Consider the following 144,179-nt stretch of genomic DNA (forward strand, 5'->3'; position numbering starts at 1 on the left):
TCCCTTTTCCTCGTAAATTTTACTAAAAAATAAGAACTTCCACTTGAGGGATTAATAATTTCTCTTTTGAGGTAAATGAGCAACATATACAACTGGTTTTTATTTTTCCTCTGGAGATATGAATTCTTTCTATAATATATACGCCCAAGAGATCAGAGTTCTCGTTTCTTGATCGAAAATATAAAAATTATAAACTCGTTAGAATCTTATATTTAATGTGTTAGCTATTTGTTTGAATTTTGTATACTTTATATGTTGACTATTAACATATTTTTATTGCACTATTAAAGAAAAAAATGTTGGATTTGCGATACGCAAATGTCAATGATTCTCCCTCATGTGGGGTAGAATTATAGCCCTTATTATATACTATATTCGAATGATTGCTTCTTTATTGCATTAATGCACCTTGGGACAACTTCAAAATTATAAGTTAGATCGGATTTTCATTATTCCTTGTTTGTATCTTCATTTATATGGCCATATTTGAATGAACGTATAAGAAATTAGCTTAATTATTATATTAGACATGATGGAAAACAATATTTTCTTTAATAATTTAAAAGTAAATTTTATATAGAACATATCACATTCTAATTTAATGAAATTGCATTTCTGAAAGTTGAACAAAACTAATGCCTCTTATTAGTGGTATGGCGTCGGACTATCTTAAAATCACTAAAAGTATATAAATTAGGACGAGGTCCTTCAATAGTTGAGAAAAGTTAATACAGTGTGCGTATTTTCCACAGCCAAATTTAGTGCATTAAGACTTAAGAGTAATCAAATGACCTTTTCATTTGGGTGAAGGAAAATTATTTTATTGTAAACTGTTGAATGCTCTCTACGGTTCTTACAAATTTTCACACTTCTTCACACATAAAATAAGTTAGTAATACCTCTATTTATAATAGTTTAAAAACTATTTTAACTAAAAATAGGAAAACCTATTCTTATATAATTATGACTACAAATCCTATTAGACATTGTGGGTAAAATTGGGGGCAAATTTTTTTCCAATTCCCCGATGAGAAAACGAAGGGGAATCACGGATCGACGAGGTTATAATCGAGGCCAGGAACTCCTCATATCGAGACCCGAAAAGAAAGAACGATGTATCTAAGATCGAACACGGTAAAGCGACGCACTCCGGACCAAGTATAGCTTCTGGACCTCGGGAGACACGGTGAACGGTTATACACGACGGATAGGGGGCCGTAATATTTGCCCTCAACCGGATATTACAGTCTGAATCCCGTTCAGTATCAATTACAAATCAAGAATTACTGGAAGAATAAGTTTTTTTACCTTTTTTTGATTTGCACTAGGACTAAAATTCTCCTACTATATAAAGGGAAAGTTTTTCTTTAGTCTGACACATTGTAGCACGCAATTCAAAGCAATAAAAGTTTATTTTTGTCTTCTAGCTACTGTTCAAGGCATTACTCACTAGTTCTTTTATCCACTCATGACCGAGCTTGTACCAAGAGCCCAATCGAGAACGAGTTCCACTGTTCAATATGAGATCAGGCCTGGTAATTACATTGTAATTGGTTTGATTGTTTATTTTGTATTTAATTCATCTATATGTTATTCTTAATTATTCGTATTGAATTAAGCTAGGTATCCTTTAAACTACATACAAATTTAATTGTTACTCATTTATGGGGTAAACAGTTTGGCGCCCACCGTGAGGCTACGGATAATAGTGGTGATTTGATACAAATCTCCATAACACACCCTATTTTACGCTTGTTCTTTGAAATCTTAATTCCAGGCCAGCCTAAAAAATGTCAAACTCTCAGTATGCTCACTTGAACGTTGACGTTGAGTCAGGCCATCACGACGAAAATAATAATGCGGTGCCCAGTAATGATGTACTTCCTGCCATTCCTAATAGTGTCCCAGTCGCCAACCCGATCGATGCTAACTCGCAGGTGGCCATCAAAATCAATTTGCCTACTAATCCCAAAAATAATGTTTGCGGAAGACCCCAACCAACAGCTCGAGAAGCGCCCGAATGTGAAGGTGATGGGGTGAGCCTACGACTAATTTTCGAAATGTTGCAGGCTTAACAAGCGGCGATATCACAACTGTAGAATCAAAGTCATGCCCCTAACAGGGTCGAGCCCGAACAATACCGGGAAAGTACTCGGAGAGACAAATAAATTACCGAGAGACCAGGTGAAGCCGAGCCCGGGGAAACTTCAGAGGTAATGAAGATGCTCGAAGCATTAACGAAACGGGTGGAGTCAAGCGAGAAGAAAATTGAGGCTAACGACAAGAAGGTAGAAACATACAACTCTAGGGTCGATCAGATCCCGGGAGCACCTCCAATGTTGAAGGGACCAGACTCAAAAATATTTATCCAGAAGCCCTCCTCCCCCCCCCCCCCCCCGAGTGCAGCACCGAAGCCGATCTCGAAGAGGTTTCGCGTGCCCAAAGTTCCCAAGTATAATGGTACCACAAATCAAAATGAGCACGTAACCTCCTATACATGCGCGATCAAAGGGAACAACTTGGAAGATGACGAAATCGAGTCGGTGTTGGTGAAGAAGTTTGGAAAAACCTTGTCCAAGGGAGCAATGATATGGTATCACAACTTGCTTCAAAATTCCATTGACTCATTTGCTATGCTTGCAGATGCTTTCGTAAAGGCCCATGACAGATCCATCAAGGTCGAGACTAGAAAGTCAGATCTCTTCAAGGTCAAACAAAGGGATAACAAGATGCTCAGGGAGTTCGTGTCAAGATTACAGATGGAACGGATGGATCTGCCACCAGTTGCGGATGACTGGTCCATTGAGGCGTTCACTCAAGGGGCTCAACCCCCGAAGTTTTGTGGCCTCTCAACAACTAAAACAAAATTTGGTGGAGTATCCGATGGTAACCTGGGCCGACGTCTACAGCAGGTACCAATCAGAGATCAGGGTCGAAGATGACCAACTAGGCCCCCCTTCTAGATCTGTTTACCCCATCAGAAGCGATGATAGATCCAAGAGAGCCATCGATCAAGAGCCAAGGCCGGTCCGAGATCGATATCAGCCATACAACATGGATCGAAGGGGGAAATGGATCCGTGCGTTACCCAGCTAGGAATAAGAGAGAAGTGATCGAGGTCCAAGCAGCCAGGGCCTGATGAGTAATAGTAGGTTCGACAGGTTGCTCGGGAGTAGGGAAGCACCAAGATTATTGGAGTATAATTTCAACGTTGATGCTGCAAGCATCGTGTCGGCCATATGGCGCATCAAAGAGACCAAGTGGCCCCAACCATTGCAGTCTGACCCTGCAAAGAGAGATCCGAATTTGATGTGTAATTATCATAACCCTCACGGTCATAGGATCGAAGATTGCCGACAGTTAAGAGAAGAAGTTGCTCGACTGTTCAACAATGGGCACCTCCGAGAATGCCTAAGCGAGCGAGCCAAAAACCACTTTAGAAACAGAGATGCCAACAAACAGGACGAACAAGAGGAGTCTCGGTACGTGATCAACATGATCATTAAGGGAGTCAGTGTCCCCCAAGGGCCCATGATAAAACGCACCAAAGTGTCTATTATGAGAGAAAAATGCACTCGGGATTACGTTTCAGAGGGAGCTATATCGTTCAACGACGATGCCATATTGTACCGGCAGTTCGGGCATTGAATGGGTTCAATATGGAATGTGAGACCACGAAAGAAGAGATAACTTTGCCGGTAAACATTGTTGGGACAACACAAGAAATGAAGTTCTACGTGATCGAAGGGGATATGAGGTACAACGCTATATTCAGAAGGCGATGGGTCCACAACATGAGGGCGGTACCCTCGACCTTACACCAGGCGCTAAAATTTCCCACATCGGGGGGAGTCAAAATTGTCTACGGAGAACAGCTGACCGTAAGGGAAATGTTTGTTGTCGATGAAGTGATCCCTGTGCCCTCGATCTCAACATCGAGAAGCGTGGAACCAACCCAAAATAAGAGACTAAATAGAAATCAATGATACTGGCCTCAGCCGAACAGGAGAAACGGGAAGAACAAGGAGTGGACGATGGTGACGATTACAATGTCCCGAGATCATTCATAGCTTCCGATGACACTGACGCCACCAAATCAATGGTCGAGGAGTTATAGCAAGTTATATTAATCGAGCACCTACCTGATTGAATGGTATACCTGGGAATGAGGTTTACCCTCGAGCTCAGGAAAAAAACTTATTATTTTCTTAAAGCTAACGTCGACTGTTTTTCTTGGTCCCATCTAGACATGATAGGGATCCCACTAGAGGTAACCACTCACAAGATTTGAAGTTCCATCCGATCAAGCAGAAGTGAAGGCCATAATCCGAGATCAAACACGTATTCGTCAAGGATGAGGTATCCAAACTTCTAAAAATATGTTCCATCCGGGAAGTTAAATACACCGATTGGTTAGCTAATGTAGTGGTCGTACCTAAAAAAGAAAATAAACCTAGGATGTGTGTAGATTATAAGGACCTAAACAAAGCATATCCAAAGGATTCTTTCCCTTTGACTAATATCAATCGAATGATCGACGCGACGGCCGGGAATGAGATACTTAGTTTTCTCGATGCCTACTCCGGGTACAACCAACTTTGGATGGACCCGGAAGATCAAGAAAAAACTTATTTCATAACAAAGTCCGGCACCTACTTCTATAACGTAATGTCGTTCGGATTAAAGAATGACGGTGCCACCTACCAACGCCTAGTAAATCAGATGTTCGAAGAACAAATAGAAAAATCAATGAAAGTTTATATTGACGATATGTTGGTCAAATCCTTGCGAGCATAGGACCATTTGAAATATTTGCAGGAAACCTTCGATATATTAAGGAAGTGCACGATGAAGCTAAACCTAGGGAAGTGTGCATTCGGGGTCGGTTGGGGCAAGTTTCTCAGGTTCATGGTATTTAATCGAGGGATAAAGATCAACCCCGATAAAATAAAGGCCATAGAGGACATCACCGTAGTCGATAACGTCAAGGCAGTTCAAAGAGTGACCAAGCGGATTGCCGCATTGGGCCGGTTCATATCGAGATTGTCAGATAAGAGCCATCGGTTCTTCTCACAATTGAAAAAGAAGAACAGTTTTTCTTGGACTCCGGAATGCGAGCAAGCTTTGGAGGAACTCAAGCGATACCTGTCGATTCCCCCTATTGCTACACATTCCGAAGGCAAACGAACAACTATACCTTTACTTGGCGATTTTTGAGGTGGTGGTAAGTGTTGTCCTAGTCCGTAAGGAAGAAGGTAGAAAATTTCCTATTTATTATGTTAGTAGAACCATAGGCGATACAGAAACAAGGTATCCTCACGTAGAAAAGTTAGCGCTCGCCTTATTAAGCGCTTTCAGGAAACTAAAATCATACTTTCAATGCCACCCCATATGTGTTGTGACCTCTTACCCGCTGAGGAATGTCATGCATAAGCCCGAGCTCTCAGGTCATCTTGCCAAATGGGTCGTAGAGATCATCGGGTATGATATCGAGTACAAGCCCCGGACTGCCATAAAGTATCACGTTTTGGTGGACTTTATGACCGAGTTTACGCGGCCTTGATACCCGAAGTCGAAAGGGAATTGGATCTGGACCCTATTCACAGACAGAGCCTCCAACACGAAGGGGTCCAGGCTCGATATCGTGTTAAAACTGCCTACGGGTAGCGTAATTAGAAAGTCTATTAGAACTGCAAAATTTACTAACAATAAAGCCGAGTATGAAGCTATGATTGCAGGTCTAGAACTGGCTAAGAGCCTCGAGGCCGAAGTGATCGAAGACAAATGTGACTCGCTCATTGTTGTAAATCAAGTCAACGGAATGTTCGAAGTAAAAGAGGAACATATGCGGAGGTACTTGGACAAATTGTAGGTAACCTTACACCAATTCAAGGAATGGACTCTACAACATGTACCTCGTGATCAAAACAGTGAGGCCGATGCACTGGCCAACTCGGGGTCATCCGAAGACTCCGATGAATCCAACTTGAGGGGCAGTGGTGCAGCTGATGAACTCGGTGGTAGAAAAAGGTCACGCCGAAGTAAACTCGACGAGTTTAACTTGGGATCAGAGAAACAAATACATAGACTACCTGAAGACAGGAAAATTGCCATTGGATCCTAAGGAATCGAAAGCCCTGCGCACCAAAGCTGTCACGTTTAGTTTGGTCGAAGAGAAATTGTTCAAAAGGTCCTTCTTCGGCCCACTAGCTAGATGCTTAGGTCCGGGAGAGACCGAATACGCAATGAGAGAAGTCCACGAGGCACTTGCGGGAACTATTCGGGGGCAAAATCCTTGGTTCGAAAGATAATTAGAGCAATCTACTGGTGGAATAAAATGGAGAAGGATTCGAAAGACTTCGTACGAAAATACAACGAATGTCAAATACACGCCCCGATGATTCATCAACCGGGAGAAATGCTTCACCTGGTCCTGTCGCCATGGCCATTTATGAAGTGGGAAATGGATATCGTCGGTTCTCTACCATGGGCGCCGGGTAAGGCCCAACACATACTACTCATGACCGATTATTTTTCCAAATGGGTCAAGGCTCAGGTGTTCGAGAAGGTCCGGGAGAAGGAAGCCGACCGTGATTGTTTGCGACAACGAAAAACAATTCGTCGGCAACAAAGTAAGTAAGTGTTTCGAAGACCACAAGATTAAGAAGATATTATCAACACCTTACCATGCTAGAGGAACGGGCAAGCAGAATCGACAAACAAAACTATACTCCAAAACCTGAAAAAGAGATTTACCGATTCAAAGGGAAAGTGGAAGGAAATCTTGCCCGAAGTCTTGTAGGCATACCGTACGACTTCGAAGTCGAGTACCAGGGCGACCCTGTTCTCTCTAGTCTATGGAGCGGAAGACTTGATACCAGTCAAAGTAGAGGAACCGAGTCTCAGGTTCCAGTATGCTACCAAAATGTCGAACGGCGAGGCCATGGCCACGAGCCTGAAATTATTGGACTAAAGGCGGGAAACTGCCCTGGCCGCCCAAAAGTAGTGAGTAGGGAGGTACTACAACTGAAGAGACAACCTTCGACATTTTCAAGTCGGAGACTTGGTGTTAAGAAAGGTAACTCTACACACCAGGAACCCAAACGATAGGAAACTTGGCCCGAATTGGGAAGGACCGTATAGAGTTACCAGAATAATCGGCAAAGGATTGTATAAACTCGAATCGATAAATGGTGTACAACTACCAAACAAATGGAATGTGGCACACTTAAAGTGGTACTACTGCTAAGGTACGAACTCAATTTCCTTTTTAAATTTGGTTATATTATGGACTAACTAATGCATGTACTTGGACAAGGGCAAACGTGACTATTAGGTCTGAAAGCACGTGTTGTACTCTTTTTCCCTTGAGCCGATTTTGTCCCAAAGTGGGGTTTTCAGCAAGGTTTTTAACAAAAAATAGTAAAACGTCCTACCTTAGTTTTGAAGACCGGCCTTAAACTAGGATTGATGATCATTTGCACCAAACCAATAGTATCCGAGCCCTCATAAGTTCGGCCTCAAATACTGGGGAGCATTACCCCTAGATCAAGGTCTTTAGAACGAGAAAGGTTTATATGTCAAAAGCCAAGGCTTGGTGGTTAGGATTCATTGTAGGGGTCAAAAACGGTCAAACGAATTTTGCCCAGGTAGCCCACTCTAGCCACGGCACAAGGCTTATTGTTACGACCCGAAATTCCTACCTTCGGGACCGTGATGGCACCTAATATTTCACTTGCCAGGCAAGCCAACGTTAGAGGATTCTTTAAACCAATTTTTAGTCAATTTCAATAGTAGAATCAATTAAGCTAAATAGATGCTAAAACTGAAATGCGGAATAACATAAAGCCCATCATATTTAATAAAATACGGATCGGGAGTCACAACTCACGAGCTTCTAAAATTTACTACAAACAGAGTCTGAAAGAAAATACAACTGTTCAGAATGAAAAGAAACAATAAAATAAGAAAGCTAGGAAGGGACTCCAAGGTCTGCCGACACCAACAGATCTACCTTGAGTCTCCGATAAGCAAGTCCGGACTTTCGAGTCTCACGATCAGCTAGGGTCGGTACCAAAATCTGCACAAGAAGTGTAGAGTGTAGTATGAGTACAACCGACCCCATGTACTCGTAAGTGTCGAGCCTAACCTCGACGAAGTAGTGACGAGGCTATGACAAGACACCCACATAATAAACTTGTGCAGATAACAGTATATGTACAAGAAAACAACAACAACAACAACTAAACATGTACTATTGGGAGCGGGACATGCTAAAGGGGATGCAAGATACGAAAAATACAGCGGAAATGATAAACAGAACAATCAATATGCCTTTAACCAGTGAAAAAAATTAAACCTAATAAAGAAAATTTGCACGGCATCACCCTTCATGCTTTTACTCTCAACCTCACAATGAAACAATGATACTGCACGGCATCACCCTTCGTGCTTTCACTATCAGTCTCACAATATAAATCAATAGATATAGTACGGCAATACCCTTCGTGCATTAACTCTCATAATATGGCACGTCATCACCCTTAGTGCATTAACACTCACAATATGACATGGTATCACCCTTCGCGCATTAACACTCACAATATGACACGACATCACCCTTCATGCATTAACACTCTCCCTTACCACATAACAATGAACAAATAATAGCAGGGAGATAGAATCAACAACAACAAGCCTTACTTCAACAATGGTTCCACAATACCACTCTCAACTTTGGAATCAATACTCAATTATCACAAAAGCCCATAAACATGATAAGAACGATCAATTTAGTAAGTAAAAGTCTAAGCATGGATAACAAGATCAAAGTAAGCTATAAACTACAAGGAACAAGTCCCACCCGCATGTTTTAACCCGATAACAACGCATAAGTACTCGTCATCTCACATATACGTTGTACCCAAGATCTAAACATGTAGAAAATAGACAATCAAGTCCTAATCCTTTAAGTCAAGGTTAACCATGACACTTACCTCGCTCCAAAAGTCCACTCAAAGCTCGATCATAGATTTGCCTTTCAAACAAGCCTCCGAACTAATATAATCTAGGAAATTATCAACCAAATGATTCAAATTAAGACTTAGGAACTAACCACGATTGTAAAGAATTCAATTTAGGTCATTATTAAAAAAGTCAACAAAAGTCAACCCCGGGGTCAGCTTGGTCCAATCCCAAAATTCAGACCAAAACCCGATTACCCATTCACCCCCGATCCTGGTTATGTAATTTGTTTTGGAATTCGACCTCAATTTGAGATCTAAATTCCCATTTTACAAAAATACCTAATTCTACCCAAAACCCCCAATTTCCACCATGAAAATAGAAGATTTTTGGTTGAAATCTTAGGAAATGTAGTGAAAGATTGAAAGAAACTATATTAGAATCACTTACCAATGATTTGGGGAAGAAAGGTTCTTTGAAAAATCGCCTCTAGGATTTCTTATTTTGAATATTTGAGAGAATGAACCAAAATCTTGTCTAAGTCCCATTTTGATCAGAGCGACCCGGGTTCGCAAATGCGAGCCCCGCAAATGCGAAGAAACAGTCACAAAAGCAAAGTTCTCTCATCTCTGCTTTCATCGCATTTGCGATGACTTGTTCGCAAATGCGAACATTGATCTTCCGCATTTGCGACCAAATTGATCGCAAATGCGACCAAGCCAGCCCCAGCCCCCCCTCGCAAATGCGAAGTATTGTTCGCAAATGCGAACTCTGGCCTCCCCACAATTGCGACCTCTTGATCGCAAATGCAAGCTCATGCTCACCAAGGTACTGTTCGCAAATACGAAGAATTTGCTTGCAAATATGAGCCTGTCAGGATTGGGGAATGTTCGCAAATGCGAACACTGATCAAACACCATTTACCAGAAATTGTAGAACCAGCTAAGTTTTCTAAGTCCAAACCACTCTGTAGCCTTTTCGAAACTCACCCGAGCCCCCGGGGCTCCAAATCAAACATGTAAACAAGTATAAAAATATCATACGAACTTGATCGCGCGATCAAATCGCCAAAATATCACCTAGAACTATGAATCGAACACCAAAATTAAATGAAATTTTCAAGAAAGTTTTGAAACTTCTATTTTCACAACCGGAGTCATAAATATAGTATTGGACCTATACCGGATTCCGGAACCAAAATACGGATCTCACCAAATTTGACAGACAAGTCATAAATATAGTATTGGACCTATACCAGATTCCGGAACCAAAATACGAACTCGATATCCAAAAAGTCAAACATTGGTCAAACATTTGAAAGTCATTAAGCCTTTAACTTTCAAATTTCAATAAAATGTGATAACTCGAGTTAGGGACTTCTGAATTCGATTCTGGGCATACGCCCAAGTCCCAAATCATATTACGGACCCACCGGGACCGTTAAAACACGAATCCGAGTCCATTTGCTCAAAACGTTGACCGAATTCAACTCAAATAGATTTTAAGGCAAACTTTTCATATTTTCTCAGTTTTAACATAAAAGCTTTCCCGAAAAAAATACCCGGACTGCGTTCGCTAATCGAGGAACGCTAAATGAGGTATTTAAGGCTTCATAGCGCAGAATTAGGTTCTAAAACATAAGACGACCTATCAGGAAATCACACTTATGCGCCTCCAATTATGTACCCCATATATAAAACAATGAAAGAAATCTTTTGCTTTCCTCGTACTTTATTACTATGCATTTCGCTTCGTCAATGATTCACAACGGATCCGAGATCCTAAAGCCCACGGGCTACCCCGACTCGGGGACTGTCGTCCGATAATGAAATCGGATGGCCCGGGCTATCGAATCACGGAGGCACCAAGCCTATTAGGTAGTGCCCGAATATGAAAGGCTATGTCCATCCCAAAATGGCTCGGAGACGTCCGAAGTACGTACTCAGAATGTAAGGCCTTTACGTATAATTAAAACTTATTAAAGGGTTACCCTCGGTAAAAATATTGCCATATATGACTAAAATGCTTAATCATCTTAAAGGCTTACGATTTTATCGGATGATTCAAAGCCATGAGTAATCCTGAGTTGACCTAGAAATCGGGCCCCATTCAGATCTACGAAAGAACGGATGCTCTAGAATACGTTTAATTCTATGCTAAGGTATTAAGAAATAAAAAAAAAATGAAAGATTGCAAGTAGATCCTAAAAAGTAAAAACATGGTATTGCCGAAGGAAAAATTTCATATATATTTCAATTTTTTTTTTACAAAGGCACGATAAAACGGCCTAAAAATAAACAAGAAAGAAAAAATACAAAAGGAAAACAAAAAAGAACTAAGGCATCTACGCATGATCTTTATCGGAGCTCGACTCAGCACCGGAACCGTCGGAACCTTCAAAGCCTTTGGGACCTTTAGGCTCTTAGAGTTCCTTTGCCTCGGCCTCGAGCTGCTTGGCTTCTTCGATCTCGGCCGACAAGTCAAAACCTCGGGCGTAAAATTTCTCGAGGGTCTTCAACCGGGATAGCCACGTTACATACTCAGTCTTCTTCTTTAAGCGGGACTCAGCTATCTCCACATATGCCTTATACTGGGCCAACATTTCCTCGACTTCGGAGGAATAATTATCTCAATTTTTGGACTTCATCTTAGTATATTCTTGGCCAAGGGCATCCTGTTCCGTGACGGTTGAATTCAGTTCTGTCCAAAGTTCGTCATTTAGCTATGACCAATTGTCGGCCTTGTCTTTTGCCTCCTGGAGCTGGTCTTTGATTGATGCTAGCTTCTCTTTTGTAGCCTCTTTTTCTGAAGCTGGAAGGTCCATTATGCCCTTCAGCGCCCCAGCCGTGGTCTTGACCTCATCCATCTCGGCCCAAAGCTGGTCGATCAAGTATATCTTCTCTTGGACCTATGAAGTTTTGTCATTACTCATCATAAGTAGCTTCTCGTTTCTAGACTCAAAGATCCTTACCTTCTCGACCAGATCGGCATGCTCCCATTTCACGGATGAGGCCTCATTCTGTACCTTTTTTAGCTCGGCTCGAAGAATTGGAAGGTTCTTGTGAGCCTCGTCTTGTTGTTTGTTGAGAGTCGTGTACATGTCCTTCTTCTAGACCTACTCTGTGAGCTCGAACTCGAGCTGGCTAATTTCCTTTCGGGACCCAACGAAGCCTTCGTGGTGGAGCACAGAAGCTTGAAAAGCAATAATGTCGTTAGAACATGATAAAACTAAGCAAAATTCGCAAAGAATATGAGGGGTAGACACCTTACCCAATTCAATTCCTATTTCGCCTCGTTGAAGTGGCTCAATGAGCCTACTTCGTTCATTTGCACCTGGTCCTCCTCGGTCACAGGCACCGAAGATAGTTGTCCAAACCCACCGAGGCGGATAACGCTCGGGCATCCACTGGGATAGTAAGGACAATCATTTTGTTACGATCGGGATACACACTCGGGGTAGGGTACTGCCTCACTAGCTTCGGACTCGAGCTCGGCTCGCCCACCCCGATGGCACGTCCTTTTTTGGGACCTCCAGGTGATCAAGCCTGGAATAGTCTTCCAATGCCTTATGTCCATGCCGTCGAAGAACAAGTTGAGAGCATCATTTGTGCCCCGTGTCGTCTTGTTTGATTTTTATTTATTGGCTTGAGCCTCTTCGAGTATGGAATCTGTGTGGGATGGCGTTTTCGCGATGTCGATAACACTGACTACTTCCTTCAGGGCGGCAACGGCTTCTCGGGAGGCCGTGGCTACCGATTCTCCTTCTGGTTCCTGAGCTAGAGGTGGCTCGACCTGTTGTCCACCTTCTCCAGTTGCCTCCCGGTCTCCCCCGTCGATGGTCGACCCATGAGCAATGAACTCAAGATCGTCATCCTCGTCATCCTCGGGGTAATCCGTGAGTCGGAAGAGGGAATCAGGGTCCGGTACCCTGCTTTTATCAAAAATGAAATTACATGATTTGATAAGAACTGAAATGTCCTATATTGTTTTAAAATATTTTCCTACGAGTATATACGGAATATAGAGACAAACATAAATGGGAGTAGACTTTGAAGGATCTCGTAGCTAACGGGGGATTCGTTAGACCTGGTGTACCTTGTATTTATAGATTACCGAGTACAGTTATAGCCCTCGCTAGTGGGAAGGTAGAACTAGCATACAGTTACAGTTTTCCCTCGAGTAGGAACTTACAGTTATATTTGACTCCTTTTTACGAAGGGGTCCACACAGTGATACAGATTACATGATCCTTTCTTTGAAACCTCCCAAACATAATGACTTTCTATGAGAAAGTGTTTACTAAGTTTATTATCAATTTGTTAAATTGATTTCTGTTACAGGAAATACATGAAAAGACTGATTATATTTACCGTTTTAGAAAGAGCATTCTTATGATATTTTCTGTTTGATATACTAGCATGTTTTATGACTTGTCCCCAATTAAAAACAGTTGTGGTTAAGTATTATTACTGACTGAGCTAGCGACTCACTCCCCGCTATTATTTTTACAGAGACAACAGTAGACGCATGCGAGAATTCCGTTAGTTAGAGTACACAAGTTGACAATTCCTGGTGAGCCTCACATTTATTCGCGTGGGCAATGATTGTTATTTATTTGTTATAGTCTCTTTCTTAAAACTCTTAGAGTCGCTGCATAGTCATTTTTATGAGTCAAAAATATTCTTTTATTGTTATAGACTTGTGACTCATATTAGACTTTTCTATCGTATACTTGGAGATGAAGTTAGTATTATTGTGTTGGAAATACTTCGCGAATGAGGATTATAACTTGTTTTGTCGATAAAAGTTGGTTGTGTTGTTGATTTCTGATACAAGTTTGCTTTTGGATAGTCCTAAAACAGGAGAAACTCTGTCCGATTTTCTATAAATTACCGATGAGGCTTACTTGGGAGCACTTGCTCCTAAGCGTCGGTCATGATCCTAAATTGGGTCGTGACACCTGCCAACCTTGATCTCGATCTTCATCGATACTCAAGAATGGGACTTTACTTACTCGACGAATGAGCTTGATCAGCCCTCCTCGGAATATTTGGGGACGGTAGAGACGAAAGAGGTGGTCGAGGGTGAACCGAGGTGCTTCAGTGTTGTTTACAAAGTGGTGGAAGAGGATTACGATCCTCCAAAAGGACAGGTGAATCTGCCCAAGGCAGACCTCATACCTTTTGCAGAAGTCGAGGATTATAGGATCCACCTAGCGAGCGTGAAAGGGTAAGTGTAAAAACTCAGATACCTCTCCACTTGAGTGGTGATGTCTTCGTTAGGCCCGAGAGCGACCACCTCCTTGCCCTCCCAGTTGCAGTCCACCCAAACTGTGGGCAGAATTTCTTCTGTAACGGAGCATATGTACCTCCATACTCCCTCGCCTCGGTTTGTTGACTGGAGGCCTTCTCGACTTTGAAATCATTTTCAATGGAGTAGCCCCCGGAAACAAAACCCTTCACGGGAGGTTCTGGTACCACCTTGGGAATGGCTACCTCGGCATACGTGTCCGGGTTGGAAGTTTAAGGGACGGTTTGCTTAGGCACATATTTGGAAGGTTTTGCCATCGGATTTTGGAAAATATGAAAGTTTGAAGATGAGGATGAAGATTTGAAGATGGGGTTGAAGGTATGAAGGTCTGGTTTGAAGATTTAAAGAAGAAGTATGAAGATATGAAGATCTAAGAAGCAATATATGAAGATTTGAAGAGGATAGAGTTAAGTGGAGAATTCTAGGGTAAATCAAATAGCTCTAGAATCAGAAAGTGAAAAAAAGGTGAAAAGGGGGTCGGAGCTTTTATAGAAGAAGGATAATCAATGTGTGACGTTTCGCATTCGGGGACAGTCAACCTGCGGATGACACATATTCGAAGTCAGAACGACGCGACTGATGGGACATTTCGCTGACTCGTCGGCTCGGTTGTAACATATGAAGGAAAGAACCGTGGGTTAATTTTTCGCTTCAATAAATCTACTATCCGAAAAACGAGGGGACTATCTATGTACGCTTAAAATCGGGGGCAAAGTTTTCCTCGATTCTTCGATGAGAAAACGAAGGGGAAGCACGGATCGACGTGGTTACAATCGAGGCCAAGAACCTCTCATATCGAGACTCAGGAAGAATGAACGATGTATTTGAGATCGGACACAGTAAAGCGACGCTCCCCGGACCAAGTATAGCTTCTGGACCTCGGGAGCGATGAACGGTTATGCAGGATGGATAGGGAGCCGTAGTATTCGCGTTCAACCAGATATTACGGCGCAAATCCCGTTCAGTATCAATTACAGATCAATAATTACCGGAAGAATAAGTTTTTTACCTTTTTTAGATTTGTACTAGGACTAAAATTCTCCTACTATATAAAGAGAAAGTTTTTCTTTAGTCTATCACATTATAACACGTAATTCAAAGCAATAAAAGTTTATTTTTGTCTTCTAGCTAATGTGCAAGGCATTACTCACTAGTTCTTTTCTCCATTCACAACCGAGCTTGTACTGATGGCCCAATCGAGGACGAGTTTCATTGTTCAATCCGGGATCAGGCTTGTTCATTGCATTCCAATTAGTTTGATCATTTATTTTGTCTTTAATTCATATATCTATTATTCTTAATTATTCGTATTGAATTACGTCGCGTATCCTTTAAACCGCGTACAAATTTAGTTGTTACTCATTTTTTGGGTAAACAGACATGAATTAAATAAACTAACAAATACTGAATCCTAAACAATTAAAGTTTCATACTACAACTTTGAATTAGTTTTTCAACATGAATCAATATAATTAAGGGCTATAAGTTATAAGTTATGAGTTCACGTGAATCCAATAATTTTTGCTTATATCTTGTATTTATAATAAGAATATTTGACTGCAAACTTAGTTATTATTATATACACCCCTCAACTTTGCTTTAAAAATCAAACTCCCCCAATCAACATTGAACAATAGTCATTCTCCTCCCTTTTATACCGTTGACTTTTTTAAATACCTATTTTACCCTAAGATATCAACATTTGTTTTTTTTTTTACTTTTTAAAATCAGGATATTTTTCTTTTATTTTTAAAAATTTATATAATAAAAGTACTTGTAGAAAGAAGAAAAACTATTTCTCAGACTAAAAAAGAAGAGTGAGAAATAGTAGTTAAGTAATATGCTATATAGTAAAATAAAGGGAAAAAGGTCCAAAATTGCCCCTCTACCATGGTATATTATTTACGTCTGCCACCCGTCATACTTTTCGTCCAAATCTATCCCTACCGTTAACAAAGTTTGCAAAATTGCCCCTAACCCTAACGTCTCTCCAGTGTGGCACCCAACCCCTCTAATATTTTGTCCATGTCAGCAGCCAAATCAGCAAGTCCCACTAATTAACTCGCCCTTTTTCTTATTAAAATATTCTCATCTTCTTCTCCCTCTCTTAAGTCTTAACTCAAGAAACATGTGCCTACGAAAACATATCTCAGAGAATGATTTTCCAGCGAAATCGGCCTCGGACGACTTCTGGCCAGAATAACCAACGCCAAAAAATGTCTGAAGTATCACAATGCCAAAAAAATGTGTCAAGTACCACAACCATATTTAATAAAGAAATAAACCAGCAAAACATTGGCAAATAAAATGTCAAGACGCTGCTACCTACGACGACAAACGCCGAAGTAACTTCCGGCAAGATATTGGTGGTGGAGCTGCTTCTACTCCTTTTTCTTATTTTTGTACAGATCTATGTATGTGTGTGCGTGTTTTCCCGACTGCCTTTTTTAGGCCAGTGCTGCTCACCGGCATTTCAATTTTTTCAATTAGGATATAAATTTGGGTAGGAAAGAAAGGTGAATCATGTTCTTCGAAGAGTTTTTGGGTCTAGGTGCTTTCAATGATGTTCGGACAGATCTAGTTTCTGGTGGTGGTGGGTGTTTTTCGGTAGGTTGCAGGCAGATACAATAGGAGAGAAATGATGGCGGAGAAAGAGGGAGAGAGTTATATACACAGATCTGATCTGGAGGTTAGCTTGCCGGTTGATCTCGCCATCGCCGACAATTGCTAAAGGAGAGAGGAAGTACGTGAGTTAAAAACCAAAACTAGGTTAAATGTGAGAATTTATTTTTAAAATTTTCTAATTTAATAAATGCAATAACTAAGATATTATTAAAAATAGTGATATGAACTCCACCTTGACATTTTATTTGGTTGGGTTGAGTGACTTGGCAGCTGACATGGAGAAAATTGAGGGGGTCAGCTGCCACAGTGGAGGGACGTTAGGGTTAGGGGTAATTTTACAAACTTTGTTAACTGTAGGGATAGATTTGGACGAAAAGTATAACGGGTGACATAAGTAAATAATATACCATAGTAGACGGGCAATTTTGGACCTTTTCTCTAAAATAAATAAATAGAATAAAAATAATTTTATTTATTTATATCAATAGAAATATATATTTATAAAGTGACAATAAAAGCGAGTAAAATTTTTATAAATATATTTCAATGCAACTAATACAAAATAATTAATAAAAATAGAGATAAATTTATAACAGAATTCTATATAGATAGATGAGTTTTAATCGTCATTAATAAAATAAAAATTGAGATAAATTTTATAACAGAATTCTAAAAGATTATCTATTTATATTGTAAATACATTCTAAATTATAATTTAAAAATTATTTCATTAATAACGATCAAAACTCATTTATCTATATAGATGATAGAGAATAAGAGAGAGCGAAATTTAAATATACGCGCACGTTCACACTCACATACATACATACATACATAATGCACGTAATATTTTAAATAACAATCATAAAAATTAGCGTTAGATTTTATAATTATAAAAAGTTTATTTTACTTATAATGTTAATGAACTTAAGTAAAAATCTATACTAAGATAGAAATTATTTAAATTATAGGTAGAATGTCTAGGTTAAAAAATAAAATATTATTCTATATAATATAAAAAGGTATTATGTAGATGAATTATTAAAAATGTCAAGGGCAAAATTGATATTGCATAGGATAGGATAAGAGGGGGAGAATGACTATTGTTTACGGTTAAGGGGGGAGTTTGATTTTTAGAGTAAAGTTGGAGGGTGTAATTAATTTTCACCCTCATAAAAATTCATAAACTTCAAATCGTGATGTGACTCTCAATATAATTATGCTCTCTTGTTAGAAATTTATTTGATATGATAAAATGCATTCGTAGTGTTAATCTGATTTGCAACCTAATTTGCTCAAGGAGTAATTGCAAGTTGCGTTCTATTAAAATAATTAAAAATGAGATTAATAAAGTTCTCCACACACCACCCCCCCCCCCCCCCCCCACAAATGAAGAATTACCTTCTAGAAGCCTAGTCTGTCCTTATTTAACTTACGCTTCAACCTTCAGCAGCTAATGAAATTTCTTTGTTGTTTCTCTTAGTAAGGCGTAAAAGTTTTGTTTTGCTTTCTATCTTTGCTTGGTTATCTGGTTTTCGTTTTGCACTATACCAATATCTTTTAAAATATATTTTTTTGTGTAGATAGAATAGTTTGAAGTTCGAATATGATTCTTCAATTATTTCCTTTTTAAATATGATTCCTTTCAACGTTAATAAACGAGTGAGAGCTTACTTAATTCAACAGCAATTTCTCGTGCAATGTGAACAGTATAGTAACGTTTTTTGGGCACTTAACTAACCACGCAGAAACATAAGCATGGCCAAATAAACCTCCAAATAGCTAGCCTGACAACAATATTTTTCAGTACCAAACATCTTTCTTCTTGCAAAATTCAAATGTACTAGATTAAACAATGGGAGAGGAGTTTTAGAGCAACGGTCAAATGGTTTTCTTGTGATTTATAGGTTATGGGTTGAAGCCGTGGAATCAGTCATTGGTGTTTGTATTATGGTAGGCTGCCTACATTACACCCCCTTGAGATACGGTCCTTCCCCTAACCCTGCATGAACGGGGAATACTTTTCCAGACTACCCTTTTTAGTAGATTAAACAGTGATTTTAATCTTCACGATATACATATTTAATCCTCAACTGATTCAAAAGTGCAGCTTTTTTCTTCTTTTTTTTTGTCGTAAATCTTCACAAATTAAAAAAACTATTGTCTGTTAATCTATTTCTATCCATGTATTATATATTTACTCCATATTTAAAAGTAATATAGTTCTAAAAATAATTTAAATATAATATATTTGCTATGTAAAGGGACTAAACATATATATTTTAATTAATCTAAGGTTAAAGATGATTAATTTGCATGTGACCACATGGTGATATCAAATTCCAAGACGATAACCATTATTGTAATTTGTAATCAATCTAGTTAAGAGAGAATAATTAAACAATTCGGCATTCATCATAAGATTTGAATGAAGACAATTTTCTGTTTAAATTTTAGCCATCATTTCCATTGGCGGCTGGCCATGCCTGCAAGATTCATAGAACTAGATCAGGTGCACTGCCTAGATGACTCAACACTTGTGAGAAACACATAAGTTTCCCCAATCAAAGGCACATATTATGTTATAATTTTGCATATATAGAATTTCTTGTGTCATTAAACAAGAATATTGCAATGCAATTTTATTTGAGTTGTCCCACATAAATAAATAAATAAATAAATATATATATATATAGAGAGAGAGAGAGACTTGTACTCCCCAACTTTGGAAACTCAGCTTGTAGGCTGTAGCGAAGGGAAAAAGCTGTTTTTATGCGACACTACTATGGTGAAAGGTGTACCGAAACTCTTTTTGTTGAGATTTCTGCTTCATTCACGTCTTAATTCAAGGACGGATAAGTCCTTATCATCCCCATCGCGATAGACGGCCCTGCCTTGCTGCGGGTCAGCACCTCGGACCGCCCAACGACCTATAACGTTAGTCACTATTCCCACTAGAGCTAGGAAGTAAGCCCCACAATCCGAAGCAGCGAAGAACGCATAGAATTTGCCATAAAAGCCAGCTAATGCGACTATTCCTGCATATGAGAACATAGTAATGAAGAAGGTAATAGCCAAAATACGATTCGTTTTGGCTATAGCACCCGACTAAATTCGACTCGCACTAAGAAGTTTCACATAGGGAAAACGGGATAAAACGCTTCCTAACGAATACAACTCTTTCTTGAAGATTTAATTTCTCTTCCTTTCTCCCCATAAATACTTTTTGAAATCTTGACAAGCACAAATTGACACTCTAATATTGGCAAGAATATTTTTTAAGTTGATTAGTCAAATACAAATTATTACTCTCAAAAAATATTCTTTCGAAAAACGTATTTGATAATTAATTTTTCCCCTTCAAAATAAGCAAATTTTGGAAATTAAACCAAACATGCTAGAACTAAGTAGCGGTTAAGATCTTATTCACATAACTATGACTTTATATCTTAGTCAACCATCATTAAGTTTGATTTTGACCTAAAGAAAGTTAAAATTGGTGCTAATTCACAAAGCATCTATTAAAATGTTGAAAGTTAGAAAAGGCAACGTTAAAGCATGTGATTACACAGATTTCCTATCTTCAATGATTTTCTTTTCAACTAATTTCAGATTCACGAGTGGTGGGTTTAGACCTGATATTCTGAGGGTAATTATTAATTGCTAGGGAATAATGAAACTTATGTAGGGTTAATATATGGTAAGAAAAACAAATAGGATTCAAACTTGTGATGCTACAATTAAAATTATGATTTCTTTTGTCCATTGAGTTTTTCCCAAAGTCAGAATCTGAAGTTTCAAGAAAGAATTGTATCAAATTTTGCTTAGAATTTCAAGAGATTAATATGGAAAAAATCAGAAGTCATCTTGGCAAAGCGATTTAATAATGTCTTTATATTTATTTAAGATTTTGTGATGTGGTGTGATTCTGTTTTTCTCCAATTTTGTAATTCTAAATTGATTTCACATGGAATAAAAAAATAAATTCATTTCACAAAACCTGTAGCAGTTCTCATCTCAATATCACCTGACCCCACTCATGATTTTTTTATTTTAAAAAAATCTCCTGAACAGAATTGACTAATATTTATAGAAAAATATGTACACTAATACTTTTCTATATCAAGTTATATGTATTTCTCTTGTTTTAGTTGATCTCAAAATGTTTAATGTTACTCTATTTTTCAGACAATTTTTATCATTTTAAAGATTCAAAAACATTTACTACAAAATTTCAACTTTAACGCAACTTTTTAATTCAACTAACATTTCAACTATTATTTACTCCCTAGGTCTATCTTAAGATTTTTTGCACATTCCTTAAGATACATGTAGTAATATTAATGTAGATTTATTTGTCTAGATTATGCTTTATTAATTACTCTTTAATCATCTTATTTATTTAATATTTCATTAATTGAATGATTAAGTAAATCTGAAAAAACGTACTCGATAAATAACCTTTTGTTGTTTAAATATTAAATATTTTGAAATGAATTTTATCTGACAAAAACAACTAGCAATACTTGAGATTTCTGTTTAAAACAAAACTAATTTAATCTATTATACTCGTGATACAAAGAGGAGTATTAAATTATTGAGACAGTTGATTGTAGGTAAGAAAGTTAATTCGGTAATTGCCGTTAGTCCACGTAAGAAAGCCAAACTTTTTGCGCAGACAATGACACAATAAGGGCCCGTTTGGCATAAGAAATTTTTCATTTTTTCCCGAAAAAATCTTTCTTTCTTTTTTCGGAATCAGTGTTTGTCCATAAAAATTTTAAATTTCACTTAAAGTTGAATTTCAAAAATTTGAAAAACTTCAAAAAGCTATTTTTTAAAATTTTCTTTTCAAAATCACTTTATTCAAAAACAGGTCCAAATTGTATTCATGTCCAAACACAACTCTAATTTTCAAATATCATTTTCACTTAATAATTTTTTCACTTTTTTTCAAAATTTTACAATTCCTATGTTCAAACGCCCACTAAGACACAATCTCTTAAGAAAAGATAGAATTCTTTCACTTTAACTTGAGATTTCAAGTTCAAGCTCTAAAATTGAAAAGCAATCCTAATAAGTAGACGTGGAGCCAGAATTTTAAGCTTATGAGTTTGCGATTCTAATCTTTTTAAGTTATTAATTTTTAAATCAATAATTCGTACATATTCAATAATTTTTCAAATAAATATAATGTTTGAACCAATTCTATTGGATTAGGCCGAACTAGTTCCGGCACTCTAGCTCTGATAAGAATCGATTTTCTCTAGCTCTGCCACTGCTAATAAGAATCACTCTCCATTTTAATAAATCTTATTCGTCACAAATTTGGATTAGTCGAGCTCCAAAATAGATATGGAATAGGATGAGAAACCTAAAACAAAAAGAAAAAGGAAACAACCTCAAATACCAAGAAGCAGAGGGCAGCTTCCTATATTTGACCGATACCTTCTGCCTCTGAAATTTCAACTCATCTTCTCAAGTCAAATAATCAAACACTTGGCCCCTCTTTCCCTGTAAATTTATTCTCCTCTTTTAAGCCCTTTTCCCACCATTTCTCAACACCAAAAAACACAACAAAACAAGTCCAAAATCTCCCATTAGAATTCAAAGCAAACCAGAAGAAAATACAGAGATGGGGTTTTTAAAAGAAGATAGAAAAATCAGAGTTTTAAGATGGGTCAAAACTCTTTTTTTCTTGATTTCTATGATCATATCACTTCTCCTTTTTTCTGCCCCTATTGTTCTTGTTATAGCAGATACACTTCTCCCTTCAGCCTTATTGTCTGCTTCTCTTTCCCCATCTTCTTTTTCTATTCAAACTCTTTCTTCCCATCTGAGTAACTATGATTTTAGATATTCACTCATTGATATTCCTCTTATCTCCATCATTAGGTCTGTCATCATCTTATGTAAGTATATACTTATAAAGCAACACTTGATATTTTGATAATTTGTATTTTTTGAGCAATTCCCCCACACAGAATAATTTTGTAGTTTTATTAGTGTTATAGTGATCGGTGCATGGGAGCCTTGCAGTAACGGTAAAGTTGTGTCTTTGTGACGTATAGGTCACGGGTTCGAACCCGGCTACCGATGCTTGCATTAGAGTAGGATGCCTACATAATACCCCTTTGTAGTGCGTTTTTTCCCGGACCCTGCGTAAACGCGGAATACTTTGTGCACCGGGCTACTCTTTCACTGATAATAAAAAATCACCTAGTGTTTTAACCCTTTGACCTGATGTCTTAAATACTTTGAATTGGTAGCTCATATTGGACAATTTTCTTGGAAATTCAAATATTTTGTAAAAAGTGTTATGAATTGATAACTGAAAAGATTGTTATTTTTGTGAATTTGAATGTAGGTGTTTATAGCTTATGTGATGGTCCAAGGCTATCAAGAGGACCATACTTGGGAATTGCAACAATATGTTCAATGTCATCTTTGGTATTTGTCTCCTTAAAAGCTTCTTATGTATTTGCAAACACTTCAAGTTTGGATAAAGGAGGCTATGTTAAAGCAATGGAAATGGCACTTTTTATATGCTCGTTAGCATTGGCAGTTGCACATATAGTGGTGGCGTATAGAATTAGCTGCAGGGAAAGAAGAAAGCTACTTGTTTACAAAATTGATATTGAAGCTGTAAGTCAATCTTTATCTCATTCCTTTAATTTCAAGATTTGGTTACATGCTAAGAGTCACATGGCCAGTTCAGCAAGCTTTTAAAAAAGTCACCAATTTTGATTTTTTATTTGAGATATTACAACCAATTTGAATGATGGGGCCTAGGAAAATCATATATTAGAGCAAGTTGCTTGGGTCCATAGGCTGAGAAAGGAAGACAACAAGTGGAGTGTCTTGAATTTTTGTTCCTGATTGTCCTGTACTAGAACTTCAAGCTTAACAAATGTTGTTTCTCGCTTGTCATATGGGCAAAACTTTTAACTTTTGACCTTAAAATTCTGATTATTTGACAAACATGGGGTCAAAAGTTAAAACCATCCCAAAAAGTGATATTTCTGCAAATTTTTGACTTGTTCCTGGTTGACATAAAGTTCAGGAGCATGGCTTCGAGTTCTACTCCTAGAAATGCTACAAAACCATAGTTTAACTTCTGCACAACAATAAAAGGCAATTGTTTATAATAACTGAAATTTTTTAATTAAGGAAAAAAAATATGAAATGCATATTACAACATTTTGAATTATAAAGTTAGTATTTTTTACATCGTCAATATATATAAATTAAATCCAACTTAAAACCTCTGCTTAGTATACTTGTTTACTCGATCAGGACACTTCATGTAAAATTTGAGTTGTTATATTTGAAAAATAGAACTGAACTCCTTGGCTTTTGAGAGGCTCGAGGGAAAACTTTCCTCTTGCCAATTGCAACTTCTATGTGCCTTTTGACTTGGTCACATTTGATTTGAAAAGTTCTTACTGTTAATATATGAATTTACTATTCTTAAATGATAAATTAAGATAAGAATACAACAACGACAAATCCAGTATAATTTTATAAGTGGGGTCTGAAGACAATAGTATATATGCAAGACTTACCCTGCCTTGAAGGTAGCGATATTGTTTCCGATAGACCCTCGGATCACGAGCAACAAAAAAAATAGTATAAGATAAGAATACATACTTATTAATTATGATTAAGAGCTAAAAGTTTATACCCGAAAACACATGTTATTCACATATGTATTAGGCCTTGTTTTATTTTTTGGTTTTTAACTAACATATTATTACATGAATGCAGGTCTCAGCATGCAAGATGGGATCATTTTATAGATATATTAAAGTACTCCCACAAGAAAGACTAAAGTTAAATACAAATCTACCGTCCATATGCACATGAAATTGTTTGGACCAAATAGTTTCCACAGAACAGGGTTTCAGGTAAACTGTTGCCATATCATCTTTGCTTTTGAAAATATTTTATTTTATTTGCTAGTGCTCAAAATTTTGTATCATAAGCCATGTGCTGGCCACCAGATTCATACTCAGATTACCACTTACTTTTATCTATTTACAAGGACGGCTCAATAAAATTAGCGATCTCAAAATTTTGGGGGCTAAATCTTATCTATTTACTCTTTTATAAACTAACTGCTTTTACAACTGTTTTGTTTTTGCAGGTATATCCAAAGGAGATCTAAACCCTGATTGGCCAGAGTATTGGATTTTTATATACAATATACAAGATGATTTTAGTGATATACACAGTGTAAAGATATATAATACAATTATGTATATGTGCAAATGTGGTGTTTTCTGTAGAGTAGTGATACTGGAAAAGAACATGATTCAGCACCCATTGCTCTGCTTACGCAACTTGTACAGATATTTGTTTTGTTTAATGCCATTGCCCATTTGTTCTTTTCTTTTCACAAATTAGCAGTAGCTTTCTTCTTTTTTAAGTGATACGCACAGTGAAGGAATAATAACTTTATGTCTCACTACCGCTCCCTAAAAGAGTTATGGAAATATATTCTAAAGACACTTCCTCATTTAAACTTTGAAGAAATCAAATATTAGTCTATTCAATTGGGAGAATCTACTATCCACCTTTTGCTGTATTATTCCTTTGGGAAACTTTTTGCAAGACAATTAAAAAATTAAGAAGGGCAAAGCTGTATAGGGCCTAAAGAATGAACAAAGTATCGATCCACCATTGATAAATGATTGCAACTTGCACACCAGCTATGGGTATGCTACTCTAGAAAAGAGAGGAGAAAAGAAAAACAAGACATGCCGACAACCAACTTTTGTGGTCCGGCCGTTCTTCATATCTCGCGCATAGCGAAAGCTTAGTGCACTGATTTTTTTTTTATAAAGTTACAGATCACAAAGAAAAAAAGGACAGCCCATCGAAAAGACATTGTATCGTTGCTTCAACGCATCCCTTCTTCAGAAAGATAAAATAATTTTTTTAATTTTATAAATTATACTTAGTCAGCAAAGGAAAAGATCACGACCTTATAAGTTAGAGCTACTACCCAATACCCTCCCTCCTCCGGTGCAGTTGCAGTTGACTCCCGAGAAGCGAAATGTGACAAGTAAATGAGAACGGAGAGAGTAGCTAGATAAGCTATTACCTACAAGATATCCAAGTATTATTAGGCCCCCTTTCAAAAGGAATAGTCATCCACACCGGCCATGTGCTATAGACGAACTCATAACACATGGGATTAGTTTGGGGTTAGAGGTGCAATAATAGCAAATTTTACACCTTGTTGTCACACAAAGAAAGGAAACGCACAAAAAGGGAACCAGCCCAAATAAAGAAGGTTGGGCTGGATTGTCCCAAGGTGAGCCTAGCCCAACAATCTTGATGTTTTCACTAAGAGTCACTTTAAAAAAGAAGAATTAACCCAAGTAGTCGTGCACTATCACGGCCCGGAAATTCCACCATCGTGATCGTGATGATGCCTAATATTTCACTTGCTAGGCAAGCCAACGTTAGAACATTTTATCCATTTTTAACAGTTCAAATTAAATAATAATAAAGAAACCGAAATAACTTAAATAAATTCTAAAGCAAAGTGAGAAAAAAACATAACAACTGAAATATCTATACAGCCCCGAATCTGGCATCACAAGTGCACGAGCTACTATAATACTACAGATAAAGGTCTGAATAAAAGTAAAGTTGTCCGAAAGAAAAATACACAGCTAAGATAAAGGAGGAGGAGACTTCAGGGCTACGAACGCCGAGCAATTGTACCTCAACGTCTCCACACCGATAGCCAACCCGAGCAATCTACTGACCACCGTTGGGACCGATTCCAAAATTTGCACAAGAAGTGCAGAGTATAGTATGAGTACAACCGACCACATGTACTCTGTAAGTGCAGAGCCTAACCCCGACGAAATAGTGACGAGGCTAAGGCGGTTCACTTACAATATATTTCTGTATGTAGTATAAATAATGACAGAAACGAAAAATACGGAAACGAAATAAAGAAGTTAACTCATGAAAATAACTCAATCTTCGAAGAAAAATCAGTAAATGCGAGAAATACCAATCCTTAGATTCTCGTATGAAAGTACCGAACCCAACATAACACACTAAGGAATAGAAATACATAAACTGTTGTGGCGCGTAACCCGATCCCACCGTACAACACTATCCTCATATATATATATATATATATATATATATATATATATATATATATATATATATATAATGAGTAAATATATGTTACGGCGCGCAACCCGATCCCACCATATAGTCAGAATCAATATCTTAATCACCCTTATTTCACCATATCAATCCACACTTATTTCACTTGTTGCGGTACGCAACCCGATCACGCCATATCAATATAAATTCACCCTTATTTTACCATCTCAATCCACCCTTATTACACCTGTTGTGGCGCGCACAACCCGATCCCACCCATATCAATATAAATAAATTAATGAGTGCAAGTAATTTAACAACTCGAATCACAAAAATCTCTACGATTAACGGATATGGAGCAGAACCAGAAAGGAAGTCTCGTCCTAAATTGAGAATTCACCATAATTAACATTAAGAAGTAAGACAAGTCAAGTAAATGACAATTAAAGGGCGCAAGTAAGTCAATTAAGACAAGTAATAGTCAATCATGGAAGCATGGGAGAATCTAACATTTTTAACACTAGAATAATATTGACAAGTAGCAAGTAAAGGTAGGGAAGCATTTAAAGCTTATAACAAATAACACATGGAATGAAACAATTAATGAAATATGGAAAACAGGGAAACAAATATTTTGGCGGCGTATATACACTCGTCACCTCGCATATACGCCACTACACATGAATCCCACATAGCAAATATCTCAAGGGTTCTTAATTCCCTCAAATCAAGGTTAAACCCAACACTTACCTCACTCCATAATTCACTCAAAATTCAATCACGGCCTTGTCTTTCAAACAAGCCTCTAAACCAACCAAATCTAGCAAATTATTAATCAAACGATTCAAATTAAGCTTTAAAAATTACTCACGAATGAAAGAGGTTTAAATTAGATCATTATTGAAAAAGTCAACCCTGGGTCCACTTGGTCAAAATCGGAGGTTCGGACCAAAATTCGATCACCCATTCACCCTCGAGCCCAGTTATGCAGTTCAATTCGAAATTCGACCTCAATTCGATGTCTAAATCCCAAATTTACAAAAATCTTTAATTCTACCCAAATTCCTAATTTTTATCATGGACATCCTAGATTTAAGGTTGAAATCTTATAAAATGTAATGGGTAATTGAAAGAAAGTAGGTTAGAGTCACTTACCAATAAATTTAGTAAGAAAAGCCCTTGGGAAAATCGCCTCTAAGGTTTTTAGGGTTGAGAATTTGAAAAAATGAGCTAAAATCCTGTTTTCTCCTCTTTTACCAGTTGCAGATGTCGCAATTGCGATATGGGGTTCGCAAATGTGAAAAATTCTTCGCAAATGCGAAGGTTTCACACCTTTGTTTCCATCGCAAATGCGAGCAATATGTTCGCAAATGCGAACAATATGTTCGCAAATGCGAACCTGAGTGTCACGACCCAAACCGATGGGCCGCGACGGGCACCCAGTACCTTACTCAACCGAGTACCAACGTAACGTATATTTATTATTACATCATCATAGGTAAGTGGGACAGAAGGGGAGTCATGATATAACCAGAGTAAACATGAAGGAATACCCGACATAGAACGACCCAACCTCATATAGAAACTCATACCTGTGACATACAGGCCAATAAGGCCAATGTGATCCATTATATACTTAAAATATAGGCCGACAAGGCCATACAAATATCCTTATACATGACATATGTCTACAAATCTCTAAGAGTACATATTTATCATAAAGGTCGGGACAAGTCCCCGCCATACCAAACAATACATATCTAAATTGTACTGACCAAACAAGCAACTCCGGAGCAAATGGAGCGCATCAACATCTTCCGTTGAGCTGATAGCCTACTTGGAGTACTCTCGACCTGTCTATCGGGACCTGCAGGCATGAAACGCAGCGTTCCCGGGCAAAAGAGACGTCAGTACAAATAATATACCGAGTATGTAAGGAATGAAAATCAGTAAATAATAGACATGAGAGAAATATGGAGTAAAAGACTCAACATGTAAGCCTGAACAACTCTGTAAATCATTAATATTTACATTGTCATGCATATGTGTATAATATCATACCATGCTTAGGTATATGCGTTCATAACATCATCAAGCCTCTGAGGGCATCCCATCATATCATCTCGGCCACTGTGGGCAAATCATTAACGTATACCAACTGATTAGGTGGTGGTGCATATATAATACCGTAATATTTTTTCATATCCCATATACATATATACACGTATATAACGCCATTTGGCCATGGGTCAATGTACATGAATGCAATGCATGAGAAGTACGTTAATAAAATTTCTTGAAATGTCATAAGACCATTATGCCTTTGATTAATATCATGAAATAAACTTTATCAACTTACGCATTTTCTGAGACCTATGAACAGATGATAGAATAATAGGACACACGGGGAATCAAGAACATAAGCATCTCTAGCATTTCTATGAATATAGTCATTTATGAAAGTTGTGCATTTGCTCGTTTCGTTTGTATCGTATGGATCATGCCAAAAATAAAGAAGGGATAGTCTTAACATACATGAGTCGATTCTCTTAACAATCCCTCTAACATGTTTTTTGCGAAGACACGTAACGGCGAATCGAGGTAGAGGAAAATTCGTATGATATTCTTGAGAAAGATTGCACTGTATTCCTTAAAATTGAAAAATCATACGCTATATTGTTTTATGAAATTTCAAACAAAATATTTTGAGGCTCCATCGTTAGCACTTAGCATAACGTTGTTGATAGTCTTGTATGAATTCTTGTAACAAATTCCATATGATCTCTTTGTGAATTTGATCATAACCTTGTATGATACTTGCTGAAGCAATCACGTTGAGAGTCTTTTATGGCTTTAGTGAATTCCATATCTTTGTGAATTAGTCCAAATATTGAATTTGAGAAGTCTTTTTTTGATAACATTCTTTAATCAAATGGGATGAAGTGCTAATCTCGTTAAATGTTGCCACCTTGCCAAGTGATTTAAGAGTCACTTAATGGCTCATATGTGGATGCCACGTTGGGCTATCAAGCCTTATCCAATAATTTCCTCATTTCCATAATTAACTTATTAATCCCTCACTAAACTAATAATTGACCAATTACCCACATAATTAAGAATTATCCCAAATTACTTAGAATACTACTCACTTTTAACACACTTTATATACCCTACTATCATGGTCATGTGGTACCTTGTATGGAACTAGTCCATACATACCGGGTATTATAGCTTTGACCGTATTTTATCCCCAAATTGTCAAACTCCGACGAAACTCATTTTCTTCAATTCGCTTACCCTCTCATTCACTAATTTACTTATCACTTATTTTAAATAGCATAATGCTTATAATCTCAAAATAATCTCATCCCCGAACTTACGTCGATTAACTTATGACGAAACTTTAACATACTATACTACAAGGTGTAACATCATCGTAATATAATACTGCGGAGTGTAACATCGACGTAATACTGCAGGGCGTAACATTGAGACTATCGCAAATGCGATAGAAATCTCGCAAATACGAGAACCCAGTCCCCAGCCCAAGCTCACAAATGTGATGTTGTGATCGTAAATGCGAGGCTCGTATTTGCATCAACTATTCCTCTAAGTCTAAAATCACTCCGTAGCCTATTTGAAACTTACCTGTGACCTCGGGGCTCCAAACCAAACATGCACACAACTCCAAAAAATCATATGAACTCGCTCGTGCGATCAAAATGCCAAGATAACACCTAAAACTACAAATCGGACACCAAAACGAATAAAATTTTCAATGAAACTTATGAACTTTCAATTTTTCAACCGGACGTCCGAACCACGTCAAATCAAATTCCGTTTTGCATCAAATTTTGCAGACAAGTCATAAATATAGTAATGAACCTATACCAAGTTCCGAAACTAAAATATGGACCTCGTAGCAACAAAGTCAAACTACAGTCAAACTTATTAATTTTTTAAACTTTTAAGATTCTATTTTTTAATAAATTGCGATAATTCGAGCTAGGGACTTCCGAATACGATTCCCGGCATACAATCAAGTCCCAAATCGCGATACAGACCCATCGGGACCGTCAAAATACTGATCCGGGTCTGTTTGCTCAAAATATTGACCGAAGTCAACTCAAATGAGTTTTTAAGGCACGATTTCACGTTTTTATCAAATTTTCGTCTTAAACACGAACTGCGCATGCAAATCGAGGAAGGCTAAACGAGTCTTATCGAGGTTTCGTAACAAAAAATTTGAGGTTAAAACTGTAAATGACCTATCGAGTGGGTCGTCACATTTTCCACTTCTAAAACAAACGTTCGTCCTCGAACGGACATAGAAAAGTACTTGGACTAGTGAAAAGATGTAGATATCTACTCCGCATGTCCGACTTTGACTCCCAGGTGACTGCCTCGATTGGTTGACCTCTCCACTGCACTCGAACTTAAGGATAACTCTTACACCTCAACTATCGGACCTGCCGGACTAGAATAGCCATCGGCTCCTCCTCATAAGTCCAATCCTTGTCCAATTGGACTGAGCTGAAATCTAACACATTGGACAGATCACCGTGATACTTCCGGAGCATGGAAACATGGTTCACCGGATGGACTGCTGATAAACTGGGTGGCAACGCGAGCTTATAGGCCACCTCTCCCACTCTTTGAAGAATCTCAAAGGGTTTGATATACCTAGGGCTCAACTTGTCCTTCTTTCCGAACCTCATCACACCCTTCATGGGTGAAAACCGGAGCAATACCCTCTCTCCAACCATGAATGCAACATCACAAACTCTACAATCGACATAACTCTTCTTCCAAGATTGAACGGTACGAAGTCGATCCTGTATAATCTTGACCTTACCCAAGGCATCTTGTACCAAGTCTGTACCCAACAACCGATCCTCCTCCGGCTCGAACCATCCAACTGGCGAACGGCACCGCCTCCCGTATAATGCCTCATAGGGATCCATCTGAATGCTCGACTGATAGCTGTTCTTGTAGGCAAACTCCGCAAATGGCAAGAACTGGTCTCAAGAACCCCCGAAATCCATAACAAAAGCGTGAAACATGTCCTCCAATATATGAATAGTGCGCTCGGACTGTCCGTCCGTCTGGGATGACATGTTGTGCTCAACTCATGTTGTAATACCCTCCAGAAGTACGAGGTAAACTACGTACCTCGATCTGAAATGATAGACACAGGCACACCGTGAAGACGAATGATCTCGCGGATGTAGATCTCAGCTAACCGCTCTGAAGAATAGGTAACCACCACTGGAATGAAATATGCCTACTTGGTCAGCCTGTCCACAATGACCCATATCGCGTCGAACTTCCTCTAAGTATGTGGGAGTCCAACAACAAAATACATAGTGATACGCTCTCACTTCCACTTAGGAATCTCTAACTTCTGAAGCAAGCCACCAGGCCTCTGATGCTCGTACTTAACTTGCCGACAATTTAGAAACCGAGCTACATATGCAACTATATCCTTCTTCATCCTCCTCCATAAATAATGTTGTCGCAAGTCCTAATACATCTTGGCGGTACCCAGATTAATAGAATATTGGGAACTGTGGGCCTCCTCAAGGATTAGCTCACGATGCCCATCCACATTGGGTACACAAATACGACCTTGCATCCTCAAAACCCCATCATATCCAACCTTAACCTGCTTGGCACCACCCTGCCGCACCGTGTCCTTAAGGACAAGCAAATGAGGATCATCATACTGACGCACTCTGATGCGCTCATACAAGGAAGCCCGAGCGACTGTGCAAGTTAAAACACGACTGGGCTCTGAAACATTTATCCTCACAAACTGATTGGCCAAAGCCTGAACATCTGCAGCAAGTGTCCTATCACCAACTGGAATATATGCAAGACTGCTATACTCACAACCTTTCTACTCAAGGCATCAGCCACTACATTGGCCTTCCCTGGATGATATAAAATGGTGATATCATAGTCTTTCAATAGCTCAAACCATCTCCTCTGCCTCAAGTTGAGATCCTTTTGTTTGAATAAATAATTTAGACTCCGATGATCTGTGATTACCTCACACGGCACGCCGTAAAGATAGTTCCTCCAAATCTTCAGTGCATGAACAATGGCTGCCAACTCTAAGTCATAAACAAAGTAATTCTTCTCATGAACCTTCAACAGCCGCGGTGCGTATGCAATCACCCTGCCATCCTGCATCGAGACTAATACGAGATGCATCACAATACACCGTGTAAGACCCTGAACCGGTGGGCAACATCAACACTAACGTCGTAGTCAAAGTAGTCATAAGCTTATGAAAGCTCAACTCACACTCATCCGACCATCTGAACGGGGCTCCCTTTTGGGTCAATCTGGTCAATGGGGCTGATATAGATAAAAACCCCTCCACGAACCGACAGTAATAACCCGCCAAACCCAGGAAGCTCCGGATCTCTGTAGGTGAAGTAGGTCTAGGCCAGTTCTGAACTGCCTGAATTTTCTTAAGATCCACCTTTATGCCCAATGCCAATACAACATGTCTCAAAAAGGCGACTGGGTCTAAACAAAACTCACACTTTAAAACTTGGCATATAACTGGATATCTCTCAAAGTTTGAAGTACAATCCGAAGATGTTGCTCATGCTCCTCTCGACTGCGGGAGTAGATCAAGATATCATCAATGAATACAATCATAAAAGAATCCAAGTAGGGCTTGAACACCCGGCTTATCAAGTCCATGAATACTGTTGGGACATTTGTCAATCCAAATGATATCACTAAGAACTCATAATACACATACCGAGTCCGAAAAGTCATCTTAGGGATATCGAATGCCCTAATCCTCAACTGATGGTAGCGAGACCTCAAATCAATCTTCGACAACACTTTGGCACCCTGAAGTTGATCAAATAAGTCATCAATCCTCGGCAACAGATACTTTTTCTTGATAGTGACTTTGTTCAACTGCCGATAGTCTATACACATCCTCATTGACCCATCCTTCTTTTTCACGAACAACATGGACACACCCTTGGGTGAGATACTAGGTCTAATAAATCCCTTATCAAGAAAATCTTACAACTGCTCCTTCAACTCCTTCAACTTTGATGGGGCTATACAGTATGTCGGAATAAAAATGGGCTGAGTGCCCGTAGCCAGATCAATACATAAATCAATATCCATGTCGGGTGGCATTCCCGACAGGTCTGCAGGAAACACCTCTGGAAACTCACGATACCAAATCCATAGATGAAACCTTCGCACTAAAATCATGGACATAGTCCAAATAGGCTAGACACCCCTTCTCAATCATACGTCGAGCCTTCACATAAGAAATAACTCTTATAGTAGAGTGGCCAGGAATCCCCCTCCACTATAATAGAGGCAACCCAGGCATGGCTAAGGTCATCATCTTAGCGTGACACTCCAATATAGCATGATAAGGTGACAACTAATCCATACCCAAGATGACATCAAAACCTACTATATCAAGAAGTAAAAGGTCTACACTAGTCTCAAGACTCCCAATAGTAATCACACACGAATGATAAACACGATATACAACAATAGAATCTCCCACAGGCGTTGACACATACACGGGAGCACTCAAATAATCACGGGGCACAACCAGTTATACAGCAAAATAAGATGGCATATAGGAATAAGTAGATCCCATATCAAATAGAACTGAAGCATCTCTATGGAAAACGAGAACAATACCTATGATAACGGCGTCAGATGACTCGGCCTCCTGCCTAGATGGGAAAGCATAACATCGAGGCTGGGCCCCACCACTCTGAACTATATCTCTAGGACGACATCTAGCTGGTTGGCCTCCACCTCTAACGGCATGACCACAACCGCTAACAGCCTGACCCCCCACCTCTGGCTGTCTGACCCCTACCCCTGGTTGGCTGAGCGGGAGGTGGAGCAACTGGTGCTGGAACCATAGCACGAGAACTATGCTGTGGCATGCCCCCCCCCCCCAATAATCTCAGGCATGACCTCCGGATGTTCCCAAAACCACTACACTGAAAACACCCATCCTGCTGCTATGGCTGCTGGAACTGAAGCTGTCTCGAACGGGCCAGATAACCACGGTGATAGCTCTGAATCGGAGGCGCACTGATAGGAGCTGATGGTGCACTGTAGGATGGCTGCCCAAAATAAGACACATAAGGACCAGGACCCCCAGAAGCACTATAAGATGTCTGAAGCGCTGAATGAAATGGCCTGGGAGGATGGCTTCTACCAAAAGCACCCCTGCCTCCAGACGGGGCACCGCTGAAACTACCGGAATGACGGGGCCTCTTATCGGACACTGGCCCCCTCTCCTGAGCAAGAACCAACTCAATTCGTCTAGCAATATCAACGGCCGTCTGGAAAGAAATATCACTCCTTTCTCCTTGGCCATCTGAAGCCTGGGAGTGTAAGTGAGCCCATCAATAAATCTCCTCACTCGCTCCTTCTCAGTAGGAAGAAAGATAGTGTCATGGTGAGATAAGTCCTCAAATCGAGTCTCGTTTTGGGTGACAGCCATACCACCCTGCTGAAGTCGCTCAAACTGCATGCAATACTCCTCTCTCATGATGACATGGATGAACTTCTCCACAAATAGTTGTGAGAACTGATCCCAAGTAAGTGCAGGTGACCCAGCTGGTCTAGTCAACATATAAGTCTTCCACCATCTCTGGGCAGAACCAGTCAGTTGAAATGCGGCAAAATCAACCACATTGGTCTCAACTATACCCATGTTCCACAGCACCTCATGGCAACGTTCCAGAAAATCATGTGGGTCCTCAGATAGTGCGCCGCTGAAATGAACATGAAAGAGCTTGGTGAACTTATCCAACCTCAACATAGCCTTAGAAGACAAAGCGGGCCTATCATCGGCCTATGCCGCAACAACCGGCTGTACCACCCAACTGGCAGGGCTGCTGGTAGGGGTGGGCATAAAAGCAAAAAATCAAAAATCGGACTGAACCGAATTAATTTGATATTTCGGTATTGGTTCTTCGATTATTCATTACTAATTCAGTATAAATTTTTTGGTAGTTCAGTATTTCGGTACTGTTCTCGGTATTGAACTTTCGATATTTCGGTATACCGAAATACTGAAATACCAAAAATTTTCAAGTAAGTCTTCAACACCACTTCCTAGCCCAAGTTCCAAATTTTCCATTTCTAACCCAAATCCAACTTATTACCCATGTCCTAGGCCCTAGCTAGTAAGATTAATCCTGAAGTCCAACCCAACTAAGAACTTTGGGTTTCACCGTTTCATAAATTCCCAGTTTCCCTTACTGTTTGCTTGAAAGATCCTACAACGGAGCCTTTTCTACCTTTCTATTAGTGATTACATGGAGTAAAGTGAGAGACTAAAGTATGTAAAAATCCAATGCTTTGCTTACACAGCAAATTCAAATGGATTTTGGGAAAAATTAAATAGCTTGGCTACGGTAGTCTACGAAATCAAGATGTTTAAGCAAACCATTCACCATTTGCAGGTATTGTTTCTTTAATGTTATTACTAATAATAATACTGAAACCGTACCGAAACCATACCGAACCAAACAATAAAATATCGAACCGTACCTAACGACTTTGCTACGGTATTTGGTATACACAATTGATATACCGAATACCGAATCGTAATTCTTAAAACCGTACCGAACGCCCACCCCTAGCTGCTGGAGTCTGAAACTGGGGAGTCACCTGCTCCGGGTGTGAGTAGCGGGAGTCTGTGCTCCTCCCCCAGCCCGAGAGACGGTTGGTGCCACCGGAAAGGTATCGGTCTGGGCCACACTCTCCATATGGCCCACCAAACGGACTAGAGCGTCCTAAAGTACTAGAGTGGCTTTGAACCCCTCCAGGACCTGAGCTGGTCCCACAGGTACAGTCAGGGCTGAAACCTCCTCGTCAAAATCTACCTGAGACTCCACTGATGCTCTAGTGCTACTGCTCGAGCTATAGGCTAAGCTCTGCCTCTACCTCAGCCTCTGGCGTGACCTCGGCCTCGACCTCTACCCTTAGTCATAGCCACCACAGGGGGCTCCGGCTCCTGTCCGACGGTAGATGCAGTGTGTGTTCTCGCCATCTGAGAGAGAACAAGAATAAAAGGTTCAATCATCAATGATAGAATAAAATCGCACGACAGAGTAAGAAGGAAGTGACATTTTTCCTACACTTCATAGCCTATGGAAGATAAGTACAGACATCTCCATACCGATCCTCCAGACTTTACTAAGCTTGCTCTTGACTCGTGAGACCAAGGCAACCTAGTGCTCTGATACCAACTTGTCATGACCCGAAAATCCCACCCTTGAGACCGTGATGACGCATAATATTTCACTTGCTAGGCAAGCCAACGTTAGAACAGTTTATCTATTTTTAACAGTTCAAATTAAATAATAATAATAAAGAACCAAAATAACTAAAATTCTGAAGTAAAGTGCGAAAAAAATATAACAACTGAAATATCTAATACAACCCCGAATCCGGCATCATAAGTGCACGAGCTACTAGAATACTACAGATAAAAGTCTGAATAAAAGTAAAGTTGTCCGAAAGAAAAATACATAGTTAAGATAAAGGAGGAGGGGTCTTCGGGGCTACGAACGCCGAACAACTGTACCTCAAAGTCTCCACACTGATAACCAACCCAAGTAATCTACTGACCGCCGCTGGGACCGACTCCAAAATCTGCACAAGAAATGCAGCGTGTAGTATGAGTACAACCGACCCCAAGTACTCTGTAAGTGCCGAGTCTAACCCCGACTAAGTAGTGACGAGGCTAAGGCGGTTCACTTACAATTTAATCCTATACACAGTATAAATAATGACAGAAACAGAAAATACGGAAACGAAATAAAGCAGTTAACTCATGTAAATAACTCAATCTTCGAAGAAAAATCAGCAAATGCCAGAAATACGAATCTTTAGATTCTCGTATGAAAGTACCGAAGCCAACACAACACAATAACGAATAGAAACACACGAACTGTTGCGGCGCGCAACCCAATCCCACCGCACAACACTATCCTCCCTTATTCTACTATATATATATATATATATATATATATATATATATATATATATATATATATATATATATATATATATATATATATGTATATTGCAACGCGCAACCCGATACCACCATATAGAATTAATATCGTAATCACCCTTATTTTATCATATCAATCCATCCTTATTTCACCTGTTGCGGCGCGCAACCCGATCCCATCATATCAATATAAATTCACCCTTATTTCACCATCTCAATCCACCCTTATTACACCTGTTACGGCGCGCACAACCCGATCTCACCCATATCAATATAAATAAATTAATGAGTGCAAGTAATTTAATAACTCGAATCACAAGAATCTTTATGATTAACGAATATGGAGCAGAACCAGAAAGGAAGTCTCGTCCCAAATTGATAATTCACCATAATTAATATTAAGAAGTAAGACAAGTCAAGTAAATGACAATTAAAGGGCGCGGGTAAGTCAATTAAGACAAGTAACAGTCAATCATGGAAGCATGGGAGAATCTAACATTTTTAACACTAGAATAAAAATTGACAAGTGGCAAGTAAAGGCAGGGGAAGCATTTAAAGCATGTAACAGATAAGACATGGAATGAAACAATTAATGAAATACATAAAACAGGAAAATAAATATTTTGGCGGTGTATATACACTCGTCACATCGCATATATGCCGCTACACATGAATCTCACATAGCACATAGCTTAAGGGTTTCTTATTCCCTCAAATCAAGGTTAAACCCAACACTTACTTCGCTCTGCAATCTACTCAAAATTCAATCACAGCCTTGCCTTTCAAACAAGCCTCCAAACCAACCAAATCAAGCAAATTATTAACCAAACGATTCAAATTAAGCTTTAGAAACTACTCACGAATGAATGAGGTTCAATTTAGATCATTATTGAAAAAGTCAACCCCGGACCCACTTGGTCAAAACCCGAGGTTCGGACCAAAATCCGATCATGCAATTCAATTCGAAATCCGACCTCAATTTGAGGTCTAAATCCCAATTTTATAAAAATCTCTAATTCTACCCAAATTCCTAATTTCTACCATGGATACCCTAGATTTAAGGTTGAAATCCTATGAAATGTAATGGGTAATTGAAAGAAAGTAGGTTATAGTCACTTACCAATGAATTTAGGAAGAGAAGCCCTTGGAAAAATCGCCTCTAAGGTTTTTAGGGTTGAGAATTTGGAAGAATGAGCTAAAATATCGTTTCCCCCTCTTTTACCAGTTGCAGATGTCGCAATTGCGAACCCCGCAAATGCGAAAAGGTTTTCGCAAATGTGAAGGCTTCACACCTTTGTTGCCATCGCAAATGTGACAGAAATCTCGTAAATGCGAGAACCCAGTCCCCAACCCATGCTCGCAAATGCGAGGCTCGCATTTGCAAGCGAGCCAGACCTCGCAAATGCGAGATCTGCAGACAACGCTAGACCACACATGCACTAGCTATTCCTCTAAGTCTAAAATCACTCTATTGCTTATCCGAAACTCACCCGAGCCCTCGGGGCTCCAAACCAAACATGCACACAAGTCAAAAAATATCATACGAACTCGCTCGTGCGATCAAAACACCAAGATAACACCTATAACTACGAATCAGACACCAAAACGAATGAAATTTTCAATGAAACTTAAGAACTTTCAATTTTTCAACCGGACATCTGAATCACGTCAAATCTATTCTGTTTTGCACCAAATTTTGCAGACAAGTCATAAATACAGCAATGAACCTATACCAAGTTCCTGAACCAAAATCCGGATGCGATAGCAACAAAGTCAAACTACGGTCAAACTTATTAATTCTTTAAACCTTTAAGCTTTTAGTTTTCAATAAATTGCGATAATTCGAGATAGGGACTTCCGAATTCGATTACGGGCATACGTCCAAGTCCCAAATCGCGATACGGACCCATCCGAACTGTTGAAACACTGATCCAGGTCTGTTTGCTCTAAACGTTGACCGAAGTCAACTCAAATGAGTTTTTAAGGCACGATTTCACATTTTTATCAATTTTTTGCATAAAAACCTTCCGGAAAAGACACGTACTGCGCACACAAATCGAGAAAGGCTAAACGGGATAATCGAGGTTTTGAAACACATAATTTAAGGTTAAAACTGTAAATGAGCTATCGGGTCGTCAAATGCACCTAATCTCTTAAACTAAAAATAGTAGGCAGATGTATAATCAATGTATAATATGTGTATAACTTTATATAATCAATGTATAATATATGTATACCGGTTAAAAAAAGTAAACAGTGAATTTGGCCGGCTATTTGTATAACAATCCCTTAAAAAAAATAAGATAATAAGTCCAAAGTGATTATATCCAAAATAAATCGTTTCTAGCCTGATAGCTCGTTTTATAGCAACTTTAGAAATTTTGTCAATTACGGAAAGAACAAGAAAATGAAAAGCCGACAATTGTGACAAAAAAGATCTAGTATATATATACTCCATTAAATAGTTAATACCTCCAAAATGATAAGATTCCAGAGTCCCCACACCTCACCACCCACCCCGGGGAAAAAGTAAAATTATTTAAAAAACACACACACAAGGCATCTGTTATGTGTTCATTAATTGTCCTTTGTTAGGATAATTACAAAGGTATCAGATCAAGGAATTTTCAGATATAGGTATTCCACCTCTTACCATTTCTTTTTTAAACTTAACGTGACATTTCACTCGTAAAAAAAGTTTGAATGGTCAGAATCAGCATTTGCTAATTATTCCGCCCGTTGTGAAATAATGTATGACAAAATGATTATGGGATTATGAAAATACAAGAGAAATTTCAAAATAATGAGGTGATGCTTGTAGTATTAAAGTGAAAAATGAGATTCTGCATCTAATTTTAAATTTACATGTCACTAGGTCACAAGGGTAATTACTCGTTTAACTTATTATCGTTAGCAGCTGAACAATCTTTATATATTTTGCTGAGAAAATTATTATCGCAAAATGGTTTCGTGGTGTAGTTGGTTATCACGTCAGTCTAACACACTGAAGGTCTCCGGTTCGAGTCCGGGCGAAGCCAAGTATTGTATTCCAAGTTTTTAGTCAGTTATCTCCTCCACATTCCAACTGTTGCCTTTTTGATTCAGCAGAGAAGAAAGAGACGGGCCTTTTTGGCCAACCTTCTTTTTTTTTTTTTTTTTTCTAGTTGAAGTGTTTGAGGAGAAGTAGAAGCAGTTTTGGAGAAACTGAAAAAGTAGTTTCTTCCTAAAAGTACTTTTTTGAAACATACTTTTGAGAAAAATAAACTTAAAAACACTTTTTAAAAACTTGAGCAAACACTAATTGCTGCTCAGAAGTGTTTTTCAAATTAATTAACCCCAAGCTTTTGGAAGAAAAATAGGTGTGTTGGAGAAGAAGCAGAAGCAGTTTTGGAAAAGCAGAAAAAATAGTCTCTCTCCAAAAATATTTTTTTGAAAAATACTTTTGAGAAAAATATACTTAGAAATATTTTTTAAAAATTTGACCAAACACCAATTGATACTCAGAAGTGTTTTTCAAATTAATTAACACAAACACAAATTATTTCTCATCTAAAAAAAAATATTTTTCAAAATAAATCGATTTTAGAAGTTTGGTCAAACAAGGTATTAGTAATTTGATGTGATGACCACATTTGGGAGCAACATGTACTTATAAAGCTCACCTTAAATTACCCAAAACTTAGGTTAACTTATATTCTACAACAAATCTCAAAAATAAAATAGAGGCATGGAGTGGATAATGCTTAAGGAATTTTTAAATTGATTAGGTACTTACCCAACTACTTTACTATGGTATTATACGTATGCGGTACGCTTCAAAATACCCAATTTGACCATATATAGTTCCAGGGAAAAGTTAGATAAGAAAATAGAAAGATGTCGGAATCAGATATTTGTTGTCAAAAGCTTAATTAGGAAATGGGAGAAAATATGATTTTCTTTTTTAAAAATAATATAATTAGTGGAATCATATTAAAAAATTCCAAATATTTTCAAAATAAAAACAGAGTATCATGTAAATCTGCCCAAGAAAAATACTACAGCTTATACATTTTTTAATATTAGTCGGCATTAAATTTTAATCATATCAGTTTTGGCAATGTTTGATAGGAATCTTTCATCGTTTAGAGATTCATATATCAAAAGAAAATGTAGGAAAAATTATTTCTAATATTCGAAAAACTAATTTTGTTATGATACTACTATTTTTTAAAGAATTTAAATTTACAGTAAATAATCTTTTGAAAAATTATTATTAAAATTCAAAATATATATATATATATATATATATATATATATATATAAATAAATAAAAAATAAGAAAAATATTTTAAAAGTAAAAAAAACAATGTAAAAAAATTCCCAACATATCTAACTCGTAAATTATTAAATATTTTATAAAAAAGTAACATAAAATATAAAAAATTAATAACATTAGGTAAACAACAATCAACTACACCACGAAATTATTTTATATTAGGTAAAATACATAATATTAGTAAAACAAAAAATATATAAAGGTTGATTTAAGGCTTTGTATTTGTTGTTGCTATATAGCAGTTTTATAAGTATTGTAAATTTCCTTTTTTTTTTTTTTTTTTCTGGGGAGAATTGCCAGTTTTCTACCCTCAAAAATGCAAAATTAGAACTTCAATAAAGATAACTAACCACCATAACGTCTTTTTTCCTCACAAAAGGAGAAGATGAAATGTCAAAAATATAAATCAAAATTAACCACAATCGAAAAAGAAGTGGGGCTATTTTTGTAATTACAAATTAGTGGAAGAGCTACCATTGGAATTCTGATAACGTACCCTTCAAGTGAAGAAATCATCAGCTGTGTTAGTTGCATTTAACATGCCCCACACTCATGACTTCCCCTCTCAATTATTTTATTATTCCCTTTTTATCCCTCATTCTTCCCCTAAATAACATTCTTTGCCACTCAAATTTCCTCTCTTCGATCATCTTCAGTTCATCCCCTTTGATCTTCTCTTCTCTAATTTTTAGCTCACTTATTTTATTTTTTCTCTACAATTTTGTTAAGCTGTCTGTTCAAGCCATAGCAGATTTTGTTTTTGCATTTTTTTAGTAATTTATTTTGGCAATGAATGGAAGTTTTAGGGCAGAGGAAACGGCAATGAGGCAGTTACAACAGCAAATGGGGAGTTTTAGGAATTCAGTAATGAAGGAGAAGGAAGAGGAGTTAGCTTTGTTTCTCGAAATGCGAAGAAGGGAAAAGGATAGAAATGATCTTCTCCTTTTTCAAAACGGCGACGAATTTGATGCTCCGCTTGGTGAGAAAAAAAATTCATTTTTCCTTTTTTATTACTTCCTTCCTCAGTCTGAGTTCGAGTTTATGAAATAAAACTTTTAAAACGTGTAATATTTGTGTGATTATAAATTATATCATTAATGCTAAAAAAGGGAAGAATTTCACATAAAATGGAACAATATTAGTATCTGTTTTAGATTATGGTTGAATTTCATTATGGTCTTGCCTTTTCTTTGTTGTAATAAGATGATTTATGTTTATTAAAAAATGTTGATATATTTGGGTACTGTAGAGGCATAACAATACTATAGTATGTAAAACTTGGAGTGAAGTTGGGCTTTCTATTAAATACTGCTTCATAAGCTAAGCTCATAAGTGTTACTTTTTGCAATACTTTGTTTCTTATAGGATTAAATGCAGGCGGTTCACCTTTATTTAATATTGGATCAGCTACAACTGTTAGGAAGAATGGTGCTGATGATTTCCTCAATGCTGAGAATGATAAAAATGACTATGAATGGTAATTTCTTTAAACTTTTCGTTCTTTTCGACCATGTTCTGATGGCGATTCTGCTTATTCGCTTAATTATAATTTTTAGCTGGTTAGGTTGAAGTGTCATAAGTTCCTCTATCGAGTGAAATGTCTGCATCATGTCACCTACATTATGTCTTTATGTTCAAAACTTCATCTTTTTTTTGTTCCCTTTTTGGGGTCATCCGGTGATAGCTTTTGCAATATGCACAGTTTTGCTCGAATTATTTTCAGTAGATAGGATTACTGATATTTGAGCAGACATAATGTTTCAATATCAAAAGCACCCTTTGTAGTAGTGTAGTACACAGTTAAACTAAAAACTTTGAAAATGAGGGGGTAAAAAAAAGTGGATAAGCAATTATAATTTTATATGTATTGGGGAGCGAGGGTGCTAGTGGTGAGCCTTACCATTGGTTGGTGATTCACGTTCCTAAAGGGGGAGCTCAGCTAAGTTAGACCAAGGAAAATCCAACGAGTGGGAGAGAAATCTAACTGCTTCAAATTAGCAATTCTTATGCTATTACAAAGGAACATCTGCATATTAACACCTAACTAACAAGCTAACTGACAATCTGATAAACTTTGCGCATCAAGCCTTATTATTAACATCACAGCCTATAGTCATGCTACGTCACAGCTCTGCAGTTTAGTTATTTCTGTACTTGCATTTCTTCAGAGATAATATGCCAAACTATTCAGGATGAAAGGTGCATTCAATAATCAATGTTCATTGAAACATCATGAATAGCTAGACAATATGTACAGTATATAAAGCTCTTAGTTATATTTCGAAGTTTAACTAATAAAACTAATGAATTCCATATATCAAAATGTTTTTGCAAACAAGTAAACGAGTAGGTGTTGTTAACCCCCTTGCTATAAGGCTCAAAAGTAGAAGAGAAAAGGTTCTTCCAGACCTCTGAAATTGGATTATCTTTTGCCACACTAATACAATCATTCAGTATCAAAAGAATTTTCACTTGTGTCTTTTATCTAATGTTTAATTCTTTATTCTGAGACGATATTTTTGTGTTTCAGGCTTCTAACACCTCCCAGTACTCCTCTTTTTCCTTCACTTGAGATGGAGTCGGAAAAATCAATGATGAGTCGGCTGGGAACAGCTAAAGCTCGTCCAACTGCATTAAAATCTAGAGTAAGAATATACTAAACTTTTCTTACCCCATTATTTTCTGAAATAATGCATTTTCTGTAATTAGAATGAGTATTTTATATGATATATGCAATACATGAAATCTTATCTTAATAATTTCAAAGTTACTTCGCCTCACGTTCAGCCTGTAGAGGGGATGTGGAGATGTGCAAGAAGTAAAAGGAAATGTTTTATATTTAGGTAGAAAGGACCTTGCAGGTCTTTTAGTTCAAAACACATGCATACGTGGTGGCTCTATCGTTTAGTCAAATGCTATTACCAATGAAATCATCTTTGTTGATATTTCACAATTGTCTTAACTCTTGTCCGAAAGCAATATATGATGTGCTCATTTGCATTTTCTTAAAAAAGTTCCTTGTGAGCATGTGGAATTACCATTGCTCAATCTCTCAAAAATATCACCACCTTTTGCAGATGTACTAAATTCTAGTGAGTGCATAGTTGTTGGATAGTAAGGTCACCCTTTAATCACAAGTTGCATCACCAGTTGCAAATTTTCCTAAGATGTGAAGAGATACGGAATTTTGCCTACCACCTGCCCACGTAAAAATTAGGAATTTCAGATGGAATGTTGGAACCTCCGGCTAGGCAATCTTAGCTTGAGTCTTTTTGGGAACCATGGACTGATTTTATGTTGCCACTTGTTATTGTGGATGCAGTTAGCAAATCCCCAGCCTGAGCCCTCTGGTAGAAGCATTTTAGCATCTAGACAGCTTGCTTCCACCCATGGATTAAATACTTCAAATTCAGGTCTTCGAAGACCATCTTCATCAGGTGGATCAAGACCTTCAACTCCAACAGGACGACCCACATTAAGCGCAATATCTGCTTTGACATCAGCATCTAGACGCACATCTACTGCAGCATCAAAATCAATGACATCCACTGCAACCTCTAGAACAGTGTCTACCACTACCTCGTCTCGGCCATCAAGGTCTTCAACCCCAACTTCTCGTGCCACCTTGCCTTCTGCTAAATCCACAGTTCCTCCAAGATCTTCAACACCTACTTCCAGGTCTAGTGCAAGGTCCTCAACGCCAACAACCAGAGCTTCCTCAACGCCCACAACCAGGGCCTCTGTTGCTGGATCGAAGTCCACATCAAGGGTAGCAACTCCAACTCGGCGGCCTACTTCAGTGTCAAGTACAGCTACTGCTACTGCTCCTCTCATTAAATCTCCATCTTCAGTTACCACAGCTACCACTACGGCAAGAAATCCTGGATACTCACGTGCTAGTTCTCCAACTGTAAAACCCAGACCTTGGAAGCCTTCAGATATTCCAGGGTTCTCCCTTGATGCTCCACCCAATTTACGGACATCACTATCTGACAGGCCAATTTCAGCTACAAGGGGTAGACCTGGAGCACCAAATGTTAGATCTTCATCCATTGAGCCAGTTACAAATGGAAGGATTAGACGACAATCTTGCTCTCCAGCGAGAGGACGTCCTCCTAATGGTGTTGTGCGTAGCAGTGGAAGCTCTGTTCCGATCCCAGCTATGAGTCGATTACATGCTAAAGCTAATGATAATGTAAGCCCTGGTCTGATTGGAACTAAGATGGTTGAAAGGGTAGTAAATATGCGGAAGCTGGCTCCTCCTGCAAAGCAGGATAACAAATATTCTCCCCGTAGTAACTTATCTGCAAACTCTTCATCACCTGACAGCTCGGGTTTTGGAAGGACACTGTCAAAGAAATCCCTGGATATGGCTATGAGGCATATGGTATGTATATTCTTTTCATTTCATGCTGCTATTTAGGCAAAAGATAGTACACTAAATCCACTTGGATAAGCTAGATGATGGTCATGAATGTTATCTATACAGCATATCTAGAAATTGTCATTTCTGTATTAATGCAGCGTAGTGCCCTTCAGATTGAAGACTTCTTTTTTGAGATAAGTTTCTGTAGTTTGAAAGCATCTATTGCCTTCTTAAACTTTTTAAATATGCTCTTGGTTTTTCCAGAGCTCTAAGAAGCCCCCCCCCCCCCCTCTCAGCCTTCTTGTTCTCTTTATACTTCTTGGTTTTGCGTAATTGACGGCATTCCTCTCAAACAGGATATAAGGCGAAGCATCCCAGGTATTCTGCGTCCATCGATGACTAATATTCCAGCATCCTCTATGTACAGTGTGAGATCAGGACCTAACAGAAGCAGGACAGTGAGTGTATCTGACTCCCCACTTCATACGAGCAGTAATGCTAGTTCTGAAGTGAGCATCAATAACAATGCGGTGTGTGTTGATGGGAGTGAAGTTGATGATGCTATTAGCAGTGATAAAGGTGTTCGATCTCCTGCCGGTATGCGTGGAAGGTGATGATTAATTACCCTTCCCGGATATGGGATAAAAGAAATTATAGTTTCGATTCAGTGCCGGATTGAGGGTTTTGGTACCTGAATTATGATGGTTTCCTATGAGGAACTGAGGCATATGGTTCACTGATTATGTAAAGATTGATGCACCGTTAGTTAGCTAAATTATTTGAAGCCAGCCTTTATCTCATTAGTTGTGTTGTGTGCTTGAACCAATTTTCTGCATTATTTTCGTTCCACTTTCAAGTTCTCAATTTGTGGCGACACGATTAAGGTGTCGTTTGGTAGGATGCATTAGCTTTTGGTATTACTAATCCCTTTTTGGTACACTTTCAACCTATGTATTACTAATGCAAGTATTAGTTATACAACATATTTGGTATTATCCTATGTATAACTAATACATAGGCAGGGGTAAGGTCTGCCTCTTTGCCTTTTTAAAGGCAGGGGTAAAGTCTGTGTACACTCTACCCTACACAAACCCTATTTGTGGGACTACACTAGGTATGTTGTTGTTCTATGTATAACTAATACATAGCAAATCATTGTATTAGCAATACCAAGGCTATTAATGCATGTATTAGCATGGTTAAAGACAAAATTGTCCTTAAAGTCCCTTAAAACTAAATAATATGAAGGGCATTTTTGTAAACAACTAATTTTCTTAAAAATTATACAATGCATTTTAGTTTTTAATACACCACATCAAACAATGGATAAGAAATAATCCCTGCATAATTAATGCTTGCATTACTAATTCATGCATCACTAATCCCTGTATTATTAATACACCTTATTCGGCATTATTTTTATACACCCTACCAAACGATCTCTGAGATTCAAACAAGGGGATGTACCTCATTCTAATTCCTAGTAGCAGAATATCAATCAAAGTCTACAAGGTAGTAAATGAGGATATAAATTTTGCAGAGATATGGTGTTATTAATGTTTTATTCCACATTGGAGGAAATGGTTATGGTCCCATTATCTCATTACACTATACTGAGTAGCACTTATTGGTGGTGTAAATGCAGCTAGCAGAAGTTCAAACATACAAACTGCAATAAAATATCATGACCCATTCCAAGACAGTCTTAAATATTTAACATTATTCTTTTAATCCAAGAAATATTTATTTTTAATCTATTTAATTTCGATTTTGCTATACTAATTTTTTTAATCAAATTGTGTAACTATTGATTTACTAGTATTTTATTGTTACTTATGAAATATTGTATATCTAGGTGTTTGGACAGTAAAATATTACTGTAGTAGTATTTAAAGTTGAAAAAAAGTTTGACATGAACTTCAGGAAAAGGTACTTTTGTAAATGTTGAAAATTTGTAGGGGAAGCCAATATTTGACTTACAAACACCTTTAAAACTAACATTCAATATTTCGCTTGACGATATTGTAAGTCAATATTTGTGAATATTCATAGCCAAATTAAATACTTCTTTCGGTCTATAATAATAACATTTTAACCTTTGGCACACCCCTTAAGAAAATACTAACTCCGAGAAAAAAAAATATTTTGACTAAATTAATATTAATTAAAATTTATATACTGTTAACTTGATACATTGAGATATATAAATAAGGATAAATTTGAAAAAAAAAATTATTTTCTTCTTAATTATGTAAAAAAATATTTATTTTAAACCAAAATAAAAGAGCAAAAATATCACTTATTATGGAACAAATATATTATAAGGGAAGAGTGTGTACATAAAGATAGAATTTTGGTCTGGTCCTTCCGTGGACGGTCCTTTTATTAAAGTTTAGTAATTCTACTAAAATAGAATTACTGCATAAATTAAAATATGAAGTTAGAGAAAAAAACAGAAAAAAAGGAATAAAACAAGCAACCACCTGTCTAGCGTTCACACTTTCTCTGCCTTCTCTCTCCTCTTTCTCTCTCATCACCCATGGCCAGTCTATGGCGAGCAGCAATGGGAAGCACGACTCAATCGAACGACGACTACGACGGAGTCGAGTTCTGGTCGAACCCAGAACGAACCGGCTGGCTCACTAAACAAGGCGAGTACATAAAAACATGGCGTCGCCGTTGGTTCGTGTTGAAACAAGGAAAGCTCTTCTGGTTCAAGGAAGCGAACATCACGCGCGGGTCGAAACCACGTGGTGTGATTCCAGTGGCTAATTGCCTCACAGTTAAAGGAGCCGAAGATGTTTTAAACAAACAGTTCGTTTTTGAGCTTTCTACTCGTTCTGATACTATGTATTTTATTGCTGATTCGGAGAAAGAGAAGGAGGATTGGATCAATTCGATCGGACGGTGCATAGTACAGCACTCTAGGTCTGTTACTCATGATGAAATTCTCGACTATGATAGCCGGAAATAATTAATATTGCCACAACCTAATTTTGGTACGTGTATCCTTTTTTTTTTTTTTTTTTGGGAAATAACTATTTTGTTTGACTTGTCTGTGTGTAGTGTGAATATTATATATATTTTTCGCATTTGAAGCTGTAAGTACTTTGTTTGACTCATTGTTAAAGTGTGAATGCCTATATTTGCTGTATTTTGCTGCGTTGAAATGTATAAGTACCTTTTTCAAATATCGTGATTAGTTAAGGCTTTGAATTATTACTTGTTAGTAATGCTGATTAACTGATTAGAGCCTACTGTTGACAATTATGATTGAAGAAATGCAATTAAAAGAATATTTAAAGTAAATGGAGATGAGATCAGCTAACCTTCAATCCTCGCGGTTTAAAGTTCAGTAATAGAGGAATGTCTGAAATCATCAAGGAATGAGCTTTTTGGCATGAAATTAGAGTGAAGGTGGAAACAAACAAATTAGATTCTTTATTTTTTCCGAATAGGAATTCTGGGACTTACTACTGTAACATGAAATTTCTCTTTTGCTCTCAACCTGTACTTGTTCTTGCATTCCTTGAGCTACTCCAAAATGCTTTCTTTTTTGTCTGTTGATATTCCGTCAACCTCCCAACATGTTCCACAATCATTTATCTCTTAACAGTCTCCTGCAAAACTAGATCATGAGTTATAGCATTTGAGACGGCCTTCTGTCGTTAGGCTTTTATTTTGATTACCGAGAAATCTCCAAGAGATAGTGGTGCACAGTCCGAAATTTGGTGGACAATGGGCCGTCTTGCTGCTCTTCTCCACTTAAATACCAGTTTTTTGTCTGGGGCAGGTTTGAACCCGTGACATATGCCTAACCCACACATTACGCACTATGCTCTTACCACTAGACCAAAGCCCTGGGGGCGCTTCCCTCATTAGTTACTCTTCCATTTTTCTCTTTTGTGGATTTCAACTTGTATAAATGCATCTTTTGTTTCCTATTTCGCGCAAGTCAAATTGTGGTAGTCTTGGTTGAGTTACACCTTCATTTTTTTTTTCTGTTTCATGGATTTCAGCTTTGTATAAATGCATCTTCTTAATAATAAATCCTACCAAATTTTGGCGGTCTTGGTTGAGTCAAAGATACCTTAACTTCCAAGGGTAGCATTTGCTAATTCAGCTCTGTGGTGATATATTTATTTGGATAATTTTATAGAGCTCGTTTAGAATGGTCTTGCTTCAATGAATCCATATTCTTTTGTCAGTGAGGGTTAATCTATTCTTAGATTTCCGTGGCCTCATTCTCATGTTCCATAAGCATTTTCCTTTCCGCGGTCCTTTCCGTTGATAGTCAGATTGCTGCTTCTTTCTCCCCGTCCATAAAATCTCAGCTGTGCACTTGGGCAGGTTGGCTGGTTATGACTTCAGGAAACCAAAAGAAAGCTTGTCTTACATACAACCGAAGTTGCATTATATTGCTGAGATGATTTTTAGGTAGCTTTCCCTCTAGTTTTTATCATTAAAGCTCTGAAGTTCTTTATAAAAGAAAAAGGAAAATCCTGAGTTTTATTAACAATAGTGTCTCATTATACTACAAAATTTTGCGTGACATGGCCGTAAAAATCTCTATTTACTTTCTCACTTGGAGTTAAAGAACTGGGGCTTTTTAGGATAAAGTATGTTATAGATGGGAGCCTTTTGATATCTAGAGATTTTGGTGTTTTGCTAGATCTGAGCACTTGCCAAGTTAGGAATTTCAGGATATTTAGTAGTTTTAAGTGTTGTTTGGTAAAACTGAAACTAATCAATGGAAACTATGAGCTAATCTAATCCAATACCACTATACTGATAAGTAATAAGCCAATAGCGTTTCTTAATGTGAATGCTCATTGGAGTTCAGAAGAAACTTGTTTCTCCTTCAGAAAAATAGAATTTCTCTTCCACCAACTTTCTGCTTATAGTTTTGGCATTTTGATTTAGTTTCGTTAGAAAAAAGAAAGCAGTCTGTACATTAATGGTTTTCAAGAAGTTGTTTTCTAATGTCTCCTTTAGCTTATGTACATCAAATTCAGCATTTTCTTCAACCAATATATATGTTATCTAATACCATATCCAACATCGGCATAGTTCTGCTGCCAGAGATGGATTGTCGATCTTAGAATCAACATACTCGTTGGCTGCACCTTTGCCATTTTTTGACATTTTATTATGTAAACATACAGGAAAATGAGCTTGCCTACCCAATAAAGAAATAGGGAGGAGCGGTCGGTTTATTGTAGCTTACATTTTAATGCTCATGCTCTCTGGGTAAGAAGCAGGTTTGCCTTCTGAATATTCTACACTTAACTTACCTAAACTTTGTAAGAGAACAAGTCTAGATCGGCCGTGAAACCCTTTTTTTTAAGGATAAGTCTACATCAGATGCGATACATCCTAGAGAACACGACCAAATAATGAATCCTTATACAACAAGGAAATGCTTGACCGAGACGTTTGGTTTGAGAAGTTTTTCAGAAGTCTTTCATAACCCAAAAACTAAGTTTGAAATTTTGTTTTGGTTTGTCCTTTTTCCTGGAAAATGAAACCGGGAAGCCAGTTTTTTAACCTTAAGTGAGCTCTAACCAAGAAGTGTTTGGACGATGAGATATTTCTGTTGTGTGTTTGTGTATATATATTTTTTATGACAGTTATTGTATTGATGTTGCGCTGATGGACAATGAGTGTTTGATTCTCTTTTTACACATCTTTTCATTTTTACTTATCCAGCAATCAGCACCCTCAGTTTACTTTTTACTTTTCTTTGGTGTCCTGCACGCTGTGGCAGTTAGAAAACTATGTTCATTTACTGGTTGCCTTGGTTATTTGACTGCACATAATCATGGTGCCGGAGAGTAGGTAAATTGCATATGAATATCAGTCACCCAACCTTCTCCTGTTCTGGCCATTGTTTTTACTTAGATTGGCATATACAACAGAGAGAGATTTGCTAACCCCCCGGGGAAAATGAACCTAAATAGTCGATCTACCTATTGTGAAGTAAAGAAACTTCAGTTCAGAAAAAAGAAGAGAAAAATTTAATCTTTATGGGAGGTCTTTCCCATAGGCGGATCCAAGATTTCAAGAGGATGGGTGCACTGTTGTGAAGAGGTGGATCTAGAATTTACACTTGACGGGTTTAACTTTAGTCTCTTACCACGAACCCACTACACTTTTGAAATTATAGGTTCAAAATTATATTCTTTTTAAAATTTTAGTAAGTTTCACATATATATCTATACTCCGTACCGAAAACAAGACCGTTTGGAGTGAAATTTGAGCTGCCAATGTCACTTGTAGATGTGCACCCAATAATAATTGCATCATAGGAGTCTTTGAGCATGAGTGCACACACATATATTTAAATAATTTTGAAGAAATATGACATTGTTATACATGATTTAGGGAGAGGAGTATGGGTTCACGTGAACCCATACCACTTTAACCTAGATACGCATCTGGTCTTTCCTATGTGGGAACTGCATTATCGAACAACTGTAACTTCACCATGAGCTTGTATTGAGTATACGGTATGGAGAGAGGATTAACTTGTATTGATATAAGTAAGTTCTTATATCGGATAAATCCTAATTCCACTGTCCTTTGAAGATCGGACAATAGTGAAGACGGACTTTCTTGCAAAATAAATGATTTCCTATGAAGGACATCTTGCCAAAAGAAACAAAAGATCATCAGAGAATGCTCCTTTCATGTTCATTATAACCATATTTAGCATCAAACTGTTCCGTGTTGCCTGTTTTAGTTCACTGCCTTCTTTTGAGTAACTGCTTTCTTTGAGCCGAGGGTCTTATCGGAAACAACTTCTCTACCTTTGCAAGGTAGGGGCAAGGTCCGGTACACAGGTCTGCGCACACACTATTCTCCCCAAACTTCATTTGTGAGATTACACGGGTATGTTGTTGTTGTTGTTGTTGTCTTCTTTTAAGTAACCCGGTTTTAGCTCAGTGCCTTTGCAATCGCTTCTTCACCAAACTCGAACTCTTGGGTTATAGAAATGGAGCTCTTCTTTTCTTTTGTTCTCTTTTTCTCAAAACGCTGCTATCTCTCCATACATAATTTGAAAGAAAAGAACATTTAACATAGAACATTCAAACAAACTAGAAATATCAGTTCAACAAGTAAACTAATCGACCTTAAATTTTGGTAACTCACAGAAATTAACAAATTGCAGAGATTTGAGCTACATAAAAGTAGAAATTGCAGGCAAACTTGCAAACTCAGTAAATTACGACTCAACAATCTCAATTTTAACGATTTGTCCATCATCAAATGGATCTCTTTTTGGAGCTGCTGGTGGTGCTGCAACCCTAGGTGGTCCTCTTCCCTTCTTATTCCTTGGCCTTGCCTAAACGAATTCATAGATGCACAAAGAGTTAATATCAGTTTAAAATAGACATCAAAATATTAAAAAGACCAAGTTTAAAAACTTTATCCAATCAATTATGTCTCAATCTCAAACATTAGGCCATCCATATAAACCCCTTTATCTCTTTCTCTATTAAGGTTCCTTTCATTGCAATACTAGTAAATATACTACAACAACAACATACTGAGTGTAATCCCAAAAGTGGAATCTGGGGAGGGTAGTATATACGCAAATGTTATTTTATGAAGGTACATAGGTTGTTTCTGATAGATTCTCGGCTCAAGGAAAGCATATAAACACAACAATTTTGAAAAAGAAATGTGTTAGTGAAGAAGCCATGGAAAAGAGAAGCAGTAACCACCTCCGTAGCAATACTAGTAAATGATTGTTTAATTAAATTAACGGTTACCTACATCCTTACACAAACACATAAGTTTTCAACTAAACTAACAAAAGGGTACCGTAAAAAAACGAAGTGCTAAAATTTTAAGCACTTTAAGAGTGAAGCCAACTCACATTGCCAAAGGAGTGATTAAAGCGCTTGCCTTTTGCAGTTTTCTTGTCGCCTCTGCCACAGTAAACTGAAATCAAATGCATAAGAATATCATCATTGTCCTGAATTAAATTGCATAGTAGTAACCAAAAAAAAAAAAAATCAATATTTGGGTGGTTTAATAATTGTAAGGTTAAAAATTATGGTTCTACAAGTGCTCCATACTCAATTGAAAGTTTGCAAAGGTGACATCCGTATATACTGATGCAGAAGAAGTTGCCGAAACTGAGGAGCCGGATATGGAAAGAGAACGCGAAAAAGATAGATTAAGAGAGAGAGCCATAGGAACTGCTCCAAGTAACAACGACGCCATTGCAGTTGAAGTGATAGAGTGAGATAGGATTAAGCTTGTGGCCTTCAAAACCCTTCTAGATAATGTGTAGAGGGATAAAACGAGGGGGTGAAAATTAGAAATAGTCTGATTTACGACCGATAAATGAGAAATAGCCACAATTTTAAAATTAATTAAAATTTAGTCATTTTATTTTATGTAAAGATAAAATTTGAACAAAAATACCCTTAAAAATCCGGAAATATTCCAGCACAATATGCTGGAGTTCGAATTTTTTACATATGAAATTTTATAATATGCTGGAGTTCCAACATAATATGCGAAAAGTTTATATGCAGGAGCTTCATAATCCCGCATATTATGCTGGAACTTTCCGTGTGCTAGAGTTCCAACATAATATGCTAGAAGTTTATACGAAGGAGCTTCATAATCCCGCATACTATGCTGGAATTTTTCGTGTTTCAGCAAAACAGTGACTATTTTTCAACGACTTTGCAAACGCTGGTTATTTTTTGATTACCAATTTGAAACTGGTTAGCTCGTGCTATTTTCACGACAGTCAGTTGTTATTCAATGGTCCTGGAAACTGGAGTCTTTAAAAAAATTTACTAATGCTCCAAAATTTAATCTTTTGATAAGTTAAATTTCTTTTAAAGTATTTGACGTATTAAAACATTTAAATATTATTTATTTGTTAATAATTAGTGGAATGTTAATTATGTGTGATATTTATTAAAGAAAGATAAAGAGTAGTTTAGACAATATTATGTTTGCAAAAACTTGAAAAGTAATAGATAAATATGGATTGAAAGAAGTATTATTAAAATGGAAGTAGGGATTCATTGAGTGTAAAAGGGCAACGTAAAACAAAAAATTACTTTTGAAATAAAACAATAAAAAGAAGAAGAGTATTTTAGAGAAAAGTAGAGAGAGAATTCTTATTGATTTGGAATGAATTACAATGGAATAGAACCCCTTTATTTATAGGGAAAGAGTGACTTAGCCACCAAGTAATAATCTCTAAATTCTCTCTAAAATATAGATATTCACCTTAAAAACAATTTTATTTACAACACTTCCCCTTAAATATTTATTCAACAGATAATGTGTCTCATTAAAACTTTAAATAAAATAAAGCCCAGTGAATAAAAATCTAGAGAAGGAAAAAGAGTACACATGTTTAGAAATACGCTTTTTCATTGCCTCGTTAAAAACCTTGCAAGGAAAATCCAGTTGGACAAAACCTTGTAAGGGAAAAAGAGTACAACGCGTATTAACTCCACCTGATGAGAGCATCAATTCACATCCTTGAGTCTTCGCATCCCAAACTTGTACACTAATTTCTTAAAGGTTGATGTCGATAGAGATTTGGTGAACAAATCAGCCATATTATCACTTGAACGAATTTGTTGCACATTGATATCACCATTCTTTTAAATATTGTGTGTGAAAAATAACTTTGGTAAAATGTGTTTTGTCCTATCTCCTTTTATGAATCCTCCTTTTAGTTGGGCTATGCATGTTGCATTGTCTTCATACAAAATCGTGGGTTGTTTGTCACACTTCAAAATATATTTGTCTCGAATAATATGTATTTTAAACCTCAACCACACACATTCTCGACTTGCTTCATGAATAGCAATTATCTCAGCATGATTAGATGACGTAGCCATGATAGGTTGCTTAGTCGATCGCCAAGATACGACATCGCCTCCACATGTAAACACATAGCCTGTTTGAGATCGAGCCTTGTGTGGATCAGATAAATACTCAGCATCGACATAACCAACAAGACCGGGACTGCAATTATTTCCATAAAATAAGCTCATATTGGTAGTCCCTTTTAGATATAACAATATATGTATGATTTCATTGCAATGTCTCCTTGTTGTAGCATGATACATTAGTGTACCAATTGCACTAAGATATGGTACTTCAGGACCAAGTAGATCTTCATTCTTTTCTTGAGGTCGGAACAGATCCTTATTCACATCAAGTGATCGAACAACCATCGGAGTACTTAATGGATGTGCTTCATCCATGTAAAACCGTTTCAATACCTTTTCTGTGTAGGTAGATTGATGAACAAAAATCCCATTTGCCAAATGTTCAATTTGCAAACCGAGACATAATTTTGTCTTTCCAAGATATTTCATCTCGAATTCCTTCTTTAATAATCAATTACTTTTTGGAATTCTATAGGAGTTCCAATAAGATTTATGTCATCAACATATACGACAAGTACGACAAACTCCGATGTTGTTTTCTTTATAAAAACACATGGACAAATGACACCATTTATATAATATTCCTTTAATAAATACTCATTAAGGCGGTTATACCACATTCATCATGATTGCTTTAGACCATACAAAGATCTTTGCAATTCAATTGAAAATATTTTTCGGGACTTTGAATTATGTGCATCGGGCATTTTAAATCCTTCGGAATTTTTCATGTATATCTCATTATCAAGTGAGCCATAAAGATAGGTTGTAACCACATCCATTAAATGCATGTCAAGCTTTTCATGAACAACAAAACTAATGAGATAACGAAATATTATTCAATCCACAATAGGTGAATATGTCTCTTCATAATCGACACCAGGCCTTTGTGAAAATTCCTGGGCAACAAAGCGAGCCTTATATCTTTGTACCTCATTTTTCTCATTCCTTTTGCGTACAAAGACCCATTTATAGCCAACAGGCTTAACACCATTAGGCGTTTGGACTACAGGCCCAAAAACTTCACGTTTCGCAAGTGAATTCAACTATGATTGGATTGCTTCTTGCCATTTTGGCCAATCACGTCTTTGTCGACATTATCCAATGGACTGAGGTTCAAGATCCTCACTATCTTGTATAATTCTAGATGCAACATTATATGCAAAGATATAATCCACCACTATATCCAATCGATTTAAATTTGTCTCAATATCTATTGGATTTATTGATAGTTTCTTATTTTCTTTAGTCTCAGGTTTAGTGATTTCCTCATGGAATCTCAGGATTGATTAAATCGTGGATTTCTTCGTGAGATTCTTTCGTAGTGTCATCTTGATCATTTGTTTTCCTTTTTCTAGGATTTCGATCCTTAGAACCCTATGGTCTGCCACGTTTTAGGTGTGCTTTTAACTTATTAGCTATTACACTAGAAGATTGTCCAACATGTACATCAATACGGATTGAAACATTCTCTGCAGGGATATGTGATTTTGTTATCCTTTTCATATCCGTAAATGCGTCTGGCATTTAATTTGGTATTTTTTGTAAATAAATAATCTCTTGTACCTCTTTTTCACAAATAGAGGCACGTGGATCAAGATGAGACAATGGTGGATTTTTCACAAAATTTTCCGTTTGGTTTCACAAATTTCTCCCACTATTTTGGGAAAAATGCCTCATCGAATCGAGAATTTGCAAATCGAGCAGTGAACAAATCTCACGTTAATGTTTCGAGGTAGCGAATAATGGAGGAAGATTCAAACTCAACATATATTCCTAACCTTATTTGGGGACCCATCTTTGTGCGATATGGCGGTGCTACTGGCACATATATTACGCATCCAAAAATTCTTAAATGTGATATATTAGGTTCATGACCCAAAACTAATTGTAATGGGGAATATTTATGATAATTTATCGGTCTGAGACGAACTAGCATTGTTGCATGCAAAATGACATGACCCCAAACAGAAGTGGGTAACCTCGTTTTCATGAGTAACAGTCTTGCTATCAATTGTAGACGTTTAATTAAAGACTCTGCAAGGCCATTTTGAGTGTGAACATGAGCTACAGGATATTCCACTTTTATCTCAATTGATAAGCAATAATCATTAAATGCTTGGGATGAAAACTCAGCAACATTATCAAGTCGAATAGACTTAATTCAATTATCGAAAAACTATGCCCGTAATCAAAATATGTGTGCCATTAATTTTGCAAATGCGAGGTTGCAACATGATAATATGCACACATGAGACTATATAGAAGATGCATCTATTAAATAAAATATCTAAACGACCCACTAGGTGGGTGAATAGGTCCACAAATGTCCCCTTGTATATGTTCCAAAAACACAAGGGACTCAATCTCAACCTTTGTTGGTGATGGTCTAATAATTAATTTGCCTTGATAACAAGAAGTGCAAGAAAATTCATTATTTAAAAGAATCTTTAAATTCTTTTGATGTATGCCCATTTGAGTTTTCTATAATTCGTCTCATCATAATTGATCCAGGATGCCCCAATCGATTATGCTAAAGTACAAAAGTATTGGAATCAGTAACCTTTTGGTTTATGATAGAATGTGCCTCAATTGCACTAATTCTTGTCCAATACAGGCCACAAGATAAAGATGGGAATTTCTCAATAACCTTTTTCTAGCTAGAGACATTCTTGGTAACGATGAGATATTCAAGATTATTCTCATTTATTGTCTCAATATTATATCAATTTCGACGGATATTTTTAAAACTCAACAAGTTACTCTTGGACTTGGAGGAGAACATTGCATTATCTATGATAAGTATTGTTCCCCTAGACAGAGTTATAGTAGCTCTTGCAGAGCCTTCAATTAAATTACTACTACCAAAAATTATACTAACATTTGCCTTACGCATACTTAAATGTGAGAAGTATTTTTTTTCTTTGAATATTGTATGTGTCGTACATGAATCAATTAAATAAATATTTTTACAATTGGACTTTGATCCTAGTTTGCTTTGTGAGATATTCATATTTGCTTCCCATAGTTTGACATATAAAAGAAATATACAAATAAATATTAGTATTTTCACATAAAAGGGAAAAGAAACTAAGTTAAATGAATGAAGGGCGGTTGGATCTGGATTAACAACATAAAACGAATGTAGAACGAATATAGTATTGAACGAGCACTGTTGTAGTCACCGTGGAATTGAACGAAATATTTATGCTTGTTCAAATTGCTTATTCCGTAATGATTGCATCTTTGAAACCAAGTCAATTTGGACTTGTTGTGCTAACGTGTTACTACTACTACTACTACAATTAAGAAAACTAAAACTTGAAAAAGAAAACAATATTCTTTCGTAAGTCTCAAGTAATTAGGAAACAGTAATATTTTAGTTTGAGCTATATACTGGAAATAATATTACCATATTTAATTAAAACGAACTAACATCGTTTCATAAAATAAATACTACTACTTGATACTAATGACTACTACTCATGTAGTGAACTATGATTACATGATATTTATTCGCTAGCTATTACGAATAGACAAAAAAAATAATCAAACTACTCAATCATTTTTAACCACGGATAAATCACCAATCAAGTGATCTATTTTTCCATCAGGATGCTCAAAGAAATCTGTCACATCCAAGTGGGTGATGTCAAATTTATTGTCAAAGACAAAATTAGCTTCAGGGCCTTTATTCTTTAAGGATGTTTGATAAAGCTCAACCAAATATCTTGGTGTACGACAAATATTTACCCAATGCCCTTTTCCACCGCAACGATAGCATTCAGTTTCTGAGCCATTTGCCTTTAGCTTCTCATATTTCGCTTCCCACTTTTGGTTGTTATTTTTCTTTGGGGATGATTAACACTAGAAAATTTTTTTCCTTGGTTACGACCACGGCCACGAACAGGGCCACGACCTTTTTCACGCTTAGCATAATGAGAATACACCTCATCCACTTCAGACAATGGTGTAGACCTAGTGGGTCGATTTTCGTAATTTCTCATGAGCAAGTCGTTATTTCGTTCAGCCACAAAGAGAAAAGAAATCAATTTAGAGTACTTCTTGAAACCTTTCTCTCGATACTGCTGTTGCAAGATCATATTGGAGGCATGAAACGTTGTGAACATTTTTTCAAGTATATCATAGTCAGTGATACTATCTCCACAGACTTTCAATTTAGAAGTAATTCTGAACATCACAGAATTATATTCAGAAACAGACTTAAAGTCTTAGAGCCTCAGATAAGCCCGATCATATCGTGCTTGTGGAAGAATGACCAACTTTAAGTTATCACATCTTTCCTTTAAGCCATTCCACAAAACAAGTGAATCTTTGACTGTGCGATATTCTATTTTCAACCCTTCATCAAGGTGATGGCGCAAGAAAATCAAGGCCTTAGCACAGTCTTGGGTCGATGCTTTATTTTTATCTTTAATGGCATCTCCAAGGCCCATTGTATCTAAATGTATTTTAGCATGCAACACCCATGCCATATAGTTCTTGCCTGAAATTTCAAGGGCAACGAACTTTCTTTTCATAATATCAGTCATAATTAAAAGATGAGAAAAGTTATACCTTAATCTTTTCAGAGAGTTTCTTGAGACGGTAGAGTCCCGTGCTGGTAACGTGAAATAAAACAATAAAAAGAAGAAGAAGAAGAGTATTGTAGAGAAAATTCTTATTGATTTGAGATGATTTACAATGGAATAAAATCCCTCTATTTATAGGGAAATAGTGGCTTAGCCACCAAGTAATAATCTCTAAAATCTATCTAAAATATAGACATTCACCTTAATTAAGTACAATTCTATTTATAACAAAAAAAAAATTCTTCACACATCTTGGGTTTTTCATTTATGAATGTAAAAACTTTATGTAGGGTTTGAAATGGTATAGTACTCAAAAAGGAAAGAATAATAGACTAATTATATTGATTTTAGGAAATTAGACATCATTTATGAAGATTAAAAACATACTTTCCTGCTAGAGAGTATTTTTCTTGGAGTTTGTCGCATTTACAAAACTAATTACTCCATTAAACAAGTTCTTTGCTGGACCTCGGAATGACCCTGCACTATGGGGTTCCCGTTATCTTCCATGTAAAAAACTTGTTTTCGCATAAGTTGGACGGTCCTTAAATTACTTCTCCAGAAAAAGAAAAAAAAAAGATGTAGCTTTCAATTGCACAAACGTTGGTAAAAATTTATTCTCATTAGTTGTTTATATTAAATCAGTGAATGAAAAATATATATTATTAATATTATATATATCACTTAATTATTATTTATTAAAAGTATATATCCCTACTTAAAATTTTAACTATAAAATTAAATTATTTGATTTGATTTAAAATGTGTTTGAAGGGGAGATTTGATGCGACGATAAAATTATTTACGCGTGACTTATAAATCAGACTTCGAATAGTAGACCTGCATATATTACATTCGGTCCTTTTCGAAATACTAGATGCTCAGTTCATGGAATTGACATGCCTTTTTACGAATGTGTGTGCATGTAAAAAAAATTGTTTTTTTGTGGTGTGGGTAAGGTTTTACCTATAAAAGAATAATCTTCTTTCTTTTAAGTTATCTAGACTAGATATGCATTATTTCCCTATAAAAAGAACTGTGATAAAGCAAGCTGAAGCCATGTGTCTTCCAACTATCCGTGAAACACTAGTGGCACAAAAAGAGAATAGAGGACTCACACATGTAAGTCTCTTTGAGCATAACTTTTTTTTATTTCTCTTTCGAAATTCGGTATTCGTATTGAAACTTGATTATATTCGGATTCGCGTTGAATAACACTGACAGATCTACATATTAAATTTGCGTGCTTAAGCACCCATTGAACTGGACCAAAAAGTACGTATAATTATATTGAAATCTTAAGGAAATGGATATAGAAGGTCAATGAAAGTGCGCAGCAGCGGGCGTTCGATTCTAACTTCTATAACAAATCCTTTTTAGTAGGCATGTTTTGTTCTTTCCATTACCCGCTATTCTAATACTACTTATTTATTTTGCTTACTTTTTGTTTACCTATTTCTTAAAATTAATTTTACTTTATCTAAATCACTATAGCAAAGAAAGAAAAGGAAAAAATACTTAAAAAGGGACTCTAAAGTTCGACCCCTTTTGAAGACTAACAGTAGTGTATCCATTACAGTTTCACAATGTCCATATAATACTATGAATTTTCTTATTATTTTTCTTATCGTTGTGTTCAAATAATTATGCACTTATACGATGTGATTGATAGTATTTTACGTTAAAAAAAGTTAAGTACTCACGAACCCAAAATCCTAGATCCGTCACTGTCGGGTAGAATCCCATTCGAGGGAAACTCTCCCTACCAAGAATTTTCCATACTCAAGACTCGAAACAGTCCATCCACTGCACCACCCTTTGGTGGTCTTTGCCCGCATAACTTAACCTCTCCTTCTCTATTCAAACCGCCTTAAAATGTCATTTCTTTTGTACTTGGACAAATGTTAACTAGGATTTAAATTTTGATAAAATTTAATTTTTAAAGTTTTTAATATTAAATTGATTTAAATTATGAATTTCTATTTGCTTTTTATCGTAATTTTGTTATTTTTATATATAAACTTATATATATTCTATGTCGAAAGTGCTAATTTAATAGTGCCAGAAATCTTATTTATGACCAATAAATTAAATAATAATACACATATAAATTAAAAAAATCAACTACCTTCTTTATTAATTAATACTACCATATAGTTACGTTATACTTCCACCAGAGAGTCTAAGAGAAGCCTTTTAACTTTCTTCTAGCTCTCTATTATAGGGGTGGCTAGTGGGCCGGGCCCGGTCCTACGTGGGTTTCGCGGACCCGGTCCTAAGTGGTCCGGTCCTAGGTGGGCCGGTCCTAAGCGGTCTCGGGTTTCGCGGGCTTCTCGTTGGAACCGGTCCGGGACCGGGACCACGAACTAGCGGTCCCGTGTTAAGTGGGCCGGTCCCGGTCCTAAGCGGGCCCAACGAAAACTTTCTATTTTTTAAATTATTTTTATACAAGTTAGAAAATAAAAATGGTAATAAAAATATCTAAGGCAATTCCTAGTAAATTATATTATAGAATTGTCACCTAAAATTTTTAATTCAAATTTAAAGACAAAAATATTATAAAGAGATATTCAAAGCAATGCGTTATAATATATATATACTATATATACATCTTAAGATATATAAGCTATATTTGATTTATTATATATACATCTTAAGATTTATACATTAATATTCGATTTATATACTATATATACATCTTAAGATATATATATATATATATATATATATATATATATATATATATATATATATATATATATATATACACACACACACTATACTATATATACCTTAAGATATCTCTCTCTCTCTCTCTCTCTCTCTCTCTCTCATATATATATATATATATATATATATATATATATATATATAATATCTTAAGATGTATATATAGTATAGTATATATATAAGTTATATTCGATATATATATTTATATACTATCGAATATGGCTTAAGATATATATCTTTCGATATATATATACATCTTACTATATACATAGTATATAAGCCATATTCGATAGTATACATCTTACGATATATATATATATCTTAAGATGTATATATAGTATAGTATATATATAAGCTATATTCAATATATATATTTATATACTATCGAATATGGCTTAAGATATATATATATATATATGGCTTAAGATATATATATATATACTATATATACATCTTACTATATTAAGATGTATATATAGTATATCGTAAGATGTATACTATCGAATATGGCTTATATACTATGTATATAGTAAGATGTGTGTGTATATATATATATATATATATAGAGAGAGAGAGAGAGAGTGTGTGTATAGTATATACTATATTATACTATATGTATAGCTTAAGGTATATAAAAAGATAAAAATATTGTAAAGAGATATTCAAAGTAATGCGTTATATTTTTATTATAGTATTAAAAAATTATGGTAATATCTTTCTTAGTCTTCCTCCCCCATATGGAATGAGCACAACAAGGTGCTAATACCACCATTGAGAAGAAAAAAAAATTAATCAAGATGTGCCAAAATACAAGTTACATATTAATTTACATGGTATCTCTTACAAATTTTATAAATCCTTCAAGGTCCGCAGGAATTTCCGTTGGTGGTGGCGGAAATGAAGCTTGGTCATCACCGCTTCCAGGCGAAGCATCATCCTCCGCAAGTTCAGCTAGCATTTCTTCATAAGCTTCGTCTATCTCTGGTTGTGATTCAGCAAGTCCAAAATTTCTTCTTTCCGAACGGATCCAATCTCTGAAAAGTACTGATTTTTCCAAGCTCTCCCTCATAGACGCTCTATAATCACCGAGTTGAAGTCCTGCTTGACTGAAAGCGCTCTCTGATGCCACTGTTGAAGCTTGAATAGTTAAAATATCTCGGGCCATCCTTGAAAGAATCGGAAAGTGTTTTTCTTTGTCCTTCCACCATTCTAAAATATTAAAGGAGCCGTCGGAATTCACTTCCTCAATTCCTTGTGACAAATAAACTTCAACCTCATTTAATTGTGAAAACTCACTAGTACTAGAACCTTGAGAACCCCTAAACCCTGCCCAAGCACTAAGTGCTCTTACTCCCGCAGTTATCCAATCCTCATCAATCCAATGACAGGTAACAGTAAGGTAATCACAGTCATTACCACTTCTACCAATATCAGTTGTAATAGCAACACGATAATTTATATGAGTAAATAAATAGCGCAAATATTGTTCATATTCATGTTTATATTTATAAATATCACTCTTTACGGTTGTGCGAGGAAAACCTTTATAAGTAGGATTATAAACTTTTCTAATATAATGCACAAAGTGAGGGTTAGAAGGAAAACTATAGGGTAAGCACATAACAGTAACTATTTTTGCCAATTCTTCCCGATCTTTTTTTGGATCATAATATAAAATACCACCGGTAACAGTGTTAATTCCCGGTTGAAATTGATTTGACCCGGTACTAAGGTCAGCCATACTAGGTGCACTTGTCCTCTCGGCTAAAGCTTTCATACGAAAATATCTAGCTTTATCTTGAGGGTGTAGCAATATGTGTCTAGTCAAACTTCTCCCCTCCCCTCCCTCCCCCCGGACTTCCAACATATTTAAAAACTAACTCTTTGTCACAAGTTTTACACTTAGCCCTATTTTTTCTCTTAGTTGAGTAAAAAATGGCCAAACAAGAGATGTTTCTGCCCGTTTAGAAGGTTGTCTAGAAAAAGTAGGGGCAGTAACAGGAGGGTCAGACGGGGGATCATTTGGATTATTATTAGTTGGGTTAACTTCAGGAGCAGGACTAGTGGGTATATCGTCATCTGGTTGCGTTTCATCAAAATCTATTTCTTCATCATTATTTTCATCAATAGTTGGATTACCATAAAGAGCATTCATATATTCATGGTTTAATTGTTCACCGGGTGCAATATTATGGCAAAATTGACTTTCGGTAAATTGTAATAAACTATTATCTCTATCAAGAATAGCAGGTGTAGGACGAGTAACAGGTTTCGGCCGGGGAGCCGGGGAAAGTGGAGGAGGAACAGATTGGCCACTAGATTCACCACTCTTGGATTTTTTCTTATTTTTACTAAATATTTTTTTAGGGAATAAGCCATCTTAATTAATCAAGCAAAGTAAATAAAACAAACAAAACTATAATATTAAAACTTAAGAGTTGGAACGAGTTTACCGAATTGACGAACAACTTGTTGAAAAATAATTATCGTTGAAGACTTCAATTCACCAACTTCACAATTTTGCACAAATTGTAACAATTAAGTAAGCAATTATAGAAGAATATTAGAGAGAGATTGATGATTTTGTGAGAAAAATAAAAGAATGAGGGGGTATTTATAGTTGAAAATAGGAAAAAGTGTAATTATAAAAAGTTTGGGGTTAAAATAAAATTTGGGGGGTTAAATGGCTATTTTGTGCTATTTTTGGCAGACCAAACGGCTAGTTTTTAAATGGCCAAACGGTCAATTTTTTTTTATTTAAAAATTATCCGTTGGGACCGTTTAGGACCGCTTGAACCGGCCCACTTCTGAGCCGGTCCCGGTCCTAAACGGTCCCGGTCTCGCGGGCCTCCCCTATGAGACCGGCCCACTACCCCACGGTCCCGGTCCTATCCGGTTAGGACCGTTTAGGACCACCGCCCATGTAGGCTCGCGGTCCTGGGCCGGTCCCGGTCCTAACCGGTCCACTAGCCACCCCTACTCTATTATATGGTTTTCCTTCAGATATTCCTTCTCCATCTTTGTGCTACAAATCTGGTAAGATTAACAATTGGAATCGGACATTTTCTCAGTTCAGTTGAGGTTATTTCTATAATCCTTTTCCTCTTGTATGTTTGGTTTTAACTCTGTAGCATGTATTGTTGAGGTTTTTTATTTTTAAGATGAAATAGTCTTAAAATGAGGGTAAATGGGAAATGGAGGGAAAATAAAATTTTTGAGTAAAATTTTAAGTTTATTCCTCTTGACAATGAGACATTGTCCCATATTGGAAGAGGAAAAGATTTTTGGTGGGTATATATATAATTGCTCTTCCTGTAGCTCTTAAAAAGTTAAGAAGAAAGCAAGCCTCGCGTCGTCGTCGTCGTCGCTCGCTCGGCTCGGCTTCGGCTTCGGCTTCGGATTCGGCTTCGGATTCGGATTTGGATTTGGAATGATCGATTGATTGATTAATTTTTTGGACCAAATTTATTTGTTAATAGTAAATATTAACGTAAGATTATCTGCATTTGTAACGGATATTTTTCAATCCGTGTATTGACCACCAGGCAGCCGCCTAATGCTCTTCCCACCATGAATGTGCTTGCTCCACAAACAAGCTAATGCTTGCTCCACCATGGAGGGTGGACGATTGTTCTTCTTCAACACTGGCTGCTATATATATGTGCAGCAGCTGTTGAAGAAAGACACACACAACACACAATACACAAGACACAAAACTGAAATCGCTCAACAGATTTGGCTATACATTGCACTCCTTCCTCTCAGCATTTTCATACGATTTTCTGAGTTTCTACTCCTTCGTTCTGCATTGTTTTAACTTCAAACAAAGCAACTGTAAGTGTGATTTGCTACCGAACTTTGTGTTCGCTGAAACACTGGGGTTTGAAGTACCGCTACACCAGTGTATGATTCGTTCTATCCTGGGAGGAAATAATCTATTACCTTGGGTACTAGGAGGGGATTAAATTCCTTAAGGAAACACTGTGAATTCAGTGGGCTCGAATTAATTACTGTTTCATTACGATAACTTATATTTTGCAGAATTATTATTTACAAATACAGTAATATTGGCGGGACTAGCAATCTTAAGGAATTTAATTTTATTTCTGTATTTGTGTTATTCTTATTATTCTGCAAACTAAAACCTTTGTGGTTTTGTGTACTCCCGTTTTGGAGAGTAAAGCCTTCGTGGCGTTTTGTTGAAGATTAAAATCTACGTGATTTTTACTCCAGTTTGAAAACGTGTATTAAACGTTTGTTTGTGTCATTCTTTTACAGAAAAAATGACGACTGAAAGCGAAAATCAAGCTATTCCGATAGTGACTGCCAACGCATCGACAAGCCGAACACCGGCGTTAGCACCGGCAGAAAAACCCGAAAAAATTTTCGGGATTGATTTCAAGTGCTGGCAGGAGAAGATGTTCTTCTACTTAACTACATTATGTTTACAGAAGTTCATCAAGGAAGATGTTCCTAATCTGCCAGATAAAACTCCAGAGAATGAATGCTTTATCGTGCTTGAAGCGTGGAAGCATTCTGATTTTTTATGCAAGAATTATATTCTTAGCGGACTGTATGATAATCTGTATAATGTATACAGTGGCGTGAAGACATCAAAAGAATTGTGGAATGCACTTGAAAAGAAATATAAAACTGAAGATGCCGGGATGAAGAAATTCGTTGCCACAAAATTTTTGGACTACAAAATGGTAGATAGCAAGTCTGTTATTACCCAAGTCCAGGAATTGCAAGTGATTATTCATGATCTACTTGCTGAAGGTCTTGTCATCAATGAAGCATTCCAAGTAGCAGCAATGATTGAGAAGTTGCCTCCGTTGTGGAAGGACTTCAAAAATTATTTGAAACACAAACGAAAGGAAATGTCCCTTGAAGATCTCATTGTTCGGTTGAGAATCGAAGAGGACAATAAAGCTGCTGAAAGGAGAGGCCGTGGAAATTCAACAATAATGGGAGCAAATACTGTTGAAGATAACAAAAAGAGGAAGAAGGCTTCTGGTCCGAAATACAACCCAAGCAAGAAGCGGTTCAGTGAAAACTGCTACAACTATGGAAAAACGGACACAAATCTACGGAGTGTCGTGCTCCGAAGAAAGACAAGAAAAGGGGTCAAGCAAACATGGTAGTAAAGCATGATGATGTTGATAACTTGTGTGCCATGCTTTCTGAATGTAACTTGGTGGGAAATCCTAAACTGTGGTGGTTTGATTCAGGAGCCACTCGCCATGTTTGTGCAGTTAGAGAAGCTTTTGCTACTTATGCTCCTGCTGGACCCAGAGAGACAGTTTATATGGGAAATGCTTCAACAGTAAAAGTTGAAGGATATGGGAAGATATTTCTGAAAATGACTTCTGGCAAGGTCATGACTTTGAATAATGTCCTTCATGTTCTCTAAATGAGAAAGAATTTAGTCTCTACTGGATTTCTTATTAAGCACGGTTTTAAGTGCGTTTTTGTATCCAACAAGGTTGTTATAAGTAAGAATGAAATATTTGTAGGAAAAGGTTACTTCACCGAGGGCCTTTTCAATCTAAATGTAATGGTTGTGGAAAACAATAATAATATTTCAGCTTCTTCTTACTTACTTGAGTCAAATGATTTATGGCATGTACGTTTGGGTCATGTCAATTATAAAACCTTACGGAAAATGATTAACTTGGAAGTACTGCCTAAGTTTGAATGCGAAAAATCAAAATGTCAAACATGTGTGGAATCTAAGTATGTTAAACATCCTTATAAGTCAGTTGAAAGGAATTCAAATCCTTTAGACTTAATTCACACAGATATTTGTGACATGAAGTCAATACCATCTCGTGGTGGAAAGAAGTATTTCATAACTTTTATTGACGATGATACTCGATATTGCTATGTTTACTTACTGAATAGTAAAGATGAAGCAATAGACATATTTATGCAATACAAAAATAAAGTTGAAACGCAACTTAACAAGAAAGTAAAAATGATAAGAAGTGATAGGGGGGGTGAATATGAATCTCCTTTTGAAGAAATATGTTTAGAATATGGAATTATTCATCAAACAACAGCCCCTTACACGCCCCAATCTAATGGGATTGCGGAAAGAAAGAATCGCACATTAAAGGAGATGATGAATGCGTTGTTGATAAGTTCTGGTTTGCCACAGAACTTGTGGGGGGAAGCCATTCTTACGGCTAATCGAATATTAAATCGAGTGCCCCATAGCAAAACACAATCCATTCCATATGAAAAATGGAAAGGAAGGAAGCCCAACTTGAATTATTTTAAAGTGTGGGGGTGTTTGGCAAAAGTGCAAGTTCCTAAACCCAAAAGGGTAAAGATAGGACCGAAAACCGTTGATTGTGTTTTCATAGGATATGCGACAAATAGTAAAGCATATCGATTTCTGGTTCATAAATCAGAAAATCCCGACATTCATAATAATACGGTTATAGAATCAGATAATGCTGAGTTCTTTGAAAATATATATCCGTATAAAAAGGAATGTGAGTCGTTTGGTGAAGGATCTAAACGACCTCGGGAAGAAACAAAAGAAAGTACATGTAATCAGGAGAATCCAAGACGTAGTAAACGTCAAAGAACTTCTACTTCATTTGGACCAGATTTTGTGACTTTCTTATTGGAGAATGAGCCTCAAATGTTTAAAGAAGCTATGACTTCTTCCGAATTATTGTTTTGGAAAGAGGCAGTCAATAGTGAAATAGAATCCATATTGAACAACCATACATGGGAATTGATTGATCTTCCTCCTGAAAATAAACCTTTGGGTTCTAAATGGATTTTTAAGAGAAAAATCAAAGATGATGGCACTATTGATAAATTCAAGGCAAGACTCGTAGTCAAAGGGTATAGACAACGAGAAGGTCTAGACTACTTTGATACATACTCTCCAATTACAAGAATTACGTCCATACGGATGTTAGTAGGATTAGCTACAGTGTATGGTCTTGCAATTCATCAAATGGATGTTAAGACGGCCTTCTTAAATGGAGAGTTGGAGGAAGAAATTTACATGGAACAACCTGAAGGGTTTGTGGTTCCAGGTAAAGAAAAAAAGGTATGTAGACTTGTTAAGTCTCTTTACGGACTAAAACAAGCACCCAAACAATGGCATGCGAAATTTGACCAAACAATGTTGTCAAATGGTTTTAAGATAAATGAATGTGATAAATGTGTGTACATTAAAAATATTCCAAATCACATAGTCATTATTTGCCTATATGTGGATGATATGCTGATAATGAGTAATGACATTGCCAACATAAATGCTACTAAGCGTATGCTCAATAGCAAGTTTGATATGAAAGACTTGGGAGTTGCTGATTTAATTCTGGGAATTAAGATCCATAAGACTCCTCAAGGTCTGGCATTGTCACAATCTCATTATATTAAGACAATACTTGAAAAATTCAAGCACTTGGGCTTTAAAATTGCAAAGACTCCAATTAACGTGAATCTTGCATTAGCAAAGAATAAAGGCCAAAGCATATCACAATTGGATTATGCTCGTGTGTTGGGATGCTTAATGTATATCATGAATTGTACACGACCTGATATAGCTTGTGCTATAAGTAAACTGAGTCGATATACGAGCAATCCAGGCCAATCTCATTGGATGGCAATGAAACGAGTTTTGGGATATTTAGAACATACTCAGAACTTTGACTTGCACTACAGTAAATTCCCTGCGGTGATTGAGGGATACTGTGATGCAAATTGGATCACCGGTTCAACTGATTCTAAGTCCACGAGTGGATATGTATTCACTATTGGTGGAGGAGCGGTATCTTGGAAGTCGTCCAAACAAACATGTATTGCCCGCTCTACAATGGAGGCTGAATTCATAGCCTTAGATAAAGCCGGTGAAGAAGCTGAATGGCTCCGGAATTTCTTGGAAGACATTCCATTTTGGCCCAAACCGTTGGCACCAATATGCATACATTGTGATAGTCAAGAGGCAATTGGAAGGGCTGGGAGCGTTATGTATAATGGTAAATCTCGTCATATACGACAAAGACATAAAACCGTTAGGCAATTACTCTCTAGAGGAATTATCATGATTGACTATGTAAAGTCAAGTGATAATGTGTCGGATCCACTTACAAAAGGCCTAACTAGAGAGGTAGTTGAGAAATCATCAAGGGGAATGGGGCTATGGCCGAGAACAAGTCATTGTGGCGGTAACTCTACCTAGAAGACTGGAGATCCCAAGATCTAGGTTCAAGGAGATCAAACAAAGTCATTAATGACGGTTCAACATTGTCAAATAAAATTTTAGTCCGTTCTCGTGATGAGACAATGTTCAGTACCAAGGATAAAGAATTAAGGCTTTTTAATGATTTCTAAATTTGATACGGGGTATATCAAAATAGTGTATCTACAGGATGACACGTTTAGGAATCACCTATGTAAGTGTGAAGTGTTAGCCGCTTCAAGGAGAACTTTGTAAGGCCAGTTCTCTACGCACTTATGAAACCAGGCAGTGTTCATGGCTGAAACGAACACAACAATGAGAACCAAAGACGGTTAAGGGTTGATTGTGTGACTTATGGTTGTCTAGGTATACACCAAAGATCGACGGTTCAAAGATATCAAATCTACCGATTAACCGAGTATATCCGACATAAGTTTACTACGGAAAGTTCAAAGGGAAACCTACTTATCCAGATGCGATTAATCCTTGCTTGTAAATCACATAGTTTTTCCATGCATACTTCCGTGATATAGCCATTCCCCATTCATGTGGGGGATTGTTGAGGTTTTTTGTTTTTAAGATGAAATAGTCTTAAAATGAGGGTGAATAGGAAATGGAGGGAAAATGAAATTTTTGAGTAAAATTTTAAGTTTTCCCTCTTGACAATGAGACATTGTCCCATATTGGAAGAGGAAAAGATTTTTGGTGGGTATATATATAATTGCTCTTCTTGTAGCTCTTAAAGAGTTAAGAAGAAAGCAAGCCTCGCGCCGTCATCGTTGTCGCTCGCTCGGCTCGGCTTCGGCTTCGGATTTGGATTTGAATTTGGAATGATCGATTGATTGATTAATTTTTTGGACCAAATTTATTTGTTAATAGTAAATATTAACGTAAAATTATCTGCATTTGTAACGGATATTTTTCAATCCGTGTATTGACCACCAGGCAGCCGCCTAATGCTCTTCCCACTATGAATGTGCTTGCTCCACAAACAAGTGCTTGCTCCACAAACAAGCTAATGCTTGCTCCACCATGGAGGATGGACGATTGTTCTTCTTTAACACTGGCTGCTATATATATGTGCAGCAGCTGTTGAAGAAAGACACACACAACACACAATACACAAGACACAAAACTGAAATCGCTCAACAGATTTGGCTATACATTGCACTCCTTCCTCTCAGCATTTCCATACGATTTTCTGAGTTTCTACTCCTTCGTTCTGCATTGTTTTAACTTTAAACAAAGTAACTGTAAGTGTGATTTGCTACCGAACTTTGTGTTCGCTGAAACACTGGGGTTTGAAGTACCGCTACACCAGTGTGTGATTCGTTCTATCCTGGGAGGAAATAATCCATTACCTTGGGTACTATGAGGGGATTAAATTCCTTAAGGAAACACTGTGAATTCAGTGGGCTCGAATTAATTACTGCTTCATTACGATAACTTATATTTTGCAGAATTATTATTTACAAATACAGCAATATTGACGGGACTAACATGTTTATTGGTTCTTTGTATGAAAATCATGGAATTAAGAGACTCACTCGCATATGGTGTTTATACCTGTAATAAAAGCATGAGATGTATTTACACATACATTTCTTTTAATTTAACTATGACTAATTATTACATATTTTTACTTTACAAGTCACTTAACCATGATAAACTAATATAGTTTGATATAAACATCTGGTAAGGATGAGAAAGTGGAGAATTAATTAATCATTTCATATATGTTGGTGATGTTATTACTCCCTCTATCCTAATTTATGTGGTATAGTTTGAATTTCAAGAGTTAAATTTTTTAGTTTTGATAAAATTTACATATTTGAAAACTACGTAAAATACTATCGGTCACATTAGTTAACAAATTAAAATATTCAAAATGACGATAAAAAAAAACTCATTTGACTCTAGAAATCAGATACAAAAAAAGAATAAGTTTCTGATTTCCGAAATAGTCTTAGCTAAACCTATAGAATTCAAGTTTTTTTTTCTTTTTCATTTTTCCTGTAATTTATAATGCATAAAAGGGACAAAGACCAGAAATTCTTAGCGGAATGTGGCTCATAACCGGTACCGGTGATATACATTATAACCATAAAAATAGTCGTTATAAAGCTGGACACTTTATGTTTTTCTATATTGGATTTGGTTTTCTAATGTGAATTGGATCAGCCACGTTGGAGTCTTCATAATGTTGGTTTGCTTTCTTGACTTGTATTTCACAGGTTGGATTGAATCTAACGCAACCACAGCAACTTCTAGAGTCTATTTTGACTTTAATTTCAAGTTCTACTTTAGATTCAAATAAGAGTTCCACTAACATATTTTTTTTCAAAAGATTTTTAAAAGTACCCTTTTCCACGGACTTTCTGTTTTCTCTTTTGACCACTTCTTTTGCCTATTTTCTTCTCATTTCCATTACTTCCTCTCCTTACATTTTGTATCATCTCTTCTTTATGACCAGAAAATAGTTAATTATGAAACTCCAAATTGCTTCTATAAATGTGCAATGTCCTCAAAATTTTATGCTTCAAGCATTATATCCTCCATCTACTTCTCTTTTCTGTTTACCTTCTTCTTTTTCAGCAAAATGGGGTGCTAAAAATGTAAACTTGGCTATTTCTGTAAGATCAAGAAAATTCTTAAGGTATCAATACTTAGACAAAAATTTCTGTAAAAGTCATAGTAGTATACAACCAAGTTGTAATTCATGCACTTCTCTGTTCTGTTTACCATCTTCTTTTTCGGCAAAATGGGGTGCTAAAAATGTAAACTTGGTTATTTCTGTAATATCAAGAAAATTCTTGAGGTATCATTACTTAAACAAAAATTCCTGTAAAAGTCATAGTACTATACAATCATGTTGTAGTTCAAGGTTATGTGCAGATTTTGGAGAACATTCTGAGGGATGTTCATATAAGAGTAAATATGGGAAAAAAGGTTCATTTTTGCAATCAGAATTTGAGTCCCTAGAGCCAAAAATGCTTGGTATTAGACCAGAACCACCATATTGGCCAGAAAGAGAGGCTATTTTATGTACTAGTATTGAACAAAAAGCTAAGAGTTTTGGACTTCCTTTATCACTTAGAATGATAAAAAAGAAACATCAGTGTTTACCTATAAAACAATATAGTTTTTGCTCAGTGAAAAAAGCATTTTCCTCATTGGTATTCATAATTGTGGAGTTACAAACTTATGCATTGCACTTGAGGGAGTCAGTGTGCAATGAAGATTTGGAGATGATTATTGGTGAAGTACAGAGAGAAATGTATGCATCATTTATTTGGCTTTTTCGACAAGTATTTAGTCGTACGCCTGTGTTAATGATCTATGTTATGATCATTTTGGCCAATTTTAGTGTATACTCTACATCTCATAATATTGCTATTGCAATGCCAAAACTAGAAATGGCCTATGATCATGTCAATACAATAGAAACAACATCAATTCTTGGAAGTTTTAGTATAGGGAATAGGGATTTGAGTAATTCCTCAACACTCTTCAAACATCCTCATATTCCTCAAGAATTATCAAGATTTGAAGATCGAGTACTGAAAAGCGACGAAGAGATAGAATTATGGAACTCGATAGAGGATGAAGCCTTAAATATAAGAGGTTTAAGGGATGTTGGACTTGATCATGAAGTCATGTTAAGATTCTTTTCGCCATTGTCTGTGGAGATTGATCAAGATAACAATGTTGAGTATTTTAAGACAGATCTTCTTTACCAGATGGCGCTATCTCACGAGCCTTATAACACGCTTCTACTATGCAATTATGCACAGTTTCTGCAAGTTACTGCTCGAGATTATAATAGGTACGTAAATTTCTTCGAATTCTCTTGCCTTACATAATGTAGCAGTCATTACACCCTGTGGATTTTGTTGTCCTAGTTCATTTAGTGATAAAAAACTGTAAAATGTGTTTCTAGTAATGTTAATCAATTGGAGAGGAGGATATACTAGCTTTACTACATTGCTAAAATGGGTTTGTTGTTGTTGTTGTTGTTGTACTACAATGCTAAAATGGACAAGTAGTATTCGTCCCCGGACCCCACATGTGGGATTACACTGAGTTTGCTGTTGTTGTACTACATTACTAAAATGGACGAGTACTATTCATCCCTGTGATTTGGTTGTGTCATTTCCTATAGGTTTACTACATCGCTCGAAGGGTAAAGTTGTCTCCATGCGCAAACGATAAACTTTACTACATGTGTTTAGCGTCTAGGGTAAAGTTTACTACATGAACGGTAAAGATGTCTCCGTGTGACCTATAGGTCACGGGTTTAAGCCATGAAATTAGTCCTTGTATCAGGGTAGACTGCCTATATTACACTCCGTTGGGTACGGACCTTTCCCGGATCCTGCGTGAATGCGGGGATACTTCGTGCACCGGTCTGCCCTTTTTATAACATGTTGAAGATTTCTTCACATTGAAAAGCCAAACCACTACAATGTGTTAAAATTGTCAAACGTTTGCTGTTTGATCTGTGCAATCTCTCAAACAAGATTAGAAGAGTATGCCAAACTAGGTTATTGAGTTTGCCTGTTCTAGTACATTATTGTTGTTTGGACACTGCTGCTCATATAAATTATTTGAAGCCTATTTCTTCGATTATAATTTACTGCTGCTAAGATTATAAATAACTTCGGAAATTGTTCATGATTGTTGGAACAAGACGATGTTGTGTTGACAAGAGTAGTAGGTTCAGATTCATAGCTCTGAACTGCTACTATTAGACTTGGCGTGAGATATGCTTTTGGACATTAAACTGGAATTAAATGAGCTGAGTGGAGGGAAATTGATACAGAGGATTCATATAGCTGACTCCAACTAGTTTGAAATTGAAGAATATTTGATGGTATATACGATCTTAAGACAATGACTCGTTTCTTGTAACAGGGCTGAAGAGTGCTTCAAGCGCGCAGTCCAAGTGGAACCACCAGATGCGGAGGTCCTAAGTCAGTACGCGAACTTCTTGTGGACAGTTAGGAAGAACTTATGGGAAGCAGAAGAAAGATACCAACAGGCCGTGGCAGCCGAGCCTAGGAATCCTTATTATGCATCTACATATGCCAATTTCTTGTGGAGCACTGGTGGTGAAGAGACCTGTTTCCTTCAATGACAAAAAGGGTGAAGAAATTTAGTCACAAAATAATAGATTTTCTAAACTTGTATCACATTGTAATTTTATCAATAAAGTTCCAATGACTTGGAAGATGGAAGAGGCTTCAGAAATGCATCAAATAGGAGAAAATGGTGATCTTATTATTCTTCTGTGGTGATTCTGTGTTGGAGCTGGGAGTAGAAGTTTTTGTCCTGTATATTACACAATAAATGCTAACGTGAATATCTTTTATTTGCACGCTGTTATCTTTTAAATGACCTGATTGTGTAAACACCTGTAGTTATTTTTTAGATGAATTGATAGTGTAAATGTCAGTGTATAGTAGTTAAACTCTTTGCAAAATGGAAGAAATAAAAGTTCAAGTTAGATGGAAAGAGCATAATTTCTCTGGTTGTCTGGTGAAGCCTATGGCTAGGAGTTTGCCATTTTGTATCAATTTTGCGAGGTCATATAGTAGTGTATTTTCAAGTTTTTATCGTAACTCTTATCAATCTTGTGAAGTCTATGATAGTAGTAGTAATTTTCATCTTTTTATATGGTTTACCTTTTCAACCCCTAATTTACAAACTTGATTCGGGTCTTGTGAGGATTTCCGGATGCTGGAAATTAGGTTCCAAGGTTTATGGGCTAACGTTGAAGCAAGAATCTTCGGTTATGTTGAGTTGACAGACTTATATGGATAGGGGACCACCTCCGGGTATATGCATGGTAAGGTTACACAGTGCTTGGATGACTTTGGAACGACTCTTGGCACGTTCAAGGATGAACGTATGTTTAAGTGAGGGAGAATGTAATGACCCAACCGGTCATTTTGAGCGTTTTCATTCCATTCGATGGTTCGAGGGCATGAGTAGCTTTCTATGAGGTATTATGACTTGGAAGAATAATTATCATCTTAGAAGCTTTAAGTTGGACGAGTTGACCAAGTTTGAATTATGTGTATTTGACCCCGAACCGGAGTTTTGATGGTTCCGTTAGGTCCGAATGGTGATTTTGGACTTGGACGTATGTCCGATTTTGCATTTGGATATTTCTAGAAGGTTTCAGCACTAATTGGCAAAACTTGAAAATTTGAAGGTTTAGAATGTTCATAAGTTGCAGCTTTTCACACTACCAGCGGTAAACAGCTAAACAACAACTACTACGCCTCAGTCCCAACAAGTTGGAGTTGGCTATAGGAATCATCACGTCTATCTTTAAGCTCAACTCATGGTAACAGCAGTAAAAAATATTTTAAATTTATGATCAATTTTTTCGGTACAAAATAATTTCACCAAGTAACTACATAATTTAACACCTTGATTAGATTGCCCGTTCAACTTAAAATAGTTTTATCAACAATACTATACAGAATCTCTAAAGTTGTGATCCTAACCGGGAACCCATTGATCTAAGATCCTGATTGAGCTTTAGCGAGCATTGTCTGTACTGTTGCAACAGAATCCACCGTGGACTTCAGTAACCAACTGATTCCTACTTTCACTCGGTGCTTATCTGTTGGTAATCTGATCAAATAAGCTATTTTTCTTGCAGTATGACCAACAAAACCTTCCAAGGTCAGCCCATCAGTGAAACTTGGTGAAACAGCAGCATCACACCTGCCAAGGGTCATCATCTCACCTAAATTTTGATATCTAAAAGGCAACAGTGGACGGTCATTAATTGCGGCCCACAAATTCCAACCAGCAAAATCTGCTTGCTGGAAAGCAACTTGTGCAGTAGCCGGTAGCACCTTCCCATTTTCGTCCCTTAACGCAGAAGAGTCACCAACAGCAAATATACGAGGATGACCCTTGACACGGAGAGTTTCATCAGTTTCTGCTTGTCCCCTAACATTCAGAGGAATGTTGTAAGGTTTATCACTAGGTTCCAACTCAGGAAGTAGTGGCTTAGATCCAATAGTCCATAAAACTATATCTGCAGTTATGATCTGACCCTCTAAGCCCCTTTCAGCAGGCTGCAATTCAAGTATTACACTCTCAGAATGATCAGCTGCTGAGTCCGTACTTTTAGATTCAGTATCAGAGGTCTGATACTCGACTCCTTGTTTTATGCACCGGACAAAATAACCAAGTAGAAGTTGAACTTTCCTGGACAAAAGTACTTTTAGTGCTGCTTCCCTATTTCCTGCCGGAGCATTTGGTAAGACTGTCTTTTCAACATTAATTGCTTGTACAATTCCCTTTTCTTGCAACCTTTCTGATATCGTGGCAGCTAATTCCACTCCGCCATAACCACATCCAACCACCGCTACTCGTATTGCAGAGTCCTTACCAAAGTTCTCGCGCTCTAATTCCCTTAGCTTTTTATCAACCCTAAGAGCATCCTCTAGGGTATAAAATGGCAAGGCATAATCTGCAGCACCTGGTACGATATCAAGTTTGGCCTCAGCTCCTATAGCAAGGACCAACCAGTCATATTCTATTAGGAGACCGCTTTCGAGATGAACAGTCCCTGCTGTAGGTGCATTAGTTCCTAAATGGTCACATGGATATAGGCATTTTACCCTGTCTTTGAGGAACCGCACGTCGGTATTGGCAAGCAAGTCCGAGAACTGTGGAGCAATTTCCCATGTCTCAACTTCTCCAGAGAGAAGTTCATACAACAATGGCTTAAAAATGAAACGTTCTGACTGGTCTATGAGGACTACCTGTGGTTTCTTGTCATCAGGCCAAACAAGTGATTCTAACCTCAGTGCTGTATAAAGACCACCAAATCCACCACCTACTATGCAGACCCTTGGCCTCTTGTTATCAGACCACATATAATTAAGATGTGGAGCATCGGCTGCAGCAGGAGCTTCCATGGTGCTTCCGAATCCTGCGGTGGTACTCAAGGCAACAGTGTGTAGTGACCTATTCCTCTTTGAGCTACCAGAACGCCACGAACTGCTCCAAATCTTGGGTAACTTAGCTGAACGTGTCTTTCCCCATCGTATTTGGCGGCAGCTGAGTAGTGCAATTGTTGCTGAAGCAGAACATGCAAGAGCGCACTCCATTGAAGCAATTGGATATCTGATAGTAGCAGGTGCAAAAAATAGCTAAGTCAAGAATTTCGCTAAGGTTGATCAATCTTTGAGGAAGTAAATACAAAATTTCTTCGATGAATGGGTGCACTGATAATTTTAAATCAAACTATGTAATATTTGCTAAGTTGTAAAACACTTGTAATAGAACTAACAATATAAATCAAATACTAGTGAAAGGTTTTATATCCAGGAATTATTTTATAGTAGACTTATCAGAAATAGTATTAAATGCTTTTCTTTGTACATAAAACACTATGCAACCATCTAAAAGTTCATTATTCATTTGATTCTGCAAGTCATTCTTAACAAACTTCATTGTAAAAAAAGCTCTTTTAATGGATGCAGTGGCGATTAACGAACTTTTTTTTGTTACTTTGCGAAAATATTTCCCCAATTACATTGAAATTTCAAACTGGAATAATTAAAAAAGGGGTATCACACTTATTAAAAACATACTTACCAAAACACTTAATTTATCAAGCTCTCAATTCCTTTTCTCTAACAAGTAAAGCAGTTTTTTATTGAACCATCAACATTTATCAATTCACTGATTTATAGGATATCGTTCGATAACCAGAAGGAAAAAGAAAGTAAAAGCACATTTCACCCACAAATCAAACTCGTAAGACTTTCAGATAGATATATTTCTTTGGTTAGTTACCAGTTATTTACCAGCCTATTTATAGTTATGGTGAATAACTAGAGCAATAAATAAGTAGAGTTGAGCTAAAGTAAAATTGAATATATTACTGTGAGGTTCTCTCCGAAAGGCAAGATGAACGTATAGTCTCTGCCTAAAGAGAGAATAGAACAGAATCGAACCTCAACGGAGACTGCCGGAGAATCGAACCAGCTTCACAGCGTCCGGCGACGGCGAGACTCGACAGTTTCCGGCGAGTTGCGCCTGCTGAGCAGTGGCGAAAGGTTCCTTCTTTTTTTTTCAAAAGAATTTATCGCATTTTGACATCCTTCACCGCTGGCCGCTGTGTCACCACTCACCTGTTTCAGCTGTGTGTAAAGTAATATTTCACTTGAGTAAAATTTTCAGTAAAAAGTGTTCAATTGATCACTCTTTTAACCCTGGGTTCAAATGCGTTTGAGTGATCCACTCGGTTCCACGTTATTTGGGTAGAAATGACACTGATAGCCGATTTAAAGAACTCTTATTTAAGAATTAGCCAATGCATCCCGAATTTTAATTTTTTAGTTAAAATATTTAGGACAAAAATATCATGAATTGTCCTAAAGTTGAGACTATTAGTTTAAAATTTCAAGACAAAATAAGTACTGACTAATCTCTAAATAGTATTGTAAGCATTTAAATTTTATTAGACTTAAATCCAATAAAATAATTTGTACTATATGTTAAATACATTAGTTCAAATAAGCACTATGGGCTAATATAATTAGATTAAATACATAATTTAATATATATGGATTAAATAAATAGGTCCAAATTCATTGGGCTAGCCCATTTAGTTGGGCTACAAATGATGAGCCCATTTCTTTAGACCCAAGATATCATCCTAGAGGCCCAGTTTGGTGCCACACGTGAAATAACGTGGCAAGCCAAGTCAAGCGGAAGAGCCAATAGGATCGTGCCACGTGTCAAAATTACAAGGCCATGCCAAGTCAAATTAAAAGACCAATGAAATCGTGCCACGCGTCAAAATGACAAGGCCATGCCAAATCAAATTAAAGGGCCAATGAAATCGTGCCACGTGTGCATGTGACATGTTCTGGCCAATCAAATGCGGCCTTGTCACACTTCAATTTGATTGGTCGGAAAGAGTTTGTTCTTATCATAACTCTTCCCTCCTACAACTATAAATAGGGGTCTTCATAACTCAGAGAGGACATCAGAAGTTATAACAAGAAGCAAGAGGGAGCTCGTGGATCAAACGCTGCAGATTTCTCTAAAAGCTACAAGCATCCAAGTGTTCTAAGGATTAAAAGATCAAGACGAAGATTCAAGAACAAGCTGCAAGCCCTTGGATTAAAAATACGTCAAGATCAAGATCAGGCCTCAAACACTTGGATTAAAATAAATTAAAATTCAAGATTAAGCTCAAAGGCTCTATTATTTACTATTGAAAAGAAGAATGAGAGGATTCATAGAGATTGTACACTCAAATTACTTGAAATAAAATACTACGCTTGTTGCAATATTTTTCGGTTTTGATTATTTTCTTGACGCAAATTTATTGTCTACAAATTCTGGCACTCCCAGTGGGACAATCTCTACCTCTCATCTAAACTTTTCAATCACCGAAGTTCAAGAACATTGAAATGGCTTCAAAGAAATTCAACTCCAGTCCAACTTCCACCAAGGTTGCTAATTCCAGGTTCTATGCTGATGTGAAAAGCGTCCTCGATGTTACTTTTGGAAGCTTTGGACCAGTTACGAGGAGCAAAGCAAGCTCGTTAAGACAACAAGCACCCCAAGTGTCATCCGTATCAACCCCTATTTTTGGATCTTCATCCTCAAAAGGAGCAAGATCTTCCATAAACGCACCCAAAAGAGGAAGCGATGTTGCTGAAAAGATCAAGAAAACTCTTGCCATGCTTGACCTCTCAGGATCCAAGCACTCTGCTGTGAAGGAAAGTGATGATGCTTCAAGTGATGGATCCTCCCCACTTACACCACATAGCATGAGCCAATCAAAGATCAATCTATGTGAAAATCCATGCTACTCTCCATCATCCACGACAATCATGCAAGCCATGGTGACAAACACTTCATCTGTGGAGGAGCAGTTGGCAAACTTGACGGAAGCAATCGCTGGCTTGACCAAGTACATGCAAAATCAAGATGCTAGAATCGACAAACTAACAGATAGGGTGGGAATCTTGATGGAAGAAGAATCCACCCATGCACCTGGCAAACTCCCGGAAGTTCAAGAGATTGATCCTCCCCCACGACAAATTGCATCCACTAAGGAATTCCAGTATCTTCGGAAGGGATGATTCCAATCAATCGACTAAACGAGTTCATTAAAGGGACTATAAAAAACAAATATGAAGACGCTTCCAGGTCCTCATTTACCTACGCAAAGCCATACACTTCAAGGATCGATATGTTAAAGATGCATGTTGGCTATCAACCTCCAAAATTTCAACAGTTTGATGGCAAAGGCAGTCCAAAGCAACATGTGGCGCACTTCGTTGAGACATGCAACAATGCTGGGACTTATGGAGATTATCTCATCAAGCAGTTTGTCCGCTCATTAAAAGGAAATGCTTTTTATTGGTACACAGACCTCGAGGCTGGATCTGTTGATAGTTGGGATCAACTAGAGCAAGAAATCCCCAATCGCTTTTATAGCACGAGACGTACTTTGAGTATGATAGAACTTACAAATACTCGTCAACGAAAGGGCGAACCAGTTATCGACTTTATCAATCGTTGGAGGAATGCAAGCCTCAACTGCAAAGACATGCTTAGTGAAGCTTCGGGCATAGAGATGTGCATCCAAGGCATGCATTGGGGATTGCGCTACATCTTGCAAGGTATCAAGCCTAGCACATTTGAAGAACTTGCAACTCGTGCCCATGACATGGAATTGAGCATGGCCTCTGCTGGAAATGAAAGGCTGTCCATCTATGAACCTGGCAAGGGGAACGACAAGCAAGAAGTCAAGAAGTGGGGCAAGTTCGTACCAAAGCCTGAAAGCAAAGAAGTAATGAATGTCAACACATCACATGTAAAGTTCACGACAAAGGTGAGCAAGAAGCAGAATATGAAATCCACTTCTTTTCAAGATAAGCCAAGTGAAAAGTTGACTCTAAAAGAAATGCAAGAGAAAGAGTACCCATTTCTGGATTCTGATGTGCCAGCTATTTTTGAAGAACTCCTCGAGTTAAATCTCATTGAGCTTCCGGAGATGAAGCGACCAAATAAAACTGGGAAAACATATAACCCAAATTATTGCAAATACCATCGACTTGTAAGCCACCCTCTGGAGAAGTGCTTTGTCTTCAAGGACAAAGTTATGGACGTGGCTCGCGAAAAGAAGATTTTGCTTGAAGATAAGAAAGCAAGCGCAAATCAAGTATCTGTCACCTTTGGCTCATTCAGTCCGGATGAATTATGTGGTTTTAAAGAAAGTAAAGATGAAGAATTACTGGAGAACGACAAAGCTGAAGTCAATCAACCTGATGATGATGAAGGTTGGATGTTGGTGACTCGTCGTAGGCACCACAGAAGGAGCCCACGAAAAGAATCAGTAGAACAACCAACAAGGAAAATGATGGTAAAAAGACCAAGGAGATGGAATCCGGTTAAGCACTTAAAGAAAGAAAAAGTGGAGGTGCACCACTCTCAAAAGCCACGAAATTTAGTGATCTTGGAGGAGTTTTTACCAAGTTGGTTCCGCATGAAGATTTCCCATGGGGATATCGATGCCTCTTGTTGCCATGCTGACGAAGGAAAAGAAAAGAGTGATGACCTACCATTGGCAACATCTTCGGAAAAGCTCATCGAGTCCACTCCTCAAGAAGTTAATGCTTGTGAGGAAAATGTCACGTTCATAAATGATGATCTTCTGCTAGGTGACACTCTTCATAACCACTCATTGTACCTGGTTGGCTATAAGCGTGATGAAAGGATAAATCAAATTTTGGTTGACGGAGGATCCTCAGTGAACATTTTGCCAATTCGCACTGTGAAAGAACTTGGTATTCCTATGAACGAACTCGCAGAAAGTCGTGTGATGATCCAAGGATTCAACCAAGGGGGGCAAAGAGCCATAGGCACGATCAGGCTGGAAATCATCATTGAAGATATGCAATCAAGTGCATGGCTGCATGTGATCGATGAAAAGACTTCATACAACATCTTGCTTGAAAGGCCTTGGATACATGAGAATAAAGTGGTTCCATATACCTACCATCAATGTTTGAAATACTACAAAGGTGAAGTCGAGAAGAAGATAATTGTTAATGACGAGCCATTCACCGAGGCTGAGTCACACTTCGCCGATGCAAAGTTCTACTTGAAGAACCGCATTGTGTAGGAGCTAAAAATCGATGATGTCATGAATGACATGGATGATGAGTCAACGACCAAGAGAGCTGAGGTGGTTGTTGAAAAACTAAAGATATTGCTGAGGAGGTACAACCCAACACGAATAAATCTCATATAGGGGATATTGCGTCTTACAGCAAGAAAGTAAATCCTGCACTCCAATATGTCCCTAAAAGAAAGAAAGATGAAGGCGAATCATCTAATCTCCAAACTAACATGCTAAAAGAGTTAACTCTTCTGGTAAAACGAATTGAGGCAGTAAAGTTGTCCTCAAAGCCACTTGCAGGGTTTGTAGCCCAAAATCGTTTGCAGAATGTGGCACTCTCTACAAAGCGAACAGATGAAGGTTTTGATCCAAATGCTTACATGATATTTGCAAAAGCTGGATACAATCCCAATGAGCCGTCAAAGTTAGGGAAGCTCCCATCAAAATACGCTACGAGGCAACCATGTGAAGGTTTGGGATACAAGCAACCATCACCAGTGTGCATCTCCATAAGAAGGGCGAGCAGCAATTATATCACTGTAGAAGACGAATCTGCTGGTTCTAACATGCCTTCTGTCTTTGATCGACTTAGAAAATCAACTGTGAGAACTTCCATGTTTGAGAGATTGGATACATTAAAGAAGGGGAACAAGTTCTAGAGAAATTTTCAAAGCATAAGAACACCCGCTTCACCCAAAATCCAGAAGATCTCTAAGGATTTCCAAAGTTTGGTTCCTTCTAGAATGAGGCGACAAACAAAACTTGTGGTTTCATACAAAGAAGTACTGAAGGTAAAGCCATATATTGTGGTCTACACTAAGGAACGTGACGAATATGAAGAAAGTGTGGGTTCTTCGTATCATGTTACTGTATAAGGCGAGAATGGTGTTCCATCTTCAATGGAGAATAATGCAGAATTGGAGGATGTTTCACTGTGTTATCATATATCCTTCAACGATGGGGACTCTAAAGAAGATGAAGATGTGGAAGATGTTCCACCTGAACTTGAAGAAGGAGTGAAAACTATAGTTGATGCCTTAAAAGAAGTTAACCTTGGCACCGATGAAGAACCAAGACCCACCTACCTAAGTGCCTTACTAGAAGTTGATGAAGAAAATACTTATATTGAGTTACTCAAGGAGTTCAGGGATGTCTTTGCTTGGAGCTACAAAGAGATGCATGGCTTGGACCCGAAAGTAGCAGTTCATCACCTTGCCGTCAAGAATGGTGCTCGCCTTGTTAAACAAGCCCAAAGGCACTTTAGGCCAGACTTGGTTCCCTTGATTGAAATCGAAGTTAACAAACTCATTGAAGCTAACTTTATTTGTCCCTATAAGGAAGAAAAATGGCTAGATTCGAGTATGCGTTGACTTCAGGGATCTCAACAATGCGTGCCCGAAAGATGAATTCCCGCTTCCTATTCCAGAGCTGATGATCGATGCTACTACTGGGTACGAGGAAATGTCATTTATGGACGGTTCATCGGGCTATAACCAAATTCGCATGGTGCCAAAAGATGAAGAGCTTACTGCATTCCATACCCCCAAGGGCATTTATTGCTACAAGGTAATGCCTTTTGGCTTGAAGAATGTTGGTGCTACTTACCAAAGGGCTATGCAGAATATTTTTGATGATTTTCTCCACAAGAATGTCGAATGTTATGTTGACGGCTTGGTGATAATATCAAGAGAGAAGAGCGACCACTTGAAAGACTTGAGAATGGTGTTCGAGTTGCTTCGGAGTTACCAACTTAGGATGAATCCATTAAAATGTGCCTTTGGAGTTACTTCTGGAAAGTTCCTTGTTTTCATTGTCCGACATAGAGGGATCGAAATTGATCAAGCCAAAGTAGATGCAATCTTTAAAATTCCTAAGCCTCGGGATATTCACGAATTGAAAAGTCTGCAAGGAAAGTTAGCGTACCTTAGGAGATTCGTCTCAAACCTAGCTGAGAGGTGCTAACCATTAAATTGCCTTATGAAGAAAGGTATCCCTTTCAAATGGGACCAAGTGTGTAGCAATGCATTTGAGATCATTAAATCCTACTTGATAAAGCCTTCGATTTTAGCAGCCCCTATACTTGGAAAGCTGTTGATACTATATATTTCAGCACAATAAAGGTCTGTTGGAGCGTTGTTGGCCCAAGAAAATAGTGAGGGAAAATAAAACTCTCTTTACTACTTGAGTAGGATGATGACACCAAACGAGCTGAATTATTCACCAATTGAAAAGTTGTGTTTGGCGTTAGTCTTCTCAATTCAAAAGTTAAAGCACTACTTTCAAGCTCATGTTGTTCATCTTGTTTCTAAAGCAAATCCCATCAAATTCGTGATGTCAAAACCTATTCTTAGTGATCGACTAGCGAGATGGTATCTCCAATTTTAACAATTTGAGATTTTGTACATCCCTCAAAAGCTTGTAAAAGGACAAGCATTAGCAGACTTCTTGGCAGATCACCCTATACCTGATGATTGGGAGCTAACTGATGAACAGCCTGATAAGGACGCAATAATCATTGAAGTTCAACCTCCATGGAAGATGTACTTTGATGGTGCTGCACATCGCGGAGGAGCTGGTGCTAGTCTAGTATTTGTCACTTCTCAAGGTGAAGTTCTACCCTACTCTTTTACGTTGACGCAACTCTACTCTAACAACGTTGCTGAGTATCAAGCACTAATACTTGGTCTTGAAATGGCTATCGAAATGAAGCTGTTGCAATTGCAAGTCTTTGATGACTCTCAGTTAGTGGTCAATCAGCTTCTAGGTAGTTACGAGGTCAAGAATCCTGATCTACGCCCATATCATGATTACACTAAAACATTAATGGGGTGGCTCGGTGATATGACTATTCAGCATGTGCCAAGGAAAGAAAATAAGAAGGCTGATGCTTTAGCTGCCCTAGCTTCGTCATTAACCATGCCTGATCAAGCGCAAGTTACTGTCTGCCAAAAATGAGTAGTAACGCCGCCAAATGAGGTTGAAGGTGAAGAAAATGAACTCAAGCATCTTGTCGCTGTTTCTGAAACCGAGAAATAAGAATGGTGACAACCCATTATCGACTACTTAATCTATGGGATACTTCCAGAAAATCCGAGAAGAAGAACTGAAATTCGCCGTCGTGCACCTCGCTTCCTTTACTACAAAGATACTCTATACAGAAGGTCTTTCGAGGGAATACTCTTGCGATGCTTAGGGGAAGAAGAAGTACTCCAAGCTTTGCAAGAGGCACATTCTGGGGTATGTGGGTCACACCAGTCTGGACCAAAGCTCCACTTTCATATAAAAAGGATGGGATATTATTGGCCAACGATGGTAAAATATTGCTTGGACTACGCTCGAAGATGCAAGGCTTGTCAATTCCATGCAAATTTTATTCATCAACCTCCTGAAGTGTTGCACCCGATTGTGGCATCCTGATCGTTTGACGTTTGGGGATTGGATGTTGTTGGACCACTGCCAAAGTCCTCTGGTGGGCACCTACACATCTTGGCTGCAACTGACTACTTCTCAAAATGGGCTGAAGTTGTTGCTCTTAAGGAGGTAAAGAAGGAAAATGTTGCAAGTTTCATCCGAGTAAACATAATCTATCGCTTTGGCATTCCTCGTTACATAATAACGGATAATGGAAAGCCATTCGATAATAGATTGATGAACAAGATTTGTGATCTCTTTGGCTTCAAGCAACGTAACTCTTCGATGTACAATGTTGCCGCCAATGGTCTAACTGAGGCATTCAACAAAACTCTATGCAACTTGTTAAAGAAAGTCATTTCCAAATCCAAACGAAATTGGAATGACCGTATGGAAGAAGCTCTATGGCATATAGGACGACTCACCGCACGCCAACACAAGCAACTCCTTATTCGCTCATTTATGGAGTCGAAGCTGTCTTGCCACTCGAGCGTCAAATACCTTCATTACGATTAGCTATTCAAGAAGACATCACTGATGAAGAAAATGCTCGACTTCGATTAGCAGAGTTGGAGGCTCTTGATGAGAAAAGGCTGGAAGCTCAACAGAGTCTTGAATGTTATCAAGCTCGATTGTCTCGCGCCTTCAATAAAAGAGTTCGCCCAAGATCCTTTCAAGTAGGAGATCAAGTCTTTGCCATAAGAAGACCCATTATTACTTCCCATAAACCTGTAGGAAAGTTCACTTCAAAATGGGATGGGCCATATGTCGTGCAAGAAGCTTATTCAAGTGGGGCTTGCAAGCTGGTTGATGCAGATGGCATGAGAACCGACCCTATCAATGGCAAGTTTTTGAAGAAGTATTATCCTTGAAGTTGTAACGCTCCTTGATGCATGAGCCTAAACAGCATGTTCCTACACTCCTGGCCCGCATGAGTCTAAACTGTGTACGACCCACCAAAAAAAAGAGTCTGCTAGGTTGAAAACCTCGAAAGAGGCGGCCTAGGCAAAAGTTAGGACATGAAAAAAAATCCGCTAGGTTGAAAACCTCGAAAGAGGAAGCCTAGGCAAAAGTTAGGACATAAAAATAAAAAATAAAAATTCACCCATTCTGAACTACGGTATGACTTGATCCTCTTCACAGAGGTAAGTAGGCATCTTAGAGTTTCATTATGAGTTCAGTCGCATAAGTTTAAAAGATACATAATCCCCCAATCGTTGTCCAAATGAAGTACGATGGAATATAATCCATTCAATCAGCACTTGAAAATCGAGCTGAGATACCATTCTTCTATTAAACTTTGGATCCCATTTGATTTAAAGGGGGTAAGTCTTTGTGGTAAATTGGTATCTTCAATGGAATGATTTTAGTATTTTAGGAGGCTACAAAGTATTTGCATTGAGTCTGGGGATTCGATATATCTTCATGTTCATATGACCTTCAAGTTTGTTGGTCTTCATATCCGCTCTCTGCCCTAAAAAAAAGGGAAGAGAAGAGAGGCGTCAAAAGGGAACACAAGTATAAGATGGAAGGTTACTCAGCACAACATTTCAAATTCAGTGAGACTTGAACCCAAGATATTTGGTGAGAATGGATATCATGAATTTCGATTGATAGCAAGAAAAACGTCTTGTGATTCTGAGTCTTCCACGCCAAAACACAAAAGTTTTGGCAAAGTCGCGCCAATTCGATACTGTCGGTATATCAAAATCCGATGTTGACTTCGAAATATTATCTGAAACTATCCTTAAGGTATTAAATCCTACATTTTGGACATGTTTTATATTTTGAAGTCTTGTTTTCAATAAATCAAACGGTTCATGATTTCAGCGTTCCTACCTCAAGATATAAGAGTTTTGGTGAAGTCGCACAAGTTTGAAATCGTCAGCATGTCAGAATTTTATGTTGACTTCGAAATATTATCTGAAACTATAAATAAGGTATTAAATACCATGTTTTAGACATATTTTATATTTTGAAGTGTAGTTTCCAAAAAATCAAACGGTTTGTAATTTCGACATTTTTACACCAAGATATGAATATTTTGACAAGACTGCGCAAATCTAAAATTGCCAGCATGGTGCAATATAAAGTTGGTTTTAAAATGTTGTCCGGGATAATTCTGAAGGTGAAGATTTTAAAGGTCTTCATCGTGAACTTTTAAAGGTCATCGTCTCGAACTTTTAAAGGCATTCGAAGTTTTTAAGGTTTCCGTTCCGATCTTTTTAAAGGCGTATGTTTCGAACTTTTAAAGGTGCTTGTGGCAAGTTTTAAAGGGTCCTCACTGCCGCCTTTTAAAGATTTCTGCCATGAGATTTTAAGGATCTTCGCCACGAACTTTTAAAGGTATTCATCGTGTGCTTTTGAAGGTCTTCACCGCAAACTTTTAAAGATCTTGACCACGAGCTTTTAAGGTTCTTTGTGCGAACTTTTATGGGTCTTCCCCATAAACTTTTAAAGGTCTTCATCACGTGCTTTTAAAAAATTTCGTCTCAAACTTTTAAAGGTTTTTACCGTAAACTTTTAGAGATCATGACCACGAGCTTTTAAGGATTTTTACGCGGACTTTTATGGGTCTTCGCCACAAATTTTAAAGGTATTCATCACGAACTTTTATGAGTTTCCGCCACAAATTTTAAAGGTCTTTATCGTGAACTTTTAAAAAATTTCGTCTCAAACTTATGAAGGACTTCATAATTTTACAAATTTACATCTAAAAAGAGAAAAAAAAGAGACAACATAGTAAAATAAAGAAGAAAGCATAAAAAAGAAGAAAAAATTACCTTCGCGTCAATGCCTCCCATCATCAAAGAAAGGAACTCAAGAGCAGGGTCAAAACGCCGAAAGCTAATTGATGCTCAAAATACATGAGAATGTGACTATTTATAGATTTCTCAAGGCAGCATAATAAGTGGCTTTGTCGATGTGGGAGCAGTAAGTCTTGTAATCCAAAAGGAATTGGGTATCCTAGCTCAATTAGAATTACATGACGTGCTTTTGGCGTATGGGAATAGGTGTAAATTATAACTTATATGTTAAGTAGAAGAGAGAAATCCTATATGAATTGGATTTCTATCAAAGCGTTAAAGGTTTGTATTTTACGTCATCTAGGATGCTTGGGGTTACACCAGCAAAACTTTGACTTTTTAATGTGAAATGCATGGAAGTCTAAGTCAAATAAGTATTTGAGAATTGCAACAGATCCATGTATTCATGCAGACTTATAAATTTACGTGGAAATGAAAATAAAGGGTATGTCGTCTTCATCAAATACTTCAAGTCTGGTCGTTAAAATATATACTTCGACGAGTCTTGAAGTAGGGGCATTTGTAAGCATTTAAATTTTATTGGACTTAAATCCAATAAAATAATTTGTACTATATGTTAAATACATTAGTTCAAATAAGTACTATGGGCTAATATAATTGGATTAAATATATAATTCAATATATATAGATTAAATAAATAGGTCCAAATTCATTGGGCTAGCCCATTTAGTTGGGCTACAAATGATGAGCCCATTTCTTTAGGCCCAAGATATTATCCTAGAGGCCCAGTTTGGTGCCACACGTGAAATGACGTGGCACGCCAAGTCAAGCGGAAGAGCCAATAGGATCGTGCCACGTGTCAAAATGACAAGGCCATGCCAAGTCAAATTAAAAGGCCAATAAAATCGTGTCACGCGTCAAAATGACAAGGTCATGCCAAGTCTAATTAAAGGACCAATGAAACCGCGCTACGTGTGCATGTGACATGTTCTGACCAATCAAATGCGGCCTTGTCACACTTCAATTTGATTGGTCGGAAAGAGTTTGTTCTTATCATAACTCTTCCTTCCCACAACTATAAATAGGTGTCTTCATAACTCAGAGAGGACACCAGAAGTTATAACAAGCAGCAAGAGGGAGCTCGTGGATCAAACGCTACAGATTTCTCTAAAAGCTACAAGCATCCAAGTGTTCTAAGGATTAAAATATCAAGACGAAGATTCAAAAACAAACTGCAAACCCTTGGATTAAAAATACGTCAAGATCAAGATCAGGCCTTAAGTACTTGGATTAAAATAAATTAAAATTCAAGATTAAACTCAAAGGCTCTTTTATTTACTGTTGAAAAGAAGAATCAGAGGATTCATAGATATTGTACACTCAAATTACTTGAAATAAAAATACTACACTTGATGCAATAGTTTTCGGTTTTGATTATTTTCTTGACGCTAATTTATTATCAACAAGTATCCTTGAGAATGGCTATCTGTGCACTTGCCCCTTCTATTATTAATTTGTTTGGCCAAGTTTTTTAGATCAAAAGTGCCTTTTATTTTAAGTTAAGAGGGATTTGGCCAAACTTTTAGAAGTAAGAAAATACATTTGAGTAAAACAGAAGCAATTTTTGAGAAACACTTTTTAGAAAAATACAGTTAAATACTTTCTAAAAGTTCGATCAAACACGAATTACTGGGGCGATTTGCAACCGTATGCTATATCTGTGACACCTTTTAAAATGTACCTATATTTAAAAATTATTGATTTGGTAGCTATCTGACAAAAAAATATAATAATATGACAATTATACCTCTGACAAAAGATATAAAAGTTGCATCACGCATTAATTGCGTTTTCCTCCATCACTCCGTCCCTCCTCAAATCTCCTCTCCTCTCAACAACTTTATCAAAAAATAGAAAGTTGAACCAAATTCATATTCCGAATTCAAAATTACAAAATACATTGTAAGTATTACGATTCATCTTCAGAATTCGAATTAGTTTTTGAAACTGATTGATCTTCATGATATATGTTTCCGCAATTATTTTCGTAATTCGTCATGCTTTTTAAGTTTTAAACTTAAAAAACAAAATCGAAATTCAATTAACACCTATAGATATTTTCACTTATGCTCATTTAAACACACTTGCATGAAGTTATTTGACGGATATTGCATGTTGTTTTCACTTATAGATCTTCAAAAACTTTTCAAAACTTCAAATTTAATGCATGAAAGATATAGAACAAAGTTGTTTCACGTTGAACTACGAAGTTTTAATCAAATACAAGCTAAAATTTTATGCTAATGTAGCGTGAAGTTGTTTCACGTTGAAGCTAAAACTTCATGCAAATCGATGTTGAAGTTATTTAGTTTATTTGATAAAACGTCATACCAACGCAGTCTACAGTATGCTGAAATATTTTAGTTCATTTGCTAAAAGTTCAGACTAAACATGCTTAAGTTTTTGTCTTGCAGTATGTAATTTTCTAAAGAGTTTTTGCTAATGCATGTTGAAGTTATTTAGTTAATTTGTTAAAAATTAATACCAAAACATGCTGAAGTTTTATAACGCAGTATACAGTTTAGCAAATGAACTAAATAACTTCAACAATATTTCTCTGAAGTTTCGAAAAAACTCATTACAAAAATTACAGACTGCTGGACAAAATTTCAGCATGTTTAGTATGAAGTTTTAGGAAATGAACAAAAAACTTCTAACATATAAAGTGTGATTGTCAAAAGCTATAGATGATAACTTAAGACCTAAAAGGTTCAAGTTTCTAACTTATATATGCTAACTTCAGCTTATAAGGCATGAAGTTTTAGGTTGCCACGTACTATATTATTACATTAAAATGAGAATGCATCCTTCAAAATTGAAAACAATTATACACAAAAACGAAACAAGATTTTCATCTATATAACATATTACAAGATAATAACCACACAAAACAAAAGAAGAGCCATAAAAAATATTAACAAAAAGTAAGTGGTAAATGCATAAAGAAATGTAACTTTGGCCTAATAAGTCCATTGTTTTTCTATAGTAAAAAAATAACTTTAGCCTGAAAAGCCAAAGTTTTCACATAATCAAATTAAAAGACTTAATTTACTATTTTTAAATGCAAAAGTAACTTTTTAGGTCATTTACTATATGGTCAGACAAATTAAATGTAAGATAAAATAGGTGGTAAAAGATAAAAAGTGGCTGGTAAATACAAAAAATATAAGTTTCAAGTTAAAAAATACCAAAACATGCTGAAATTTTGTCCCGCAGTCTGCAGTTGAGTTTTTCATAAAAACTTCAGACTAAACATGTTGAATTTGTTTAGTTCATTTCTTAACACTTCAGACTAAACATGCTGAAGTTTTCTCTTACAGTACGTAATTTTCTATTAAGTTTTTTGCTAAACTTCAAACTTATCCGTGCTAGAGTTTTTTTGTTCATTTCCTAACACTTCACAGTAAACTGACCCGATAGGTCATCTTATGTCTTAGAACTTAATTTTGTGCTTTGAAGCCTCAAATACCTCATTTTAGTCCTCTTCGATTTGCGTGCGCAGTCTGATTTTTTTTTCGAAAAGCTTTTATGTTAAAAACTGATAAAAATATGAAATTTCTGCCTTAAAAGCTATTTGAGTTGACTTTGGTCAATGTTTTGAGCAAACAGACTCGGATCCATATTTTGACGGCCCCGATGGGTCCGTATCGTGATTTGGGACTTGGGCGTATACCCGAAATCGAAATCGAAAGTCCCTAGCTCGAGTTATCACATTTTGTTGAAATTTAAAAGTTTAAAGGCTTAATGAATTTGAAATATTTGACCCATAGTTAACTTCTTGGATATCGGGTCCGTATTCTGGTTTCGGAACCCGGTATAGGTCCAATACCATATTTATAACTTGTCTGTGAAATTTGATGATAAACGGAGTTGGTTTAACGTGATTCGAACGTCCGGTTGTGAAAATAGAAGTTTCAAAGTTTTCTTGAAAATTTCATTTGATTTGGTATTCAATTCGTAGTTCTAGGTGTTATTTTGGCGATTTGATCGCACGAGCAAGTTCGTATGATATTTTTAGACTTGTGTGCGTGTTTGGTTTGGATCCCCGAGGGATCGAGTAAGTTTCGGATATGCTACGGGGTGAATTGGACTTAGAAAAATCTGATGTTTTTGCTGCAACTGGTTTTCTGGTGTGTTGTGCTTCGCGATCGCGAAGCCATTCACGCTACTGCGAAGGGGATCGGGTTGGGGGAGGATTTTACATTACGCGAACGCGAGACTATGGTCGCGAACACGAGAATATGGTCGTGAACGCGGAGCAATAGGGGGTTGCTCTATGCGAACGCGAGACTATGGTCGCGAACGCGGAGCAATGGGAGGTTGCTCTATGCGAACACAACTCGTCACATGCGAACGCGTAGCGTTAGCTAGGCTAGGCAGGAGACTTGAGGTTACACTACGCGAATGCGGGTCTTGTCTCGCGAATGCGGAGGTCAGGGGGTTAAACTTTTGTGAACGCGTGTAGCCTCTCGCGATCGCACAATCCTAACATGCACTGCTCTTCGCGAGCGCATCAGTGATCGCGCGAACGCGATGAACACTGACGCCCAGTGTTAAAACAGTCCCAATTACGGAATTTTTGCCATTCCTTCAAAATTTCAAAACTAGAAGACCTAGAGGCGATTTTCCTAAAATATTTCCTTCCCCAATTTGTTAGTAAATGTTCTAACCTACTTTCTTTCAATTACCCATTACATTTCATGAGTTTTCTGCCTAAAATCTAGGATTTTCATGGTGGAAATTGGGGGTTTGGGTCGAATTAGGGATTTTTGTAAAATTGCGATTTAGACCTCAAATTGAGGTCGAATTTCAAAACAAATTACATAACCGGGCTCGGGGGTAAACGGGTACTCGGGTTTTAGTCCGAATTTCGAGTTTGAACCAAGCAGGCCCGGGAGTTGACTTTTTCAATAATGACCTAAATTGAATCTTTTGCAATCGTGGGTAGTTCCTAAGGCTTAATTTGAATCGTTTAATTGGTAATTTGCTAGACTCTATTGGTTCAGAGGCTTGTTTGAGAGGTAAGGCTGTGATTTAGTTTTAAGTGGACTTTTGGAGCGAGGTAAGTTTCTTGCCTAACTTTGTTGAGGGAATTTTTTCTATTATTTGACATTGTTTGCTATATGCGAGGGGTGATACATATATGAGGTGACGAGCATATATGCATGTTCCAGGGTTAACTATGCTCGAGGATAAATTATGTTATAAATTGTATCTTGTAGAATCATCGCGACCTTCTTGCTTCATGCCTTACATGGCTCCTAGATACTAAGAACATAATATTAAATGTTATAAACTAAGACTTAGCTTATTATAACTTGATCAAATTCGATAAAATTCTGAGAATACATTGGTGTGTTTAATTTGGTCATCAATATGCATAATTATTAATACATTGCTACGGACGATATTCTTGAGATACTAGATTTTATACTTGTATTGTAGATCATTTGTGAGATTTGTTGGAATACTTGAATAATAAGGTTCTTGCGGGTTTATTGAACTATTGTTGGCTTGGAAAGTTGTGATTGGGATTCATTTGGAATATTCGTTTAAACATTCTCCTTGACGTTATTTATGCTTCCTGCCTTGTTTGTCATTGATATACATATGCTGATAAGGAAGAGTGTAAAGCACGAAGGGTGATGCCATGCCATATTATTGAGAGTAAAAGCAAGAAGGGTGATGTCGTGCCATATTATTAAGAGTAAAAGCACGAAGGATGATGCGGTGCCATATCATTTGTGAGTAAAAGCACGAAGGGTGATGTCGTGCCATGTTATATGAGTAAAAGAACAAAGGGTGATGTCGTGCCATTTGTGAGCACCTAATTTTTTATCGTGCTTGAATATTTCCCGCTCCCATCTTCCCAGGCGTGTCCCCACTCCACTTTCCTTTGTCCCCCATGCTTGTCCCCCATACTTGTCCCCCATGTTTTGTCCCCCATGTTTGTCCCCCATGCTTTGTCCCCCCATGCTTTGTCCCCCCATGCTTCCCCACTCACAACCCCCCACATCTTCCCTATTCCCTAAAGAAGAAGGAACAAACCCCTCCCCCTTTAAAAAGAACCTAGTCGCAGCCCCCCCTCTGCAAGGAGGATCTCATTTTACTCTTACTCATTTCATTCTCACGGCTGAAATACATAGATTCACATCTCTGAAAATACACATACCCAAAAGCACTTAGCAACAAAAAAAAAAAGGAAGAAGAAGAGAAGGGCAGTAAAAAATGTAACAGCCGCGACTTATTTGCTTCCTCCAAAAGATCACCCAAATACGATTTTCTTTTCTCCATTTTCGGGCCATGTAAGAGCTCAAAAATCCAGCTCTTTTAATAAACTTCTCACCTCCAAAACAAGATAAATAGCTAAAGTTTTTGAGTCAGTCGAGGTTTCTCTTTGGTTCAAAGTCAAGGTCGTTAGTCGAAGTTTCGGTTGAAAGTTTTGTCTTCAATTCAGAGCAACTTGTACTGCCAAATTTTTCACTTAGAGCTTTGTTTGATAAATCAAATACAGAAGAAAGTCATCGAGGTTTAGCTTTTATTTTTCATCTATTAATTTGGTATTTTCACCATAGCATGCTCTGTTTTCATCTTCAAGCATGTTCCTGCCTTAATTCGTTGAATACGTGCTTATATGTTGGTTCATATTGAGTTGCTGGTATTTATTAGAATTTCATTTTTTTTTGTTTCTTTTTGTCTTGTTGAAATAGCTCGTTAGCTTTCGTTGGACTTCATGATTAGATTGGAAGATGGAGGATCTGTTTTGATGAGAGTCAGTGATAAAACCATGACTTAAAATAAGTAGTAAGTTTATTAAAAGAATATGTACGTATTAGATTCTAGAAGTGAAGTCTTGAGAATATCTATTAGGTTAGTGTATTAGTTGTTTCTTTAATATTGACTGGAAGTTCTTTTAGCTGCAGTAGGAACGAATTTAATGGTGAGAAAGAATGTTGAGTTATATTTAGTGACTTATTAATAATAATTAAATTCGTACACTTCTTCCCCAAATAATTTCATAATTGATGACTTTACAACAATCCCAAAATTAGCTTAGGAAAATATTTTTTTTGAGTATGTTAGAATACTTTAAGCACGTTCTTAATTAATCAATTCATTGTGATTATGTATATGTTCACGTGATATAATTACGATTTTCAAACCTAAAATCAAGGTATGCGTTTGCGCGACTGACCGAACAATCTTGAATTAATAAAGTGTTATTAGTCGTGTACACGTACATGTGGTGTGACTTTGACATAACAAACAAAATGAATACACGTACGCATGATTCGTTTTTTTCAAGATAATTTCATAATTACAAATAGCTAGCAATAAAAGAGGAAATAGGTAAAACATGAGAATCATATAAATCACACTTTATCCAAAATTAATCCAAGCCAAGTTGTAGTCAATAAAGCGACCGTGCTAGAACCACGGGACTCGGGGAACACCTTACGCCTTCTCTCCGGTCAATAGAATTTCTTACCTGGACTTTGTTTTCGCAGACCAATAATAATTGAGTCAAACTTTCCTTTGATTAGGGATTCAAATAAAAGGTGACTTGGAACACCCAAAAATTAATTCCAAGTGGCGACTCTGTAAATAAAATAATCCCTACTCAAATTTGTTACTTTAATTGGAAAAATTCTTTAACCCACCATCCATAATACATATTATCTTTTGGGGGCGTAAAAGGGGTGTGACAGCTCTGGCGACTCCGCTGGGGAACTTCAAGAATTCAAGCTTGTACATTGACTTTATTTGGCTTTATTAATTTTTGTATATATTGTGATTTATTTGGGACTAATGTGCTACTTGTCCGCTTTTTACTGTCTTGATATTGTTGAACTGTACATATAAATTGTATACTCTCTCGCATCCCACTGAGTCTTCTGATAATTAGTTATGTTATGTCTGCCTACCAGCATCATAAAATTTTGTCTTGAGATAAAGCCAGTTAGCCTACCAGCTTCTGGTGAAGGATTTAGTCACACATGTTTAGGCGGGAGAGCCGTTAGCTAGCCAGTGTTGTTCTACAACTGGTAATGCTTGACGCTCCTCGGCTCGGGTTGTCCGCCCGGGTAAGCCAGGTCTAGATACCATCTCCTTTAGTATTTACAAACTTAGAAGAACAAGCCACAAGCAATGAATATCCCTAGTAGGCTATACTTTATTTGCATCATGTGCATTTGACTTAGCAGCGCTCGACTCATGGGCCGAGCTCTGTTTTAAGACAGGTACCTTGTTGAGACCATTATGTCATTTTATGTGCTACTTGTTGCATTATTTGGGAGGCTTGCATGTCGACCGACTTTAGCACATATCGGTTGAATGAAGAGAGAAAAAATGATGTGGTTTAGTGCATATGGTTTTTAAAGATTAATTTTCATATATAAAAAAAAAAAAACATAGTCAATTTTCACCGAACTACGCGGGTCTGATTCTCACCGGATGTGAGATACGTAGGTAAACCTCATCGGTTTCGGCCCCCAATTTTTAAAAACTTCAAAAAGATATTTTCCTTTAATTACTTCTTTAGAAGCTTCTTTTTTTTGAGACCAAAAATCCAAAAATATTTTCTTCCTTTTTAAAAAAAAAAAAGTCTTTCTCCCAAAATCCAAAAAAAAAAAAAAATTTCTTTCTTTTGAAATTTTTTTTTAAAAAAATCAAAATCCAAAAATATGTTTTTTCCTTCTTTAGAAGTCTTTCTCCCAAAAAATCCAAAAACAAAAACAATTAAAATCCAAAAAAAAAAAAAAAATTTCTTTCTCCTTTAAGAATTCTTCTTTTCAAACATTCCAAAATAAAATAAGAGCTAGCTTATGTACTTTGTTCCCGGTATTCCTGAACTACATAATGATCTGATTCATGCGGCGTCATGATACGTAGGCAATCCCCATCGGATTCGATCATAGCCATAAACAAAAAAAATTGAAAAAAAAATTGTGTGAAAAAGAAAGAGTGACAAAAAATAACAGAGAAAAACAAAGAGCGAAAAATAATAAAAAGAGAAAAAAAAAATCAAGATATGAAAAAAAAAATCAAAAAAAAAAGGAAAAAAAAGAAGAAGAGAGAGAGCCTCCCGAGATGGATTACCCTTGTTGGTGAATCATACTCGATCTTGTTCTAAAAGCTAGTCAGGCTAGGTCTACTATGGCCAGTAGCCCCGAACCGGCCAAACCCTGAGTCCCATTCGCACCAGGCCAATGCTAGATGTGAATACTTCTCTGGAACAGTGAGACATGATACATAAGACTGTTAGACTCTTAAGAGAGCAGTGGAAGACCTCATCAAGGTCAAGGAAATAGTGCTTAGGGATGAAGATGCTCCTAATATGATGAACAATTCTCTGCCTACTCACACCAACGGGCCAGTAATCGGAATGATCTGTGAAGATGAGGAATTTGATCTGGCACTGAAGGCCATTGAAGCCATTGCCGAGACAGAAGAGAAACCTAAAAACGGGCGCCAAACCTGAAAAGTTCTCTGTCATATGGGAGTCTCGGTAACCGGTCTTGCTATCTTTTCTGTGTTCGAATTATTTCAGGGTGTAATCCGGATGTTTTACTTTATTGTCTTACTTTCCGATGTAAACCTTTTTATCTTTAAAATTCAAAAAAAAAATAAAAAAAATCAATTAAATGAAATTAATATTTCATTGCTTAGGAATGTTCTCTTTTCTTAATCTTGTCACCTTTCTTATTCTCTTTTTGAAGTTCTGTTAATGCAGATTTTAATAACATGACATGCTTGCGGACTTCATGCCCAGATCCTAAAACGCCGTCAGACCTCAAAATAATGAATCAAGAACCAGAATGTGTTAAAGATAAGGCTTGTGAGAAAATAAACAAAGAATTGGAACACTAGGCCTAAGCCAAATCCAAATGAAATCGAAAGAAGTTGAAATTCCCTCTCTTCGGATCATTGTTGAAACCGAGATTAAGGATAAAGATTGGGTTAAGAACCCGCTTGGAACAGTTGACTATGATTGATGAAAAACGTATAGCCGCAGTTTGCCACGGGCAGTTGTACCAACAAAGAAGGGGCCGTGCCTACAACAAGAAAGTGCAGCCCGGAAAGTTCGAAGTGGGGCAACTCGTCCTAAGACGTATCCTCTGGCGTCATGAAGAAGCCAAATAAAAATTGGCTCCAGATTGGAATGGTTCATATATTGTAACAAGATTACTACCAAAAGAGAGCATTGTATCTGGGAGATATCGAAGGAAATGTCTCCGAGACAACTGTCTATACAGACACTGCCAAAAGGTATTATGTTTGACCCTTTTTACGCATCTTTAATGTTCTCTGATTGGGATGACGAAGACTTTCATTCTCGCTACCCAAACTCTATCAACCCTTTGCAAACCCTCTTGAGCCGGTTACTTTTTTTTGATTACCCTCTTTGGATCCTAGAAGTTTTTATGAAAAAAAAAGAGAAAAGAAAAAAAAAACAAAAGAAAATCAAAAGAAAGTGAATTGAACTACGTTTGACTTGATTCCGAAAGGATACGTAGGCAACCTCTCTCTGGGGTTCAGTCACACCAAAATAAAATAAAAATCAACATTTCCAAAAAAAAAAGAAAAAAAAGAAAAAAAAATGAAACTAGGGCAGTTGTTATAGATGGTCGAAGATGGTTTCGCTTTAAAGGTTCCAAAGTTGTAATTTAATCCAAATCTTTTTTACCCAAATCCTTTTCAAGTCTTTCCGATCAATCAATGAGAATGTTCAAGAATTGGAGGATATAGTTACTTGGATCTGATACAACTAAATGAGAGAAATAAAATAAGAGAGTCTTGTTAGTGAAAACCCGCAAAGGGCACTATAAGGCGATGGTGAGAAGAGAAATGAGAGAGATTAGCTGGTGAAAACCCGTAAAGGGCACTACTGATCGAAAAGAGGATCTTCACATCCATTGGTATGGACAGTCCTGGGCATTGTTTCTCGGTTTCGAGTCAAAAGTTTTGATGAATTTCTGAGAGTCAGACAGTTTACACAGATCATGCATCCAGTCCAAAAAGTATGTCATGTTCATTGAAATCTGCATGTACTCCAGATAAGTCCTTCTTTCCTTTTCCCGAAAGGGATACCTCTTGTCTAAATTCATTCTACATTCTACTGTTTGTTTTTTCTTGAATCCCTTTTGGTCTAACTCTGTTTTGAAACTAAGGCAAAGAAGGGATAGCAAGACTGATTTACAGGACTCCGGTTTGATACAAGCTAATATGAAAAAAGGCACACAGACTCGGCATGGGCATCAAGTTGACCCCGACTGGCCATGGCGGCCCATGCTTCGAAATCAAAAACTCTTGTAAGGATGAAATCAAATTGAAAGTGCCTACAAGGGTAAAATGAAGTTGAAAAGGTTAAGTCTCAAGTGGCTAACCGTTTTGGCAAAGTTTGAAAAGCCAAAGGTTCCCACAATGCTCTGAAAATGAAAGTGTTGAGGAAAGAAGTCGAAAGTGAAATGCCACAAAGTAAAAATAAAGTTGAGAAGGTTAGGTCCCACGCGGCCAACTGTGGTATTCAGGAAGTCATCATAAAAAAGATGGGCACAAAGCCAAGCTGGCAAAGACATCAAGGCTACAAATCGACCACCACATTTTAAAACTCACATTTTTTCTTTGTTTGCAGCAGGAACAAAGCAGTGCAGAATGTCGATTCCTAAAGGACGAATGTCACCAAAGGTAAGTTTTCGCAAAATCTCTATTTTCTTTTATTTTCAGTATGCATCACTATTGTTCATACAGATCATTTTTGTAGCTTAACCCAGGTAGAAATATTTTGCCTAGGGGGATCCAGCTAATAGTTCCGGGTAGAAGTACTCTTCACCCAGGTTGTTTTTTTTTGTAGCTTAACCCAGGTAGAACCTTTTCGCCTAAGGGATCTAGCTCATGGTTCCGGGTAGAAGTACTCTTCACTCAGGTTGTTTTAAGTAGCTTAACCCAGGTAGAACCTTTTCTCCTAGGGGGATCCAGCTCATAGTTCCGGGTAGAAGTACTCTTCGCTCAGGGTGTTTTAGGTAGCTTAACCCAGGTAGAACATTTTCTCCTAGGGGGATCTAGCTCATAGTTTCCGGGTAGAAATACTATTCGCCCAGGATTGGTTTTTGTAGCTTAACTCAGGTAGAACCGTTTCGCCTAGGGGGATCCAGCTCATAGTTCCGGGTAGAAGTACTCTTCGCTCAGGTTACTTTTCGTAGCTTAACCCAGGTAGAACCTTTTCGCCTAGGGGGATCCAGTTCATAGTTCCGGGTAGAAGTACTCTTCGCTCAGGATGTTTTACGTAGCTTAACCCAGGTAGAACATTTTCACCTAGGGGGATCCAGCTCATAGTTCCGGGTAGAAGTACTCTTCGCTCAGGTTACTTTTCGTAGCTTAACCCAGGTAGAACATTTTTCTCCTAGGGGGATCCAGCTCACAGTTCCGGGTAGAAGTACTATTCGCTTAGGATGTTTTATGTAGCTTAACCCAGGTAGATCCTTTTTGCCTAGGGGGATCCAGCTCATAGTTCAGGGTAGAAGTACTTTTCGCTCAGGTTGTTTTACGTAGCTTAATCCAAGTAGAACTTTTTCGCCTAGGGGGATCCAGCTCATAGTTCCAGGTAGAAGTACTTTTTGCTCAGGATGTTTTTATAGCTTAACCCAGGTAGAACCTTTTCGCCTAGGAGGATCCAGTTCACAGTTCCGGGTAGAAGTACTCTTCTCCCAGATTATTTTGTGTAGCTTAACCCAGGTAGAACCTTTTTCTCCTAGGGGGATCTAGCTCACAGTTCTGGGTAGAAGTACTCTTCGCTCAGGATGTTTTATGTAGCTTAACCCAGGTAGATCCTTTTTGCCTAGGGGGATCCAGCTCACAGTTCAGGGTAGAAGTACTTTTCGCTCAGGTTGTTTTACGTAGCTTAACCCAGGTAGAACTTTTTGGCCTAGGAGGATCCAACTCATAGTTCCGGGTAAAAGTACTATTCGCTCAGAATGTTTTACGTAGCTTAACTCAGGTAGAATCGTTTCGCCTAGGGGGATCCAGCTCATATTTCCGGGTGGAAGTACTCTTTGTCCAGTTTTGTTTTTCATAGTTTTATCCAGGTAGAACTTTTTCACCAAGGGGATTCAACATTCTTTTTCCCAGTAATACATGGCACCAACCCCTGGTTACATTTCCTTTTCAGTAATACAGGGCGCCAACCCCTAGTTATATTTTCTTTTTAGTAATACAGGGCACCAACCCCTGGTTACATTTTCTTTTTAGTAACACAGGGCGCCAACCCTTGGTTACATTTGCTTTTCAGTAATACAGGGCGCCAACCCCTGGTTATATTTCCTTCTCAGTACTACAGGGTACCAACCCCTGGTTACATTTCCTTTTCAGTAATACAGGGCGCCAACCCATGGTTATATTTTCTTTTTAGTAATACAGGGCACCAACCCCTGGTTATATTTTCTTTTTAGTAATACAGGGCGCCAACCCTTGGTTACATTTGCTTTTCAGTAATACAGGGCGCCAACCCCTGGTTACATTTCCTTCTCAGTACTATAGGGTACCAACCCCTGGTTATATTTTCTTTTCAGTAATACAGGGCACCAACCCCTGGTTACATTTTCTTTTCAGTATAGGGTACACCAATCCCCGATCTCCTTACCAGTATAGGCTACACCAATCCCTAGCTGTGTTCTCCAACATAGGATACTTCATTCCCTAGTTGATTTGAGCTTAAATGCATGGTACACCACTCCTTGATATCATTGCCAATATAGGGTATCCCATTACCTTGCCACATTTTCCCAACATAAGGTACACCAATACTTAGTTGAGATATTCTTTTGGGATAATGAACTTTTCAGGATACACCATTCCCCTTTTTTTTTAAATATATTTTATTTTCTTTCAATAAACAAGTAGTTTAGAATTTTGTTACAATAACTCACGAAATTTTTCTAGTGAAAATTGGGGCAGAAAAATTTCGTTCGTTTGTTTGTTGTGATGTCTGAGCAGGTTTTACCTCGAGGCACAGTGTCCGAGATGAACAAAAGAAAAGTCTCAATCCAAAATAAAGAAAAGAAAAGGAAAAGAAAGTGAATCCAAATGCAGAAACAGATGGAAAGGATACGGACTATTCAAGACATGACTGAAGTTACGAGCTTCACATTTCCTGTTTTGCTCAGAAGAAGTCGTAGAAGAATGAACTAGAATTTACAACTAGCAAGCATCAAGGTTCAGATCAGAGTTTGCATGAACAACCGGTCAAGCTTCAAGATCAAGCTTCAAAATACTTATATATAGGAATCTTGTAGCTCATAGTTGATAGGCTTGTTTAGTATCTTTCAATTTTGATGTAATAGCAAGACCACAGACCGGAGCCTCGACGGAACCTCACTCGACACTCCAACTCATCATTCCATCACTATCCTTGAACTACACGCAACCTGATTCCCTTATAACCCGGGATATGTAGGCAGTCCAAAATCAGGACTCGGTTGCACCTTTTTTTTTTATTTCCTTCCTCTTTTGAGTAACGATATGGTCAAAACTTAGTCACACGGCTCACTTTATCTTTGCCTGAAAACTTTTAATGTTTCCAAGCAAAGAGGGGCATGTTGTGAGCACCTAATTTTTTACCGTGCTTGAATATTTCCCGCTCCCATCTTTCCAGGCGTGTCCCCACTCCACTTTCCTTTGTCCCCCATGCTTGTCCCCCATACTTGTTCCCCATGTTTTGTCCACCATGCTTGTCCCCCATGCTTTGTCCCCCCATGCTTCCCCACTCACAACCCCCCACATCTTCCCTATTCCCTAAAGAAGAAGGAACGAACCCCTCCCTCTTTAAAAAGAACCTAGTCGCAGCCCCCCCTCTGCAAGGAGGATTTTATTTTACTCTTTCTCATTTCATTCTCACGGCTGAAATACACAGATTCACATCTCTGAAAATACACATACCCAAAAGCACTTAGCAACAAAAAAAAAGAAAAAAGAAGAGAAGGGCAGTAAAAAATGTAACAGCCGCGACTTATTTGCTTCCTCCAAAAGATTACCCAAATACGATTTTCTTTTCTCCATTTTCGGGCCATGTAAGAGCTCAAAAATCCAGCTCTTTTAATAAACTTCGCACCTCCAAAACAAGATAAATAGCTAAAGCTTTTGAGTCAGTCGAGGTTTCTCTTTGGTTCAAAGTCAAGGTCGTTAGTCGAAGTTTCGGTTGAAAGTTGTCTTCAATTCAGAGAAACTTGTACTGTCGAATTTTTCACTTGGAGCTTTGTTTGATAAATCAAATACAGAAGAAAGTCATCGAGGTTTAGCTTTTATTTTTCATCTATTAATTTGGTATTTTCACCATAGCATGCTCTGTTTTCATCTTCAAGCACGTTCCTGCCTTAATTCGTTGAATACGTGCTTATATGTTGGTTCATATTGAGTTGCTGGTATTTATTAGAACTTTATTTTTTTTTGTTTCTTTTTGTCTTGTTGAAATAGCTCGTTAGCTTTCGTTGGACTTCATGATTAGATTGGAAGATGGAGGATCTGTTTTGATGAGAGTCAGTGATAAAACCATGACTTAAAATAAGTAGTAAGTTTATTAAAAGAATATGTACGTATTAGATTCTAGAAGTGAAGTCTTGAGAATATCTGTTAGGTTAGTGTATTAGTTGTTTCTTTAATATTGACTGGAAGTTCTTTTAGCTGCAGTAGGAACGAATTTAGTGGTGAGAAAGAATGTTGAGTTATATTTAGTGACTTATTAATAATAATTAAATTCGTACACTTCTTCCCCAAATAATTTCATAATTGATGACTTTACAACAATCCCAAAATTAGCTTAGGAAAACATTTTTTTTGAGTATGTTAGAATGCTTTAAGCACGCTCTTAATTAATCAATTCATTGTGATTATGTATATGTTCACGTGATATAATTACGATTTCCAAACCTAAAATCAAGGTATGCGTTTGCGCGACTGATCGAACAATCTTGAATTAATAAAGTGTTATTAGTCGTGTACACGTATGTGTGGTGTGACTTTGACATAACAAACAAAATGAATACACGTACGCATGATTTGTTTTTTTCAAGATAATTCCATAATTACAAATAGCTAGCAATAAAAGAGGAAATAGGTAAAACATGAGAATCATATAAATCACACTTTATCTAAAATTAATCCAAGCCAAGTTGTAGTCAATAAAGCGACCGTGCTAGAACCACGGGACTCGGGGAATGCCTTACGCCTTCTCTCCGGTCAATAGAATTCCTTACCTGGACTTTATTTTTGCAGACCAATAATAATTGAGTCAAACTTTCCTTTGATTAGGGATTCAAATAAAAGGTGACTTGGAACATCCAAAAATCAATTCCAAGTGGCGACTCTGTAAATAAAATAATCCCTACTCAAATTTGTTACTTTAATTGGAAAAACTCTTTAACCCACCATCCATAATACATATTATCTTTTGGGGGCGTAAAAGAGGTGTGACACCATTGCATTTATATTATCATATTTTTTTGTTATTGCGAGTTCATGGCACGAAGGGTGTTTCCGTGCAAGTAAGGACGAGATCATTTTTCTTGTAGATATCTTCATGTCCTTACCTTGAATTGTCACTGTTGTACTTACGGTTCTTATGTTACTTGTCGTTAAAACCATGTTCTTGTTATTTATCTTATTTGTTATTGTGACACTTATGCATTCTACTTGCTTAACTTGTAAATATCATGCCTACTTCCTGCTGTTATAATTGCATCCATGACATATATGTTTTGTTGCACTTAGGTACATGTCTTCTTCCATGTTAATCATTCATGTCTATACTTTTTAACTTATAAAGATCATGTGTCCCCTTTCTTATTTGCTATATATATCTCCATGCCTCCATCATTCTAGTTAGTTGAAGTTACATTCCTTTTCCTAATTGTTGTCATTACCTTTATGCTTTCCGCCTAGTTTGTTATTGATGTCCTTATGTACATTCTCACTCATTATTACTACTTGCGTATTTCCTACTTTGTCATTTCTGTTATCGGTATTTCTGCCCTTCGGTTGGTACTGTTTTACGCATATTCGGTGAGGATGAGATAAATGCACGAAGGGTGTTGTCGTGTCGTTGAATTTGATGTCTTGAGTGTTACTCTCACACTATGAGGTGATTATTGTGGTTCATTTGGTTTCGCTCTAAGGAAAGGATTGGTCAAGATATTGGAAACTGTTGGACTGTGATCTCTTCTAGTACTCTGTTATCATTTATACATTCGCTCGTGTGCTCTATTCTGTTATACTGTAGTATAGTTCTATTGTTAGTTACATTACAAATTTTATCAGTGAGCATCTTTTAACTAAAAAGCTTCATTACTACTTCGATGAGGTTAGACAAAATACTTACTGGGTACATGGGGTCGGTTGTACTTATACTACACTTCTACACCTTGTGTGCAGATTTTTGGAGCGGAGCTGCTGGTGATGTCCGGAGCTAACCCTGAAGATGTTCGTGCATTCCGGATATAGCTGTCACTTGTCCTTGGTAGCTTTAGATTTTGTTAATCTGTTTATGTAACATTCAAACAGATCATGTAAATTATTTGTATCAACTTTGTAAATTCCAAGTCTTAGAAGCTCATGATTCGTACTACCAGTTCTTGGGTTAATTTGTAAAAGTTCACATAATTCTTCCTTATTTTCCTACAATTTTATTTCGATTGTATTGACTGTTAGTTGGCTTACCTAACAGGTCGAGTTAGGTGCCATCAGGACTTGTGATTTTTGGGTCGTGACATAAACAGGCTGAAGCTAAAACTTCATGCTAATGTTTCATGAAGTTATTTCACATTGAAGCTAAAACTTCATACTAATGGATGCTGAAGTTATTTAGTTCATTTGCTAAAACTTCATACCAAAACATGCTGAAGTTTTGTCCTACAGTCAACAGTTTTGTCATGAGTTTTATTCGAAACTTCAGTCTAAACAAACAGAAATATTTTAGTTCATTTGCTAAAACTTCAGATTAAACATGCTTAAGTTTTTGTCCTGCGGTATGTAATTTTCTAATGAATTTTTGCTAATGTTTACTGAAGTTATTTAGTTCATTTGCTAAAATTTTACACTAAATATGCTAAAATTTCACAAAATATGTTTAAGTTCATGATAAAAGAGACAAAAGTATTTGATACAATCCAAGAAAACTTCAGACTAATTAATGCGAAGAGAACAAAAATTTAAAAGATAGACATCACATAATCCACAAAAACTAATATATATTCTCAAATCTAATTTTGTTTTCACTTACATCATTGAAAAATTAACAAAAAAATTATTTTTCATTTACAATTTATTCTCTATCGAAAAAATAAACCTCTTTCTTAACCTCAAAAAAATTGTTGCTCTTCTGGAGTTTCTTAACCTCTTTCTTCTTTCCACTTTCCATGAGACCAAAGATTTGCATCCAATTCTCTCCTTAATGTCAACGCATCACTTTGTTTGAATTTGAAGACATCATCTTGCTTCAACCGCATCTCAAGAAACTTAAGAGCAAATATACCACAATCAACACTACAAAAAAAATATGATTTTTTTAAAAAAAAATTAGTTAACACAACTCTAAAAATAAACCCATAAAGATAAGATGCATGGTAAACATATGCCAAACACGTACTTGTTCTATTGTAGGGTGTGTTCATCCACTTAATCGTAAAACCTTTTGGAGCATTTTCCTTATAAGTTTTATTGTGTGTGCCAAACTTCAAGCATTCGAGCAAGTGTCAGATCAACCAGGTATAATTCTGGACATGTTCCAATGCACTCTCATATGGTGAATTCCTTAAGGAATTGTACACATATATAATTTTGGTTTTAAAGTGCAGAATTTCAAGAAAGTAGTGCGCAGATGACTGGCCAGCTCTTGGCTTAAGTCGAAATGAAAAGAATACTTTTTCGGCAGATGCCCATGAGATACCACATGAAAGATCAATGCATCTTATGTAGTTGGCCACCTTTTCAGCAGTTGATTCTTCAATAAACTACGTAAACTCGGTAAGTTCCTCAATCTCCAATTCTTCCTCATAATCCACAGCTTCCTCAATCACTTGTTTTTTGACAGGCCGCTTTCCTTTGATTTTCTCTTTTTCTCTTCCATTTTTCTTTTCTCCTCCATTCTCTTTTCCTTCCTTATTCTAATTTTCTCCTTCTGTTCATCTGAAGGATGAACACTAGCCAAATAAATCATATACTGATTAAAATGTAAACTTGTTACTGCACATTGAGGTTCTGAATAACTTGGAAGGTGATAGCAATATTTTTTGCGCAAGAAATATACGCCCACTTCAATATATTATAAATGAACAACAAAAAAAATATGTGAACTTAACCACAATATAATTTAGAGTAAAAAAATAAATTTAGCTAATAAACTAAAAAACTTCAGCACGCATAAGTATGAAGTTTAGAAAAAACTCATTATAAAACTACAAACTGTATGATAAAAAATTAAGCATGTTTAGTATGAAATATTAGGAAATAAACTAAAAAACTTCAGCATGTTTAATTTAAAGTTTAGAAAAAAACTCATTACAAAACTAGAGACTGCATGACAAAAACTTCACCATTTTAGTTTGAAGTTTTAGCAAATGAACTAAACAACTTAAGCATTTATAATCTGAAGTTTTTAGGCGAAAACTCATTGCTAAACTATAGACTCATGACAAAATTTCAGCATCTTTTAGTATAAAATTTAGCAAATGAACTAAAAAACTTAAGCATGCATAAGTCTGAAGTTTACTAAATTACAGTACAAAAACTTTAAAACAAACACAAGGCTGAAGTGTAGGAAATACAGTTCAAAACCAATTCAAAAAATAAACTTAATAACTTATTTCATCTGCAAGATCAGAGGTAGGGTCCACAAGCTCGGTAAAGAATAACTTTGGAATATCGATTCCAACTAATCTGAATGGCTTGGAATCATACTCCTCGGCATCCGTCTTCAACCAATCTGTAAATCTCTGCATCAATCCGCTGTCTTGATTGACATAATGGAAGGGACACCTTCGTGTAGTCTTTCATGCTTTCCAATCTTGCCCCCTTGCCTTTTGTTTAGGAATGACATAAAGAGATTTCCACTAAATACTCTCCATACAAATCATTTTCCCTACTTAAGATGTTTTTCTTTTTGCTTGTTGTTCATGCTGATCAGTCGCAATTAACTATTGCGGTTTAGCAGTAGGGGAAAAATCCATAGTCATAGGGGCAGATACTTAACCAACTCCCTGTTGTTCATGATGTTCTTGTCTCTCTTCACCAATAACAACAACAACACATTACCTTCTGAACCAGTATCTTGTGTACTACCCAACGAAAATGAACATAAATTAAAGTTGCGGATATCACTGGTGCCACGCAAAATATTAGGTGAACTAGACACCTTCCTTCTCTTAGGATGTGGAAGAAATTATGATGCGCTAGATGAAATCTGCAAAAAATAAGGAAAATATATACATAAATACAACTGATACAAACACACATTAGGCAAAAAGATACCTTGTAATCGAATTGAAGCAAATAGCTACCTGGTCTAAGTGTTGCGACACAAATGGTGTTTGCATACTAACGGATCCGCTTGCATTACCCTCAAATATTCCTATATCTTCATGCAAAAAAAAAAAATATTAAACAATACTGACTAAATTTTGAAAATACTACAAAGACACTTCACACCTGTCCGTGAGCCAACATGTGTGAAGAGATGTATTTTTCCTTTTTCATATAGCTGAATGAGCTCAGCAATAATCATCAAAAAGCACAAAAAAGAAAAGAAAGTATGTAAAATTTCAAACTGAAAATAAATACTTGGATCAAATGTAATAAATTCGTGATGTATAGAATACTTTGACGTTTGCCTTCCAATGTGCTATCGCCAGACTGCATAGCTTTGTCGATCTCAGCAACTCCAGCTTTATTCAATGGTGCGGCATCGTCGGGGAGCCTTGGAGTATTCTACGGAAGGATTTTCTCGACTCTATCTTCATGCAATGCAGCATCATCGGAAAGTTTTTGAGTTGTATCAATTGAAACACCACTATTTTCAACTTCCACTACATATTCATAGGGGGAAATCAATGAGTTGGTTAAGTATCTACCCATTGGCAAATAGCTAATGCTTCCGCAAACCCATTGTCTTTTCCAATAGGTGTACCCACATTACTCGGTGCGTGTTCTTCGGTACCAACAAGTTCATGATCTGCATCCGCAAACACATTGTCTTTTGCAATATGACTACCCAAAGCACAAGTCGGTACATATTCTTCAGTAGCGACAACTTCATCATCTGCACCTTTCTTGCTTCCTACATTCTCGATTGATAAATGTTTATCATATCCAGTAACTTTGCTCAGTCTATCAACACTAGAACATTCTGCTTCAACTTGCTATTCAACACACTGAACTTGCTCGAATACTTGAACGTGGCTTTCAAGAGCTGCTTCCTCACCTCTTACATTTTCATCTGTGACTTTATGCAGTCCATCATGACCAGTATTAATATCAGATTGAGGTTCGAAGGAGAAAATTATGCAGTCCATGCTACCCTAGCTTCAGGGCACTGATGGTTGTTTAGAATTCGCGGCCGCAGTCACTTTTATGCAGTTCACGATTGGTCTTTCGCGGCCGCACCCAATTTGTTGCAGTATGCGCGTTTGAACTTCAAAGACTCTATCATTTTCCTTCGTAGCCGCGTTCATTTCTATGAGGTCCGTGATTGGTCTTTCGTGGCCGCACTCATTTTTTTACGGTCCGCGGTTGATCAAGTTCAGATAGCCAGTAGTCTGAGCCTGGCCTCTTCGACCACGTTCACTTTTATGTGGTCCACGATGTGCAGTTCGCGACCGCACTCATTTTTGTGCGGTCCGCGATGTGCAGTTCACGGCCGCACTCATTTTTGTGCTGTCTGCGATGCCCTACTCTGAGAGGCATTGTTTTTCATTTCATCTGTACTGCTTTAACACATGATTGGACCCCAATTCTAACTGTCTTTCACTAATTGTGTGTTGCATAAAATGGTGTGTTCTCGTGGGAGAGGAGACACTTCAAGGGGAGGGAAAAATCCTCCTGAGGCCGGGGTAAAGGAAAACAAACCTTACCCTTAGTATCACAAAGGGTAGTAGGCAAGAATGCTACCCTCGTTAGACCTCCTGCCGACTCCTCTAACACCAGTGAATACCTCACATCCCGGGAAATGTCTGAGGGGGATTCTGTACAACCACAACCGGGGGCACAATCACAATAATTCCCCGACAGATTCTATTTAGTCGATGAACCTACCTTCTCTTCTGGGTCGTCTGATGGCTCAGAGGGAGGTAGTGAGGCATCAGAGCCATCTTCTCCACCTTCTATAACACCTGCCTCAACAGCTGCCCCAACAAATATTGATGATGATGACAAGGTCCCGGATGACGGGAGAGGGGGTGACACAATCATGGGAGGCCTAGATAGATTAAAGAAGCCGGAGGTGTGGGCTGATAGATTTGTAAGTGAGAAGGCATATAGAAAATTTCGAGAATGGTAGCCCCAAAGGTCGCTCACTTTTGAGCGACAATTCATAACAAAAGACCTAAGCTAGCACAATCCGAATGTCCTACGACAATTTACGTTGAGAAAAGGATGGAAATGATTCACCGTCCGGTTGAAAGATGCCAATGAATACCTCATCAAGGAATTTTATGCCAATGTTGCCCACATCAAAAAGGGTACAAAGGTGATGAAGGTCCGGAACTTGAAAATCCGGTTTGATGGAAACGCACTAAACAGTTATGTAGGGTTTGAGGAGGTCGAGGCAGTGCAATACCTGGAGAAGCTAGCCTTGGGTGATGTAGTTCGCCCATGGCTAGCTGGGATGCTTGATATTCCAGGGACAACACCTACATGACTCACAACAGGAGTTCAAATTGTTAAAGCCACCCTTAACTTTGAAGCAAAAGGGTGGGCGACATTCATGTGGAGCCGTCTTGACCCGTGCCAGCATGAGAATGTCCTTCCACTCCCTCGGGCAGTATTGGTAGCTTCCGTCATGGTAGGATATCCTGTTAATGTAGGAAACTTGATGTCCTACAACATCTCCAATGCAGTCCAAAAAGAAGAAAGATCATATCCCTACCCCAACTTTCTCACAGAGTATTTCCACGACCAAGGGGTAGAGCCGAGATATTTTGATGTGGAGGTGAAGGCTAAAAATACTTTCTCATGGTACCACCTCTAGGGAGCGGACAACCCTAAGTTCAAGGGTAAAGCCATTACCCCCCACTGGCCAGTCTAAAGAGTCAGGGGTTGTGGCTACCGGGTCAGTTGCTGAGCCCTCCACAACAACCGATACTTCTGTCGGAGCAGCTGCATGCCTCCTCCTTCCTCCAGGCCATCCATCACAGTGCCATTATCTGTGCCTTCATCTTCCACCTACCCTCAGACTGCACTACAGGTTTCACATACACTATCCAGCCTCAATAACTAGATGCAGACAGCTACCACAAAGCTAACTGTCATATCCAGTGCAGTAGCAGCATAGTGTTCAGTCCCATCAGAGCTTCAGGTACCTCCATCATTGGAGGAGTCTTTGAAGAAGATTCTGGACAACCAGAACAAGATTCTGGATGACCAGAAGAAGATCCGAGAGACTCTTGATACACATGGGAGGATTATCAAGGATTTGGGGAAGCAGGTGAAGAAGATGCGGAAAAATCAGGCATCTAAGCATTCGATAGAGAAGTTGAGCAAAGAGGTTCCGAAGATTGCTTCTGCCGGTGATATTCCACTGGACATGCTCATGGAGGAGATAGCCCCAGCAGCACCTGCACCAGTGCATGAGGCATCAGATGCAGCAGCTGGCCAGTTTGAGGAGCCGGCTGCCACTACACATATTGCTGAGGAGATGATCCAGATGCTCAGAAACCCCGTGGTCCTCCAGTCAGAGGATGTGGAGATCTAGTTAGAGGACTCGGAGGGAGCTGATCCTATGCAGTTTGAGGACCCCACTCATGTTCCTGACCCGATGCAGACAGAGACTACATAGGGAGCTCTTTACTCCCTAACCTTTACCTGATCTTATTTTGATATTAGCATCGAGGACGATGCTATTTTTTTATTTGGGGGGGGGGGGGGAGGGAGGATCTATTTTGATTGGATTTGTGATGACATTTGGTATGTAATAACTATGATACTATTTTTCTTTATCTTTATTTACCGTTATGTTTTCACTTTTGGTATGTATATAATTTTATCATTCAATGTATATATTCATTTCCAATTTGTATATTTTCGTTCACTCCATTTTGTACATATTTAGTTTACTTCATAACTTCTTTCGTTATTTTTCCTTAATAGCTTAGCTTCTTATTTCCTCTAGTAGCTTCTTTTTAAGTTTTTAGCTTCTTTTTTACATTTTATGTGCATAATAAGCCTTTGGTTTTCTTAATGCCAAGGTTCTTCCCAAAGGTGGATGTTGTGTGAACCGGGTGGCTCTTCCCAATGATGGATGGCGTGACAATCTTCTTAAGGGATCGAGTCCGTTTTCTTTTTATTTTGGTGTATATAGTAGTAGTAATGAATAAAATTATTTCAAGCAGGCTTCACTTGGTACTAACATATTTACCTTCGACCTTATGGTTAGAGACAAGTTGATTGGCAAAGATTAGCTCTAGTTGTGACCTTTAGACTCTTGAGTTAGCTAAAACAGTCATCGGGTGGTTTCCTTGAGCCATTTGTGATTTTCAATCTTAGCTAGCATTGTTGTGGGCCCTCGACTCTATTCTTTTTAACAATCCAGCAGCTTGAGAGTTCCTATCATATTGTCGATAGTTCATGAATTCAAAATCTGCATTGCCATCATCTCTTCCTTTTGACTTGTCGACAATCTTAAACAACTTTTCAAACTTATCATCAAAATATTCTTATAAAAAATTACTAATAATGATTATTTTAAATAAAAGAATAACATTAGCAGGAAACAAAAGACTTCTTTGTAAATAATCTTACCTTGACTTTTTTCACAACATCGTCCACAATAGCAGATCGCTCATCCCGTCGAAAGTCTTGAACAACTTCTTTCGTGATCATGAGCCTTTCTTCTATTGCATAGTTTTCAACCTTCCTCCTTATCCTATAGTATAGAAATAGAAACAACACAACAATTTCAGAAAATAGAAACACAGACCAAAACTTCAGCTCTATGAATGCTGAAAGCTGAAGTTCACCAAATACAGAACAAAAACTTCAGCTCTAAGAATACTGAAGTTCAGCAAATACAGAACAAAAAACTTCAGCCAAAATATGTTGTAGTTTTACAAATACAGAACACAACCTCGACTCCAAGAATACTGAAGATCATCAAAAATAAAACAAAAACTGCAGACAAAATATACTTTACTTTTACAAAACACAAAACAAAACATCTACTCCTAGAATGCTAAAGTTCATCACAAACAGAACAAAAACTGCAGACAAAACATAATGTAGTTTTACAAAACACAGAACAAAAACTCTAGCTCAAAAAACAATGCTTAACTTGAGCAAAATAAAGAACAAAAACATCCTATAATTAAGCAAAAAATAGTATGAAAAACTTCAGATTAAACAAAAAAGAATCACACGACATATGGTGTTGACTAATTCATCGTCAAACGTCATTGTAGAACATTTATAACGACTCTGGGTATGAGGTGATTCTGCAATTACAAGAGTTTAATTGGTTTATTTTGATCGACTCCGACTACGTGGTGATTCACCTATTAAAGAAACCAGATTCAGTACATTCGAATGAATGCGACTGCATGGTAATTGTCCAATTAAAGGCATTGAATTCAATTCCTCTTCAGTAGGAATTATATCCAATACCCTAAATGTACGATATTTCTATTTAATACAAAAAGTATATTATCAAAAATAAAATAAAACTGATAAGTCAACATATTAACAAAACTACAGAAAAATGGAAAATTAAAGAACATTAACTTACACCATGATTAATAAAGTAATCCTCATGATGTTCTTTAAATTTAGGCTCTCCTAAAGATGTATAACGTAACATCTTGGGAACCTGAGGGGCATCACGGAAGTCGTCATCTTTTAAATACTTGTCCCAAATATCTGGGAAGCGCTAATAGAACCAAACACATAATGGATATGAAAATTCACCTACAATATACTCAGTTAAATTATTTTTGTCCTGGTTGTCCAAAGCATGTTTCATCGAGGTAATAAGTTTCTCATAAGACGCATTACCCCAAGGATAATTAAGACAAGCTTCATCGTCTTCAACAATAGCTGCATACTCCTCCAACACAGTTGATTCATTCTTTCTTCCGAACAAAATAGACTCCACAACAAGAATTTCTATAAGCTTCATATCATCTTCATCACTATCGCATGCGTGTTTGAAATTCACATCATCCTTTTTAATTTGATTCCGTATCATATACTCTCAAATGTCCTTCAAGGTCACACCCTTAGACTTCCCAAAATAGTGCTTCAGAATCTTACTCTCTCGTTTAATTAGTTTTTCAACATTATGTGTTGTTATCCTCACTGCACACAATGTGGAAGTCTTCAAGGCAGAACAACACATCACAACCAAAATTCATGAAACTAATGGAATCTCAATCATTGGTGAATATGCGAAAAAGAATCAAACAATGATTTGTATCATCATTTGAAATGTACCATTATTCAGCTTCTCATGTTGTGTAGGAGTCAAGAAAGTTGTAATTAAACGCTTCAAATCGTGGTTCCCCTTCTAGTAAGCACTACAGTTAAACCAATCTCGAAACTCATAATATCTCTCCCCTGATTTTGTAGGTACATCAATAGGGACTGAAAGAGCTTTACGTATTCTAAGTGCTTTAGGAACTGTAGGTGCTTTGGATTTCGTAGATGCCATATGTTGAAAAAATTAAAGGTAGGAAAAATAACTTCAGAACATTATCAAAAAAATCAATTAAAACTTCAGCACAATTTGGCTTAAGCTATATTTTAAAGTCATCTAACTTCACAGAAATACAGAACAAAACTTCAGCTCTAAGAACGCTGAAGTTAAGCAAATAAAGAACAAAACTTTAGCTCTAAGAATACTGAAGTTCAGCAAATACAAAACAAAATTTCAGCTCTAAGAATACTGAAGTTCAGCAATTATAAAACAAAAACTTCAGCTAAAACATGCTGTAGTTTTTACAAATACAAAACACAAATTCAACTCCAACAAGTTCATCAAAAACAAAACAAAAACTGCAGACAAAAACATACTTTACTTATACAAAACACAAAACAAAACTTCAGCTCCTAGAATTAAGTTATCCTTGAAGTATTATAAACTTCACACTTTAATATCATCATTTATTTAAGTCTCAATTTTTTTAAAAATTCCAACGTCTGCAAAAATCAATGAAGAATATATAGAATTTTCATCAAAAATACAAACACAGTTTCAAAAAACCTAAAAACACTAATCGTAAAAGTAAAACCTACAAAACTAATGCACTAATCAAAGTAAACCCTAGGAAACTATTTTATCACAAATAAAAAAAGGAAAACGATTCAACTAAGATTACTATCAACAAAAAACTCATAAATTAAATCATAAAACTAATCCTAAATTAAAACCCCATATAAAGTTAATGCAATGTACAAAAGCAACCATTAAAATCGTACATGTGATTATACTTAATATTTTTGGGGAAGAAACATTTGCAAAATCAAGAAGAATGCAATGCCAAAAACTGTTTGATTTTAGAGAAGAACAAATCAAAACCGCGAAGAAGGAGAGAAAGACAGAGACAAGAGATAATATGTTATGTACTTGGAGAGGAAGTAGTCTTTTACTAAAGAAGAGCAAAATCGTCTTTTTATAATGCTTTTAACAAAAAAAAGGGTACAGATGCAAACGGATAAACAAAGAGGGAAACCCTAAAACTCATTCGGAGAACCAAATCGAAATTCTCCGCTGGCATGAGAAAGACCTAAGGTGACTCGGGTGAACAGTAACCCCACTGCGGCGAAAGGGCCACCACGCCTCCGCCCGGCGGCGAAAAATCACAAAATTGGTCTCAAAAGAAGCTCCTAGTCTTTGCGCACAATCCCCGGTTGGTTTCATCACCAAATACATACCCAAATGTTACAGATCTCCAAATTAATGTGACATTCACTGTAGCGCAATAGTGCCAACGTTCTTCAGTCATTTCCCAGCTCAATTCTGTTTCAGTTTGCTTCCTTTTTAGCATAACGTCATCTCATTTTTGGCGACAAGAATGTTGAACTAGGTCATCCATGACTACGCTTCTCTCTCCCCGGTCTTTGGCTGTGGGAAAGCCACCTCTAGTCGTTATAGAGAACATACAAAATACCTATGCTGCTCAATTGTCTCAAGCGAAAGCTAATGCTACTTTGAATCAAAAATGTTGAAACCTATTGAAGTAATTCATGGAATTCCAACAATTCAGTTTTCAACGGATGAACGGATGGAATTCGCAAAAGAGGAGGGACTGCATCAAGCTGTTGTGGTGAAGCTTTCTTCAAACGCACCAGATGTATCCACATTGAGAAACTTACTGCCGAAATTTTTCGGTACCAAAGGACAGGCTTTGATCGGCCAGCTTGCACCTAGACAATTGGTTATTAGGATTGATCAACATGAAGGTTTCGTTAACTCACCTACGAGGTCAGTTAACTACTTTAAATACAATGGTAAGGAGTACCAAATCAGGGTATTTCCATAGTCTATTGGTTTTAATGTAAAAGAGGAAATGACAAAGGCAGTGGTTTGGATTTCCTTGCCTAATCTGCCAACGGAGTTGTTTGCAATGAAGGCATTGTTGTCTATAGCTTCAGTTGTTGGCAAGCCTGTAGCCATTGACAAAGTTACTTAGACTAAGTCACATCCTAGTACTGCAAGGGGAAGGTTATCTCGGATTTAATGGATAAATTACCAGATAAATTGAAGCTACAATTTCTGGACAAACGAACAGGCAGAATAGTTGAAGTTTTTCAAAATTTTATATATGATAACTTGCCATTATATTGCAACCACTGTAAACACCAAGGTCATGATGAATATACATGTCGACGTTTGAATGAAAAGGTTGTGGAGAGCAGGCCAGGTGAAGAAGATGATGTCGTGCAAAGTGAAAAAGAGATACTGGATAATGAAGGTAAGTTAGTTGAGAAGTTTCAAGGGGATTTGAGGAAACTGCTTAATGAAAAAAGGAGACTGCCATGTTTGATTGAGGCAACATGTATTGAGGGTATACACCAAATATCTGATGGTACACAAGTTCATAATAAATTTGGGAATCATTCAACTATTGGAGATGAGAGGAGGTTGAAGGATGTCACTGCTACATCTGGTGCACTAACATATGCTACTGCTGGGGCATTAGGTGCTAGTGGTGATGTGAGTTCAGCTGACTTGCATGGGAAATCAACTGATGTTATTCAAATGTAGAAGGATCGAGCTACATCTGATCGATATGTTGATGAAGGAGATGTTAATAATCGAGTGCAGCTTTTGGTTTCTCAGAATGCCACAACTGATCGAGTTACTACTACAAATACTACTGGAGTTGGTCAAAGATCAGATGTTATTAAGGCCCAACATGTACCAATTATTTCTGGTGTTGCAACAGTTCAATTGACTGCTACACTAGCTAGAGTCTCTAAGGAGTTGAAGGTTGATTCAAATACTGTGTTTGGTAGTGATTTACATGGGGTTAGAAAGGGACCATGTACAACATAAAAATATGATGAATATGGGCAGCAAACAGGTAATGAACAAGGGAAAACTAATGCCCTGCTGATAACTGATGGGAAGGAGAATAGAGCTGGGCAGGTACCTCATTCTTCAGGCAAAGTTGGTACAGATCCAGCAAAAAAAACTGAAATTTCTGAGGGGAAAAAGGAGACTGTTGTTCATATAGATGTTATGGAATGGGAGTATGCAGTTTCTACAGGTCCTAAGGAAGTGATTACTAAGGCTTTGCTTTCAAAGTTGGAGACTACTTTCTCACAGAAAACAACAGGTGCGCGTGCAACCACTGGGGTTGTGAATCCTACTGTAAATTTGAGTGTTGAGGCATCGAGGTATGCAGCTTCAACATGCACTATGTTGGGGACTGCAGAGACTAAACAACTTCAAGGTTCAGTTGGAATTGTGCAGGCAACAAATGGGGAATTTAAACATATTATTTCTAAGAAACAAAGTATGAATCAACGTACTCCTACGCAAGCTCATTCATTGGGTACAAGTGCAGGGCAGGTTCTTGTTAATATAGTGCATTCAACTAATGCTCCAAGCAAATCAGATACAAAGGGTAACAACTGCACATGGGTGACTAGATCACCTAACAAGAAGCAATCTCCAGTCATTCGAAATAAGATTGTACCGTCAACATCAATTGAGATTTCGAATTTTTTCGACACTTTAACAAATGATGACGAGCATGCTATAAATGGGTCAGACAATAAGGAGCAATAGATTGATGATGAGATAAAACAAATCATGGATACAGAAGGCACTACAGCGAGTGAAAATAAGCAGAAAATTGCAAAGGGCATAGGTTCACAACTTAAGATTACATCTGTTAACGATCGCACTTGTGAGGCAAGTCAAGAACGTGCTGCAGTTACTCCTACAATGCAAATTTCCAATCAGGAGCTGGCTAAAAATGGTAATGGATTCACATTCAGCTATGATAATGAACAAAATTACAAAGATTAATGCACCTCTGATCACGCTGAATACTTCAGTCTTTGAGATACCATCCCAATCGATGGAGTTTTTTGGTGAACATGCTGATGATTCTGGACTGCAGCTAATCTCAATGGGCAACAACCAACAGTCAAATGCAGGTATGATCTCACTCTCTCAAGCATCAACAAATGATATAACAGGTTATAAGGAGCAATAAGGAGAGACGAGTGCACTGACAGCTAATAAAAAGAAATGGGCTGACCAAGTTGAGGAAGAGGAACATGATTCTGCAGAAATGTATCTAGGTACTAACAAATATGCAGCAACACTGTTACCCGCCACCCCACGATCAAATGAAGCATCAGAAAAGGTACAAAAAGAGCAGGTTTCTAACTCAACATCAACTGCTTCAAAGAGGAGAGGTTTGAGTCCAAACGCTGTTGTATTTGTACATTCGGGACACCAACAAAAGACAAATAATTCAGCAGATTCAAAGGAGATCCAAATTTCATCCTCGAACATGGCAGTAGCTACTGGAATTAGCACTTCAATAACTGCAACATATAATTTGACACCAACAAATATCATCCACGCTCTTATTTCACATGACATGGAAACATTGAGAGGTCTTGATAATCAGAGGAAAGATCAAATAGCACTATCGAATAAGTACAGGCATATTGATGATTTTGGGATGCATATGGGTCAAGATTTTTATGAAGAAGGAGAAGGGGGTGCACTACTGGATGCCACCTTCAACATTATAGCTAGGGAGGGAGATCTTTCACCAAGACATGTGCGAAGCGGATCCAACAAATACAAGAAGAAGGTACCAGACATACAACATAGTTGGGACAGCAAAGCAGCACAAGAGGTTGTCATTAGGAAACCTCCAATGAGAAATGCAAAGCAAAAGGGAGTTGTACCTACGACCTCTACAAGGTCAAAAGGTCAAAGAGAAATTGATAACGTTTGAAGAATTTTTGAAGACGGTGGAAGAGGAAGCCAATGATCTACAAATTGAAGAGTACACAAGGTTGAAGAAAGAGGGGCAAGACTTAATTTTTTTACATTATTTTACTTTATCACTTTTTACGTATCATCAATTGTAATATCATCACAGAGTATGTTATAAACTCTGTGATGATCATAGAGTACCTAGTTCTTTCTAGTTCATTTTTTCTTCATGCTTGTTAGTAGATGATGTTTATTATGCCTCAATAGGATTTGTAAGGTAAGGTCTAGCACAGTATGTGTGAGCTATATTGTTATGCCTTTGGGAAAATCCAAGCGGCTGCGAGGTTATATGCCCTCGTGAGACTTTTGCCGGCAGCTACGCCATGATCCTCTACATGAGGCTGCCATCTTAAGGCAATAGAGGCGCAGAGGAGTGATTATATAGCCAAGGCATAGAGGCAACACTACTATAGCTTTTGCTCCCTTACTTGTACTCTTCCGTTGTGGTTTTTCTTTTCTTTTATTATTAATAAAATAGCTACTAGGCAACCCGCCTAGTAGTATATTTGCCAAAAAAAAAAAAAAACGAATACAAGTTAAAAAGGGGCGACCAAATAGGACGCCCCATGCAATTTTTACGAATCTGCTCTAAAATATTTTTCATATTACTAGCCAAACATAAATTACTTCTTACCATAAATACTTTTTTTAAAGGTATTCTTGAGAAAAGTGCACTTTTCAAAATAAGTTGATTTTAGAAGCTTGGTCAAACATGATATAATAGGAGAAAATGCACAAAATCTCCATCAAAGTAGATTGCCTTTGCCTATTACGACTTTAACTATTTCTGTTACTCCGTAAACTACTTTGAAGTGGTTTGAATTTTAAACTTCTAAAATTTGATTTTAGAAGTTCAAATTTAAAGTTAAGCTCTGCCATAGTCTAAATTTGAACCGCATTCAAACTTCAGACTAGAAGTAGTCGGTTTTGAAGTATGAAACTTTAGACCCGCGATTGAAGCTTCAGACACGATAATTTGGATTTTGGTTATGAATTGGCTAGACTTTAAGAATTTTGTAAATATGGCGGCTATTCATTAAATATGGGTCCTAAAAACGGCTATTTGTGCACATCACCCGATTTTAGTTCAGAGAAAGAAGCCCACGGCCCAAACAAAGCCCACTGAGTCTACTCTCGCTTTCGAGTTTCGACTCAAAGCAAAGCCCTAGCAATTTCGCTCAGTTGTTCAATTTTTGCTCGTTCACATACGAAGAACAGCTAATCAAAATGGCGTACAGCGACCAAACGGTGTTGCAATTTTCACCATCTTCAGTGAGCTTATCAGCTAAGGTTCAACCTTCGGTCATTTTCAACATTTGCGATTGCTACGTAAGACGACCTGACCAAGCCGAGCGTGTTATTGGCACTCTTCTCGGCTCTGTATTGCCTGACGGCACTGTTGACATTCGCAATTCTTATGCCGTTCCTCACAGTGAATCTCAAGATCAGGTTTTGCTTCTCATACTTACTGATTCTGTTAAATTTAGTCCCTTTTTAATTGTTTTTTTGCCAAATTTAGTCCGTTTTAGATAAATTTTGCTGAAAAGAGTCCCGGAAAAGCTGTATTATTTAGAGTATACTTATCTCTCTGTTGGATGCTCTTTTGTTGCAATGACACGAACCAAATGAGAAAATTTCAGTAAATTTATAGTAAATTTACGAGCCAAACGATCATTTAATTCTAAAAGAGGATAGTGGAGGTAAATGCCTGAGTTTAACCATATATTTTTAAATTTTGGAGAGAGTGGTTGATTTTTATTGCAAGATAGTGTAAAGAACGAAGGACGTGTCTGGTGGGAGGTGTCAGGTATCCCATGGAATTAGTCGAGGTGCACACAAGCTGGCTTGCGCACCTCGGACACCACGGTTTTCCAAAAAAAAAAGAAAGAAAGAACGAAGGACGTGTCAGGGAAAGAGCCAAAAAACAAAAAAAGAAAGAAAGAACAAAAGACATGTCAAGGAAAGAGCCTATAAGAACTAGACAGACAGATTACTTTTATGTAGAAAATTATTTGGTGTTCTATATAATCCTAGAGCTGATACATTTTTACAAAAAATGTTTTCAATAAGTTTTGTTGTGCCAAATTGTTTTTTCTTTCTCTTAATGGTATTCTTAGTTCCATGGTTCTAAGAAGATATCCCCATTTGTTATGTATATCTTGTCATAATTGTGTTTTTATTTTATTACTTTTACTGAACTTTTGGCTATACACTCTTTTTAAAGGTTGCACTGGATATTGATTACCATCATAACATGTTGTCATCTCATCAGAAGGTGAATCCAAAGGAAGTGATTGTTGGATGGTAATTCTCCATATGCTTATGCCTTTCTATGTTATGACAGTTAATGCATTTTACTGTATAGAGCGCTTGAGAGTTGTTAAACAGATGGATGACATTGTAAGAGATTGCAAAGTATGAAATAAAGAGATCATTTGATTTAATCGACAGCATTCTTTGTATCAAATGTTTCATTAATAGTATAAACTGATATGAGCCCTTATAGCTTAGTAGTACCATCTACTAATATTTTGCATGTACAAAACATGAACTAGTGGCTGCATTTGTCAAGATACAATACTTTGTACCTCCTTTTATATATTATAAAACGTGGAGCATCTTTTCAACTTTTCCAGGTTCTTTTTCCTTGAACATCCCACTACATCCACCCTATATTTTGGTTGGTTACTTATGGACCTCCAATTTTGAGTAATACTCAACATTCAAATCCATGGGGTACTAGATTACGCAATTGTGAATACTTGCGCTTGAACTTTCCAGGTTTTCTACTGGTTTTGGAGTCTCCGGTGGTAGTGCTTTGATCCAAGAGTTTTATTCTAGAGAAACTTCAAATCCTATACATTTGACTGTTGATACTGGATTTCAAAATGGGGAAGCTTCTATAAAAGGCTTTGTCTCTGTGCATTTATCTCTGGGAGATCAGCCACTTGCTGCGCAATTTCAGGAAATTCCATTGGACATACACATTGTTGAAGCTGAAAGGATTGGATGTATGTATCTACCTACCTTCCGTACTAAATAGGATAGGCCCTATTTTACTGCACATTGACTTAGCTATGTCCATGTGCATTGGTCAGCTTAGGATGGAAGAGGGGTTGGGTGATATGTAATTGAGAACTGTTGGTGGTAATTTCTCATAACAATAATAGTTGGTCAGGTATTTTTCGCATAAACAAGTAGCTAATTATCTTAAGGATATGGTGCAAAAAGTAGCCATATGTTGAGCAATAGTTGAAACAACCTCCCTACCTTCACTAGGTAGGGGTAAGGTTTGCGTACACACTACCCTCCCCAAACCCCACCTATGGGAATTTACTGGGTTTTTTGTTGTTGTTGTTGGTTAGAGCAATAGTTTTTATTTCCTATTCGTGATGACTATTCTTACTAGGACATTCTTGTGCCCATTGATGCAGTTGATAAGCTCAAGAAAACAATCGTAGACAAACTTCCCAATGATCTTGAAGGAATGGAAGCATCAATGCAGCGATTACTTGCTCTTATTGTTGATGTCTACAAATATGTTGATGATGTTGTGGTAACATGAACTTTTCTATAACTGAATTTTGCAAGTTTCTGTGTTTTTCATCTTTAAGTTCTCATATTGGTCTGCCTTTGTAGGAAGGACGTCTACCCCAAGATAACAGAACCGGAAGATTCATAGCTGATACCGTGGCTGCTATTCCTAAACTCTCACCCCAAGCCTTTGATAAGCTTGTGAATGATGGTCTTCAGGTACTTTTTCCACTTTCTATTTATATGCTGTTGCTTCCCTCCCCCTTTTCCCAAACCAGAAATTAGGAAAAAAAGAAGGAAAAGTTGAAAATTGTTGAGGAGACTCTCTTTACTACTGGATCCTGGTTAGTGATTGTGGTTCAGATGTCTGCTCAAATCCTGTTTGGTGGTGATTTATAGTTTATTTTGCATTTGTAAAACTGTCGGGTGGCCCCCTATATTGTCGCTTTCTCACTATTATTATTATTTTGGTGATTTTCATAGAATGCATACCCTATTCTAATAATTTTTCTTATCCGTTCTAAAATATGTCTGTTGCCTTGTAATCATGATATTGATGAAGCTTAATATTCGGTCTGGGTTGTCTTACCCTGATTTAATCTTTATCTGTAGGACCAATTGCTTTTGCTGTATTTGGCAAGCCTCACGAGGACTCAACTCAGCTTTGCAGAAAAGTTAAACACTGCTGCTCAGATCCTGTGATTGATGATCATTTCGGGCTCTTGTAATGCAAGGCCAGATTTTTGACCGGGTGACTAATTAATCTGACTTTTCACTGCGCGATTAATCCTCGTGATAGATTTGGCGGGGGGGGGGGGGGTCTTTGGACTAGACGGCCAATTTGTAGTGCGATAGACTCTGAGTACTTGATTTGTTCGAATATTTCGTTCAAGATGGCTAGAAATAACTTCGTCCAGTTTGTTGGATGGCTGTATTTATCTTTAGAATCTAGTTAGTCACAGAAAATGGACAGTACCTTAGACAGGAGCAGGATCGAAATTTCCTATTTCAAACAGAAAATAGTACGTTTAATATGCAAAATTTTCTTAAATTTAGCTCAGTTTACAATTCGCACAAAAAGACTATCTTTATTAGGTGACAAATTTGTCATATTCTCCTACTTATCGTTGATCTTAATTGCTTCAAATTTGATTTCTTGATTAAGGTGGAACTTATAGAAGGATTTACAAATTAAAGAAAACATTTCTTGGAATTACACAGAAATTAGATGTGGAACAAAGGAAAACGACTAGAGGCTTAACATGGTTCTACTTCTACCTATTGATATCTTTATTTTGTTATACGGATTTTTAATCTCAAGTAATCCTTATAGAAACCATATTGTATGTAACAATACAACAGGAATGCTATGCTTTTATTACTAGAAGTTTTCCAAATTGTCTAATTTAGCTTAGGAAATCCCATAAAACGAAGTACGGAGTGACGTTTTTAATGTTACATATAACCTTGATATATTAAAGCTGATATCATTTTTTTCTGCAGAAATTCTATTTTATTTTCTGAGAAGGATGAAAAGGGGTCCTAATACATGAAGGAACTTCACAATAAGGTGATATGTACACAGTTAATCTCATTCAGTGTACATTAAAAATTATGCATTTTTAACATCCTCAGGCAATATATATGCTGTTTCAACATTAGTAGTACAGTTAGATTAATTGCATAGTCCTAACAAAAAGTGTGACTTTTTAATAATTAAATTCTTCACAATTGTTCGTAAGTTGTCGTTCACGTGGAAGCTGGAAAGCCAGTAAGGTCTAAGATTTTTGCTACCTTAATTTGTTGCTATTAATTAATGAAAAGACAGCATAGATTCAAGTGGAACTATAGAGTCAAACCATTACATAATACATTTTGTACATATAGTATTAGGAGATACTACTGAATAATGTATTTGGTTTATATATATCCATCCTTAGATTAAAGTAATAGCATACACCGACCAATCAAAAAGACGGTTTTAAGGATCATTCTTGGCATTAATAGGCCGACTTTTTCAGTCAGTAAACTAATTTAGATGCTAAGGTCAAGTATTTAATTAATAGTGGGATTAATTAATTAAAAAGTGGGATTGGGGACAGTTTGGATATGCAGAAGTATTCTGATTAATGTTACGTATTTTAGGAGTAAGGAGGTTCTAAACTGAGTTTTCTAATCTTAAGGAGAATGACAGGTCACATACAGAACGCTAAAAGACGGCGCTTAATTATGGATTATTATCAGGGATTTGTCTCATTGTCTCTCTCTGTATCTCTCACAGCAATGCAAATAATTTTTTGTTGCTGAGTAGATCATTGTCATGCTGGTGTTATTGTTTCTTTTTCGTAATTGTATTTCTTTTCAATTATGTTGTGATTATATTTTTCATGAGCCGATAGTCTATCGGGAATAACCTCTTTATCTTCCCATTACAGAGGTGGATCCAGAATTTGCATGTCGGGAGTGCACTTTTGGATTCAACTAAAATCTGCTTTGTATATAGGGTACTCACTACTAATATATCACTATTTTCTAAAAATATATACATGAATTTTTTATTAACTTTACGGGTGCCGGTAACCCTTCTTTATATAGCCTAGGTCCGCATCTGCTCCCCAAGATAGGGATGAGGTCTGCCGTCACTAGATTTGTTAATGTTGCTGTTGTTGCTGCTGAGTAGATCACTGATAGTTCACTCTGCAAATGTAGTATTGCTTTTATAACTCTCCTATGTTTGATGTAACACTATATTCTATTTAGGTCGTTTAGAAAAGAATGATATTCTTTAATATTTGAAAATAATTTAATTTTAAATTTTTTCTTTATATCTTTAATTATGAATTTAGGCAACACAATATTATGACATATTTAAAATTATATAATTTTTTTTTCTTTTTTACTTAAAATTCGTGTTCAGTCAAATAAACAAGTTAATACCTCTTCCATTCTATTTTTGTACTTGCATAGTTTGATTTTGAGGTCCAAGTTGCCAATTTTAGAATTTAAGTTGATGTCAAGAAATTGTTCGTAGTTTGATTATTGTTTATAACTAGTTGGGCACGCGCCAACCAGTCATATCTTTGAAATAGTAGTCCCCAAAATCATAATCAAAATAAAAAATGAACACTAGGTCAACTTACCCATGTTTCAAACAGCAATTGCCACCTCCCCAAATGCATGAATCCAAGTTCCATTCACTCCCTATATAAAGCCCTTCTTCTTACTCTCACTTCATCCTCAGCCTTCACATCACTACTTAATCCAAGTCAAACTGCAAATTAATTAACAATGCCTTGCTCCGCCATGTCAAAAGCTTCTGGAGCTGTAACTTTGGTCAACAAATGTACCATTTTTCCCTCTCAAAAATCATCTATTCCTGACCTCAAACTCTCTGTTTCTGACCTTCCTATGCTCTCCGTTCACTATATTCAAAAAGGTTGTCTCTTTACTTGTCCTTCTTTTTCCATCACTCACCTCATTTCCCTTCTCAAGCTCAGTCTTTCTCAAACTCTCACTCACTTCCCTCCTTTGGCCGGTCGTCTATTGACTGACCAAGATGGTTACGTCTACATTTCTTGCAATGATACTGGTGTTGATTTTGTATACGCCACTGCTACTGACATTTTCATTCGCGATGTTATTGGCTCAATTGATGTTCATGATCATGTTAAAGAGTTCTTCCCTTTTGATCGTACAGTGAGTTATCAAGGGCATTTTAGTCCTCTTCTTGCTGTCCAAGTAACGGAATTAGTTGACGGCGTCTTCATTGGCTGCGCCGTCAACCACTCCGTCACTGACGGCACGTCATTTTGGAACTTTTTTAATACCTTTGCTGAGGTGAGTAGAGGTGTGAAAAGGATTACGAAGCAGCCGAATTTCACCCGTAATTCAATTTTGATCTCAAATGCAGTATTAAAACTCCCAGTTAATGGACCCAAAGTCACCTTTGACGCTGACGCTCCATTGAGAGAGAGGATTTTCAGTTTCAGCAGGGAATCAATTCAAAGACTCAAAGCAAAAACGAACAATCAGAAATGGAATTTCAACGAAGAAATTAACATTGTTGAATTGATGGCGAAACAGAGCAACGATCCCTTGATAATGAGAACTGAAAAGGTAGCTGTAAATTCAACGGCTGAGATTTCATCATTTCAATCGCTTTGCGCATTGTTGTGGCGTGCAGTGACACGTGCGAGAAAAGTCCCAGCTTCCAAAATGACGACGTTCCGAATGGCTGTAAACTGCCGTCACCGTCTCCACCCGAAACTCGATCCGTTATATTTCGGCAACGCAATTCAGAGCATTCCAACATATACATCAGCTGGAGACGTATTATCACACGATCTGCGTTGGTGCGCGGAACAATTGAACAAAAACGTGAAGGCACACGATAATGTTATGGTGAGGAAGTTTGTAGAGGATTGGGAGAAGGATCCACGGTGTTTTCCGTTAGGGAATTTCGACGGAGCTATGTTAACAATGGGAAGTTCGCCGAGATTCCCAATGTACGACAATGATTTCGGGTGGGGCAGACCCGTTGCTATTCGGAGCGGGCGGGCGAACAAGTTTGACGGGAAGATATCAGCGTTTCCGGGGAGAGAAGGAGGAGGAAGCGTTGATTTGGAGGTGGTTTTGTCACCGGAAACAATGGAAGGTATTGAGTTAGACACAGAGTTCATGCAATATGTTTCTGGGTATTAAATTGCATGCGCCAAATTGTGAGCTTTGTATTTGGGAGGCAGGATTTTAATAAAATTATTTGTGGGGTGAAGCTGTAACATATTAAATGTTGTTTAATTTAATTTGTTTCTTAATCTTTGTGGGTTTCCTAAACGTGGTACGTAATAAAAAAGTGTATCATCCAAAAAAAGAATTGATTCAATATGCTTTTCTTCTTTGTTTTATTTTTATTTAGCTCACTTCCGTATAGCTGTTGTGCTATAATATACAACAACCGTGGTCCAACACAAGGGCAGAGTTAAAGTACTGGGAGTAGGTTCAATCGAAACTGGTAGCTTTGATTTCAACCTTGTATTGTCTTAAAAAATTATTGAATATGTATAAATTATTAATTTAGAATTCAGTAAAATTAGAATTTCGAACCCATAAACTTAAAATCTTGGCTTCGCCTCTGATCCCACATATGGGGTCTGGAGAGGGACGGAGGTAGAGTACGGGATACGGGTTCGGCCAAACCCAGTAGCTTTTGTTCAAATTATGTATTTATCTTAAAAAATTCATTGAATATGTACAATTTATTAATTTAGAACCCAATAACTTAAAATGATTACAATTCCGAACCTATAAGGTTCAAATCCTGATTCCGCCTCTAGGTCTTGAGAGAGTAGTATGTATGCGGATTTTACTCTCATCTTATGAAGATAAAGATGTTGTTTTTGATAAATCCTCCGCTCAAGTGACAAGTACTGTGCTAAAATATAAAAATAGTAAATTCCTGGTCAAACAGTGGCTAGACCCACTCTTTATATCAATTACATAATTAATTCAATTTTTAATAAAAATACTTTAAAAGACTTTGATCATAGCTTGTGTTCCAGATTATCCACTGAAAACGGCCTGTAATATTAAGCCCTAGGGTGATCCTCCGCCATCTTTTTCGATTTGTCGGCGTATGCTATTACTATTTTAATCCAGTCACATTTGAATACAAACCATACACTGTCGTTAATAATTTATGCTTTGACTCTGTAGGTCATGTTGGTGCCTTAGGCCTCATTTGTTTTTTAGATTAAAACGTTTGAATCTGAATACATATTTGAATATCAAGATGTATTTTAAGATTAAGATATCTGAATCTAAATACACATCTGAAAATTAAAATATGTATTAAAATCTGAATACTAAATGATTAAGACTGTTTGATTTTTAACATCTGAATGTATGCAATTTATCTTTATTTGAAAATTAATAAGCATAAAATTCAATTAAAATGCTAATCAATCTAATATTTTGTGATAATTGCTGATGGTGATGGCTAACGGTGGTACTTGTGAATCCCGATTAGAGGCGGCAGTTGGTGGTAGTTTTGATTGATGGTGGTGGTTCAGGGTAGTAGCTAGTGGTAATTAGTAGTGGTGGCTATTATGATTGAGGATGGTGGTGGTGGGTGGTGATAGTTAGTAATGGCGGGTGATGGTGGTAGTTGTGATTAAGGAAGGTGGCGGTGGGTGGTGATAGTTTATAATGATAGGTAATGCCGGTTATGATTGTTGATGGTGATGGGATAATTAGTTGTGATAGTTGAAGTGGATGAGTGTTGGTTGTGATTGAAATAATGATGGTGGGAGTGGTGGGGATGGTGGGTGATGGTAGTCGATAATGGTAGCTGTGATTGAAGATGATGGTGGTGGTGATTGAGTATGGTAGTGGTGGCGGTTGAGTATGATGGTGGTGGGTGGCATGGTGGTAGTTGATAATGGTTGGCGGTGGCGGCAGTTAATAATGAATGTGGATGATAGCATCTTAATGAAATTAAGTCTCTGTTATAGATCTTAATCATACATACCTATTCAAACCCATTAAGTGGTTGTGAAGTAAAAAAAAAAATACACTTAATGATTAAGATCTGAATAATTAAGATTCCGACTTTAAAAATAAACACACTTAATATCTGAGATCTGAAAAATTAAGATTCAGACCTACATTAAGTGCAAACAAATGAGGCGTAAGTCTCTTTATCAATTAATCAAAGATTAATGTAACAAAGAACTTGGACAATAATGTTTGTTTTTTTGGGTGTATATATATATATACTTACAAAGACAATGAATAATAATGACGTATCATGTATTGCATATTCAATTTATCTTTTAATAACGAAAGTATCTATAATATTCAGTAGAGAAATGTTTTGATATTTGTTGAATAATAATGGATGGTTTTAATAAGAGCAGGGCATTGATAGAAATATACATCAATAATAATTTAAGAAATTTGGTTGCCGTTGGAAATATATGCAGAATTTAGTTGTTGGAACAACTGGTTTTAGGTGGCGACTAAAACTTTGCAACAAAACTATGGTGGCGGCAAAAATAATTCGGCGCCAAAACTTGAGCTATTGTGGCGACTAGCGTTGTCACTGAAAGTATATAAAAAGCGTCCTAACAGCCGCCGCTGAAGCGGCGACCTGCCAACTATTTGTGGCGACTCTTCGGCCTTTTGTGGTAGTCTAATTTGTTCCTTGTTTGTTTTGGACGGCCGTTCAAAACCGAACTGAAACTGTTAACCAAATCGAATCGATGACTTATTGGCTTATTGATATCGGATTATCGGGGTAATGGATGGTGAACGGATTGAGATTTTATAATTAACGGCTTAACGGTTTGGGGGCGGATTACTCAATTTTCTTATCGGATAAACCGTTAACCCGTTAACATTTTTTATATTTACACTTTCCTATAGATCTTGAAGTAGCAAAAACTCCTAAGACTCGATTAATTTATAACTTTCCCACCCGAATTTTTAATTCTATCCAGCTCATCAGGTCTGTTAGGATGCGTACAGGAAGTCAGTCAATAAAATCACCCATAAAAAAGAATCCATTTCAATAGTACACCAAAAAAATTTATTTAGTTTAGCCGATAATTAAATCGTCCGATAATCGTTAATCCGATACCAATCCGCTTGTTGTCTTATTGGATGACTACATTTATAATCTGATAACCGATAAGTCGAATCGTTAAGCGTAATTATCCGTCCGATTCGCATTCGCCCGATACTAATCTACCTATATTCACTTATTCAGTATATTTCCACCTATATTCACCTAATCAACTAAAAGAAAGATCTCCCTAGTTGGAGAAGTCCAACCGCATTAATCCTCACCAAGAATATTTCCACTTGGCTGATAGTAATAAATTAACAAATTGAGTCCAAGTAAAAATCAAACTCCTTCCAAAAAATAAAATAAAATCAATTACCTTAATTAGTTACGAATAGATTCATATACAGTCCATTACACCTAGTTTCATCCAAACTCATATTCACAAGTTTATTTTTTTTTTTAACCATCAAAATTCACATATCTCAACAAATGTGATAAAGAGCTTTGACACTAATGTTTTTTTAGTTTCCACGTGAATGACAGTTCAAAAGCAATCCTAGAAAATTTCATGAAAAAATCATTCGTTTATGTCAAACCCCACTGCTAATTCATATTATTAGAATGGAAAACTAACACTTAAAAGACTGCAGAGGTAATTCTGAAACATAACTCGATCTACTAAAGAGAAGAAAAACTAATCCATTTTTGCTCCAAAAACAGGATAGGATTAATGTTCTTTTTCTGCTCCGCTGTGCGACACATCCATTAAATCCTAGAACAATAACAACAACAACTCAATATAATTCCACTAGTGGGGTCTGAAGAGGGTAGTTTGTACGCAGACCTTACTCTATCCTGGGTAGATAGGCTGTTTCCGATAGATTCTGAGGATGTTTCCGATAGACCCTCTGCTCTCCCTCCAAGAACTTCTTACTTTGCTCTTGGGATGACCCAAAAACAAGAAATGAGAAACGTTTCTTGGTAGTGCCAACTCTGAATATATAATATTCTAATCAATTAATAACTACTCCGTAAGTACTTAGCTAATTACATACTCCTATCGCAAATTATGCGACTTCTTTCCTTTTAGACTGGCCGAAAAGATTAGCATTATTATATTTTATACTCATTAAGTAATAATTTAACTTTAAGACTTTATATTTACCCTTCGTTTGGTACAATAGTAGGATGAACAAGATATCCCACGAGATTAGTTATCCTACGTTCTATATTGGATAGTTAATCCCACCATTTTAGTGTAAAACTTATTACGAGATTAGCTAATACCTATAATAAAATATGGGACAAAAACAATCCCAAACTTTATCTGGGATTATTATCCTTATACCTTGTACCAAACACCTCTTAATGTGATGATTTATAGCTACATAAATTTGTATGGCTTGTTTAGACCATAATTTTTCAAAAGTTTTTCTTTCATCTGAAATTTTGTATCTGTCAAACACCATGGCATAAATTAAAATGCAAGAAATATTATATTCACAATGATCCACGTGCTTTCTTATACAAAGTGATGAATCAACTCAATTATTATAAAGGTTGACAATTTCATTTAAATTATGGAACATAAAAATAAAATTAAAATTAATCATAACAACCCAAACAGAAAACAGCTACAATATGCTACACTCATTCTTTCCTCATCCCACATTTCCTGCCCCCCCCCCCCCCCCCCCACAAAAAAAAATAAAACCCCAATATAAAGCTCCCCGTTTAACCATCCCAATTCAAGTAAGAATTACAACAGTCAATACTCAAAAACATATTGCATGAACTCTGTGTCCAACTCAAGGCCGTCCATTGTTTCCGGTGACAAAACCACCTCCAAATCAACGCTTCCTCCTCCTTCTCTTCCCAGAAACGTTGATATCTTCCCGTCAAACTTGTTCGCCCGCCCGCTCCGAACGGCAACGGGTCTGCCCCACCCGAAATCATTGTCGTACATTGGGAATCTCGGCGAACTCCTCATTGTTAGCATAGCTCCGTCGAAATTCCCTAACGGAAAACACCGTGGATCCTTCTCCCAATCCTCTACAAACTTCCTCACCATAACATTATCGTGTGCCTTCACGTTCTTGTTCAATTGCTCCGCACACCAACGCAGATCGCGTGATAAAACGTCGCCAGCTGATGCATATGTTGGAATGCTCTGAATTGCGTTGCCGAAATATAACAGATCGAGTTTCGGCTGTAGACGGTGACGGCAGTTTACAGCCATTCGGAACGTCGTCATTTTGGAAGCTGGGAATTTTCTCGCACGTGTCACTGCTCGCCTTAGCAATGCGCAAAGCGATTGAAATGATGAAATTTCAGCCGTTGAATTTACAGCTACCTTTTCAGTTCTCATTATCAAGGGATCGTTGCTCTGTTTCGCCATTAATTCAATAATGTTAATTTCTTCGTCGAAATTCCATTTTTGATTGTTCGTTTTTGCCTTGAGTCTTTGAATTGATTCCCTACTGAAACTGAATATCCTCTCTCTCAATGGTGCGTCCGCGTCAAAGGTGACTTTGGGTCCATTAGCTGGGAGTTTTAATACTGCATTTGAGATCAAAATTGAATTACGGGTGAAATTCGGCTGCTTCGTAATCCTTTTCACACCTCTACTCACCTCAGCAAAGGTATTAAAAAAGTTCCAAAATGACGTGCCGAGTGGTTGACGGCGCAGCAAATAAAGACGCCGTCAGCTAATTCCGTCACTTGGACGGCAAGAAGAGGCTTAAAATGCCCTTGATAACTCACTGTGCGATCAAAAGGGAAGAACTCTTTAACATGATCAGGAACATCAATGAAGCCAATGAAGTCGCGAATGAAAATGTCAGTAGCAGTGGCGTATACAAAATCAACACCAGCATCGTCGCAAGAAATGTAGACGTAACCATCTTGGTCAGTCCATAGACGACCAGCCAAAGGAGGGAAGTGAGTGAGTGTTTGAGAAAGACTGAGCTTGAGAAGGGAAATGAGGTGAGTGATGGAAAAAGAAGGACGAGTAAAGAGACAACCTTTCTGAATATAGTGAACTGAGAGCATAGGTTGGTCAGAAACAGAGAGTTTGAGGTCAGGAATAGATGATTTTTGAGAGGGGAAAATGGTGCATTTGGAGACCAATGTTACAGCTTCAGAAGCTTTTGACATGGCGGAGCAAGGCATTGTTAATTAGCAGTAGCTAAGTTTTAATGGCGGGTTTGTACTCAGCTGCAGTTTCACTTGGGAATAGGAATAAAGTGAGAACTGAGGATGAAATGAGAGTAGTAAGAGAGGCTTTATATAGGTTTGGGACTGAAATATTAAGAGATTGGGTTCATCTATTTGATGAGATGGAGATTCTTGATTTTATTTTTGTTGGCTGTCTTCTTTAATTTCCATGAGATTTTCTCTGTCTTCGCAAATTTGATATTTTGGGGAGTTGACCTAGAAATTCATTTTGATTATTTGATTGGGGTTGGGGACTGCTGGTTCAATCATAAGCTGGCTGGCACGTGACCAACTATAAATAACAAGACGTTAATATTGATAATTGAATTGTAACACAATCATATATTGCTAATTCCCTCCGGTCCACTTAAATTAATTTTTTTTGTATTTTTTATGATTTATAATATTTAATTTTTTTAATTATAAAAAAAATTAATTTCTTTTCTATAAAAATTATTCTTGGAGTATAGAATTTAAGAGTATTTGTTATATTTCTAAAAAGTAGATTCATTAATATATGTGAAAACAGTAAAAAAAAAATCAATTAAATTAATTAATTAATTAATTAATTCCACTAGTAATTAAAGTACATTTGAGCTTCGCTTGTGTTTTAGATTATTCACCGAAAAAGGTCGGCTTATTAATGCGCAGAATGATCCTCAAAGCCGTCATTTTGGATTCGTCGGCGTATGCTATTATTTTAATCCAAATAACATTTGGATGTCAACCAAATACTATATGGCAGCACATTTTCATTAAAGTACTAAACTACTACTATAACTTAGTTAGAGGTTGATTTTGTAGGCTCACATTAGTATCTTCATTATTTAACAAAAAATTTCTATTATATAGAAAAGTCAAAATGGTACACCAAGGATATTTTTGACATTTCATACCTAAGGCAGAATTGAATAGCCACCTCATTCGTTTTCTATTTTGCATTTTCGTCTCTCTCAAAGTCGCTTATATTCTTCATTTGGAATATTCTAAGATAAGAGTTCCCCATGGTCCCATCTAGAGGCGGCTGAAGCCTAAGGCAGGTAAGGCAAGGGCTTTAGGCCCCATAAATTTGAAGGCCTCACTTTTCAGTAGTTTTAGGTTTATGTATTTATTTTCCTTTTAGAAAATTTAAGTATTTAATGTGAAAAGCTATAATTTTGCTGTGGAAAAGGAAAATGACCGTTTACTTTTACCATTATTGCATATTGGGGATATGAATCGTTACTTTTACCGTTTTTGCCTTTTTGGGATTGACTTTTTTTTTTCCCCATATTTATTCACAACTACAAAGTTGAATCCTTACTTGCCTTCTTCTTTTCCACGTTAACTTCTAAAAAGCTTTATGATAATTATTACTCCTTCCTATCAAAAGAACTACAAGACTCTTGTGATCATTCTTTGTGGAATAAAATACAAAGTTGGTAAGTACGAATTTTTTTTCAATGATAACTTTTTTCTTTCTTTTCAAGCATTTTATTTTTACATATTGTACTTGGGACTGATTTTGGTAGTCAATTAAGAGAGGATTGAAAATAATGAAATTTTATAATATGTATTGATTTTTTATTACTTAAAATTTTATAATATGATTATATGACTGCAATCTCATAAGACTCATATTCACAATGAAAATTTTCTGCTGCTTATTATAATTTAGAGTCGAAATTTTAATTCCGTTTAGAAATCTACTTTGATGGCAAGAGCCGGTCGAAGAGTATTGTATATATAAAATTGTATATTTTTTCGATTGAAGAGGACCGAATATACAAAATCGTGTATTTCTTTTCCAGGTTTTCAAGCACAAAAGCATTAAAAAGTTATGTCACGGCCCGAAATTCCCACCTTCGGGACCGTGATTGTGCCTAACATTTCACTTGTTAGGCAAGCCAACGTTATAATATAATTAGCCATTTTAATATAATTTAAAATTAATTAATAACAAAGAAAATAAATGCGAAAATAAAGTCTGGAATAAAGTGAATAATCCATAATAGACATGATATCTAAATACCATCCCAGAATTTGGAGTCATAAGTGCACGAACTTTAAGAATAATACAAATAAAGGTCTGAATAAAATTCAAGCTGTTTGAAATATAATACACAGCTGAGATAAGATAGAAGGGGACTTCAGAACTGCGAACGTTGTACAGTTATACCTCAAGTCTCCACTGGTAGCTGTATTCAGACAAATCTACAGTACGTCGCTGAGACCAACTCTGAAATTTGCACAAGAAGTGCAGAGTGTAGTATCAGTACAACCGACCCTATGTACTGGTAAGTGCAGAGCCTAACCTTGACGAAGTAGTGACGAGGCTAAAGCAGGTCAGTTACATTAACTTGTATGTAATAATAATAATAACAATAATAAAAATAAACCAGATTACTCATTTTAACAGTTGAAGTCAACTCGACAGTCATAACCAATTATTATTTCAATCAACTTCCGTTGTGGCGTGCAACCCACCCCAACAATATAATTTTTTAAATAAATCTGTTGACGCGTGCAACCTGATCACCCAATATAAATTTTAAATAACTCTATTGCGGCGTGCAACCCGATCCCCCAATATATTTAAATGTAATAAAAATACTCTAATAAATACCACGTTCAATGAGAAACTATTAAGCATCAAGGCATACAATAATTACAATTCATTTATGAAACAAACAATGACAAGTAGCAATTAATTATAAAAATCAGGATAAAAATAGGCAGTATAATATTTAATATGCAAAATATCAAGTAGCAATTAAGACACATAAATCAAATAAGCATGTGACAATTATTACAAGAATTCAAAAATTAATATTTGACAAGGAATAGGAGAGAAATAATTATTATAACAATTAATTCGTGTCTAAAAACAATTTAATATATTTAAATAATTAAGCACACAATTAAATTGACAAAGTATAGGCACTCGTCACCTTGCCTATATATCGTTACACATAAAATTCATATAACAAATAATTCAAGGGTTCTATTCCCTCAAGTCAAGGTTAACTACGACACTTACCTCACTTCACAACCAATTCAAGTTTCCAATACACCCTTGCCCCGTGAATTAGTGTCTGAAATTCTCAAATCTAGTCATAAACAATTCAATATATTCAATACAAATCGTATGAATTAATTCCATATGAATTTACTAATTTTTCTGGATTAAAATCCGAAAATTATTTTAAAAATCAACAGTGGGACCCACATCTCGAATCCCGGAAAAATTTATGAAATCCGAACACCCGTTCCGATATGAGTTCAGCCATACAAAAATTATCGAATTCCGACATCAGATTGACTTTCAAATCTTCATTTTATATTTTTGGAAGATTTTATAAAAAACTGATTTTTCTTCAATAAATTCACGGATTCATGATGTAATTGAGTATGGAATCACAGAAGATAATCAATATAGGATAAGGAATACTTACCCCAATATTTTTCCGTGAAAATCATCCAAAAATCGTCTTACCCGAGCTCAAAATCGAAAATGATAGAAAATGGGACGAAAATCTATTCCCAGAACTTAAGTTTTGTTGTCCAGATTTTTACTCATCGTGATCGCGAGAATTCGTTCGCGATCGCGTAGAGCTATTTCTGCCCAGGTCTATTTTACTCTCCACGATAGCAAATAATTCTTTGCGAACGCGAAGCATATTTTGGCTGCCCAGATTTTTAACTCTACGCGATCGCGTAAATGAACATGCGATCGCGGAGAATATTTTCTCAGCCTTACGCAATCGCGTACTACCTTGTGCGATCACATAGCACAAATGGCGTGCCCAACTTTTGTCGTTATTCCTTCTACGCGAACGCGTCTTGGCCCTCGCGTTCGCGGTGCTTTGACTGCGGACACTGTGCGATCGCAGACATGACTATGCGATCGCATAGTTTAAATTTTCATCAGTGACATTAAGCCTTCGCGATCGCGGATGAAGCCACGCGATGGCATAGAAGGAAACCAGAACTGGAAAATACCAGATTTCCAGCCATCTATTCTTGAACAAAAATGGTCTGAAAATCGTCCGAAACTCACCCGAGCCCTCGGGGCTCTAAACTGTACATGCACACATGTCCAAAAATATCATACGAACTTGCTCGCACGATCAAAACACCAAAATAATGCCTAGAACTACGAATCGGACACCAAATCAAATGAAATTTCTAAGAAACTTTAGAATTTCTATTTTAACAACCGGACGCCTGAATTACGTCAAACCAGCTCCGTTTCTTACCAAATTTGGCAGACAAGTCATAAATATAGTAATGGAGCTATACCGGGTTCCGAAACTAAAATATGGACCATGTATCAATAAAGTCAAATATTAGTCAAATCTTGTAAGTCATTAAACCTTTTAAACATAAAAATTTTGACAACATGCGATAACTCGAGCTAGGGACCTCCGAATTAAATTATGGGCATACGCCCAAGTCCCAAATCACGATACGGACCTACCGAAACTGTCAAAATACTGATCCGAGTCCGTTTGCTCAAATTGTTGACCAAAGTCAACTTAGTTGAGTTTTATTAAGGCTCTATTTCTCATTTTAATCAATTTTTCATATAAAAACTTTCCAGTAAATTATACAGACTTTGCACGCAAGTCGAAAAATGATGAATAGTACTTTTCGAGGTCTTAGAACACAGAAATAATTATTAAATTTAAAGATGACCTTTTGGGTCATCACATTCTCCACCTCTAAAGCAAACGTTCGTCCTCGAACGAAATTAGAAAAAAAATACGTGAGTTGGTAAAAAGGTGTGGATACTTACTCCGCATGTCAGACTCGGACTCCCAGGTAGATGCTTCTACTAACTGACCTCTCCATTATACCTGAACTCAAGGATAATTCTTAGACCTCAACTGTCGGACCTGCCGGGCTAGAATAGCTACCGGCTCCTCTTCATAAGTCAAATCTTTGTCCAACTGGACTGAGCTGAAATCTAGTACATGGGACGGATCACCATGATATTTTCGGAGCATAGACACATGAAACACCGGATGAACTGGTGATAAACTAGGTGGTAGTGCAAGCTTGTAGGTTACTTCACCCACCTTTTCAAGTATTTCGAAGGGTCCTATATACCCAGGGCTCAACTTGCCCTTCTTTCTGAACCTCATTACACCTTTCATAGGTGAAACCCAGAGCAATATTCTTTCTCCAACCATGAATGCATTATCACGAACCTTACGGTCGGCATAATTCTTTTGTCTAGACTGAGCTGTGCGAAATCGATCCTGAATAATTTTGACCTTATCCAAGGCATCCTGCACCAAATCGATACCCAACAACCGAGCCTCTCATGGTTCAAACCAGCCAACTGGCGAACGACATCGCCTCCCGTACAATACTTCATATGGAGCCATCTGAATGCTCGACTGGTAGCTATTATTATAGGCAAACTCCGCAAGTGGCAAGAATTGATCCCAAGAACCTCCAAAGTCTATAACACAAGCGTGAAGCATATCTTCCAATATCTGAATAATACGTCCTGACTGTCCGTCTGTCTGTGGATGAAATGTTGTACTCAACTCAACCCGCGTTTCTAACTCACGTTGTACATCCCTCTAGAAGTGCATAGTGAACTCCGTACCTCGATCAGAAATGATAGACACTGGCACACCGTGAAGGCGGACAATCTCACGAATGTAAATTTCAGCTAACCGCTCTGAAGAATAGGTAACTGCCACTGGAATGAAATGTGCTTACTTGATCAACCTGTCCATAATGACCCAAACTGCGTCAAATTTTCTCTGAGTCTATGGAAGCCCAACAACAAAATCCATAGTGATACGCTCCCACTTCCACTCAGAAATTTCTAACTTCTGAAGCAAACCACCAGGTCTTTGATGCTCGTACTTAACTTGCTGGCAATTTAGACACCGAACTACATATGCAACTATATCATTCTTCATTCTCCTCCACCAATAATGTTGCCGCAAATCTAGATACATTTTGGCGGTACCTGGATGAATAGAATATCTGGAACTGTGGGAATATTCCAGAATTAATTCACGAAGTCCATCCACATTAGGCACACAAATACGACCCTGCATTCGCAGAACTCCATCTTCTCCCACAGCAACCTGTTTGGAATCATCGTGTCGCACCATGTCCTTAAGGACAAGTAAATGAGGATCATCATACTGCCGCTCTCTGATGCGCTCATATAGAGAAGACCGAGCGACTGTGTAAGCTAGAACCCGACTAGGTTCTGAAACATCTAACCTCACGAACTGATTAGCTAAAGTCTGGACATCTACAACTAACAGTCTCTCATCAACTGGAATATAAGCAAGGTTGCCCATACTCGCAGCCTTTCTACTCAAAGCATCGGCCACCACATTAGACTTTCCGGGGTGATACAAAATGGTGATCATAGTCTTTCAACAACTCCAATCATCTTCTCTGCCTCAAATTAAGATCTTTTTGTTTGAACAGATACTGAAGGCTACGATGATCAGTAAATACCTCACACGAGACACCGTAGAAG

At 37.2% G+C, this 144,179-nt stretch overlaps 10 protein-coding genes, 1 non-coding gene and 1 pseudogene across 12 annotated transcripts; 7 read left to right on the top strand and 5 right to left on the bottom strand.

Moving 5' to 3' along the window:
- The first annotated feature begins 22,394 nt into the window (after positions 1-22,394).
- On the top strand, positions 22,395-25,291 carry LOC104093651 (uncharacterized). The gene is made up of 4 exons (XM_009599431.4): positions 22,395-22,811; positions 23,267-23,544; positions 24,667-24,806; positions 25,046-25,291. The coding sequence occupies exons 1-3, from the start codon at positions 22,535-22,537 to the stop codon at positions 24,763-24,765; spliced, it is 654 nt and encodes a 217-aa protein (XP_009597726.1). The 5' UTR covers positions 22,395-22,534; the 3' UTR covers positions 24,766-24,806; positions 25,046-25,291.
- A 15,753-nt stretch (positions 25,292-41,044) lies between these two features.
- On the top strand, positions 41,045-41,118 carry TRNAV-AAC (transfer RNA valine (anticodon AAC)). Its single transcript has one exon. It is a non-coding gene; the product is annotated as a tRNA-Val (tRNA).
- A 1,842-nt stretch (positions 41,119-42,960) lies between these two features.
- LOC104099721 (endochitinase A-like) lies at positions 42,961-47,564 on the top strand. 2 transcript variants are annotated; one of them, XM_009606802.4, is made up of 5 exons: positions 42,961-43,377; positions 43,776-43,875; positions 44,929-45,043; positions 45,721-46,785; positions 47,121-47,564. In XM_009606802.4, the coding sequence occupies exons 1-5, from the start codon at positions 43,188-43,190 to the stop codon at positions 47,376-47,378; spliced, it is 1,728 nt and encodes a 575-aa protein (XP_009605097.1). In that variant the 5' UTR covers positions 42,961-43,187; the 3' UTR covers positions 47,379-47,564. The 2 variants fall into 2 exon arrangements, with proteins under 2 accessions (XP_009605097.1, XP_009605096.1); XM_009606801.4 differs by having other exon boundaries at positions 43,036-43,377; positions 43,764-43,875.
- Positions 47,565-49,216: 1,652 nt separating this feature from the next.
- Positions 49,217-52,446, top strand: LOC104099722 (pleckstrin homology domain-containing protein 1-like). Its single transcript, XM_009606803.4, has 2 exons — positions 49,217-49,763; positions 51,930-52,446. Exon 1 carries the CDS (start codon positions 49,304-49,306, stop codon positions 49,736-49,738), a length of 435 nt encoding a protein of 144 aa, XP_009605098.1. The 5' UTR covers positions 49,217-49,303; the 3' UTR covers positions 49,739-49,763; positions 51,930-52,446.
- Positions 52,447-53,820: 1,374 nt separating this feature from the next.
- Positions 53,821-55,064, bottom strand: LOC104099723 (small ribosomal subunit protein bTHXc-like). The gene is made up of 3 exons (XM_009606806.4): positions 54,849-55,064; positions 54,647-54,711; positions 53,821-54,109 (listed from the first exon to the last, which is right to left on the bottom strand). Exons 1-3 carry the CDS (start codon positions 54,994-54,996, stop codon positions 53,990-53,992), a joined length of 333 nt encoding a protein of 110 aa, XP_009605101.1. The 5' UTR covers positions 54,997-55,064; the 3' UTR covers positions 53,821-53,989.
- A 5,196-nt stretch (positions 55,065-60,260) lies between these two features.
- Positions 60,261-61,159, bottom strand: LOC138891913 (uncharacterized). Its single transcript, XM_070175600.1, has 3 exons — positions 60,987-61,159; positions 60,611-60,893; positions 60,261-60,551 (listed from the first exon to the last, which is right to left on the bottom strand). Exons 1-3 carry the CDS (start codon positions 61,157-61,159, stop codon positions 60,261-60,263), a joined length of 747 nt encoding a protein of 248 aa, XP_070031701.1.
- A 13,440-nt stretch (positions 61,160-74,599) lies between these two features.
- Positions 74,600-77,747, top strand: LOC104085113 (uncharacterized). Its single transcript, XM_009589069.4, has 2 exons — positions 74,600-76,059; positions 77,148-77,747. The coding sequence occupies exons 1-2, from the start codon at positions 74,720-74,722 to the stop codon at positions 77,368-77,370; spliced, it is 1,563 nt and encodes a 520-aa protein (XP_009587364.1). The 5' UTR covers positions 74,600-74,719; the 3' UTR covers positions 77,371-77,747.
- Positions 77,748-78,586: 839 nt separating this feature from the next.
- LOC104085114 (alternative NAD(P)H-ubiquinone oxidoreductase C1, chloroplastic/mitochondrial) lies at positions 78,587-81,419 on the bottom strand. The gene is made up of 2 exons (XM_009589070.4): positions 81,224-81,419; positions 78,587-80,387 (listed from the first exon to the last, which is right to left on the bottom strand). Exon 2 carries the CDS (start codon positions 80,369-80,371, stop codon positions 78,764-78,766), a length of 1,608 nt encoding a protein of 535 aa, XP_009587365.1. The 5' UTR covers positions 80,372-80,387; positions 81,224-81,419; the 3' UTR covers positions 78,587-78,763.
- Positions 81,420-124,507: 43,088 nt separating this feature from the next.
- Positions 124,508-127,792, top strand: LOC104117559 (eukaryotic translation initiation factor 3 subunit F-like). The gene is made up of 6 exons (XM_009628629.4): positions 124,508-124,815; positions 125,591-125,670; positions 126,148-126,377; positions 126,801-126,922; positions 127,006-127,119; positions 127,513-127,792. Exons 1-6 carry the CDS (start codon positions 124,594-124,596, stop codon positions 127,600-127,602), a joined length of 858 nt encoding a protein of 285 aa, XP_009626924.1. The 5' UTR covers positions 124,508-124,593; the 3' UTR covers positions 127,603-127,792.
- Positions 127,793-130,160: 2,368 nt separating this feature from the next.
- On the top strand, positions 130,161-131,782 carry LOC104117560 (uncharacterized acetyltransferase At3g50280-like). Its single transcript, XM_009628630.4, has one exon. It carries the CDS (start codon positions 130,189-130,191, stop codon positions 131,599-131,601), a length of 1,413 nt encoding a protein of 470 aa, XP_009626925.1. The 5' UTR covers positions 130,161-130,188; the 3' UTR covers positions 131,602-131,782.
- Positions 131,783-136,184: 4,402 nt separating this feature from the next.
- LOC104117561 (uncharacterized acetyltransferase At3g50280-like) lies at positions 136,185-137,696 on the bottom strand (annotated as a pseudogene).
- Positions 137,697-140,716: 3,020 nt separating this feature from the next.
- LOC138891914 (uncharacterized) lies at positions 140,717-143,994 on the bottom strand. The gene is made up of 2 exons (XM_070175601.1): positions 143,652-143,994; positions 140,717-140,769 (listed from the first exon to the last, which is right to left on the bottom strand). Exons 1-2 carry the CDS (start codon positions 143,992-143,994, stop codon positions 140,717-140,719), a joined length of 396 nt encoding a protein of 131 aa, XP_070031702.1.
- Between the last annotated feature and the right edge of the window lie 185 nt (positions 143,995-144,179).

The sequence above is a fragment of the Nicotiana tomentosiformis genome, chromosome 5, assembly GCF_000390325.3.
Source record: "Nicotiana tomentosiformis chromosome 5, ASM39032v3, whole genome shotgun sequence".
Lineage (NCBI taxonomy): Eukaryota > Viridiplantae > Streptophyta > Magnoliopsida > Solanales > Solanaceae > Nicotiana > Nicotiana tomentosiformis.

Excerpts from the sequence above, each read along its gene's own strand:
- LOC104093651 (XM_009599431.4), top strand. The coding sequence starts at position 22,535 with ATGGGGTTTTTAAAAGAAGATAGAAAAATCAGAGTTTTAAGATGGGTC. Across the intron at positions 22,812-23,266 it reads TAGGTCTGTCATCATCTTAT|GTGTTTATAGCTTATGTGAT; the intron begins GTAAGTATATAC and ends ATTTGAATGTAG. Across the intron at positions 23,545-24,666 it reads ACAAAATTGATATTGAAGCT|GTCTCAGCATGCAAGATGGG; the intron begins GTAAGTCAATCT and ends ACATGAATGCAG.
- LOC104099721 (XM_009606801.4), top strand. The coding sequence starts at position 43,188 with ATGAATGGAAGTTTTAGGGCAGAGGAAACGGCAATGAGGCAGTTACAA. Across the intron at positions 43,378-43,763 it reads CGAATTTGATGCTCCGCTTG|GATTAAATGCAGGCGGTTCA; the intron begins GTGAGAAAAAAA and ends TGTTTCTTATAG. Across the intron at positions 46,786-47,120 it reads ATATGGCTATGAGGCATATG|GATATAAGGCGAAGCATCCC; the intron begins GTATGTATATTC and ends CCTCTCAAACAG.
- LOC104099722 (XM_009606803.4), top strand. The coding sequence starts at position 49,304 with ATGGCCAGTCTATGGCGAGCAGCAATGGGAAGCACGACTCAATCGAAC.
- LOC104099723 (XM_009606806.4), bottom strand. The coding sequence starts at position 54,996 with ATGGCGTCGTTGTTACTTGGAGCAGTTCCTATGGCTCTCTCTCTTAAT. Across the intron at positions 54,712-54,848 it reads CTTTGCAAACTTTCAATTGA|TTTACTGTGGCAGAGGCGAC; the intron begins GTATGGAGCACT and ends ATTTGATTTCAG. Across the intron at positions 54,110-54,646 it reads TTAATCACTCCTTTGGCAAT|GCAAGGCCAAGGAATAAGAA; the intron begins GTGAGTTGGCTT and ends GAATTCGTTTAG.
- LOC138891913 (XM_070175600.1), bottom strand. The coding sequence starts at position 61,159 with ATGGGCCTTGGAGATGCCATTAAAGATAAAAATAAAGCATCGACCCAA. Across the intron at positions 60,894-60,986 it reads GAAAGATGTGATAACTTAAA|AATTACTTCTAAATTGAAAG; the intron begins GTTGGTCATTCT and ends TGTGATGTTCAG. Across the intron at positions 60,552-60,610 it reads GTGAAAAAGGTCGTGGCCCT|AAAAATAACAACCAAAAGTG; the intron begins GTTCGTGGCCGT and ends TCATCCCCAAAG.
- LOC104085113 (XM_009589069.4), top strand. The coding sequence starts at position 74,720 with ATGAAACTCCAAATTGCTTCTATAAATGTGCAATGTCCTCAAAATTTT. Across the intron at positions 76,060-77,147 it reads ACTGCTCGAGATTATAATAG|GGCTGAAGAGTGCTTCAAGC; the intron begins GTACGTAAATTT and ends TTCTTGTAACAG.
- LOC104085114 (XM_009589070.4), bottom strand. The coding sequence starts at position 80,371 with ATGGAGTGCGCTCTTGCATGTTCTGCTTCAGCAACAATTGCACTACTC.
- LOC104117559 (XM_009628629.4), top strand. The coding sequence starts at position 124,594 with ATGGCGTACAGCGACCAAACGGTGTTGCAATTTTCACCATCTTCAGTG. Across the intron at positions 124,816-125,590 it reads ACAGTGAATCTCAAGATCAG|GTTGCACTGGATATTGATTA; the intron begins GTTTTGCTTCTC and ends CTCTTTTTAAAG. Across the intron at positions 126,923-127,005 it reads AATATGTTGATGATGTTGTG|GAAGGACGTCTACCCCAAGA; the intron begins GTAACATGAACT and ends CTGCCTTTGTAG.
- LOC104117560 (XM_009628630.4), top strand. The coding sequence starts at position 130,189 with ATGCCTTGCTCCGCCATGTCAAAAGCTTCTGGAGCTGTAACTTTGGTC.
- LOC138891914 (XM_070175601.1), bottom strand. The coding sequence starts at position 143,994 with ATGGGCAACCTTGCTTATATTCCAGTTGATGAGAGACTGTTAGTTGTA. Across the intron at positions 140,770-143,651 it reads CAGATATTCTATTCATCCAG|ATTTGAGAATTTCAGACACT; the intron begins GTACCGCCAAAA and ends GTTTATGACTAG.